This window comes from Lissotriton helveticus, chromosome 5_1 (assembly GCF_964261635.1).
Source record: "Lissotriton helveticus chromosome 5_1, aLisHel1.1, whole genome shotgun sequence".
Taxonomy (NCBI): domain Eukaryota; kingdom Metazoa; phylum Chordata; class Amphibia; order Caudata; family Salamandridae; genus Lissotriton; species Lissotriton helveticus.
Genome location: NC_136065.1, coordinates 583199335 through 583343513, shown reverse-complemented (window position 1 = coordinate 583343513; position 144179 = coordinate 583199335). Strand labels below are relative to the sequence as shown.

Sequence of the window (144179 nt, the reverse complement as noted above, 5' to 3'; positions counted from 1 at the left end):
GAGCCTGTTCCCTCGCGTGGTAAGTGGGCAGGGGCAGCGTCCCTACCGCTTCTCTACTACAGCGCTTGTCAGTGCGTGGGTGATTGCTACCTGTGCGCAGCGCGCTAACTTGGCGTGTGAACTTTTTAAACTTTTACTTTTTAAAATTACATTTTCCTGACCTGGCATTGCGGTGAGACAGTGCGTACAAGCCTCACTGCGCTCTTGCTGATCCCGCCATTTGTATTCTGCTCGGCTGAGCTTCACTAGCGGAGACGCTTCTACCGCCACCTAGCAACGGAGTGCTGGACTCGCCCCTCCCTCCCGCCTCGTTCTGACGCCGGTGACTAGCACCGTTCGAGCAGAGGGCGTGGAGGGTCCGAGCCAGACACTTCCGGAAGCTGCCTGCAGCGCTCTAGCTGTTGGGACGCTGGGGGGGATATAAGGCACTGGAGCCTGTTCCCTCGCGTGGTAAGTGGGCAGTGGCAGTGTCCCTACCGCTTCTCTACTACAGCGCTTGTCAGTGCGTGGGTGATTGCTACCTGTGCGCTGCGCGCTAACTTGGCGTGTGAACTTTTTAAACTTTTACTTTTTAAAATTACATTTTCCTGACCTGGCATTGCGGTGAGACAGCGCGTACAAGCCTCACTGCGCTCTTGCTGATCCCGCCATTTGTATTCTGCTCGGCTGAGCTTCACTAGCGGAGACGCTTCTACCGCCACCTAGCAACGGAGTGCTGGACTCGCCCCTCCCTCCCGCCTCGTTCTGACGCCGGTGACTAGCACCGTTCGAGCAGAGGGCGTGGAGGGTCCGAGCCAGACACTTCCGGAAGCTGCCTGCAGCGCTCTAGCTGTTGGGACGCTGGGGGGGATATAAGGCGGATGTGTTGCAGGCAGCGCAGCGGACGAGCGCAGCGGGCGCGACGAAGGCGCGCCGGAGTTTCGCCTGAGTTAAGCCCGTCTGCGCCCGTCCGCGGCCGATTGCGGCCCAGGGCCAGAATCCCTGGCCGTCCTGCAGCACATATTCGCTGGAGTCGAGATGACCTTCTTCTCCTCCGCCATGGCCACCTGAGACCATGCTTACACGGCATGGAGGCGGACAAGAGCGTGGACTGCAACTACTGCGGTTTCACCTTCTGCTCAGGGCAAACCAAAACTAGCGCCCACCATCCTATTATGTGCGGGCTGCTGAATGTTCGCTCCCTACGAAAGCACAGCCTCGACATCCATGACCTCCTTGTTGGGAAGCGATGGGACCTACTCTTCCTTACGGAGACATGGTTGGACTCGGACTCCATGCCAGAAATCATCGAGGCCATCCCAGAGGGCTACTGTCTTCAAAGACTTGATAGACTAAGAGGGAGAGGCGGGGGTATAGCCATAGTGGCGAAACAGGAATATCAATGCCAGCTGGAACGCACCAGCATTGAGGGTAGTGAAGCAGGTGCCTTCTCCATTACGCTGAATGGCAAGTCCACCCTAAAAGGCCTCCTGATTTACCGCCCACCGGGTCCCCCCACAGCTTTCATTGAGAAACTAGTGGAAGCTGTCACCGAAGCTGCTCTGAGTACTGATAGATATCTAGTCCTAGGCGATCTGAACCTACATCTAGATACTCTAACAGATAAGACAGCTAATGATCTCTGTCTCACAATGGCTAATTTGCAGTTTGAGCAGAAAGTGCAACATCCCACCCACAACTTGGGCCATCTTCTTGACCCAATTTTTGCTAATTGGAATCAAGTGGAAGCATGCACACCGGTCCCCATCCCATGGTCAGACCACCACCGTATTCCATTTACCATTGGGAGTCAAGAACCTGCTCCGATTGACCCTCCTGCCGATAAACACCCCAGGCGGAGATGGGCAGCATTCTCCCAACCCGCATTTAATCTGGCTTTAACTGCCAAAGGTCATCCAGGCGGAATAGGTGTGGTAGATATCAACTCCAACCTAGACCAACGTTTTACAGAGGCCCTGGATTTGGTTGCCCCACTTGGTGCGGCCAAATTGGGGGGCCGAGCACAGAGATCTGCTCTCTGGTTTAATGCTGACATGCGGGTGGCGAAAGCAGCGTGCAAAAGGGCTGAAAGGCAATGGAGGGTAGCATATTCCGCCTCCGCTAAAGCTGAATACACTAACTGCAGGCGTAGCTATCATAAATTACTACGAAAGGGCAAATCAGCGTACTTCTGCGCTAGGATTGAAGAAGCTGAGCAGTCCACTAAGGAGCTCTTCTCAATCTACAAGTCCATCACTATAGGGAAGTCTGCTGCATGGCCCACGAAACTCTGCACTGTGGAGGGCTGTGACCGTGTTGCAGAATTTTTTGCTAATAAAGTCACTAACCTCTACAATTCCTTTCCTCAGCAGGCACATAACGCCCCCACATGGGGGAAGGGTGTCAAAAAGATAGGAGTACGACAGCTCACCTCCTTTTCCACCCCGCCTACAGAAGAGCTAATCCGTATCTGCGGGTCAATTAAATCTGGCTCCCCAAGAGACCCGATGACTCCCAGCCGACTCAAGGGTAGTTTGCAGGTGCTTGAACCTTATGTTCGCAATCTACTCGATTCCTCTTTTTTGTCCCAGAGTGTCCCCAAGGCTTGGAAGCAGGCAGTTGTACTCCCCCTGCAAAAAAAGGCCAATGTGAATTTTGAGAAATTCGACAACCTCCGCCCCATCTCCCTTTTGCCCTACATGGCTAAAATAGCGGAGAAAATTGCCAACACACAATTGATGCAGTTCGTGGAGGAGGCATCGCTACTCCACGACTCGCAATTTGGCTTCCGTCCCCGTCATTCAACGGAATCAGCACTTCTTGCGGCGGTGGAGGCACTGCAACAGGGCGTGGATGAGGGCCAGACTATGGCTCTGATCCTACTCGACTTAAGTGCAGCATTCGACACTGTAGCACATACCATCTTGCTACAGTGTCTGAGTGAAGGTGGGGTTACAGGTGCTGCGCTTGGTTGGATCAAGTCCTTCCTGTCTGACAGGTGTTTCCAAGTCAGGATGGGAGAATGCTACTCGAGGGAGATCGAGTTGGGCCAGGGCGTACCGCAGGGTTCGTCCCTGAGCCCGACCTTATTCAATATCTACGTCTCCCCTTTAGCAGCCATCGCGGAGGGCCACGGTCTCCACCTGGTGTCCTACGCCGACGACACGCAGTTGGTCGTCTCCCTATCTCGTGCCCCCGGCCTTGCAGCGGACATCTTCAGGAACTGCATGCAAGATCTCGCAGCCTGGATGTCCACAAACTGTTTAAAGTTGAACGGTAGCAAGACCGAGGTGCTCGTGGTGGGAGGCGGGCCTTCTGCGTGGTCGCCTGCGTGGTGGCCACCCTGTCTGGGCGAGGTCCCCACTCCCAGTCTGGAGGCCAAGAATCTTGGCATGTGGCTTGACAAGGACCTTGCCTTTGGCCCGCAGGTCGGCCTGGTGACGGGGGTGTGTTTCGGTGTCCTGAGAGCTCTGAGGAAGGTTTTAGATCTGCTTCCCATCTCGGCTCGTAGGACCCTGGTGCACGCCCTGGTCACCTCGCGCTTAGACTATGGGAATCTGCTCTATCTGGGGGCCTCAGGCAGGGTCATGGGTCGCCTCCAGGTGCTTCAAAATGCCGCAGCACGGCTCGTGCTTAGACTCCCGAGGAGGTCACCTTCTAAACCCGCCCTCCAAGCCCTCCATTGGCTCCCGATGGAGAAGAGAGTTGAGTTTAAGGCCCTCTCAACGTGCCACCGCATTCTGAGCGGCAAAGCCCCTGTGCCACTCCAGAGTCTGGTGTCCCACTATGAGCCTACCCGCAATTTACGGTCCTCTCAGACGGGACTACTGGTGGTTCCCAGAGTTAGGAAGGCACGGATGGGGGGGAGATCTTTCAGATATCTTGCTCCCAAATGCTGGAATGTTTTGCCTCCAGACCTGCGTCTCGAACCATCAGAAATCCTGTTCAGGAAAAAACTGAAAACTCACCTTTTTAGCAGGTAGCTCCTGAGGGAGGGGGGGGGTGGCAACTGCTCACTTATCATAGCGCGGGGACACGCCTTCTGGCGTCACCAGGCGCTTTACAAATGCCCTAAACTAAACTAAACTCTCTGACACTTATGTGCTTCTTCTCTTACTCTCATCACTTATTTTCACATATTCTCACTCATTCTGACTTGTTCATTCTCACTCACTCTTACACCCACTCACACTCACTCACACTAACACTCCCTCATACTCATTCCTACGAATCATTCTTACTCTCTCACTCTTACTTGCGGTCACTCTTTCTTTCACTGACTCATTCCTACTCACTCTGACTCACTCGTACTTACATCTAATCTCAGTCAGTCTCACTATCTGTAATTCACGTTCACTAACATCCTCAAACATGCTTGTAGTGTAGTTCCTATTATCCCAATAGGCTCTGCGCATTGGAATAATACCTTCAATAGTATAGGCCTAGACCAGACGTTAACTAGGTCTACTACTGTCGATATTAGACTTAAAGTTTTGGGTTTGCCAGCTAGCTCAGAGTTCACTAGAAACTGTCTCGAATGTTCAGGAAGGAATTAACTTCCCTGATTAGACAAGAGGGGATTTAGTTTCTGACAACCATAGAACATGACAACTTTGCTCTCCCCTAATCAAGAGTGTATCTCGAGAGTCGTGTGAACAAAAGGCAATTTATTTTACTCAGTCAGTACGTGCATTCTTAGTCTCATCAGAATGTAGAGAAAAGGAAGAGACGGGCGTGTTCAATGAAAGATGTTATTTATTGATCAGTCTCTTTTCTCATACAAGAGAAATGGATCGATATTATTGCAATACTTATAGCTAAGTAAAGTGCATACATTAAAAGCAGAAGTATAAAATAATACTGTAAAAACATTGATATGGTTTCTAAGCCATATGATGTTTTAAAATGGATAAAATATATTACATACACATATACATTTGACTAAACGTACTCAACTGGTGTTTCTAAATACGCCTACCCCGTGTACCTGACCTAAGCCTAATACGTGGGCGGGGATAGAAAGTTACAGTTTAAGTTAAGTTTGTTTTTGCCAAGTGACTGACTAAAGAATTCTCTGCGAGGGGTTATTCAGTTCTGTACCTGGAAGTTAGGATGAATGAGGGATGGTATCTCTCGTCTCTGGTCTCGATATTCCAGGCTGCCTGCGAGGGCTACCCGGAAACGCCGGTGCTGGATTTCTCGGCAGGAGAAAGCAGCGCGTCTTGTTCTCAGCGCGTCAGGAAGGGCGGGGCTGCGCCAGCGGGTTCTGCTCTGCTCTGGGCTTCGACAAGTCTGGCTGCTCCGTCTCGTCACCACCGCGTGTGTTTGCATAGGGCAATATCGGTAATATTTATACCTTTAAGGTGCCGAGATTGACGTAAGGATGGACATAGATACGTCAATAAGGATGTCATACGACCAGGTCGTTAGCACATTGTTTTGCTGAAGTTCTCGGTGAAATCAAAACAATGGCCGCAGGGTTTTTCCCAGGTTGTCATAGGTTTGATTTGTTTTGAGAACTCCGTATGCCTTATCAGGGGCTGGAGGAATATCGCTTGTCTAATTAGATTGCAAGCGTTATGACCTAATCAGATAACACGTTCCTGTGCCGTAGTGTGGCTTTATCAGATAACGGTTCCTGCATCATGGGGGTTTTCTGCCTCATGGGCTGACTGCTAGTTAACTTGTTAGTTTGCTAACCAGAATAGGGTCAGGAATAGGGGGATCGATACAGAACCTATAGGAATACATCACACCCACTCCACGCTAACTATGGTCATATTTACTAATCTATGCATAGTAAAACATACTATAGAGTATTATGTATACCTTACCACCCCAAAATACATAAATGCATTTTGAAATTTTCAAATATACGGAAAAAAAGCAGTTACATGTATTGTATGCACTCAAGCTGTAGAATAATGCTAAAGTAATCACGCATTTGTATACATTATTGCTATTCGGTATATGAGAATTCACACATGAAATGGCTCTTAATACAGAAAAAAAGTTCGAGACCATTTCATCACAGAATATAATAATAATGAACTTCCCAGTGGGCAGCTAATGTCTATAAAGTATCTAAAAAATAGAAATTTTAGTTCTCTAAGAATAGTTTCTTACTTTAAGCAGAAGATAAGTGTCCCGAAAAATATGCAAAAATATTATGGGGCTGCTGAAAAAGTTGATGTCCGTGAACTGGAGGGAAAATGTTCATGTGACTCTATTATTAAAGTTGAAGGCCAAATTCAGGGAACGCCGTGTGCGAGCTTGCTCAAAAGTCTCTATTTCTGCTCTGGTGAGAACATCATATATTTAGGCTTTCGAAAAAGCTGTCAACAGCTTCCTGGGAAAGTTCCACTAACTCGGAAATAGGTGTAACCATGCATTCGTGCGCATGATTGTCTCCATTGACTTTCTGATTTGGATTGCTGACAGAAGGTCGTACCTGATCGATGCTGCTTTCATCTTGAACTTCACTACCCCTTAATCGTAGTGGTGAAGCTTCCACGAATGCCGTCATCAGGATGGGTAGCCTTTGAGGGCAGCACAAAGCATGAGCCTTGATTGGACTCAACAATGTTTCTGCATCCATTGGCGCATCCGATTGTAGCGTCAGACAGGTGTCTAACGCGCATTCTTCTCCGCATAGCAGGCACCTTAATACAGGTAAAACACATTGTTGCCACATTGGTCGAAATGATAGAAACCAAGTCATGTTCAGGTCTCTAAGCCGGGATAGTCCCAGGATTCTTGATATCCGGTCCCGGTATCCAATGGCTAGGATTGTTTCTTCCCTTGTCGCAGGTGTTTTGTCTGTGACATGGTTTGCCATAACGAAATATAAGGACTAGGAATAGGATTCCTGCAATCAGTCCTAAAATGAGGGGAAGTCCGCCAAAAATCGAGTGGACGAAATCTGGAAAAATACCCAGTATGGCTTTGAATGGTGTTAATGCCATCGAAAATACTGTCTTAAATACTTGTGAGACCCCACTGGTATCAGAAATATTTAAGATTTCATTCAGGATTTCTGAGAAATGTATGGGGGAATTAGTTGATAACAATGAATGTATCTCTGCAGTCGTCCTTGCGACTTGTAGATCATACGTTTCTTTTGATGACGTGAGCCTGGTCGGCGTCTGAAGAAGCACTGTTTTCATTCTGCTTAAAGTATCTATTCGAATAGAAGTAATTTTCAAGTTGGGCCATGCCCTTGCCTCCCTGTCTGGAAAGGAGCTGGGGAACAATGAGTGTCCACAGCACTTGACCTTCGCAGTCGTAGTTACGAGATAAGGAGTCCCGGGCATAAGACTACAACATCTGCGATCTACAATTAGAATGTAACTCCCATTATAGAGTCTTTGAAAGAATGGTTCTATCTCTGTTGCAGGTGCGCCTTGCTGGTGACATGAAAGGTTATTTGAGTTCCCTTCACAGGCTCCATGCAAACTAATTCCGTTACACAGAAGTGTACCGCTTAGTGACATTGCACAATTATTGCCACTAAGAAACACTTTCTGTCCTTTATTACTGACACATGCATGTGAATAGGGCAGGTTCCATGTTGTTTTTATGTACCCTTTTCCCAATTTTTCGTACATGCCAGCCTGTATATATTTTTGGCAGTATTGAAACCTGAAGGTTGAAATTGGAATATTTATTATCCCATGTATTATCCATTCACTGACAGGTCGTTCTGACATTGTCCCTGGTAATCTCTCAAGTTTCTCAATGCTCAGGATTGTATAATCAGCTCCCTTTTGGGCCATACTGATTTGTCTATCAGTAAGGTTAAAGATATAGAATAGTGACGTTGTGTTGATTAAACGCCAAGGCACATAGCCTGAACGCAGATTTTGTAACGTCCAGCCAAGCTGTACAATAGAACGCAATTGTGACTGACCGTGTTGTAATAACAGTAAGTCTTGCGATAATATGTCGATTGCTGAACATTGTTGGCTTTGGAATAGACAGTTTATTTAAGTCTTTGATTTTGGCTAGGCCAAGACAGGTAGTTTGTTGAACAGTATCATTTAAAAATATAATTTGTTCTGGGATCATGCAGGCTCTAAACAAAGATTCTATACCCTGTACTTGCCATTCTTTTGTGCCCCAAACACTTTTCAATTCAACATTTTTGTCCCAATAATCAAAACCAAAAGTATTCATTTGTTCAAAGAATGAGTCTGAATATATCAATTTCGTGTTGGTTATCATGGCCTTTGTCCCTGTCTTATTTGACAATTTGAAATAAAATGTTTCAGCATTACTTATGTTAAAACCTGAAAAGTATGAATATTTGTCGTAAACGGTTCTTGAGCTTCCTTTTGGAGGGGTTGCACAATGTTCCCATTGATTATAATTTAAAACATTTCTAGGTTGTGCAGATCTATGTAAAAAATGGTTGCCATAGTGGTTATAACAATACATACTATCATAATTTGTAGAACCCTGCAAATAATCATGTTTGGTAAATTTAGCAGACATTACTAAGTCAGACATCATATTGTTAATGCTTTCGAAGTCCCAATCATCTGCAAATGAGCTTGGTTTTACAAAGTCACTCAATGAGATCTTAATTTGGTGTGGATATTTCAGGATTTCAACCGGACCATAAATTTCGTAGTCAGTGTTGTCCCATGCTACCCCACCCGGTATAGGATTGGCTGTGAAGTTGACTGAAGAAAGTTCTCTTTTCTCGACGTGTGAAGATGTGTGTGGTTTGAGGATCAAGTTGATTTTCTGACTTGCTGTGTCCATTTTAGCATATTTTCCCTCAATGAAGCGTCCCAATGTTAGTATCATGATGAGCCTAAGTATGAGGATAAATGCACCAAAACCCACCCAAAATTCAATCCATGGGGAAATCAGATATGTTTCTTTCAGTTGTTTCAAAAGTTCTTTAGCTTTATCTTTAAAGGTTTTTGATGATGGCTGTGTCTTTGATTCACTGAAGTCTTCAGCGGAATCATCGAAGTTTATGAAGTAGCCGGATGCAGTTCTGTCAATTGTTCCAATTGCTTCAGGATTAATGTTTCTTGCATTATCATTTGGTACTTCATTATAGATTGGTGTGTCTCTGCTAAGTGTTTTTATTTGGGTTTTCAGAGGTCTAAGTTCCATTGCATTGTTGCATAGTCCTTGTTGTTTTTCTGTAGGCGTTTCGAATGTGATGAGCCTCTTTGTTAGGACCTCTGTACTTGTAGCAAACCTTGGTGTTCTGCTACTTATTGGGAGTCCACTTGGCCTACTATTTGTTATCGGCCACATGATTGTGGTTTTACCAGGTCGATGGATACAACTCGGTTCTCCTTTTTACCAGCAAGCGGCGGTAGTACAACTGATCTTGTCCCGCTGACAGACAAGACAGGAACTGCTTTTCTGTAAGAAGGCCCAAATTCCTTCTTTACCGCGATCTTTTCTCTGACTAGATCCCCGACTTTTGGAATCCAGACAGGTCTTGCTGGGACAGGTGGTGGTTCTTCAGTGGTTGTTGGCTGTTGTTTCAACTTTATGTTGCTCAGGTCTTTTCTTGTTTCATTTAAGTCCTGTAAAATAGCCAAACGGTCTTTGATATCAAAGCTTTTTTCCTTCACCACTGAAGTCTGACTATCAAGGTCAGAGATTAACATCCTAGTTCCAAATAATAATTCGTACGGACTGAATCCCCTCAGAGAATTTCTTGGCAAGTTATTTAGACTACGTTGGACACTTATTAGATGTTTGACCCACCCAGCTCCCGAACCTAATATCCTTCCGCTATAGATTGCTTTATGCCTTGGTTTTTTCTTTACACCATCCCGTATCCCTCAGGAAGGAAGTGAGAAGATTCCCGCTGTGCTATGCTCATTTGGCCATGTTTCCCCTCAGGCTGGAGGGCTAGAGTGAAAACAATGGTCAAACGTAGCATGCTCTTAGCGTATATGCCATTTAGACTCGCAAATCTTTGTATAACAGTTCAGACGTCAGCCGAGTGCTGGTGATCTACATTATAAGTGGAAACTAGCCTGTATATGTTAATCGCAAGCCTTGCTTTTTACTGTTGATTTTTTCTGGAGTGAAACGACACGGTATTACACCGTTTCTCTCACCGCTGCGATTCCTGTTGCAGTTTGGGCAGTTTTTTACAAACATGGTGTGATGCAAGCTCATGCCTGGCCACCAGTACCTTGATTGTAATTCTTCCAGAGAATCTTTTAGTTTGAGGTGTCTGAGACCCTCGCCCATATGTGCGTCTGCGATTAACAAGTTTCTCCTGTCCATGTTTGGAATCACTCTATCCCCCACTCCAGGGATTCGAGCAAAAGGGACGGAGTTTGCATCGATTATGTATGTATAATTGAGTGGATAGTTGATCGGTAGCGCTGAGCAGTCGCCTTTTAATGACGTTTTCACCGCCAGCACTGTTTCACCGTCAATGTATTTAAATGTAAGCTTTTTTCGAACTACGGAAGCCGATTTAGTTGCTACCGCTGTGGCTGTCTCAGCCAATGAATTCCCTGCAACGTGAACGCCATCACGCTGATGACTCAGTGAATGTGTCACGTGAGTCTTTGGTAGTTCTTTTTGTAAAAGAGCTATTTGTTCCCAGAGCATTTTCTGCTTTATTGGTGCATCTGTGTCATCTTTGTAACCGTTTTGAATCCATGTCTGCAAATCCTTGTTATATGATTTGACGCAGTAATATGAATCTGACACTATAAGTGTCGGGAATTCGCGATCCGCATTATCTAGCGCCATTTTCAATGCCATTATTTCAGTCTGTTGTTCTGAATTAGTTTCTACTGAGTGTGTTTTTGTTAATAGAGGTCTTAGTTTACCTCCGCGCCACACTTCTTTTGTAATCTCACATGTGGGGTTGTATGCTTGTTCTCCCCAAACGGAGGGTTGAGCATGTCCGTCTGTATAGATTACAGAAGCGTAGTGTCGTAAGGGCAGAATGTCGATTGGCAGAGGGAATGTTCTTTCATATTCTAGATTTTGTAATTCCTCTAGTTCTGGATCAAAGTAGTAGTACACTTTGTCCGTTGTGATTGAATTCACCCATTATATCCATTCCGGATTCAATGTTGTTGTTGGTAAATTACATGGGGTTGTTAATGCCTCAAAGGCTGATTCAGCTCTTCTGACTGTGATGTGTCTACCGTCAGCTTGATCTTTTTCTCTAGCTATTGCGGTTTGAACTGCATGAACAATTTTTTCTTTAATGCTGAATTTCTGTTCAGCTTCTGTGTACAAGTGTGATTTGAATGCAATTGGTACCTTTTCTCCCTCATTAGAGGTCAGGTATGTGAATCCGCATCTCCCTGGGATGACTTGAATCACAAGATTGCGTGTGTTATCACGTGTTTCTAATTTTGTTTTAATTAGCATGTCTGCTTGTAAGGATCTCAAAATTTCTGTGTGTATTTGAGTCCAATTGGTTCTTTTAAAATCTGGTTTAATTAGATCATAAAGGGGTTTGACCCTTTCTGCGTAATTTGCAATGTATGTTCTTCCGAAATTTAGGAAGCCTAGAATTGACTGTAGGTTTTTTAGAGTTCTAGGTGCTTGGAGTACGGCACATTTTTCTAGAAAATTGTCAGCCAGGCTTTTGCCTTCACTTGATAATTCGTATCCTAGGAACAGGACTGTCAGATGGGCAATTCTGGATTTTTTAAAGTTGAATTTGTAACCCTCTGCTGCGAACCCAAGTATTATGGTGTTCACTCTCTTCAAGTGAGTCTCCAAGTCATCATCTGTTAAGTATATGTCGTCGACATACGATAATGCTTCGTCGTCATATATTTGTAGTAATTCTGTTACTCTCGCTAAGAATACTCCCGGGCTGTTCTTGTACCCCTGGGCTAACCGACAGAATTGTTTTTGAGTGCCATTTATTGAGAATGCAGACAAATATCTGCTCTCTGGTGCTATGTTTTGACAAAAGAATCCATTAGAGATGTCTAAGGTTGTTTTGTATTTTTTGCGCACTATGTTATTCATTAGTGCAGCACTATGCGAGTTTTGCACTGCAAAAGTTTTGCAACATGAGTTAAGGTGTCGGTAATCCAAAACTAGACGATATGAATTGTCTGGTTTGGAGACCGGAAACAAAGGGTTGTTCATTTGTGAGGTGCAAGTTTCAATCACCCCCTGGTATTCTAGCTGATCTAGAATTTCTTTTACCTGTTTTTTAGCTTCTTGCTTAATTGGGTACTGCCTTTGTGCAGTAGGTTGTGATTTTAACTGGATTTTGTGAGGAGGAGAGTCCTCATCCCATCCTACGTGATTTTTATATAAAGCAGGAGCTAGAGCTACTGCCCACTTTCTAGCAAGTGTGTATTTTTTATGAATTGGGATATGATTTGAGAAGGCAGGCATAATTATTTCTTCGCCATGAGGGCACTCCCTGACAAACTCTGGTGGCCAGTCTTTTTCAGCTAGAAGGATGTCATAGCCCTTGGAGAGATTATCCCAAAATAGTCCCCTTATTTTTCTAGTCTTATCCCCCTCTATACGTAATGTTATTTCATATATTTTGTGGGGTTTGCTAACTCTGGTGTCTGCAGTTTCCACTTGAAGATATTCATTCGTGTCCACTGTCTCCAGATGATTCATAAGGACTTTGCGAGCTATGCTCACTTCTGCTGCGCTGTCTAGCATTGTCTGAGCCCATTCTCCGTTTTTCAGTTGTGTCCTCAGTATTCTCGGCATTGTTAACTACCTTGATACTGGCTACCTTCTTTTTTGGAAATTGTAATTTCTTTTTTAGCTGAGCAGGTTCCTTGTCTTTGGACTTGGCGTGCTCTTCTCTTTGTTCTGATCGTCCTCTTCTTTCCGATTTCTGCGAGGAAGTCTGAAAAGATTGAGAGGGACGTGTATCAATGTCTTGATATCTATCAGGCTTTTTTATATTATCCCTATTTCTAAGGTTATATCTTTTCCCAGAGGGGTCACTCTGGGGTGACCTGTGTCTTTGGTTCGGAGATTTTTCTCTTCGCCTAGGAGACCTTCCTCTGGACTGGAATTTCTTTTCTTTAGGATTGGATTGTTTGTTTCCATCCCAGCTCTTTTTCTGTGATGTTGAATTATTATTAAAAAATATTTTTTCAGGACTTTGAATCAGTTGTGGTTTTACTGGTATTCCACCTAAACTATCTCTACCTAGTTCCTCATAGGATTTTTCTATGATTCTGGCAATTTCAGCTGGTTGGTCTGCTATATCTGTCTCCTTTAACCTCTGGCGGATCGCCACGTTTGCTGCTTCTCCCTTTATGTTGGCTAATAATATAGCCGAGACCTGCTTGAAGTCTTTTAGTAATTTCATACAGAGAGTTAAAGCGGGTTCCGGACCATATTCATCTTGAATTTGTTTTAGCACATCTGGTATTACCGAAATGGATGGAACACCGTGCGTTTTTGTGTAGATGGAAGCAAAGACTGTACCCCAAGTGTCACAGTCCTCAATGTGTGGTGCGATTCCCATTGGAAGACAGATAGTCAGAATCCTGTGTTTTTCTAACGGGGTGGTGTCTGGAAACACCGCCTCTATTTGGGTGATTTTCTGTGCCAACCAGAATGGTATTTGTTCCCGTTTAGCCGGTACTTTACCTAGGCAGGATTGTATGTTCTGTGGTGTATTTTTATTTGTGTTCCCATGGTGAGGGGTCAGCTGTGGAATTTTAATCGCTGGTTGAATTGTAGAAGTCCGCGTCACATATTGGACTAATTGTCTATGTATTTTTATTAATTGTTTTAGCTGTGTTAAAAGGTTTGCTGCAGACATCCCGTCGATGTCTGGATGTGGTGTGTATCCGGCTAGGACCGGCCACGTTGCTCCTGGTCTACCTAAAGGACCGAGCCTGGTGATGTGATTATTATGTTTTAGGGCGCCATCAAATAAGAGCAGGTGCTCTTGAAATTTGAGTGGTACTTCCACCTCCTCGAAAGGAGTGTACGTTTCAGGAGGTTCCTCTATTTTGTAATAGTGGAAGTACTTTGTTACAGCATTTGTTGCTGGAAAATGTATCCATGAATAGTATACCTCTGTCTGCCGATATTCGTGTGCCTCAATTACGAATATGACTGTACCACCTCTAGGTGTCAGTCCATTTTCTATAAGTTTTAAGGTTATAGATTTCCTTTTGATGACCGGGATGAGTATTATATCCTGGTCTGCATCTTGTATAGCAGCATCAGCTGCTGCGAGTTCAGTTGCTAATCTAACTGCCTCTCTTTCCTCATCATTGTCTACCATTTTACCGACAGGATGGTTATTTTGTTTGTTTGCAGATCAGGTTTCTTATGGAAACAAAGATTAGATGCACAATATTTTGGAACTGTTTATCCTTCAACGTTGACTAAACCAAGAACCATACATAGGAGTTCCCTCCTGCGAGGTCTGGCGGATATTACCTTTTACCCACTCCAGACGTCTTTGGAGTATTATGGGAGAAAGGGGTCTGAGTGAGAAAGCACGACTGAGTTACTCTAAATGTCTTACGTTAGTTTTATCGCCCTTTCCAAACGCGTTGGGCGCCATGTAGTGTAGTTCCTATTATCCCAATAGGCTCTGCGCATTGGAATGATACCTTCAATAGTATAGGCCTAGACCAGACGTTAACTAGGTCTACTACTGTCGATATTAGACTTAAAGTTTTGGGTTTGCCAGCTAGCTCAGAGTTCACTAGAAACTTTCTCGAATGTTCAGGAAGGAATTAACTTCCCTGATTAGACAAGAAGGGATTTAGTTTCTGACAACCATAGAACATGACAACTTTGCTCTCCCCTAATCAAGAGTGTATCTCGAGAGTTGTGTGAACAAAAGGCAATTTATTTTACTCAGTCAGTACGTGCATTCTTAGTCTCATCAGAATGTAGAGAAAAGGAAGAGATGGGCGTGTTCAATAAAAGATGTTATTTATTGATCAGTCTCTTTTCTCATACAAGAGAAATGGATCGATATTATTGCAATACTTATAGCTAAGTAAAGTGCATACATTAAAAGCAGAAGTATAAAATAATACTGTAAAAACATTGATATGGTTTCTAAGCCATATGATGTTTTAAAATGGATAAAATATATTACATACACATATACATTTGACTAAACGTACTCAACTGGTGTTTCTAAATACGCCTACCCCGTGTACCTGACCTAAGCCTAATACGTGGGCGGGGATAGAAAGTTACAGTTTAAGTTAAGTTTGTTTTTGCCAAGTGACTGACTAAAGAATTCTCTGCGAGGGGTTATTCAGTTCTGTACCTGGAAGTTAGGATGAATGAGGGATGGTATCTCTCGTCTCTGGTCTCGATATTCCAGGCTGCCTGCGAGGGCTACCCGGAAACGCCGGTGCTGGATTTCTCGGCAGGAGAAAGCAGCGCGTCTTGTTCTCAGCGCGTCAGGAAGGCGGGGCTGCGCCAGCGGGGTCTGCTCTGCTCTGGGCTTCGGCAAGTCTGGCTGCTCCGTCTCGTCACCACCGCGTGTGTTTGCATAGGGCAATATCGGTAATATTTATACCTTTAAGGTGCCGAGATTGACGTAAGGATGGACATAGATACGTCAATAAGGATGTCATACGACCAGGTCGTTAGCACATTGTTTTGCTGAAGTTCTCGGTGAAATCAAAACAATGGCCGCAGGGTTTTTCCCAGGTTGTCATAGGTTTGATTTGTTTTGAGAACTCCGTATGCCTTATCAGGGGCTGGAGGAATATCGCTTGTCTAATTAGATTGCAAGCGTTATGACCTAATCAGATAACACGTTCCTGTGCCGTAGTGTGGCTTTATCAGATAACGGTTCCTGCATCATGGGGGTTTTCTGCCTCATGGGCTGACTGCTAGTTAACTTGTTAGTTTGCTAACCAGAATAGGGTCAGGAATAGGGGGATCGATACAGAACCTATAGGAATACATCCCATGCTCACACATACAAACAGACCTCCTACTCATACATACACATGCTCTCTCCCACACAAATGCTGACCTGTATGCACACACTAAACACACATTCAAAAGCATATTTTTTACTCACCTCAGCTGCCAATGAAGACTGCCAACTCGTGGTGGCTTATTTGATTAATTACACTACTGGTGAATAAGACTTGTTTATTCACTATTAGTATAATAATAACTGGTTAGACAACAAGGAAGACAGAGACCAAAATCACGCAGGGTCAAGCCACCCCTGTGTTCATGACGTACACTTAGAAAACTGCAACTCTTACAAAATGCAGCTGCCAGATTGCTATCGGGCACGTCAAAATACAAATCTATCTCGCCATAAATTAAAAAGCTGCACTGGCTGCCAGTTAGGAAACGAGTGCTGTTTAAGGCCCTGTGCATAACCCACAAAGCACTACATCGTATGGGTCCAAAACACCTGATCCAAAATACAAAGTGGTATGTCCCGTCTAGGTCTCTGCGTTCCTCGGGAGCCAAACTGATTCGGATTCCATTGACAACGAAAGCCGATTGGGGTGGTAGTTTCTTTGTGGGCGCGGCCAAGGCATGGAATGCCCTCCCAATCTCTCTTAGAGATACAACGAAGCTGTTCGTCTTCAGAAAAGCCCTAAAAACCTGGTTGTTTAATGCATAAAGTTCTAGGCATTTCCATCTGTGCCTATAGGGGACCATCACTTATAGCGCCAGGACGCCCTTGGGCAACAGTGCGCTCTACAAATATCATTAACATTAACATTAACTCATTCTGCCACCTCTTTCAAGAAAGAGGGTCGCAAAGGCAGAACCAGGGGTCATTTGAAGAAAGCCAGGAGTCGCAGCCAGGGGCATAATACAGGCCCCCACATCCCCTGTGGTGCGGAGGGGGCCCCAGCTGCAGTGGGCCCCCTCAGCACACTACTCTGGTCTGAGCGCTCTGGATACAATACAGAGCAGGCCCCTCTGTGTACATTGCAGGGGGCCCCTTAAACTTTCGTTACGCCACTGGTCGCAGCTACAAACCCCGGGGACCCCTAATTGATGTCCATGTGGTAGATCTCCCTCAACCTGATTGGCTGGCTGTGAGATTGTACTGAACATGAAAATGATCAGATTTTCTGCTTTTTTTTTTACAGAACATGGCACTTCCTTCTAGTCCCACTCATGCAAGAACTTCCCTGCCAAAGCTTGATTCAACATTACTCCTCTGGGTCCCCTGAACATGGTAGTACCAGACATGTATGGCTTTTCTGTGGATTCAAGGCGCCCACAGGCAATAAATCAGGCTCAGTGCATTTGGGAAATTTAGAATGCAACTGAAAACGAAATGCCCATTTAGGCTAACCTCCTTGAGGCGTAGGAATCACCCCTGGCATGTATGGAAACATATCACTTCCATATATTTTCAACATGTACTCATCAAGGGTTACTATCACTGCATGCCAGGTGTCCTAGCCCCGACTGATGCACTAGGGCACTGACATTTGTCAGATTGTCAACATTCTTCTAGCAGTATCCTGGCCACACTCCACTCCGACAGCTCCAGCCGCAATTCACACTTGCATATGGTTAGTAGTCACAAAGAAAGAGCAAAATAAGGGACTGATTCATTTTAAGTTCTGATCTGATCAAAGCATTTTACAGGTTAATTTGTATTCTTCCTATGCTTGCAAGCTGGCGAGATGGACAAGCTGAATAAAAGTCTGTTTAGAAACCATTGTCAGGATTAGGGTAAACTAAGAAACTTGAGAGCACGATTACTGAAAAAGAATTGTGCAACTAAGGACATCAAACAAAGTTGCGGTAGAGAGTTTTTCAGAGCCATATCTACTAAGACATGGCATTGCTGTTTCCTTCTCCTGTACTGGTGCACAATCATACTGCCTCGCGCCACTCACACACCTTTGAACTATAGTCACTATTTTCACCAGAGCAGTCAGATTGTCCAAGGATTCTTTGAAAGGGAGAACCTCCTCCTCAAAAAATCCACAAGGCTCCTGAGTCCTGGTCTGCCTCTACTAAGGCAGCAATGAAGAGGATAGAGCACCAGCCTGAAGTCTTGGATCACAGTATCACAGAGCATCTACTGTCCATCTACTCTGGCAGTGGGTGTAAGTGCCTGGGAGGCTTGCAGGAGAATGCAGGCAGCCTCACAGTCCAGACAGCCTTTCAAGGAGGATGGAGGCACCAAAGGTTAGGCAGAGCACATTTAGGCAGAATATTTCAAATGTTCCAGGAAAGACTATCCCACTTCACAACCAGTCATCTCTCCTGGGATAACAGTTCCAAGTGAGCAAGTGAATGCCACTGGCATTAACCCCAAATTCCCAACACCCCGGCACCCTCTAACACCACCACCACCAGGAGCATAGCCAGGAATTCTCAAGTCGTTGGCATTGCTCAAGAAGTAAATGAACTATATTGATTGGCTGTGTTTTTCAAGCAGTATATGTGCAGCACACCTTAATGGCTACATTTGAAGGGCTATAGGAATGTTTTTTACGCTTTCTTACTGGCACCCCTAAATATGAAGGTTTGAAGGAATGGTGGCCCCAAATGAAATGTATGGATGGCGGCTGCCTAGTTGGGAAGCTGAAAATCAATTCAAGGCAAATGCAACCATGAAATATGAGGGTGAATTGGGATGTGTGCTTCCACAGTATAAGCAATGCAGAGAAGGGAGGCTGTATCCTTTCTTTTTCAGAACAAAATGCAGACATTATATTAAAAATTAGGAAAAGGTTTGTAAAGAAAACTAAATTATGGCTGCAACTATACATTTAGTCATGCAAATAAAACAGTATTGTCTTGCAATAGATTGCGTTCTCTTACCAGACTTGCAAAGTATTTTTCGGCAGAAATACATCTCATTGTTGGCACAGGGGGTAACAAGTCGCTAAGTCAGAGACAGATGGCAAATGCTGTTGTTTGCGCCCTAGATGCATAGCTGACTCACATTGCTGCTTTAGCAGCACCAGAGATGCACGAAGCAAGATCAGTGAGCACTAGCGGCCATGGCAGCCAGGTTTACTAAATTGTGGCCTGGGTCACATGATTTAATTTTCAGTGCTTGATGGTCACTGCATCTGCTAATGAAATATAAATTACCTTTATGGAAATAGAACCCCAGATTTCTGTTCCATATCACATGTGTAGACACTAATTGCCCTTTGTTAGAAATTGGGTTACTTGTTGACTGGAGTATGAGCAAAGCGGCAATCACAACCCTAGTCAGGATAAGAGGCATACAAACCCTAAATGAACCTGTTCTCACCCTCTGGTAGCTTGGCACAGAACAGTCAGGATAAACCTAGATGCAATGTGTAAAGTATTTGTGCAACACTTCAAACAGTAAAAATAGTGGCAGCACCACACAAAAAGATCCCACATCAGCTTGAGTTAAATAGAGTAGATTTTAATAAAGAAAGTAAGACTAAAACGATAGTAATCCAATCAGTAAAACCAGAGATATCTAGTTTTAAAGTTTTACATTGAAATAGCACCAAAAAGCACAAAGTGCCACCAAGGGATATCTTGTTGCTCCAGACAGCGACAAAGTCACAAGTTCAGATTGACCGCGATGGGTGGGTGCCATCTACAGGGACCTAGTTAGATCTACGAATTTCGTAGCGCGCCCTACATCGCATTTTGCGATGCAGGGCACGGAACGAAATTTGTTTTATTAATTGAATTGTTTACTTACCTTCAATCATCTATATTCCGGTGATCACCCCCCCCACCCTGCTCCTTCCCGCCCCGCCTGTCTTCCCCACAGAACTCCCTCCACGGGTCGCGGCTGATGAAACTTGAGCCCCCCCTCCCCTGCAAAGTACAAGGAGGGCCCCCCCTCCAGACTCACTCAGGAGCTCTCAGGCCAGGTTACTGTGCTGAAGGGATCCCCTGGAGCTTGGGGGCCCCCAGCACTGCGGGGACATTTGTTATGCCACTTCCTTAGCTATTGGAGCCTTAACCTTCAGATGTCAGTCTATTACTTGTCATATCACTGCAGCTGGCGCTCAAACTCCATAGCTCAGTGGCGTAACGAAACTTGAGGACCCCTACAAATTACAAGGAGGGGCCCTCCTCCGGACTCACTCAGGATTTGTCAGGTCAGGTTACTGTGCTTGAGGGGCAACCCAGAGCTCAGGAACCCCGCACATAAGGAGCTGCTGTGGCCTTTATTATGCCACTGCCTTAGCTATCGGAGCCTCAACCATCAGATGTCAGGCTATTACTTTTATGTTACATGCTGTGATATGCAGAACTTATCAATGTGCCCGTTTTTTTCAAACTCTAAGACCTAAACATAATGTTTGGATGGATATGAAGATCTTCAAGAAGGTCTTCAGAATATATTCCTGCATATCACTGGCATCACAACTCCCCTCAAAACACCAATTACCCTTCTCTGAGCCAACTCTGCTAATTGTACAAACATTTTTTATTGAGTACAAAATACGATTTCCAGTAAATCAGAGAACACAACCCGAAATGGAACTTTCTGAAATTGTTGTATTTCACATCATCCTGACAAAATATAAACTTCACAACATCAAGTACTCCAATATTAAACAGATAAGTATCATTACATATGTGTAGATGTACTATTGTTAACTCTGCTTCTATGTATCTTGGATATACAAAAGTATCATCTAGGTCCACAAATCTGGTGTTAAGAAATGGAAAGATATTATAAATTTGTGGAGGTTTGAATCTGGTAGTTACCAATTTTATCTCATGGTCGAAATACACAAAAGAGTGTATAATATATTTGGCCTGCGGTCAGATGCCTTTAAATTCGGTGTTAAACTTGTCACATTTGCTGTGCTTCAAAGACAGTGGTCAAATGTCAGGCTATGCCTTCTGACAAACTGTTGCTTATTCTTTAAACATGGTGATTGAAGGTTACTTTCCTTTCTTGATTGATTAGTAGCAATTTTAATTGAACATGAGCTGGTCCTGATATAGACATCTTCAATATTAAAACCACGAATAATGATTTGATGAGGAGAGGGTTACAATAGGCAGCAATTCATTCATCTTTAACACCCAGGTGGGAATGAGATGAGTCATGATGGAAAGAAACCTTCGTAAATTGATAAAGCAAATCGCAAGATAATTTCATAAAATGTAGGTTTCTGCAGATAAACTTGAACTGACTTAATAATGCATAATTTGAATAAATGATTTGTTGATGGTGGTTGGGGTATACAGATCCTCTGTTGGTAACAAATGTGTTTAGATTAATTGCTACAATAAACGGGGGGATAGATCTGAAACTGCATAGGATGAGCAGGGGCATGAGGAAGGGTGGTTGTTCTGGCTAAGCAGAATGGGGTTAAATGGGTTAATATTTTTGTTTCTCTAGTGTAAAGTGGAATATATGACTTTACCACGAATACAAATACTCCGCATGGCATTACCACGCGAATTTTACTTCGCAAGTGGCTTTACCACGCAGCTTTTTAGAACGCAAGTTCTAACATCGCATTTAAAAAACGTTACGTTCAGCAGCTCTTACTTCCATCCACCATGGAAATATGCGTCAAAACACGTCTACCAAAACTAAAAAAGGACTACAATTATGACGTACACGCCACGTCTTTGGTGCGGCTCTTTTCTTTTACTTTTAAATGACACTGTAGTGCGTTTTTTTAATGTATGTAGCCTGCTCGTTTTATTTTTTATTTTTTTATGGGGGGGAGACCCCCCCAACCCCCCAAGGCCACGCAGAACTTACAAGCAGGACGACCAAAAGGAATACCACTTGCGTGGTAAAGACGGTCGTGGAAGGCACCCGCGTTGAAGAGACGTTTGCGGGGTAAGTGGATCGTTGATAACATCATGCGTGGAAAAGACTTCGTTGTAAATGATGTTTCCCGTAAAGTGACAATAGATGAGGTGCCTCTAGCCTTGTCTCAGTTCAGACTATTTAGCTGCGGTCCACCCCAAGTGGAAAGAATCTCCAGAAGGCAACAATTCAAAGAATCAAAAAGACTCAGAGGACCAAGAAGTTAAGTAGTTGATAGGTTGCCACGTGATTAAAATGGAAGGATTCTCTACCCCTGAGAGGGCATGCCTCACCTAAGTGTGGCAAGCAAAATTAATTGATTTCAATTTAAATGTTGGATAAGTTTAGGCTTGGGAAACAAAGAGCCAGAGTAGTCAATGTTCTTGTTAACTTTGTCTTCACACATTAAAGCAGTCGCTATCAAATAGTGAGAATAAATGTGCAAAGTTCACTGTTTAGGCAGGAGGTTCCCTGAGGACCTGTCTCCAGAAATGTTGGCCAGGTGCATGCAACACCATGATGTAGTGCTGCTGTCTGTCGGTGGTTTGAGGATGAATGGCACATGCATCTGCAACCCCTTCTATAATACCAGGTATTCAGACAGAATGTTGAGTTGGAAATGTCAACTTACACGAATATCGAGTTGGAAATATCGTGACACAGAAATATCGACAGCAAGAATATTGTTATGTTATGTTATGTTACACTTTATTTGTATAGCGCACAGCGACTCAAAAAGAGTATCCTGGCGCTTTCACAGCGAGACCTACAGAAAGTAACACAACACGACAACAAAGCAGAAAGAAAATGTGATGAACAGAAAAAGAAACCTATAAAGTAAACAGCCAGGTCTTAAGACCTTTCCTGAAAGCCAGCAAGCTAGTGGCACCACGAAGTGTCAGCGGCAGAGCATTCCACAGCTGGGAGGCACGCAGACCAAAGGAGCGACCCCCAATGCGGGCTTTTTGAACGCGCGGCACAACCGCCAAAAACTGTGACTCAGATCTAAGTGCCCGAGCCGGTTGGTAAAAGGACACTCTCCTTTGGAGGTACTTTGCACCTCCAGAGTGTAGGGCCTTATAGGTCAGAGTCAGCGTCTTAAAGATAATACGCTTGCGAATAGGCAGCCAGTGCAGGGCCTGCAAGAGACATGACGCCCTAGCTCGCCTATTAAGACCGTAGATGGCTCTCGCCGCCGCGTTTTGTGTCACCTGAAGGCGCTGTAGCAGATACTCCGGCAGGCCCAGGTATAGGACGTTGGCATAGTCCAACCTGGACCCAATCAGAGCCTGCACAGTCAGTTTCCGGTGTTCTTCCGACAACAGGGGTAGAAACTTTCTTAATACCTTCAGGAGACCGAAGCAGGTGCCCGTCACTCCCAGAATCTGGGCTCTCATTGACAGACCCTTGTCCATCTTGACACCCAGATTCTTGGCAACTGCAGATGGAACGGCAGGGGGAGACATGTCTATAGGCCACCAGTCATGCCAGTCAGGATCAGACGTACACCCAAAGAAGAGCACCTCAGATTTCTCGGGATTGCACTTGAGGCCACTCAGATTAAACCATCTGAAAACAGCCCCAAGGCAATCCCGGATGCTCTCCCCATTAAAATCTCCTCCCCTCTCACAGGAGAAGAGGAGCTGAGTGTCGTCTGCGTAGGACACGATCCGGGCCCCGCAAGACTCCGCCAGAGCCGCCAAAGGGGTCATGAAGATGTTAAAGAGGGTCGGGCTCAAAATAGAGCCCTGAGGAACCCCAACACCCAGTGGCGGCATCACAGCAGACTCCGGCGTGGTCCAGACCGTTTGTCGGCGGTCGGCTAGAAATGAAGAGAACCAGCTGAGCACCGTCCCCCTGAGGCCTATCTCGAAAAGTCTCGAGAGCAGGCGTTCATGGGGGACGGTGTCAAATGCCGCCGACAGGTCCAACATGACCAGCATGGCCCTGCCTCCGGAGTCCAAAACTCCTTTGATGTCTTCTGACACCTCCAGAAGTGCGGTCTCAGTACTGAGATTAGGGCGGAAGCCTGATTGGGACGGATGCAAAAGCTCATGCCCTTCCAAAAAATTGGAGAGCACCATTTGAATGTGCTTCTCCAGGATTTTCATCAAGGCAGGCAAGAGTGAAATTGGTCTATAATTGACCAATGCCTCCGGGTCGAGGCCAGGCTTTTTCAATAAAGGGATCACCATCGCCTGCTTCCAGGCTAATGGGACCAAACCCTGGCTCAATGAAATGTTGAGCAGAGGGTTGACCAGAGGATTAAGAACTTCCGCCATTCTAGCAAGAAACTTTGCCGGACAAGGGTCCAAGGGCGAGCCAGACTTAAGAGCACCCAGGAGTCCTAACGACTCAACGGCCGACAGGGGAGGAAAGACTGCCAACAACGGGCCAGATGTGGCGGCGCGGAGGGGGTCCTCCCTTATCCAGATTGCACTCACAGGCGCCACCAGGTGGAGAGAATCCTGAATGAGCTTAATCTTGTCCGTGAAGAACTTGGCAAGGTCCGCCGCCCAAGACTTTGGGGGCGTATCGTGGACAACATTCGAGCGAGGAGCTGTAAATTCCCTCACTATGGAAAAGATTTCCTTGCAGGAGTTAGCGGCAGCCTCAATTCTCCCAGCAAGGTAAACCCTTTTTCCAACACGGATGTCCCGTTGATAGGCCTTCACCGCAGATCTATACAGCAGTTTAGCCTCAGGATCGTATTGAGCACGCCAAGCTCTTTCCGCCGCCCTGCAAGACTGCCGGGCCGACGCCAGTGTCGCCGTAAACCACGGGGCCGAAACCCGTTTCATCGTAGAACGGGGGGCCATCACTGGGGCAAGATCATTGAGTCTATCCACTAACCAGCCCTGCAAAGCTTCCAGGTCCTTCTCGAGATTCCCTGTGCAAAAGCACGGGTGCTCAAGAGCCGCCTGCGCTAGATTGTGATCTAGTATATTCAATATAAGGTAAGAAATATAATTTTCAATAATATAGAAGTGATTAATATCGTTTGCAAAAATATAGTTCTTTAAAATATCGATTTTTTAATCAGTTATGTATTTTAGCTCATATTTTAAATGTATGTGATGTATTTTTTTGTCTAAGTATTTTTTATGTTTGTTAATGTATGTTTTGCATTTTTAATAGTTAACAATTAATTACATTTTGCGTTTTTTAGTTCCGTAGCAGGTTGTGGGTTTATAGAGGAATAGGGTGGGAAGTAATTTAATTATAATAAATAATTATTATTTTTTATTTATTAACATTTATTTCATGGAGATTTCATAGTGTTAATTTATTGTTAATTAATTGATTGATTGTTAATTAATAATACTTAATTAATTGCTAAATAATTATGATAATTGTGTTATTCTTTTTATGTGCGGGTTGTGGGGTTTATAGTGGTAAAGGGTGGGAAGTAAATTATTTTTGATTAATTCATAATTAGTTGTTAATTTTTATTCATTAATTGATTGAAAATTAATTATGGAAATTGTGTAATTAATTTTAGGTGTGGGTTTGTGGGGTCTATAGGGGTAAAACGTGGGATGTAACTATGTTTAATTAATTCATAATTAGTTGTTAATTAATATTAATTAATTGAAAATTAAATTGGAAATTGTGTAATTCATCTTCGGTGTGGGCTGTAGGGTTTATGGGGTAAAGGGTGGGAAGTAATTTATATTCAATAATTTAATAATTAGTTGATCATTATTATTGAATTAATTAATATTTAATTAGGGTAATTGTTTATATTTTTTATTTGTGCGTTTTACTTTCATAGGGGTAAAGGATGGGGAGTAAATACATTTTACTTAATAATTATTGTTTAACACTTGATTTTTTAATTAAAAAATAATTTTAATTGTGTAATTCATTTTTTTACAGTTTAATTTTAGCAGTTGGTTGTGGGGATTACAGGGATAATGTGTGAGAAGTTAATTAATTTTTATGCATTTTAATTTGTTTTTAATTAATATTTCTTTAATTGGTAATTAATTATGTCAATTATAGAAGTACATTTTGTTTTTGAATTTAGACGTGGGTTGTAAATTGTGTGGTGTTATAGGGTAGGAAATTAAAAAAAGAAAATGTGTGTAATAATTCATGTTTTTGTTTCTAAATAATTTTGAATTAAAAATATTTATTTGTTCAAAAATAATTATTTATTTTATTTAATATAATATGTGTTAGGTATTTTTCATATGTATTTAACATAACAATATGTTAAAAAAATATTTTAAATATATTTGTATTTTAATTTTTAACAAATGTATATATATTTTTTATTGTGTTTGTTAAACATTTGTTGTTGTTAATATTTTGTTTGTTTTTAACTGTTGAACTGACTGGAGTGAGAATATTAATTGTTACCCTTTCGCAATCCAACACTTTCCCTACTGTTGCACTCACTGGAGTGGGAATAGTATTTTTTACCCATCTGCTATCCAACACTTTCTGTACTGTTGCATTCATTCGAGTGGGAATATTATTTTTACCACCTCCCCCCACTATCCAACAGTTTCCATAGTGTTGCACTTACTGGAGTGGGAATAGTAATTTGTACCCCTCCGCTATCTGCCACTTTCACTACTGTTACACTGACTGGAGTGGGAATAGTAAATTGGATCCATCCACTATCCAAAACGTTCCCTACTGTTGCACTCCCTCGCGTGGGAATAGTAATTTTTAACCCTCTGCTATCAAGCACTTTCCCTACTGTTGCACTCATTGGAATGAGAATAGTAATTTTTACCCGTCCGCTATCCAACACTTTCCCTACTGTTACACTCATTGGAATGGGAATAGTAATTTTTACCCTTCCACTATCCAACACTTTCCCTATTGTTGCACTCACTAGATTGGGAATAGTATTTTTCATCCCTCTATTATCCAACTCTTTCTCTACTGTTGCACTGACTTGAGTGGGACATTTAAGTTTAAAGATTTTTAAATAGTTTAATGTTTTAATTTATATCAGAATATTTATTGAGTAGATTTTACGTTATTGGTATATATATATATATATTTATATATATATTTGTAATTGTTTATATATTAAAAAAGTATAACATATATTAAAATAAATAGTTTAATCATTGTTTTAAAGCAAATATATACATATATATAATTATATTTATATATATATATATATTAATTATTATGTGTGTATTTCCTTTTTTTAATTAAGTTTATTTATTATAGTTGTTAAAGTGCATATTATATCTACTTAATTTTTTTAAATTAATTTTATTATTTAATATTTAATGTAAAAATCAATATTTGTTGCCAATATTTTTGTACTTACCTATTTTAAGTATGGGAAGTCGATATTTTTGCTTTCTATATTTTTTCATCGATATTTTTTATATCTATGTTTTTTACTTCGATATTCTGTTGGTGAACCCACAACCAAAGTGCACTAGAGGCACATGCACGGTGGGCCCAGGAAGCAGAATCCTACCCAATGCCTTTTGTAATACGGCTCTGGTTTGACTCCAGAAAGTTATTTTATGTTTGAATGTTTGAGAACCCTGATGTTGCCTGTGTTTGGCATGTGACATTGCAAGCTTGAATTTACTAAGCTCAAAGAAATCCATGACAGTGAGTACAGACAAAGACCCACCATAAGAGGTCACTAGCTGGACTAAAGGTGCTTCAAAGTGCTCACTAAATGGTTTCAGAGAGCTGAAGAAATACTTAGGTTCAGAGTAAATTGCCCCCAGCACAAGATAAAACACAATGCTTTTAACTGATTTAGTTTTACTTTACATTCATATTTTTATTAAGTATAATACTGAGAGCACTTTTGAGAGTGTGAAGCAGACAGGAGGGCAGGATGTATAGGGTAGCAAGCTTGAGGGAGATGCTGAGTGCGGGGGGGGGTTAGGGGAGAGAGTTTGAAGAAATGGATTTCTTTATATTTGTGGTATTTGTATAGCGCGAGCCAAGTAGGCACCAGAAGATGTACCGGATATAAGACAGTGGGAAAATCATAGAGTGGATCTGGTTGGGATACGGCTCGGGTTCTGAGAGCGGGATTGGACCGTAGAGCATTCTATAACCAATAAGATGATATCTCTGGAAAAAATACAACACATCATTGGCAGGGCCTTCTTATTTATGTGAAGCATGAAATGCTATTTCGCAAATTTGTACAACTTGCTACAGGTTAAAATCCTGTCAGAGCCCTCAGCTAAGCGCTTGCAACTGCGTGCAACGCACATTGTGATAGGGAGTTAGTTTCCACATATGACATAGTGTAACTTCATGTTATGGTTCCAAGTGCCGCCATTCCAAATCAACTCATTGATGAAGGTATGTATCTGCGTATCTTCCATCGTCGAATTAGCGATGGTTTTCTGGCACGTGGTATCGGCAGGAAAATATGAGGTTGGATCACCGCTGACTGTTGTATCCGAAGCTGTCAAAACGCAATACAGAAAAACATGTAAACAGTTGCAATAAGAAGAAGCTGCATTGGGCTCAAATTAGAGGATATATTGTAGGTTATTTGCTTTTCAACTTTTGTATACTCCAATTCAAAAACAAGAGAGCTGCATGTGCATCATTTTGAAAGTAAATGACTTGCAACAAATGCCAATCAGTAGTCTACTTTACACTTTTTAGAAATAAATGATATTGTTTGGACAAAGATGGCATCATGCATGTCAACAATCCTGATTTAGGCAAGAGACTTATGATTTCTTAAGCTACAACTTATGTCATTTTAGCCTTGTCTCGCTGAGTACTTCCTGGATAGACTCCACTGCAAGTAAATAGAGAAATAAATGATTTAAATTAGCCAATTTTTTGCAAGTCCCCCTTTTTGGTGTTCTCTAATGTTGGTATGTATGCACAATAGTTATTTAAGCTTTCTGTGTGTGCTCGCACAACAGCGTCAGTTTACTAACCAATGAAACCATTTAAAGGTTCCTGTGTGCTAAATTGCACTGCAGAATCGCCTGCACAACCTTTATTAAGTAAAGCCCCACGTATCAACTGTCCAGCAGGAACAAGTTATACTGAGCATTCTGAAAATAAAATGCACACACAAGCAGCCATCTTGATGGAAGCACTTGGTTCCAGCACATATGAGAATACGCCTGAGGCTCTGCAGTTGGGAGTGATATTTTAAAAACACTACAAATAAATGGGTCAACGTTGATGGAAAATGCATATTTTGAAACAAACATGGTCTACACACAGACCTGATTCAAAATAGAACTGGTGTACAGATAGGTATGCATATGTTGAATATTTTCATTAAAACGATGGGGTTTAATCACTTCTTTTTCAATGTGTTCTTACAGTGGTGAACCCAGGAACACACCTCCTTCCTTCTGCTCCAGCGGCACACCGGTTTTGGCTCCCTATTTTGTACCTTAGGTATGTTCCATTGTTGTGCACATTTTTTCACTTTTCAATTGTTTCTAGGCACTTGCTTTGTATATTTGGTACGATATTGCGTGGGCCTAGATTCTTTATTTCGATGGTACTATTCAAATGAAGGCACTGTCGTTGCTCATTATCTAATTTAGAATACTCTGAAGATGCATACCATTTTGACATACTTATTACAACATTTCAATTAAATATTTTCTTTTGTTAGATATGTACTTTAAGATGAACTTGTAGAGATGCAGAGAGCAAACTGCAGTCTTTCTCTTGTTCCAGTTCCTGCAAGTTCCAGTACTTTTGCTGCTCTTAAAACGGTTGATGTGGTGCCTACCTAAATCATTGTCTGCTGCTGCACACCATTATATCTGACTTGCGATTTGAGTCTTCCCTCTGAGCATCAATCAATCAATCAATCAATGCATTTGTAAAGCGCGCTACATACCCGTGAGGGTCTCAAGGCACTGGGGGGGGGGGGCGCTACTGCTCAAAGAGCCAGGTCTTGAGACGTCTTTGGAAGGTGAGGAGGTCTTGGGTCTGTCAGAGGTGGGTCAGGCAAGTGTAGTGGAAGTGGATGAGGCATGTGGCAAGAAGCATTTCCTTGATAGGTGATATGGGTTTGAAAGACACAGAAACAAGCAGGTACGCTGCATGGACAATAAAGATGGTGCTTTCATCAGCCCAGATGATTCCTTCAATAGTCCAGCTCGAAGTAGGTAAGCTATGAATGGCTCGACCCTGACTTGAGATAAGTATCTGGCTAGGGTTTAGCCCTTGTCACAATGTCAAATGGCTCCAAGGTAGAGCCAGGACCAGGGGAGGGCTGACTATTCTGCCACTCTAGTACTTTCCTAGTGGTTTGCAGGATAGAAGACTGATTTCAAAGCTGGATGGTGTGCCCTGACCAACCCTGACCCCATAGCCCACTTCGATTCATGTCCTCTTGCAGTGTGTGGTTGGTTTGACACACAAATGGCCTAATTTCAGGTCTGAAGGACCTCGGACAGCAAGACATATGTCTTTCGACCACCACTTTACGACCTTGGTGGTCTTGCTGCCCTGAGAATGCCGACGCCTCCAGGGAACCACCATTCCCTGGCAGTGGCGCAGCTATCTTGGGGCAGTAATATGCGTGGCAAGATCGCTGCGGTCCCACAAAGCATATTACGACTTTCCTCACCGACACTCATGGCGGTCTTTCATCCATGAAAATAAGGCATTGAGAAAAGAAAGGGTACCCTACGGGGCCCACTTGTGCCTCTCTCCATGTGGATGCACACAGGTGCATGCACGCCCAGTTCCAGCACAGCATGGACTTCACAGTCCATGATGTGTTGGAACTTCTTTTGACATTCCCATTGCAGTGCCTATTTTATAGGCACAACCATGGGAACCTCAAAAGAACCGATCGCCGGGAGCTAAAAAAGTCATAATATGGCGGGTGGTTCTTACGCGGGTTTGGCGGTGTGGTGGCAAGGTGGTCCCGCCTCCGCACTGCCAATCTTGTATTCAGCCCCAAACTATAAATCAGAGCACAGTGGAGCAGATATGTGAAACAAATTAGAAAATAATCAAATCTGCATTTTTCTTGACTCAAAAGCAGTACATGTAAATGAATCAGTACTACGCATGTGTCTTGTGTACCAAAGGTATCAGCACACTTCACATAGTCTGTTGGTAATTATAATTGTAATTGCACTTATATAGCACTTACTACCCCTGACGAGGCGTCAAAGCATTTTCGGCGAGTAGCACACTACTCCTGTACCCAAAGAGGAATAGTGATGAATTAGTATAGCGAACTATGACATTAATTTGAGTGGTGGACATGTGAGTCTGTCATTTGGATTGAAAAAGGATAGTGGAGGTATATAAGAGGGAAAGGTGTGCATTTATATAACGCTTGCTACCCCTGATGAAGAGTCAAAGCGCTATTTTGCTGTGTACCACGCTTTTTCACATGGTTTTCACACCATGCTCTGATTTCCAGCTCATATTTTGTGGTTCTTCACTGTTATAGGCCATTCATGGTTTTTACAGTCTTCACAGGGTATAAGAGGTGGCCTCAAGGTGTCTTTGGGTAGTTGTTGGCTGCTGATCTGAAGCCCCATTTCCTTTCCAAGGCCTCCTCCTCCCCCATTGCAGGCTCACTTTGTGAAAATTATTAGTAGGGTGTAAAGTCTGACGGATGCATACTAATTCAGGACCCCAGGTAATGAACTGAAGTGGTCTCTGATGCAGTTACACTCTTGTCAGGAGTTCAGGCAAGAAGAAATAATAAGGACATTGGCTCAGAGTTGCTAATGATTTACCAGGACTTGGTTTGTTTTGTTGTATTTGGCACAGGCACGTTGGGTTACCGCAACAAAATAACAACGCCACCTCACAAATACAATTCGACATTATCAGCTTTTTTGGGACAATTTAAGAAAGAACAACAACATCTGAAAATATAAGCCAGGAAGTCCAAGAATGTCATGCACATTTTAAATGTCTCATTCATATCTGGAGCTCCAGAATTAGAAATGAACTTGGCTATGGGCAGGTATGTACTTATTAACTTGTAATTATTGATTGGGTATGGAACGCATGACCTAGCCACAGGTCGCCTTGAAATACATTTCCTGTCATTAAATTGACTGTCGGAATCACATATCATTCTCCTCTAAGCTACAGCATATCTGTATAAATATGGATCCGTATCAATATCTGTTTTCAGGCGCGGCCGGTACAGGTAAGAGCGGTGTGGCAGACAGGGCTCATGAATAATGATGAGGTAGGTCATTTGCGACTCCATTGGAAATCGCTAAATGCGTTTGAGATACTTTAATACATCGCATTTTGTGATTCCCTAATTGTGAGTCGCAAATATTTGCAATAAGAGACTCACAAAATGAAATGGTTGTACTTCTATCCCTACGTACTAAAAATGGGTGCAAGTAGCAACTGGAACTGTTAGAGTGCAAATTGTACTTGTACTGGTGTTGCACAGACGCATATCACCAGCTTCCAGCAGAGAGAATGTGTCCATGCAAAACAGCATGCAAGCGTAATGACATGGGCAAAGTTATGGAAAAAAATATTTGCTTTCATTATTCCCTATTTCTTACCATCATGTGCCATCATGTGCCAGGTGGCCAGCTCTACTGTTATTTTTATGGAGGTGTTTTTGAACCTGTTATTAATTCATGGGCCTGGGGGGTGGGCTAGCCCTATGGTCTCCTAAACTACAAGGAAATGTTAACTTTGTGGTGACAATCACAAAATTGCATGCACGCTACTACATTTTTGGGTTTATTCCAAAGTAAGGCCTTTCCTTGATGGTATGGGTCCCATTTCTTTACACACTTCATAAGTACAATTTTGGCTTGCTTTGTGACAGCGGTTATAGTTATCGGTCCCTGTCACTTATTTTTGGGGACTGAGAATTATTTTTCATCAGGCTTTTAGAGAAAGGCAGAAAAGAGAGAAAGGATGAAGAGAACTATAGGAAAATAAGGGAAGACAGGAACAAATTAAAGAATAATAGGATTATATTGATGAAGGCAGAAAGCTGGGCTGAAAAAGAAAATTGTAGAAGTGTGATAAAGAGACAAGAAATGCACAGGAGCTGTAGATTTTCAGTGAATCTGGTAATTCCAGATTGAGTCAATAATTCTCTAAATTGGGGGTGGAGCCAAGATGGCAATCGGAACAGTCGCATAAACGCCTCGCTCCGAGATCCCTTCCTCCCCGCCACCTATCCTGTCTTTCATCCTGTTCGGGGTGTTCCGAATTCGGTTACCAAGAACAAGCCTTCACTCACCGTCCTTTCCTGGGGCTCTGGCGTGCAGGGGTTTCTGCGTTCTGCCCTTGTTGCCTTGCTGGCCTTCCCGGCCCTGACGCCGGGGCCTCGAGTGCTGCGCCTGCCCGGAGTTGTTCGGAGTGCCGGCGGTCCGGAACCGGTGGGAGCCTGAGAGCCGCGAGCCGGAAGCGCCGGAGCGGACCCACCCCCGATGGTGGGCCACCCCGCATGCCTGATTGCCTGCCGGCCCGAAGAAGAGAAGCCGCGCTGTCCGGCACCCCTCGAGTGAGAAGCCCACTTCTGTCGATTGTCCCGCCTGGGATCCGGTGCAGGGCCCCCCCGAGTGTTGTGGGGAGCACGCCCGTTCTTCTGGTGACTCTCCTTTCTCCGCCGAGCGCCATCCGCAGCGGATCGGCTGTGTATCCTGTGGCCTCCGGCGCTCCTGGTGGGATTGGAGTCGGCTGCGACAATGGCGGAGGACGATTTGCTCAAGATGGCGGACGGCCCCTCGGAGTGGTTTTCTCCTGGAAACAGGGACGTTGCTTCACTTGCCCTCTCCAAACTTCATTTGATTCGGGCGGCTCCTACTCGGAGTGCTGTTTTGTTTGCCCTGGCTGTTCTGCGGATCGACCTGTCCTTGAAATACCGGGACTTGGAGTTGCGGATCGCCGCCATGGTTGCTCCGCCATCTTGTGACGCGGTGTCGTCTCCCCGAGTTGTTATGGCTGGAACTTCCCCGGCTGCTGTGCTGGGATCTCCGGCTGGGTGTTCGCTTCTGTGGGACCAAGTGGACCCGATGCCGATGCTGCAGTGTTTCCTACTTCCTGATTTCTTTGCTTCGTGCTGGACAGCCCAGATATTGTGCTTGGCCACGTGGATCTTTGAGGTACTTTTGCATTCTGACTGCTGCCGATTTCTCCTGGTTGCTTCTCGTTGGCTGGGACGGTGTTCCGCGGAGATCCCACTTGCTTTCCCTGACTGGTATGAACCTACTGTTTCACGCTGTTTCTTGACCGTGGCGGAGTCTGGCAGCTCGACGCTTCATAGACGTGGACAGGGGTGATCGTGCCTGGTTGCCTGCGGGACCCTTGTTTTGTTAAATGGCATCTCCGGACCTCATTATTTGGACAAATCCTGTCTCCATCCTTGTGTAGGCTTTTTTCTATATCCTTTTTTGACCTCGATTAGTGATCCGTTGTTTCGGGGGGGGTGGTGTTCTGTATTTCGATCGCCGGCTCTTCTCCTCTCTCTTCCTTCCTTTTCCTCTTTTTCTCTCTCTTTCTCCTTTTTCTCTCGTTGTTATTATTCCCTTTTTCTTTCTTCTGTATTTCGCGTGTTTCTGGGCGACAGGCACGCTGTTTAGTGGGGTAGGCCATAGCCATTACAGTGATGTAGGGTGGGTGGGGTGTTTGTTATTTTAGTTTGTTTTATTCTATGGTCCCTTTTTGCCTTTTTCTAGGGGGTGGGCTATATCCCTTTGCTTTCACTGCCTCGTTTCGTATGTGTCGGCACTTTCTCCTTTTTTCGGGGCGGGAGGGATGTCTATGTGGCGTCCGATTTATTTGTTTGCTATGCTTTTTCCTTTATTTTTGAACTCTGGATGGGCGTGGGATGTCTCTGGGCCTCGCCCTACGGTGGTTCCTTGATTGCGTGGGGGGCTGTATCCCTACCTCCCTCCCCCCCCTTTTTTCTGACTATGTTGCATGACGCCCTGGTAGATGTGGCTTGCCTCCTCTATAAAACATAAAATGAAACCTTTCTTATCCTGGCGCTGACTCTGTGCCGACTTTATTCTACGTTTATCCTGTACTCATTCTTTCGTACACACTGTTTTTGCTCCTTTGTGACTCTCCTGATTTTGCGGCCGGCCCCTGTGGTTGTAGGCCTGCGCTTGTACTTATATGCGTTTCTCAATAAAGGTTTAAAAAAAAAAAAAAATAATAATAATAATTCTCTAAATTTAATACTGGCCCAATTTAGAATTAAGTGGGATTTACAGTGCTTAATTTGGGCGGGTGGTTTCCAGTGTTTTGAACTACACAAAATTAACAATCTATCACTGGTTGCGCTGTTTGGCTAATTTAGAGACAAGCACAACCACAGCTGCCTCTTAATTCAATATATATATATATAAAATAGGATAAATACCCGCAACCAAAGCCAGTTTCATAGCTCTTGGGGCTGGAATAGTCAGAATTGTCACACTTTTAGGTGTGTGATGGTTAGTTGTGTTGTTATTGTAATTAGCAAACAGACAAATTGATGGACAGAATGCATAACAATGTCATACATTCACCTCAGTACAGAGATCTGGGCCTAAATCCATTGTGTTTTTTGCTCACCATGCCATTCCAGTTTGGACCCAGCCATATGCAAATCAGTCTTGACCCTGCGCCAAATGGGAACAGTCCAGCCCGAACTGCCAGGCCAGGTCCTTCCTGGCCTGGAAACAAGCATCCTAGGACCGGTTTCAGGCTTTCAGCCCTCATCAGCCAGTTTAGCTTGACTCCAGTGGCATGGAGAGCACGGGACCTACGTCTGGGCATACCCGTCCCACTCGGGGTGACAAAGCCAAAAAGAACAATTGTTGGACAGAATGCAGAACAATGTCATACATTCACCCCAGTACAGAGATCTGGGCCTAAATCCATCGTTTTTTGCTCACCATGCCATTCCAATTTGGACCCAGCCATATGCAAATCAGTCTTGACCTTGCGCCCAATGGGAACAGTCCAGCCCGAACTGCCAGGACAGGTCCTCCCTGGACTGGAAACAAGCATCCTATGACGGGTTTCCGGTTTTCAGCCCTCATCAGCCAGGATAGCTTGACTCCAGTGGCATGGACAGCACGGACGTGGGTCCCTTGCTCACTATGCCACTGGATTCAAGCTAGCCTGGCTGAAGAAGGGTGACATACCCTGAAACCGGTCCCAAGGACTCTAAGGACCTCCTTACACTCAAATACAATGTCCAGAGGGAACGTACTGGATTGGCTATTATCATCAGTTATTTTAGTTGGGTTATCGGTGTTACTTCCATCTGTTATGACCTTGTCACAAAGGCCGGTATAATGTTTACCTCAGACTTCTCCTGGAATAGCTAGATCTATTATGTCAGTGTCCTTATTTGATAGGAAAGGGGCGTTAACCGCTTCCAGAAGGATATATTATCATTCCTTACACATGCTTCGTGTAGCATCTGCCAGGCTTCCCTTTTTAGTTGTTTTTTCCTTTTGGCAATAGCTGCACTATACGATTTTCTAGCAATTCGCACTGACTGATATGATCTGGGTTCTTCATGTAAGGCACATTTCAAATTAATATGTGCCTTTGTGCAATCCTTATCGAACCATCTCTGAGTTTTGTTAGTGCTGTGGCAATGATCCCTTGTTAAACGTTTCCTTACCTCCTCTGTTATTTTATGGAAGGAGTCATAAATAATATGATGTTCCTCAGTTTGTGAAAGGTATATTTCCATGTTATTATAGGTCTGTTTAAATAAGTTTTGGAGGAAGACCTCAGGTTCGATTTTAGCCCATTTAATGGAGTACCCATTTCAACTCGCAAGATTAATGGGAAGGTTATATAAAACATCTCCCTTCGTGTTTTCCTCACCCCTTTAGTTTTCAGAATGAAAGAGATTGGGTAGTGATCACTCAACAGGGTATCAATTATTTCCCATGAGGACACATTTGCTGAATACCTGGATGATAGGAGTGCAAAGTCGATTGTCGAATTGCACCCTCTCCCATTAAAGGTGGGCTGAAATGGTATCGGTGGTAAACTTGATTCATTCACATGGGACAAATCAAATTGAAAAGTCAAACTATTCAGCAATTCCCCTAGTTTTGAATGCATAAAATGCGTGGGGATATCCCCCTTGTTATCTCCTAGGCCGCAAGTACCCAGGACACTACGTAGGCACAGAGAACAGTTAAAATCGCCCAACCATAATAGAGCCATATCTCTTGTCATTTGTTTCTCTAGCCTAAGCAGGTTGCTGTTAAGGTTTTTTAAGACATTTTTTTATAGAAGTTTATTATGACCATAATTTTTTCTCCTCCCCAAGTGACTATTAAGATCAGGTAGTACACTGTTGCAATGGATTTTGCAACTGTAGCTCCTCCTGAGGTTGACACGTAAGTGCATAATCACCCTTTATTTCTCCCCTGTGTACTAATATTAGCTAATGTATTAAAAGTTTGATACCCATTTATATGGATTTCTTGGGCAGACCAGGTTTCTTGGAGACATATTATGGTGTGTTCTTTTATTAAATCCGTCCATTGGGGGAGGCCTACTTTATCAGACAGCCCGGCGATGTTCCAACTCAGGATTTTTAGTTGCTTAAGTGTTTTCCCATTAGGGAAAGCCCTTTCCGGGACCGTTTCTTTATTTCCAGCGTTTACTCCCTTGCTTGGTGTCAATCCTACTGTTGTGGGGGGGTGTCCTATATTCAGGAAATCCTTAGATTCTTCTAGTTGTGTCTTCTTTTGGTCACTACTGACATCTATTAGAGGTTTATGTATATCCCCCTGTTCATTCTGATGGCTCACAGCCCCTCCCAAGTAGTCACTCCTATTTGATTGTGTCAGTAGTAAATTAGTTGACTTTAAAGGTAGCTCCCCCCTCCTACACCTTCCCTGTCAACCTTGATCATCCACGGATGATAATAATTCATATCGGTTGGACAGTGGTATACTCCACCTTGATGTATGCCTCACCCGCTGGGTAATTTCATATTGATTTATAAGGTGCCTATGGTTGAATGAGCTCGGGGGATAAAAAGCCCCCAGTGGGTAGACACTTATGGTATTACAGTCTTTCGCGTTATATCTAGTACCTAATAGGATTTCATGGAAGTGTCTGGGATCGCTAAATGTCAAGACTATACAGTCTCCGGGTGATGATGTCTTGCGTCCCCTACCAACCCATGCAACCCTTCTTGCCATCTTAAAACATTTAAATAAATCCAGTTTGGTTCCCTAGCCAGTGAAGTGACTTATTCCTAAGTTCCCTCCATGTTTCGTGTTTCGCTGTCAATAATACAGGGACATTTGCCAGAACCACTACATACGGGGTAGCGGCAGGTGGTAAATCAAGATGATCCGCTACGTGGAGGTCAGTCTAATTAATTTGTCCTTTTGGGGTTATGCCAGAGCATCTACTCTTGTTAGAGCCACAGACCTCAGTTGAGGGATTCATTGTATCAGGATGCACTTGTGCCTTATTCCTGGTTACTGTTGATCTGGGGCCTGATTGCATAATGTCTACTTGTAGAGGTTCTGCCATTAATGTTGGTGTAACAGATGTAATGTGTGAACTTATGATTACTTTGTCCTGAGTACCTGACTGTGCAGGCCTATAATTACTCTCTCTACTCATAGAGTTTTTTCCATTAAATGCAACCTCCAGATTTGTCATTCTGTTTGATAGGGACGGTAGCGCTTCAACCAAGGTGCAACGAAGTGTGTCTATACCCTTTGTAAGGTTTCTATGGCCGCTATATTGTGCTCAGATTGTGTGGGCAGGCTCGTTTTACATGAATTTTTATTGGTCTTACAGGCGTGTAGTTTAGTTAAAAGTTGTTTCCCTTTGGGCTTTTTTACCATGGGACGCTCCTTATTTGGGCGTGTGTGAGTAATGCTTACGTCTAAGATGGAATTACTTTCTCCCTCAGTACTAACCGGGTTCTTGGGGCGTTTTGTAGGTGGTTGTGCTTCTTCCTCTGATAAACTCACTTCTAATACATCTGCTGGCTGTTGTATGCATCCATTACGTAAATTCTCCCTCAAGTGATTCTCACATATAGGAACATCCGATGTCTGGGCGGGTGAGCTTGGCTCTGAATCCAAATTACATTTCGCTTTCACCAATGTTTCTTCTACGGTGTTAATCTGTTTTTCAATAGCACCCATGGCCCCCACAAGATATGATAACAGTGACGTTTGGCCCCCTGTTTGTGTCTCTACAAATCCCTTTAAGTCAACTTGGCTCTTCTTTATTTTGCTCATCCTACCGCCCTTATGATGTCCACCCAATATCACGATATGTTGCTTACTTGACCAGGTGAATCGAGGGGATGAAAGATGTACAAATTTGCAGTCCGATGTTAGGGAGTAGGTCCAGCCCAGCCCAGCCTCCTCCGGGCTACGACGGGCCCGCCCTTGGCCCGGGCATGCCTGCGTGCGGCCCGCGCCGCGGGAGCCCTGCTCCAGCCTTATGCCTCTGATGACTCCGCCCCTCCTCTCCACTCGCGGGACCGCGCTGCCTTCTGGATGTTGTAGTTGGCAGCGCGCGGTCCGCGACTTCAGAGGAGAAGAGACTGCGAGGCGGCAGGGATATTGTATTGTATAGCATTGTAATTGCTTTTATGTAGCGCTTACTACCCCTGACGAGGCGTCGAAGCGCTTTTTCGGCGAGTAGCACGCTACTCCGGGACCCATAGAGGATTAGTGTTGAATTAGTATAGTGAAACATACAAGTACATTTTAAGTGGTGGATAGGTTAGTCAGTTATTTGGATTTGGAATGATAGCAGAAGGATAGAGGATGAAAAAAAGTTTGTATTTATATAGTGCTTGTTACCCCTGATGGGGTGTTGAAGCACGCTACTCCGGAAGCCCATAAAGGATTAGTGGTGAATTAGTATGGTGAAATATGAAAGTAATCTCAGTGGTGGATATTAGTCAGTTATTTGGAGTGCGAAGGATAGCGGAAGGATAAAAGGGGAAGAAAGGTTTGCATTCATATAGCATTCGTTATCCCTGAGGGGGTGTTGAAGCATGCCACTCTGGAACCCATAAAGGATTAGTGGTGAATTAGTATAGTTGAATATGGAATTTGAGAAGTGAACATGTTAGTCTGTTAATTTTGATTCGAAAGGATAGTGGAGGGATAAAAGAGTGAAGGATTTTTTATTTTGTTTAGGTCTTAGCAGTAGGAGGAGGCTTTTGGATGAGTAAAAAGAGGTTTTGGAGGGGAAGAGTCAGAGGGAAGAGTTTAGAAAGGTTTGTTTTGGGGGACAGGTGTAGTAGAAAGAGGTGTCAGATGATACAAGGAGGGGTAGAGTAGGAGAGAGTCAAGAAAGGGTTATTTTGGGGATAATAGTAGTGGCATGGGGTTTGGGATAAATGAGAGTGGATCTAGAGGATATATTGATAGATAGATGTATAGGCTGAGAAATAGGGTAGTGCATTGGAAATGCTAAATTAGAAGAAAGTGATAATATATAGATCCATAAGTACCTTACGTTTGTGGATGTGGATGGTGTGGGCTGGGTATTGCTAAATGGGATAATGGGCAGCATTTCTGGCCCTGGCCCTGGTCAGTCTCGAACAGGCTCAAACAGGCAACTGCTCTTGTCCTCTCTGTCCTTAACAGGCAACTGCCCTTGTCCTCTCCGCCCTTAACAGGCTCAAACAGGCAACTGCCCTTGTCCTCTCTGCCCTTAGCGTCAATGCCCAGGCTGAGACGCCCTAACCCTGGCCTTTTTTATAGCCCTAGTAATCAGGTGACCCCTTCAGCCAATGAGAACCCTAGCCCTAACAGTATCCAATCACAACACTAGCCCTAAAATCTAGAACCAATAGGAGACCAGGACCTTACAGCCAATCTTAGCCCTAGTCCAAGCACCCAAATAGTTAAAAAAAAAACCTGATCTCTATATCCAATAAAGGCCCTAGCCCTACCAGTAGTCCCAAAACAAGTCCATGCAACCAATGGCACAGGTAGCCCTAGTCCCTACTTCCAATAGAAAGCCTAACCCTACTCTAAGTCCCACACCTAGTCCAGCAACCAATCACACCAGAAGCCCTAATCGCTACTTCCAATTAAAGGTCTAACCCTAGCCCTAGTCCCACCCTACTCCCAACAACCAATAACATAGGAAGCCCTAGTCCCTATTTCCAATAGAAATACTAACCCTACCCCAGTCCCAACCCTACAATGATTGAATTACAGACCCAGAAACCAATCAGACCCCTCAAATACCCAACCAATGAGGACATTAACCCTAATCCAATAGAAACATCAGATACAACCACCAATCAGTGTAGACATGTACCAACTACTAGTAGACCATATAAGGTCCCAGCGACCTCAGACAAGGTTTGCTGGCCAAGGAGTTGGATGCTGCTTCTCCTCTTCAGAATCTCCTAGGAGACAGACAGGCTCAATCCACACTTTGGACTTCAGCAGGTAAGGGCCTCACTAACTTGAAATCTAACAATACTGTTTGAATAAAACTTTACTCCCCCTGCTGGCCAAAAAACAAAGTGCACAGGCCCTAGTAAAACATAGTTTAAACAGCTCACAGAAGCACCATCTAATGTAGAAAATCCCTGTTGCTGGGGGGAAGGCAGGGGGGGCTGGTTTCACTGGCTTGTGAACACAAAACAGTTGCTGGGAGTGCACTGTTTTAACATACAGGTCTTAGCACAGAGCAAAGGAGAAATTTGGAGGGAAAACAGAATTGTCACCAAGGAATGAGAGGGACAAACTACAGAGGTTGGACTGCAAATCCCACAATTCAACACGCTAAATGCAGTCAATCATGGGCAGGGAAAACCACAAGTTTAAAACACAACACAGGTTATAAAATATGCAATTACAGGCAGGCTAAAACTACAATTTTTAACTGTAACAACCACAGGCAAAGACGGTAAACACAGAAAGTGAAAATTGTTTTTTAAACAACTTTTTGTCTTGGGAAGAGACAGCACTAGTCTGTCTCCTTACCACTTCCTGGACTCTGCTCACTGCAATCTGGGGCACAGGTAGGCTGCAACTCACAAGATGGAGGAGAATGATTTGGGGTGCACCCAGCAAGGCCTTCAGGGGCCTGGGCAGGTGTGAGAGAAGGGCTCAGACTTGCCTCGTAGCTGAATAGCCAATGGTCTGCTGGCCTGGGGGTGGGGGCTGGGCAGCTGCTTCTCCTGTTCAGAATCTCCTAGGAGACAGACAGGCTCAATCCACACTTTGGACTTCAGCAGGTAAGAGCCTCACTAACTTGAAATCTAACAATACTGTTTGAATAAAACTTTACTCCCCCTGCTGGCCAAAAAACGAAGTGCACAGGCCCTAGTAAAACACAGTTTAAACAGCTCACAGAAGCACCCTCTGATGTAGAAACTCCCTGTTGCTGGGGTGGGGAGGCAGGGGGGCTGGTTTCACTGGCTAGTGAACACAGGCAAGTGGTTAACAGGCGTCCCGCTCCCGTCTTATGCCTTTGGTGAACCCGCCCCTCCTCTCCTCTCACGGGACCGAGCTGCCTTCTGGATGTTGTAGTTGGCAGCGCGCGGTCCACGACTTCAGAGGAGAAGAGACTGCGAGGCGGCAGGGATATAGCAGCAAAACAAGGTTCCCTCCGACCAGGGACCTCCTCAATGGCAGCAAAAGTGAAGATGAAGCAGGCAAGTGGTTAACAGGTGTCCCATAGTTATGCTTGTGGAGTCTACCTAAAATATGTAATAACTTATGGGGAACACATGGCTTGAAGGAGTCCCGTAGTTTTTCCCTCGGGATTAAAGGCAGCAGTCAGGTCAACAAAAGCCACATAAAAATGCTCTTTATTTAACTTGATGTATTTCCACATGATAAGGACTAGTCTGAACACTTGAGCTACTGTGCTAACTTTACCTCGAAGCTGGCGTGGAAGGGCGATAAGATCTTGACCTCGTTCATCCATTGCTGAAGCTTCCCCAAGACCTCTCTGGAGAACACATTCTGCAGTTTGTCCAACAGACTAATGGTCCTATAGTTAGAGGGATCGGTCCCATGTCCTTTTTTTAAATAGGTATAAATTTCGCTTGACTACACAAATGGGAAATAGAAGCTGCCATCATGATAGCATTTTATAGGAAGTTAATATACAGGGCCTTTACGCCTACCTCTGAGTTATAAGGCTCTCCAGTCACTTTTATCTGAACCAGGTGCAGGACCTACATTGAGGGATTCAATAGTCTTTGTGGTTTATGCAATAGAGAATATGGGAGCTTTTCAGCATAAAGGAACGATGCTCAGTTTGTCTTGGGTGTCCCTAGGAACTAGATCATTCCCTGAATTGTGCTTTAAATGCAAGTTAGGAAAATGATAAACCCAAACCTGTGGCTAAATTACACATTTTTACACTGCCAACTTATCACCCCTTAGGGTATCCAGGCCCAGACTTGCATGGCGCTGAGCTGAGCTTCTGCCAGCAATCGAACCGTGAGCCCCTCACACCGGAGTCAGACACTCTGGCTGCCGCGCCACACCACTCCCATAAAAGTGGTTGCATAAAGTGGATGGTTGGGGGTATATTTACAAGCCCCTTGCGCTGCCGGTGCATCACTTTTTTGGATGAACCGGCGGCGCAGTGTGGCGTTCCATATTTACAAGGCCTGCATGGTTTTTCGTGGCCTTGTAAATATGGGGACTTTTCACGCAGCACCTTGTGTGAAAGGGGTATCTCATGGACGTTCCCATGCACCACCCATAGATTCTGCCATATTCCCAGATTTACAACATTTTGTAAACCTGGGAATGCATCAGAATCCTGAGCCTCCCCAGCGGAGGTGTAAGGAGGCACAATGAGCAGAAATACTTATATTTCTCCTAGTTTTTTCCTCTTTCCATGTGTGCTGCATTCTGCAGCATTCATAGAAAGAGGAAAACACCTCACGTGATAGCTTTTGTGCAGGAAGGTGTCAATCCTGCACAAAAACAGTCTCCCCTAAAACGCAGGCACCCTTGCGCCATGGTGCATGACAGCCTATTGTGTCCCAGCGCAGGTAAAATCACAGTGATGCGACATGTTGTGAAAATTATGCATTACTGTACTTTGAAGTGGCGCTGCGCGGCGCAACAAAATGGCGTGCAGTGCCGTTCTGTGCCATTTTCTTATAAATAAGGCCCTTGGTACACAACCATCCAGGCTACCCTGTGCAATAATGTTCTAGAAGGAGAAGTTGTCCCTTCTGTCATAGGCTTCTAAAAGACCTTTCCAATTTTCAATTTTCATTTCCTTTTGCTATCAAGCAAAATGCACTTATACTGACCTGTAGAAGAACAAATTGTTTCCAAATGAAAAGATTTAAGGCTCATGATCAGGTGCATTTTGGCCTTCAGACCAGCGGCAGCCAGAAGCAATTTAAACAGGTGGGCAACCGTCACACTGACGGGCATTAATAAAAACCAACACTGCCCATAGGCTCAAAGCCAAAGCTCTCAATCATGGTCCATTTTAAACTGTGTTTATAACGGGCCATGACTGTGATCACTGGAGTTGAGACTGAAGGCACTGCAAGTTTCTCACAGTGCCTGGCAGTGAATTAAACAAACATAATACTTTTTATATTTTAAACTAAAAGATTTCCTTACCCACTGCCTCCTGCTGGTTGCTCCTCTCTCAGCAGCACAGGATCCCAGAGCTCCATCAAGCAACGGACCAATCCAGATGCGTGTCTCATGCAGTTCAGGCAGCATGAGAGAAGCACCACGATTGGCTGCAGTGCGCAGGGGTGACTCTCCTTAAAGCACTGGAGATCTTTGCTTGCACTCCAGCCAGCTGTCTAAGACAGCTTGGGCTAGAGTGTTTAAAGAGCATATGTCAGACTGGCCTTCGCAAGACAACCAGCCAAAGTGACATGTGCACTTTAAACTGAAGGGCACACTGTTTCTCCCTGCTTCTGCCCCATCCTTAGACTTGGCTGCTCCCGGGACAAAAAATAAAATGGTAATAAATGAGTTTTATTACCATTTTATTTTTCATGTTTCCTGCTCTCCAGAGTAGGAACGATGCTCCAATGCTCTCATGGACGCAAAAACAACAATTGATGGACAGAATGCAGAACAATGTCATACATTCACCCCAGTACTGGGATCTGGGCAAAAATCCATCGTTTTTTTGCTCACCATGCCATTCCAGTTTGGACCTAGCCATATGCAAATCAGTCTTGACCCTGCGCCCAATGGGAACAGTCCAGCCCAAACTGCCAGGCCAGGTTCTCCCTGGACTCGTTTTTTTGCTCACCATGGAGGCACAGCCGTTGCTGTGATACCTAGGATTAGTCCTTATTTTTGCTGGTTGTCGAGCTGAGGGTGCATCTAAGAAACATCCATTCAGTAACTCAAACAACTGGCTATGTATTTCAACTATAGAAATATCATTGAGAGCACTTGACTCATTGAAAGCCAAGGCTGTAATGAAAAGATGGTACATTCTTGTAAGACTTGTAGGAGAAGCTTTTACTTTAGGCCGCTTTATAACCCCCTCTGTATTCCCAATTATCCTTTCTGTCGTAGGTGGTATATTTATGGTCGACATCGCCTTATAACAGTCCCTCCCCATTATGATCGATATCCAATCTTGGCAGTATTTTAAAATCCACTAGTGTATCCCACAATTTTATATCTAGAAGAACAAAATCTATCCTCGTTTTATGTGCCCCTTTGGAAAGATATAAGCCATTTTCTTGTCTGATGATGATAGACCATTTGTAGGTACGTGGCCGATATTTAATGGTCAGTGAGGCTAATTAAATGTCAATTACCGACCAAGATTTTTAAGAGACATTTTCACGAAAACATACTCATCCTACAACCTAGTGTTAGGTCATTTAGTTCGTTATGATATTACCACAGCTCTTTATTTCCAAATTCAATTTAATGACATATGACCACTTGTCCTTCAGAGTCAGTCTATCATCAGAAAAGCTGTTCAATATCCGATGAAATTTCCAACATCTAACAAAAAAATTCTTCTTTTTGATGCTAGGATTCTATTCCATTTTCTAGCCTCTCAGTTTTTTAAGTTTTAGCATAAGGTTAATATTAGATCTTCCAGTTAATCAATGTAGCACCGAAGTAGTGTGGAGTTCCTGTAGGGTGGGGAAAGAAGAGAAGGGAGCTAGGTTGGTCAACACCCTTACACAGAAGTGGAGTGTGGGTGTCTCCCAATTCGGGAAGGCCGGCCCTCAAACACCCATTTGGGTGTCATGCTTCATCATAGAGATTGCTCCTCGTCAGGACGGCGCTGCAATGCCTAACGGGCACCCTACAAGGGGCTCTTTGTATGAGATCTTTTTCCCACGCTGTATAAGTGAGGTGCATGTGAGGGGCCTAGTGGTGTCGATGTAAGGTGATGTGAGGAGAAATAAAATGAGGCGAGGTGGTGCTCCAAAATGAATTTTAATCGGCGAGCCCACTCGTCTCAATTAAAACCAGAATATGGATACCACCGATTATAATGGTCACAGGTGTCTATATGTGTGTAGTCATGGTCAACATGTTTCTTGCCCTATGTGAGTAAATCACTCTGCAATTCCTCAGGACCTATCTTGATGCACTATCTACATGGGGTTGGTTATAGAAAATGAACCAATCACTCTGATGACCTTTCAATGAGGTACCTTAATAATACAAATCATGGGACCAACCTAATGAGATTCAAAACAGAGAGAAAAAAACAACTGTACATGAATACGGTAGGTATATAAAGTAATAACGCCTCCAGAATGAAATTAAAAACATGCCACAAACACATGCGTAAGTGGTTAGTGCAACTCAAGAGGTGCATGCCCAGACAAAAATAATAAGCAGACTTGTGGCACATGTGACATATACAAAACATACTGGTGTCATTGGTGGTAACCAACCACCGTAGGAAATGGAGCGATGGAACTCACCCAATTCGGGTACAAGTCACGCCTCATCAATAGTTAGACAGAGCAGCGATCATTACAAAGGTTACGTCATACTGGTTTTGAGGGGAGAAAGGGGGAATATAAAAACACGATGGGTATAAGCAAAGATGGAAGGCTGCCCAAGGATGAGCATCCTGTCAAAGTGGCATAGGTCTCTGGTACCAAAGGGGGGGGAACAGCGGGTACCGCTTACTTGCAGTTTTCCTGGAAAACAGGTGCCAGGAACCTACCCCTCGCTCTACCTCGTTGGGAGGAAGCAAGGTGTGTGAAGCCAGTGGGTTTAAGTAGTACGGAAACGACCCGAAAGTGGAAGGTCGAGGGACATGCTTCGGCCATCTTTGAAGGGGGTTAAAGCTACAAGCTCCCGGTTAAAATGGTGCCGGTCATCTTAGAATATGGAATGCATGTGGCATCCACAGCTTCATATATATACGCGCCATCTTTGAATGGGGTAGGAGCTTGAAGCTATTGATTAAAGCTAAGGCAGCCATCTTATTACGTGGAATGCACATAGCATCCAGAAGGTCGATACTGTATAGGATGGATCACTCATGCGCGTGTATGCGCTAAAGTATGCCCACCCTCGTGGGACACCTTGAGGCCAACACCATTGGCAATGTAAAAAGGGGTGAAAGAAGTACCCAATTGACCAACATTATCGGTCTGCAGGCCAAAGTCAGACAATCATAGTGGGACACACAGGTCACGCAGAGGAGTGATTTCAAGTGGGTCAAGTCCTGGCATTGGGATGTATACCCTGACACCTCTACATGTGATAATCCCATTGGGATGTCACGATAGTTATCACACGTAAGAGGTGAAGGAGGGAGTCCACATGGCCATGGCGACAGGGACTGTATGAAGCCAGGCTTGGTTATTGTCGCAAAAAGATTGTGTTCAAGGGATGGTAAGTGCCTGCTGGTGATGGCTAGTATCTGCAGTCAGTGACATCAACTGCATGCCGTGGGAATCAAGAGGACAGATAGTGGGGGGTAGAAGGCTCTAATTATTTACCTTCCCTCACAGAATATCCTCATTGAGCCCATCTCTGTCGCAGGATAGTCTGAAAAACAAGCGTTGCTCTCTCCTGAAGTGACCCTGTTTGCTAAGATTGGGGTAGGCCTCAGTCACTGTCCACCTTAGGCTATCAGGTACATGTCCCTTCTCTGTGAAATGTTGACAGAGTTTGCTAGCTAGTCTGTTGCAGCGTATGTTGCTTTGTTGCCCCATAATCCTGACCTTCACTGCCCTGGCTGTCATGCCAATATACCTCTGCTTACAAGGGCAGGTAATGGTGTAAATACAATTGTTGGTGTTGCAATTGGTGTGAGACCTTTGGACCCATCTAAAATTGGGCGACAGCTGTAGCTCTTTGGTTCTCTCAGTAAGAGGGTGCACAGAACACGAGACACCCGTTGAGTGACCTGTGACAGGAGTTAAACCCCATAAAGTTGGTTGGTTATTGTGGCTCGGACCAGAGCAGGGATGTGTGTGGACGAAAAGGTCATTCAAGTTGCTGGTATGTTTGAACGCAAACCTGGGAGGGGCCAGTGCTAATGATTTGTTTAATCCTGTTTGAACGTGGCTAGGCAAGTATGGTAAGTGGTTTTTAGGAGTTTTCTGGTGGAAACTTTCTTCGCACTGAATGTTTCTCTGAATCTCTATTTAGTCACTATTAATTTATTAACACTTATGCTAGACAAAGTTGCACATATAGTGAATCATTTGTTGATCTTGGGTACGGTGCCCCCACCGACGCATTGACTTTCATACCAGGCTGGCTGATGCTACATGCAAACCAGCTAATCCTTTCACTTTTTTTATAAACCCACTCTGCATATACTTATATATTCATCCCGGACTTGTAGGGAATTTAATTAGCATGATTGCACCCCCATGGAATGATTATAATACATTGAACAGTACTTTCGTTCACTCAGTTGAAACAAATTGTGTACACATTGCATTTTTTTTTCATTTTTTAAGTTTATTTATACAGCATCACCCGGGTGGAGGTGAAGCCATGTGATTCCTATGGTTTTGTTTCCTCAAAATATCATTGCTTGCTTCTTTGTAGATATTTTCCCCTGACGAAGGGCTCATATTGCCCGAAATGCATCAAGAGAGATGATTGAAATTTGTGACAGTTTCATCTAAGCTAATATCATCAGTTTTCGATATGAAAAACTAATATCGAACTACGAATAAATCTTTACAAGCTCATCATGAGTATTTGAGTTTACAGTTTTTGCATACATTTCCAACAGACTGTATACATCACGCCAATGTGGGTTTTAAGCAGTGCTCAGGGGGACGTCACCTAATCAGGAAACGCTACTTTTTCATGAACTCGCTACACTCATTGACAAGAGAGTGATACTCCTGAGGCATGCAACAATTTAAACAACCCGCTCACTCAGTAGTGCATGTTCCACCACCCTTTACCTATGCCACTTTGACAGGATGCTCATCCTTGGGCAACCTTTCATCTTTGCTTATACCCAAAGTGTTTTTATCATCACCCTTTCGCTCCTCTAAACCAACATGACGTTAACTTTGGTAACAATCGTTGCTCTGCCTAACTATTGATGAGACGTGACTTGAACCCAAATTAGGTGAGTTCCATTTCCTACGGTGGTTGGTTACCCCCAATGACACCAGTATGTTTTGAATATGTCACGTGTGCCACAAGTCTGCTTATAATGTTTGTCTGGCCATGCACCTCTTGAGTTGCACTAATCACTTGAACATGTGTTTGTGGCATGTTTTTAATTTCATTCTGGAGGCATTATTACTATATGTGCATACCTTATTCATGTCCTGTTGTTTTTCTCTCTCTGTTTTGAATCTCATTATGTTGGTCCCATGATTTGTTTTTATTAAGGTACCTCTTTGAAAGGTCATCAGAGTGATTGGTCCATTTTCCATAACCAACCACCTGTGTAGATAGTGCACCAAGATAGGTCCTGAAGAATTGCCTAGTGATTTACACACATAGTGCAAGAAACATGTTCACCATGACTACACACCTATAGAAACCTCAAGCCATTATAATCAGCGGTATCCCTATTCTGGTTTTATTTGAGAAGAATGGGCTTGCAGTTTAAAATTCATTTTGGAGCACCACCTCGCCTCATTTTATTTCTTCTTCTCTCATCACCTCACATCTACACCACTAGGCCCCTCACACGCACCTCACCTATACAGTTTGGGAAATAGATCTCCGACAAAGAGCCCCTCTTAGGGTGCCCATCAGGCATTGCAGCGCTATCATGAAGCATGACACCCAAATGGGCGTGTGAGGGCCGCACTTCCCAAATTGGGAGACACCCACACTCCACTACTGAGTAAGGGTGTTGACCAACCTAGCCTCCTTCTCTTCTTTCCCCACCCTACAGGAACTGAATACTCCTTTGGTGCCACATTGTATTTATTGGGGCCTGTATGCTGGACCCATAGGTGCCCCTTCTCCCTCATTTTAATTGAGTCCAGTCCATTAATGCCTATGGCATTTATGGGCTCATTATGATGTGGGGCGGAAAGCCTCCTTCCGACAATCAGAATCTCCTCAACCACGTTGGAGCCCTTCCGACCGACTCCTTTATGATGTTCGCGGTCAGAATGTAAAGAGCAGGGTCATTCCGAGTTGGTTCCGAGCCACTCGTGGAGTATTCCTGTTGGTCGGAACTGCATAGTACACCCCTATGGACAGCGTTTCCACCCTCTGGATTATGACAGCTTTTCAAAGTCAGCCTGTCTGACACGAAAAGATTGTTGGAAAGTGACTTTGGGGCCCCCTGGCAGAGCCCAGTTGGCCCCGCGGCCTACAGTCGATGGCAGTGGGGGTACCTAAGGGACCCCTCCTGTAAAACCCTGCACTGTGGGGTGCCTGAAACAGGGTGCAGAGTTTTCCGCAAAACCCCCATTTCCCCATAGAAGCCTGTGATATGGCTGGTTGTCGGGCTGGACATGAGCTTCCATAGGGAACAATGGGACTACGACCGAATAGTGTTCCATCGCATCGTAATCCAGAAGTCAGAACCGCAAGTCGGTTGGACCCTATTCGGAGTCGGTGTTGAGTGGAGGCTTTCCTTCCAATATCGTAATGAGCCCCATAGTGAAAAATGCTTCATATAACTATTTAGAAAATTAAGTTTAGGCCTCACCTATGCATTCTGCCAGCCGTGTCCCACCGATGAACTGAGTTGTCCATTTAAAGTTGGTGTGTTTCCCACATTCTTCATACAATCGGCTTGTTCTCAAAAAGTTAAAGTCGAAGCCCTTTGTGAGAATAAGGGTTGAACCATGTAGTTAGTTGAAGGCAATTTTAATGAGCACTGAGACATCAATCATTGTAGCAATACATAAAGACCGGCAAAGATTTCTTAAACACATGCACAAATGTGTGTTGACAAGTTCTGTGTATTTAATACAAATCACACATTCACCAAAAAGAGATATGGAGTTTTCTACACTTTTCCAGCACTTTTCACAGCCTCCTGTATGTTTGTTAGCCCATGGCCACACTCACCACTTGGTGCACATATGTTGACAAAATGCTCCATCCATGCTGGGCAAAGACAAAGACCATCAGGAAAGGCTACATATGCTATTAATGCAGTGCTGAATTTGTGCCAGTGTTTATTGGTGCTGAGCACCAGAATTATTATTTAAATACCAGCATTTATTTATCAGAGTCCACTACATAGTGGCTCTCTGTGTCTGTTTTCAGTCAAACACATCAGTGATGTGTTTAACTATTTTACATACTTCAAATAAAGAGAAAACTAGAATTCTTTACTGTTGTCTGTGAGCTGTAATAGTCTAAAATGCCATGTTTCCTTGATTGTGATAATTAGTTGGAAATACTGGTATGCATTCATGTATTTAGTATTTGTATAGTGCAAGCCTAGCTAAAAAGCAGTGGAGCCCTGTACATGGTCAGCGGTAAGCATACATTTAACAAATGAAGGGAAGTAGCTATAAAATAGATTGTTAGTGCATTGTGGTGTAGTCTCCTTAACGTCTGGGAGTCCCCTCCGTCCAACCCCACGCAGTGCTGAACCCATTTTTGGCTATTTGGGGTACTTCACTCTTAGGGCTCCACCACCTTTTCACCAAATGTATGTCCTTTTTTCAACATACTGGGGATTCTAATGGTAGCCAAGGTTTGTGGAGGCACTTGCTTGAGAAAATAGGTAAAATATAGGTACATTTAGATCTATTTAGGAAAAATAGGAAACACCTGCTTTAGAGATAAGTGTCTGTTTTTTTCCTATAAATAGCATTGATGAATAGTTTGCTGTGCTAAAGTCACCATCTTACCAGCTTTCAGAAACATACAGAGCTGAATAAAAAACTATTTTCCTACCACAGTTTTGGCATTTTTCAGAGGTAGCCCATTTTTTTGCATGCACTCAACCTACTTCTAGTTTGTGGTGAAAACCAGAATGAAAGCCATGGGTGATCCAGAAAAGCTATAGATTTATGAAAAGTAGACACACTCACATACCTCGCACACATCCATATAGTCACTGGTACATCTACTGACATACCCCCTCACACAGGCCCTCACACACCCACTCACACACACAGTTACTCAACCATACAGCTAGTCACACACCACCACTCAGAGACCCACACAGCCACTTACAGACCCCTACAGCCAGTCACATACCGACACAGAGATCCAGAAAACCACTCACACACCCAGTCACACAACCCTACAGCCACTCACACACCCTCCCACACACCTAGGCAGTCACTGATATATCCACTCAGAGCCTCAATGCACCACTGACAAACCACTCACAAAGTACTCACACACCCTCTTACATACTCACATAGCTACTCACACACCCATATACAGTTACTCACACACCCACTGTGTTAGATCTGTTGTTGTTTTGTATTGAATGTGTGCTTTTGGTTGGGAACAGATCCATTAATCCATAGCATATCTGCCCTCAACATAGCCAGAAGACCCCTTATTTGGCCTAAGATCTGCCCTGGACTTATAGATTCAAGTGAGAAATTAGAAAAAGCATTTGAAAACAAAAAGAACCAGTGTATGGGAATAAGGTCGGCTCTGAAAAGAGACTTTGTATGTTTGGTGTGTACATGATAACTATACATGGAACAAGATGCAGTCTTTTAAGTTGATGAGGAACACCCTATTGCCTGTGTCTTTGAAATGGATTTCTTCTTTTCGATATATTTTGTCCAGGTTAAAGCATAAGTTGTTATGGTTTATAGAGCCCATGTTGTGGTCTCGGAGAACTGCAGAAACAGCTTTATGGACATGTTTCCAGGTTTTCTCCATAAACGGACTAAGGGGCCCATTATGATAGCGGATAATCCGCATCCCCCGGCCGGCGGAATCCACCGCCGGCCCGGAGGATGCGGAATATCCGCAGCGGACTGAGAAAAGACCCCCCTGCCAGATTAGGATGGCTGGGGCATCTTTTTTCAGTCCGCAACTTTTCCGCCGCGGTCGCCTTCTGACTGCGGCGGAAAAGCTCTAACATGGCTGGCGGTGTCTATCAGACACCGCCAGCCAAATTAGGATGGCTGTGCTCCTATGCCTTTCCACGGCGGCATTTCCGCCGTGGAAAGGCATACGGTGTTTACTTTGGGGGCCTGTTGCGGGCCCCCAGGGGTGAAGAGGGGTGTGGGGGGTGCACATGGGGGGTACCTATGGTACCCCCCAGCCTTTGCGTGCACGAAGTGGCAGGCATCACGCGTTGCCTGCAGCTTCGTGCATGCAAAGGTAAACATGCCTTTTTTAACATTGCGGCGTGTGCTGCTTCAAGCAGCACCCGCCGCAATGTTAAATATACAGGATGTGACCGCCAGGGTGGCGGTCACATCCTAATTAGCACGGAGGGACCGCCGCTGCCCCTGCGGACGGTCCCTCCTCCTCTGGGGTGGCGGACGGACGCAGATGCGTCCGCCATCCTAATAGGCCCCAAAATTCGGTTGACCACTGCCACTTTTGTCTTTGACAAATGTTGGAGAACACTAAGGCAATATGTGGGAAAAATGTAAATAATTCACCAAAGGTATCCTTCATTAGGATTTCCAGTCCTATCCCACCTGCCTAGGTAATTGCCACTACAGTGCACAATTATGAGGGGTGGATGTTGGCAATCCACCATACCTTCAACCAAAGGCAGCAACTGATGTCACTTTAACCTTCTCTGGCCACCCCACATTATGTCTTAAATTCGATAAACCTAGGTCCCTGTCAATGCCACTCTATCTAGCACAAAACACAAGGAGTAGCACACATGAAAAGGCTGCAGCATAATGACAGAGTTTTCAAGGTAAAAGGCAGCTAAAATGGAGGACAGCAAGTAAAATATAAACATATTTGTTAGGAAGGTGGAGCTGTGCAGGGAACTAAATGTATGTAGTGACTTTAAGAAAAAAGTAACTAGCTCTGTGATTGGCTTTGGAAAAATAAAAAAAAGGTTTTGTTGTTTGGGATATGCTCGGATTGCTAACTATCAACCACATCTCCTACAGTCAGACCTTCCAGCATTTTGCGATTTCACGATTCAAGAAATAATCGCAAAATCAGCTAAGGAGCGTAATAACGTCAATATTTGTTTAAGGCAGCAAAAGCCGTACAGCATTAATAGCTGCCTGCTTCCTCCTGCTGCAGTAGAAATTACAAAAGCGATCCTGTTCATATGCCCAGCTTGCTTTTTCTGGTGAGTGTCTCTCCGAACGAAGGGGAATGCAATGCAGTTGAAAGAAAGACGAGAAAACAAAAGTATCACTTCAATGGCAAACTCTGTAAAGTAGTGCTAATGTGCTGGAGTGTGAATAAAACCAATGTGGCTACTTTATCTTATTTTTTTTTAATGGATTTTAAGAAAAAAAGTCTTTGTTTTTATCTCTGTCCTGAGGCTGCCCTTTGGAAGGGAAAAATGTCCGCAAAAGATGACATTTTCGGGAATGTTTTCGTTTTTTCTCTTATGGATCCATTAAACAGGGGGACAAATGAAATAAATGAGAGGAAAATGGGGGTAAGACCAGTTTCTTAAAGTCATGGTTTCCGACAGGTGAGGAGGAGCAGACCGAATGAGGGCACAGAGAAAGAGAAAGCTGCCAGTGGCCTCAGTGACAATTTGACAAATGTGAGCTGAAAGGGACTATTATCACAGTAAGATGGCGGCTTGGTTTTGTGTCAGCGGCAAGTAGTCTTTAGGGTACTTGTGGACATTGTGGGGGCTCATTTAAGAGTTATATGCATAAACCTGGCTTATTCTGCCCCTAAAATATAAAGGTGATACATCACTTTGCCGAGCCACCTGACTGCTCTGTCTCTTAACCACTCTGGGGCCGATTCCGATTTTGGCCGGAAGGGCTCCGAACGATGTTCGGAGCCCTTTCGACTGAAACGGTCAGTACCGGTCGGATTCCTTTCAAACCAAGCCATTCCAATGGGCTCGGTCGGAAAGGAATCCGACTCGGATTTCCGGATTGTGGACGACAGGCTCAGAGAGCCTGTCCGCAGTCCGGAAATCCCTCAGTACTCCCCCGGTCGCCTCTTTACGACCGAGGGAGTACGATGGCAGCTTTTCACTGCCCTTTCGTGTCGGTGTGTCCAGCACGAAAAAGCTGTCTCTGGGGCCCCCAGCAGGGCTCCCATGGGTGTGAGGCTGCCAGATGGCAGCCTGGCCATTGATCCCTGCACCCGGTGGCAGGCACCTTGGGGTGCCAGCCACATGGTGCAGGGATGAACTGCACCCCTGATTTCAGCATTGCAGGCATGCATTCTGCTCGGAATGCATGCTTGTATTGCAAAGTTTATACGAATGCGACCAAACCCTGTTCGGTCGCATCGTCATAGCAGGGCTGTAACCGACGACAGCAGGTCGGTTGTTTACAGCTTCTGGCAGATGTCGGACGGACTCAGGTCCGTCCGACATCGGAATAGGCCCCTCTCTGTGCATGTCTATTGTTTCATCACCTAAGACCCCTTACTCCGTATAGTGGTACAAGGTTAAAAAAATCTGCATTTCGATGGAGCTGTTGTCTAGTGCACCCTTCTGTTTCAATATTAGTTTATAATTTAAATCCTGTTGCAAAAGCATTAGATGAACTAGGCACACAACAGACAAACAACCTTTGTTTGTTCTCCAAATCATTACAGTTGACAATTTGGATAATAACACAGGCAACAAGCCTCTGCTGTGACTCGCATATTTCTTGAATATTCCTTTAATATTATCTATGTTTTCTGAGATCACACAACAACAAACTCCCACTAAAAGACCCCTCGGCTGCAGAAGGTGCGCAGTACCTGCAGAAGATGAACCTACCTGGCTAGATATTCTAAAACATTTCAGGCACTTCAGAAATGTATCTAACCTCTCAACCTAAACAGAAATAGGTTTAGTGAAGGACCCTGAAACCTCCAACTGTTGAAATCATCCTGTCTTTGCCACATCATCGGAAGGTCACTGAATGGAAGACTCCAGAATTAGTCTGGGAATAAGATTGGATATCATTGGAGCAGAGTAATTTAGGCTACACCCTCCATCATGGCACTGTTCAAATTTTTGTGGCCTGCCTTGTATTTTGATCATTGGTGAGTCCACTTAGACTGCTTTATTTTTTCCATGACACACATTTCCCTTCAGAACAACAGGTTATGCTCTCAAGGTGGTGGGTCCAAAGTGAACCAGTAACCACAGATGAGTGTGACTGCTGCACACTCCAATCACATTATATAGAGACCGGGGTCGTACTGGGACAGAAACTAGGCCAGGGCATCAAAATAAAAAAGTAGCCATAAAAAAGTAGCCAGTACATCAGATAGAGAAGAAAATGGTCCACATCGGCAAATAGGGATGTTTTGAATTTTTGGAGACATTATATGTGTTTTGATATGTATGCATGCATTTGTGTTTGCTATAAGCAATGTTTGTGGTAACATCAATAAAATCAACAGTAAAAACCTGCCCACCAGACCATAAAACAGACTCACGAACCTCCAGGAAACGGTCCCACACACTATCTTATCCAACCAGCCCCTCGGGCACTGCCTATTTGCCCTATAGGACAGTCCAACCCTAATGGATACTGATATTCAGTCAAAGTTAACTTGATAGTTTAGGAGTACAATCCATTTTTCCTGTACCAATAGTGAGAAAAATGTCTACAGCCCCCTAAAGTCTGCTAAGGACCTCGTAAATGGGTTCCATTATGTAACATCTTTATATGTGTGTTTGAGTCCATGTCTGTTGTAAAAGGTAACTGGGTGTTGAATGTCTTTCATATTCTTCAAGGTTCTTTAATACAGCACACAATGGTGGTCCAACACCAATTATCCTGTCACTGGAACAGCTCCTGGGGTGCACCTTAGATACCCTGTTGCAATTTCCCTCATCAGGTGTTTTTATTTTATTATATTTAATTTTTGTGTGACCTTTGCTGAATATCTCAGGAAGAGCTAAACAAGATTTCTTATACCAAAAATATAACATCTTCATTACAGCGAAGATGCAAATTTAAAAACCAAATAAAATCACATAACTGTTCTTGAAGCCCAAACCCTTCACATACTATAAGTCAAATAAAGGAATGTGTCTCTTTGTGAGATATAACAAGTAAAAGGCAGGTGAAGAAGAAGTGGAAGGGTAATAAAGGTAATCAAAGGGCAGCTGCTGGATTACCCTGAGTTTGGCTTTTGCACATGGCTCTTGGGCTTGGAACCACTAGCCCCAAGTCAGCACAATGTCACAAAAAACAGGATGAGTAGCAATCCTAGTGCTATTGTACATGGCTTAACCTATGATCAAGAATGTTACCACAAAGGAGAATATAGCAAACAAACACCCTCAAACACTTTAAACATGCCTATGTCAAAGTGGACTACTCTGCTAACTGGCTGTTGCTGTATCTCCTGTGGGGTTCTCCCTCTGGCCATAGCGCTACCTCTCGCGACACCCGCTTTGCGGGTGCCGCTAGCCGGATTTAAAACTCTGCTGGCCCTGATCCTTGAGGAAACTGGGAGACTTTGCCTTTCTTTGCCTGGAACTACCGACGGACAAGAGGCGGGACTGCGAGGACCAGACTGCCCAGAGCCGCTGATCGGCCGCAGCTGGTCCTCTTCCCGCCCCCTCCACTACAAAGACCGAGCAGTGTCCGTGGTCAGTGGGACCCTCCTACTGGCTGTTGCTGTATCTCCTGTGGGTTCTCCCTCTGGCCATAGCGCTACCTCTCGCGACACCCGCTTCGCGGGTGCCGCTCGCCGGATTTAAAACTCTGCTGGCCCTGATCCTTGTGGAAACTGGGAGACTTTGCCTTTCTTTGCCTGGAACTACCGACGGACAAGAGGCAGGACTGCGAGGACCAGACTGCCCAGCGCCGCTGATCGGCCGCAGCTGGTCCTCTTCCCGCCCCCTCCACTACAAAGACCGAGCAGTGTCCGTGGTCAGTGGGACCCTCCTACTGGCTGATGCTGTATCTCCTGTGGCGTTCTCCCTCTGGCCATAGCGCTACCTCTCGCGACACCCGCTTCGCGGGTGCCGCTCGCCGGATTTAAAACTCTGCTGACCCTGATCCTTGAGGAAACTGGGAGACTTTGCCTTTCTTTGCCTGGAACTACCGACGGACAAGAGGCGGGACTGCGAGGGTCAGACTGCCCAGCGCCGCTGATCGGCCGCAGCTGGTCCTCTTCCCGCCCTCTTCAGAGACTCCGTGTATATTAAGGACCACCAGTAACAAGCACGCGGGACGCGCGCGGGACCCAGACCGGGGCGAAGACCGGGCAAAGAGCGGGCCGTTTGAGGCCGTTCGAGGACTTGAGAGACTGGACTGGGCCATATCACTTTCGTCATCCCATCTCCATTGGAACTCCTTGGCTACCATTTCCATCATAACTCTCGTCCAACAAGACTCTATTAGAACCATGTGCACGCGGGCAAGCCGTAGCAAGGCTGCAAAGGGTGGTAAGATGCTGAATGGGACCCTAGATGATTTCATAACTAGAACGAACACTGCTATAGACAATGAAATCACCAAAATGCAAAAACGAGTTTCCCTAGATCTAGATGAAGCTAGAAGACTGTCACAAAATGTTGCTATGTCTAAAAAATCTTCTTTAGGCAATATAGCAACTGCAAAAACTCCTGAGCAGCCATTGAACTCACGACTTATTTCTACGCAGGCTGATGTACATCACACCCCACTCTTACCATCTGCGGCAAGCTCTATTACAGGCCCCATCCAATCACATTCTAGTCAAAACCTCCCTCTGATTGCCACTGAATTGGATTTGGGCACGCTTATTGAAACTACTACACCCACTATTGAGGAACACGTTAACTCCCTGGGTCCTAATACTAAGGGTATATTGCAGAAAAGAAAACGGAACCTTAGATCTGCCTACTTACGAAAGAGGGCTAAAATTGCCAGGGCATACTGTCCTATTGACAGTAATTTGCCTTCACAAAGAGAAGTAGAAAGGACCGCAGCCCCAGAGCAGGAGCTCCCTAGCGCAGATGATATTGTTCATCTTGCGACATCACGAATATAGACACCATAGAAGAGGCTAATGGGACACAATTACGGGAGACAGAGGGAAGAGATGAGGAATTCCTAAAAATAGTATGGACGACCCTAAAAAAGCTTTTAACTCCCCTGGATCTAAGACTCTCACGTATCAAAAACCATCTTCTAGAGGTAGAAAAAAGTATCTTAACCCTAGCAAGCCTTAGTCTCCAAGATAATAAAGTTAGCACCCCCCCAGAAGCTGAATCAATTTCCCTAACATCTATCACTACTACACCAGCACCGCCCTCTAATAGGCCAATACCCAAACCACGTACGAAGGGTTGGGAACACAAAATCCCCCAACCACCATCAAAGCCAGCAAAACACCTCTTGCAACAACCAACTATATCACACAAAGAAGGCGTTGCCCCAAGGTTGAATGTTATAAAGGCCCATCGAACCACCTTACAGGGCCCACAAAACAATAACAACTTTCGAGGGGGATATATAGATCTTCCCCCAGATGCAAGACCCTATGTGGCGGTGATAGCCGGTGTTCCTGAAATAGGGAGTCACTACCAAGAAAACTATCAGTCCCTCAGAAACAAGGTTATCCACTGGCTGAATACAAACAGGCAGATCCCTAACCACCTGAGAAGCAAAATACTAATGGTGCGTAGAGTCCCTTGGATATGTCCCTCACCTAAAACCATCCCAGGTGACTGCATTGTAGTCTCATTTGAGGATCCACTGACGGCCCAACACATATGCTCGTGGAATACAGGGGGAGAAAATTCACCCATGGTAGTGAGACCATTAACATTTTTCTATCCTCCCCGTCCTAGCCTAAACTATGAGGGAGACTGGTCATTGGTTCGACACTCGGCCCGCGGAGGGATGAGAGAAGGATGGCAAGGCCCAAATAATAGGTGGTACGGGGCACCAACCTTTAATAGGTTTGGTTGTCTAGAAGAGGTAGATTGACTCACCCTGCCTCAGGGATTACCACCTGATGCTAAGGCCAAAATGCACCTACCGACTAATGAGAATAGGATTTTAGAAAATAATCTTAGCGGGGGCAGTCCACCCAGGGGAATATTAAAAGACTCTGACAGGTCAATACCTAGTGCTACAGATCTCTCCCCTGTTGTAACACACTTTGTAGGCCAATCAAATTTGGATGTTGTAGTTGACCTGGGGATGCCGAGCAATTTTTCCCATAAGGAATCCTACGACTTGTGCAACTTGTTCCAGACTTCTTTATCATCACTGTCAACGGTGCTTGCAACCAGTCCTAGGCCTAATGCTGCCAGTGATTCCATACTCCCTTTAACTAAAATTGCAAGGGTGGAGGGCCCACAAACCCTAGCGGGGGAAGTTGATGCGGACCTATTGCCGCTGCTTGCGACAAGGGGGCTTGGCCCTGTTGGTGATCCCCCCGTGCCTGCCCCTCCAGTAGGCCCGCGGATTGTTGGGAGCCCAACGCTAAGGGTCCTCAGCTGGAATGTAGCAGGTCTTACCCGTAACATTGACATCCCGGACTGGAATTCTTTTGTCGAATCCTTTGAGATCTGCCTTTTGCAGGAAACCTGGTGCTTAGAACCTCGACACAGGGTGGGTTATACTACCTACTTTGTGCCTGCATCACAACTACCCGGCAGTAAAGGCCGCCCGCATGGAGGCCTTCTAATCTGGGTTAGTATTGCATTGGGTCTATCTGTTAGGCAAATGCCCACTAAATCACCTGACCTGCAGAGATTATCAATCAAAGGCTCAGGTAGGAAAAAGCTGGAAGTTTTTAACATCTACCTAAGGGGGGCAAGGGGTGGTGCCTCGTTGTTGCCATATACTGGCATTGAGGAGGAATTGGGATCTTGTAATGCTGACTCCTTAGTTTTATTAGCTGGGGATCTGAATTGTTCGTTCGAACCACTTGCTAGTGATGACATCTTAGATATCTGGGAAGAAGATGCCAGGAGAGGTATTCCCCTGCTTACTCTTAAACCGATTAACCACTTCGACGCTAATGACAAAGCCAGCTCGTCATGGGCGTTACCTGCCCTGCGCTCATGACGAGCTGGCTTTGTCACAAACAAGCCATTTTCTACTTCTTCAGCGCACAGCAGGAAAACGCGGTAGCGCTGAAGCAGTTAAAAAATGGACCCAGAGCGCTATAGATCTTAATGCCCTCTGTATGGAATTTGGCTTAAGGGCAACCAATGGTAGATCTAGGTCTGACTCCAAAGGGGCACATACATATAACAGGGTAGGCCACACTTCACGGATTGACTACATACTCCTGAACTACAGGCTCTGGGCCCATTTGCTAGGCATGGAGGTTTTGTCAACTACTGATAGCGATCATAACCCACTAGCTTTGACTTTGTCCCCCCCTTGGTCGGGCATGACTTCAAGCTCACCCCTACATATTTGGAAATCAACGCACGAAGTCTGCCCCTCGAACTGCGGTAGGTGGCTCAAATGGAAAAAAGTTGTTGTGGATGAAGGAAAGATGTCGCTAGTAAAATCCATAATGTCCAATGTGAAATCACGGTTAGACTCCCCGGGCCGTAGTATAACGGATGTCCCTACTCTCTTTATAGAGACAGTTAATGCTCTAGGAGAATTGTTCAGTATCAACCCAGCAGGCACTAGAGATAAGAAAAGAAGTGCCCCTAAGGGTGGAGTGAGCTGGTTTTCTCCTGCCTGTCGCTCCGCTAAACGCGAACTCATTAGAGCAGTGAAATCTGGCCTCAGTAGACATATTAGTCTTGCTAGGAAAAGCTACAAAAAGGCACTAGCATTAGCCAGGGCTGAGCATGAAACCCAATTCTGGTCTGATCTAATTGCGGCTAGCTCCAGGAAAGACTCGAAGGGCTTCTGGGAATTGTTGAGAGCAAGGAATAAACCTGAAGACTCCCTATTGACATGCAATATAACTGGGGAGGCGTGGTTTACTCATTCTTCCCAGCTCTATTCCCCAACGGGGGGCTCTCCAGACACCTCGATGCACCTTCCGCATACTGTAGGTTCGGATTATAATGAGGCCAATTTCTTTTCTACTAAAGAAGTAGAGGGGGCGATTAAATCCTTGGTACCGAATAAGGCTGCGGGACCTGATGGTATCCCAGGTGACCTACTTAGGGTTAATATTGAAGAGTGGAGTAGTCTTATTGCCTCACTTCTGAATGCTGCCTTGATGGGTGGGCGTGTGCCGGACTCATGAAAGGGGGCGGAGGTTGTCCCTATTTTTAAAAAAGGGAACCGGGACGTCCCCGCTAACTACCGCCCAATCAGCCTGTTAGACTCCTCTCAGAAGGTAGCGGGCAAGGTAGTATTAGGAAGGCTCTTGCAGTGGGTCGAGGAAGAGCAAATACTCGGATTATCAGGCGGGGTTTAGATCTGGCACGGGGACCATCGAACAGACATTCCGGTTATTAATGATCTACTGGAAAGTGGTTGTACTGGGCAAGGGCAGTCTGTACCTTGCATTTATTGATTTACGGACTGCCTTTGACCTGGTCCCACGAGATCAACTGTGGTGTGTCCTCGATGCAATGGGTATTCCTACATATTTACTTAATATGCTTATAAAGTTGCACGAGGATAACTTCGCGCAGATTAGGTGGGGTGAACAGGGCCAAAAAACAGCTCGCATCCCTGTGAACAGGGGTGTCCACCAGGGTTGTGTACTAGCCCCCACTCTGTTCTCATTATATGTTAACGGAGTGGTGGAGCATCTACTTAACCAACTAGCTGATGCTCCCTCCCTGGCTGGCAGGAAAATCCCTACCCTCCTATTCGCAGACGACACCCTGCTGATCTCAAAAACCCCAGCAGGCTTGCAATGTCTACTTTCCAGTTTTAAGAACTTCTGTGATACTAGGGGCCTTGCTATTAATGTAGGTAAAACCAAGTTCCTGGTCTTGAACCCCCCGAGGAGAACTGTTATTCCACCTTCCCTGGATTCCGTCCCACTCGAGAGGGTAAAGGAGTTTGACTACCTGGGCATTCGCTTATGCGATTCCATGAGCTGGAAACCACATCACCAAAAGGCATTGTTGACCCATAAGAGGGTGGTAGGGGAGCTCTTGAAAGAACAACGGGCTTCCCCACTTAGACCCATTGGCCCTGTATTAGACATCTATAGGGCAAGGGGGGTAAGTGCAGCCCTGTATGGGTCCGAATTATGGGGTGTCCAGAAAGTGGACTCTTTATCCAGCTCGGAAAACAAATTTCATAAAGATCTTATGGGCTTACCGCATAGTACACCTGTTCTTCCACTCCTCTTAGATATGGGAACCCGCTCAATAAGCGATCAGGCGAGGCTGCGCCCCCTCCTCTTATGGGCACGAATCTGGAGGGTCCCAGAACTGTTCAGCTATGCTGAAGGCCTAAGGGAACTGCTTTTAACACCAGGTTGGTACAAAGTCCGTTGGTTGAAAGAAGTCAAGTGCCTTCTCTTTAATCTGGGGCTTGAGGTAGCATGGGCTACTAGAACCGCCCCGCCTAAGCAGACTCTTAAGAAGTTATACTGGTCATGGGTGTCGGCTGGTAGAAATTGTAATTCCAAGTTGTGTAAAACTTCTGTTGAATTTTTGATGATTAAGGAAGTCCACCTTTGTGAACCATATTTGGACATGATTTCTAAATCCTGGGATAGGGCCCTATATTTTAAATTTAGGGTGGGCTTACTGCCAGTGGGGAAACTGACTGCTAGCTGGAAGGTACCGGCGCAAATGACCCCTTATTGCCCCTTCTGTGTAAATAGGCTCGAGACAGTTCCTCACCTCTTGTTCGCTTGCCCAGCGTATATAGTCCCGCGCCGCATATGGTTGAAGCCACTTTGCAGGAGTCTTGGCACCAGATCACACCTAGAGGCTTTACGAATCCTAAGATCTGACCCCTGCCCCTTCTTTGCATGTTGTCTTGCCAAATTTCTGGTTTGGGCCTGGCGGACTCGATCCTCGAGGCTATTGATTTTGCCATAAACTCTTCTCTTAATTGTGCTAATGCATAAACTGAATGTTTTAAACAAGGAATGAAATGCTTGTATTAATGTAATGAGTTTCCTTTTAAATAATTTTACTGTACTGTAATGCTTTTTAAGATATGTGTATATATCGAAATAAAGCTTCTACTACTACTACTACTACTCTGCTAAAACAGTTTAGATAGATTTAAGGCTGAGAAAAGAATGATTACAACTAAAATAAAGTGCCACAAAAATGCCACAAAATTTCCATTTTGTGCTGTGAAATTTGTAAATCTATGCCTAAATATCCAGGTTAATGTAAAGCTAGTATTCTGTTTAAAGAATATCTTGTGAACTTTTGACCTACTGGTAGGCAGAGATTATTGGAAACATGATTACTATGGAAACAGAGCTAAAAGAGTGTGGGGAAGGGACAAAAGAGACAGCAGTGTTGAAACTGAAAAGCAGACAGATGTACAAAATTGCTCAGTAGGAGGGGTATGTCTTATAATTGAAAATATTTTATAAAATTGAAAATAAATAGGAAGCATTAACAGCAGATTGTTGACTGCTTTTAAGGACTGTGGCATGGATCTGTGGGTCCACTGCAGATTCACACAGGGAGCTGCACTGAGCTCAGTGGTGGAGCCATGATAAAGCTACCAAATTGGGTTTCTTGACTAGAAATATGAGAAGGGTTAAAAAAGAGTGACCAAGTGGCATAACAAAAAAAAGATTAAAGGAAGTCTGTGATTTTCTAAGTACAGGAATATAAGTAAGAGCACATAGCGAAGGTTAGTCAGTTTAGGTACGTTTCTACTGAGAGTGGAGGATGATTGCCACATTTCTAAATTGATATTTACAGTGGAAAACAGATGTTAACAGATAGTAACACTATGGGCATCATTAGGATGGCAGGCGGACTTTGTCTGCCCCCATCCTCACGGTGAAAGGGACCACCCGCCATAAGGGCGGGGGTCCCGTGGGGGCAATTAGGATGCGCCCGCCACAGTGGAGGGCGCATCCCGTATTTTTAACAATGCGCCGCCCGCCGCAATGCTAAAAATACATGTTGTGCTTTTCAAAGCACAATGTGACAGGCACCACGCGGTGCCTGCCACGTTGTTCTTTGAAAGGCAGGGGGTACCATAGGTACCCCCCATGTGTACCCCCACCCACCTGGAGTCCATGGGGGCCTGCAAGGAACCCCCAAGCAGACTCTGCATGCCTTTCCGTGGTGGCAATGCTGTCACGGAAAGGCATTCACAGAGGCACATTGCAATACACCGCCACCATATTGAACCCTTTTCCGCCCGGTTGACATGTTGACCGGGCGGAAAAGCTGCGGATGGTCTTTCCGTCCACCGCGGACCACCCAGCCATAATTTTATGGCAGGGGGTCTCTTCTACAGGGATGGCGGGCGAATAGCCCCCGCCAGGCCGGCGGTGAATACCGCCGGCCCGGCGGGGGCAATCCACCCGCCATCCTAATGGGGCCCTATATTTGGAGAACAGCAAAGATATTTTACAAGTATGTTAATTAGGTTGTAGCATAAAAAAGGGTGAGAGTATATAAGCTGCAGAAAATGTGTAGCTTTTAGACACTAGAGTAAAAGGCAAAATAGAAGGATGCTTAGATGAGAACAATAACTAAAAATATAGCAAGCCATAAAGAGGAAAGAGGAATTGCTATACCAAAGATATATTATTTTATCAAACAATTATGAATGAATGTGTTAGAAATAAGTTGTTGGGCTTGCTTATTGTATGCAATTTAATAATATGTAAATTGCACCCACTCATGCATTCAGGCAAGCACTTACACACCCAGTTACACTCCCATAAAAGCGCTTATGTGCCCACCACTCATATAGCCAGACAGTGATTTACACACTCAGTTACACACTCATAAAACCATTCACACATCCATTTAGTCACCTATACATCCACTTACATAGTCATCCACGCATCCCTATAGGCACAGTCACACCCACTCACACACCTATACAGCCATTCATATACCCAACACTCAGACAATGAGTTATACACATACTTATACACCCATACACCCAGTTTTAAACCCAGTCACCCACCCATACAGCCACTCACATACCTATTTACAAACCATAAAGCCACTCACATACACAGTCAAACAGCGACAGAGGCACTTAAATATACAATCACACAGCAGGTATGTATCCATCACTAATAGAGCCACTTGCACACATAGGTAATCATCCAAATACCTACTAATACAGCAAGTTACCAATCCATACAGCCATTTAATATCCATTTTGACACCCATAATACAGTCACCAAAACACGTAGGGACCAATTGGGATCTCGGGCGGATCGCCACCGCCCGCATGGCAGTCAACGATCTGCCCGAGATCCGTCCCATCCCACCACCCATTTCCCCTGCCATATTACTAAGGCAGGGGGGACCATGGTGGACGGAAAGACCGTCTGCCGCTTTTCCGCCCCTGTCAACAAGTCGAACGGGCAGAAAACAGTTTATTATGGCTGGCGTTGTCTGTTAGACACCGCCAGCCATATTACCATGGGGGCGGAAACATGCCTTTCTGTGGCGGCATTGCTGCCACAGAAAAGGCATGTGGGAATTGCTTGCAGGCGACCGTTGTAGGCCCCCAAGGACTCTGGGGGTGGGGTGTGCACATGGGGGGGTACCTATGGTGCCCCCCTGCAGTTCCATATTGTGCATGGAAGTGCACGACATGCCTTCCTGGCATTGTGGCGGGCGGTGCTGAGTGTACCGCCCGCCACAATGTCAGGAATGCAGGATGCGCCCACCACTGTGGCGGGCGCATCCTAATGGCCCCCACGGTACCCTCACCCTTATGGCGGGCCGTCCCATTTCACGATAGGACGGCGGGCAGACAAAGTCCACCCGCCATCCTAATGACCCCCCTAGTCACACATCCATACACCTACTTACATACCCAGTGACACACCCACTGAGGCACTGATACACTAACTCATATCCACTCAACCACTCACACACCCAGTCGCCCATCCATACAGCCTCTCATATACCCATTTATGCACCTAAACTCAGACACTTATACAGCCTGTTACATATTGACATACCCACTTAATTAGGTACTCCCTTGCTGTATATAATCTAATAGTATGTAATCTCAAGTTAAAGTTATTCTATATTTGTTTTTCAGATTTCTATTTGCGTTTCAAGAGGAGTGGAAGATTGAACGGTGAGGTGCCACATAAAAATAAGAATTATGCTTCTTGACAGCATCCACAAACTGGACAACAGATTTATTTAGTGCAATTGGCATATGGCATTTGACACATTAAATGACCATGTCTTGCAGTTTTAGTAAAACAACAGGGATGGTAAGTATCTGGGCAGGTGGTAAGGGTCACAGAGATGGTCCAGCTGCTTATGATAATGATGCGCCACCTTCCCTCTCTCTTATCATCCTCCTGATACGGTGAGCAGTCAAAATATCGACCTACACTCAAATCAAGTTGACAATATTGAAGGGACAGAATATCGATGTCAAGAATATCGATGATTCAGAAAAGGGGGTGGTGATGAACAGAGTGCCTGAATTAAGCAGACCACTCTTACCCAGCCCAAAGATCAGGGCTTGATCCATCACCGTTTTTTTGCTCACTGCACCATCCCAGCTCAGAACTTGGCTATATGCAAATTAGTCTGTTCCTGTCCCAGTGCATGATGGGAACAGGGCAAACCAAACTACCAAGCCAATTCTTATACTGGGAAGGAAACAAGCTACCGGGGACCGGTTTCTGGCATTTCAGCCTCGTCGGCCCGGCTTGCTTGAATCCTGATGGTGCAATGAGCAAGGGACTCACATCTGAGTATACCCTTCCACGCTTATGGTGGACAAAATGATTCAGAAAAGGGGGTGGTGATGAACAGTGTGCCTGAATTAAGCAGACCACTCTTACCCAGTCCAAAGATCAGGGCTTGATCCATCACCGTTTTTTAGCTCACTGCACCATCCCAGCTCAGAACTTGGCTATATGCAAATTAGTCTGTTCCTGTCCCAGTGCATGATGGGAACAGGGCAAACCAAACTACCAAGCCAATTCTTATACTGGGAAGGAAACAAGCTACCGGGGACCGGTTTCTGGCATTTCAGCCTCGTCGGCCCGGCTTGCTTGAATCCTGATGGTGCAATGAGCAAGGGACTCACATCTGAGTATACCCTTCCACGCTTATGGTGGACAAAATGATTCAGAAAAGGGGGTGGTGATGAACAGAGTGCCTGAATTAAGCAGACCACTCTTACCCAGTCCAAAGATCAGGGCTTGATCCATCACCGTTTTTTAGCTCACTGCACCATCCCAGCTCAGAACTTGGCTATATGCAAATTAGTCTGTTCCTGTCCCAGTGCATGATGGGAACAGGGCAAACCAAACTACCAAGCCAATTCTTATACTGGGAAGGAAACAAGCTACCGGGGACCGGTTTCTGGAATTTCAGCCTCGTCGGCCCGGCTTGCTTGAATCCTGATGGTGCAATGAGCAAGGGACTCACATCTGAGTATACCCTTCCACGCTTATGGTGGACAAAATGATTCAGAAAAGGGGGTGGTGATGAACAGAGTGCCTGAATTAAGCAGACCACTCTTACCCAGTCCAAAGATCAGGGCTTGATCCATCACCGTTTTTTAGCTCATTGCACCATCCCAGCTCAGAACTTGGCTATATGCAAATTAGTCTGTTCCTGTCCCAGTGCATGATGGGAACAGGGCAAACCAAACTACCAAGCCAATTCTTATACTGGGAAGGAAACAAGCTACCGGGGACCGGTTTCTGGCATTTCAGCCTCGTCGGCCCGGCTTGCTTGAATCCTGATGGTGCAATGAGCAAGGGACTCACATCTGAGTATACCCTTCCACGCTTATGGGGGACAAAATGATTCAGAAAAGGGGGTGGTGATGAACAGAGTGCCTGAATTAAGCAGACCACTCTTACCCAGTCCAAAGATCAGGGCTTGATCCATCACCCTTTTTTAGCTCACTGCACCATCCCAGCTCAGAACTTGGCTATATGCAAATTAGTCTGTTCCTGTCCCAGTGCATGATGGGAACAGGGCAAACCAAACTACCAAGCCAATTCTTATACTGGGAAGGAAACAAGCTACCGGGGACCGGTTTCTGGCATTTCAGCCTCGTCGGCCCGGCTTGCTTGAATCCTGATGGTGCAATGAGCAAGGGACTCACATCTGAGTATACCCTTCCACGCTTAAGGTGGACAAAATGATTCAGAAAAGGGGGTGGTGATGAACAGAGTGCCTGAATTAAGCAGACCACTCTTACCCAGTCCAAAGATCAGGGCTTGATCCATCACCGTTTTTTAGCTCACTGCACCATCCCAGCTCAGAACTTGGCTATATGCAAATTAGTCTGTTCCTGTCCCAGTGCATGATGGGAACAGGGCAAACCAAACTACCAAGCCAATTCTTATACTGGGAAGGAAACAAGCTACCGGGGACCGGTTTCTGGCATTTCAGCCTCGTCGGCCCGGCTTGCTTGAATCCTGATGGTGCAATGAGCAAGGGACTCACATCTGAGTATACCCTTCCACGCTTATGGTGGACAAAATGATTCAGAAAAGGGGGTGGTGATGAACAGAGTGCCTGAATTAAGCAGACCACTCTTACTCAGTCCAAAGATCAGGGCTTGATCCATCACCGTTTTTTAGCTCACTGCACCATCCCAGCTCAGAACTTGGCTATATGCAAATTAGTCTGTTCCTGTCCCAGTGCATGATGGGAACCCCCTTTTCTGTATCGTTTTTGGCCACTATAGGTGTGGCAGGGTATACTCAGACATGAGTCCCTTTCTCACTGCTCCATCAGGATTCAAGCAAGCCGGGCCGAAGAGTCTGAAATGCCAGAAACCGGTCCCCGGTAGCTTGTCTCCTTTCTGGTGAAGAATTGGCTTGGTAGTTTGGTCTGCCCTGTTCCCATGATGCACTGGGCCAGGGACAGACTAATTTGCATATAGCCAGGTTCTGAGCTGGGATGGGGCAGTGAGATAAATAACGGTGATGGATCAAGCCCTGATCTTTGGACTGGGTAAGAGTGGTCTGCTTAATTCAGACACTCTGTTCATCACCACCCCCTTTTCTGTATCGTTTTTGGCCACTATAGGTGTGGCAGGGTATACTCAGACATGAGTCCCTTTCTCACTGCTCCATCAGGATTCAAGCAAGCCGGGCCGAAGAGGCTGAAATGCCAGAAACCGGTCCCCGGTAGCTTGTCTCCTTTCTGGTGAAGAATTGGCTTGGTAGTTTGGTCTGCCCTGTTCCCATGATGCACTGGGCCAGGGACAGACTAATTTGCATATAGCCAGGTTCTGAGCTGGGATGGGGCAGTGAGATAAATAACGGTAATGGATCAAGCCCTGATCTTTGGACTGGGTAAGAGTGGTCTGCTTAATTCAGACACTCTGTTCATCACCACCCCCTTTTCTGTATCGTTTTTGGCCACTATAGGTGTGGCAGGGTATACTCAGACATGAGTCCCTTTCTCACTGCTCCATCAGGATTCAAGCAAGCCGGGCCGAAGAGGCTGAAATGCCAGAAACCGGTCCCCGGTAGCTTGTCTCCTTTCTGGTGAAGAATTGGCTTGGTAGTTTGGTGGTCCCTGTTCCCATGATGCACTGGGCCAAGGACAGACTAATTTGCATATAGCCAGGTTCTGAGCTGGGATGGGGCAGTGAGATAAATAACGGTGATGGATCAAGCCCTGATCTTTGGACTGGGTAAGAGTGGTCTGCTTAATTCAGACTCTCTGTTCATCACCACCCCCTTTTCTATATCGTTTTTGGCCACTATAGGTATGGCAGGGTATACTCAGACATGAGTCCCTTTCTCACTGCTCCATCAGGATTCAAGCAAGCCGGGCCGAAGAGGCTGAAATGCCAGAAACCGGTCCCCGGTAGCTTGTCTCCTTTCTGGTGAAGAATTGGCTTGGTAGTTTGGTCTGCCCTGTTCCCATGATGCACTGGGCCAGGGACAGACTAATTTGCATATAGCCAGGTTCTGAGCTGGGATGGGGCAGTGAGATAAATAACGGTGATGGATCAAGCCCTGATCTTTGGACTGGGTAAGAGTGGTCTGCTTAATTCAGACACTCTGTTCATCACCACCCCCTTTTCTGTATCGTTTTTGGCCACTATAGGTGTGGCAGGGTATACTCAGACATGAGTCCCTTTCTCACTGCTCCATCAGGATTCAAGCAAGCCGGGCCGAAGAGGCTGAAATGCCAGAAACCGGTCCCCGGTAGCTTGTCTCCTTTCTGGTGAAGAATTGGCTTGGTAGTTTGGTCTGCCCTGTTCCCATGATGCACTGTGCCAGGGACAGACTAATTTGCATATAGCCAGGTTCTGAGCTGGGATGGGGCAGTGAGATAAATAACGGTGATGGATCAAGCCCTGATCTTTGGACTGGGTAAGAGTGGTCTGCTTAATTCAGACACTCTGTTCATCACCACCCCCTTTTCTGTATCGTTTTTGGCCACTATAGGTGTGGCAGGGTATACTCAGACATGAGTCCCTTTCTCACTGCTCCATCAGGATTCAAGCAAGCCGGGCCGAAGAGGCTGAAATGCCAGAAACCGGTCCCCGGTAGCTTGTCTCCTTTCTGGGGAAGAATTGGCTTGGTAGTTTGGTCTGCCCTGTTCCCATGATGCACTGGGCCAGGGACAGACTAATTTGCATATAGCCAGGTTCTGAGCTGGGATGGGGCAGTGAGATAAATAACGGTGATGGATCAAGCCCTGATCTTTGGACTGGGTAAGAGTGGTCTGCTTAATTCAGACACTCTGTTCATCACCACCCCCTTTTCTGTAAGATTATCGATGGGCAGAATATCGACCCTAAGGTAAGTAATATCTATTTTTTTTATATCGATGTAAATAATAGCGAAGTTAGTAATATCGATATCAAATATATCGATGTTACTAATATCGATGTTACTAATATCAATATATATATATTATTGTTATGTATTTCATATGTATGAGTTATATGTGTTTTGTTAGGTGTTCTACTTTAAAAAAAATATATGTATACAATTTTTATATGCTAATTATGTTTTTTAAGTTAATTTTTTTTTTTAGTACCGTAGCTGGTTGTGGGTTTATAGGGGAATAGGGTGGAAGTAATTTAATTATACAAAATTAATTATTAATTTTTAGGAATTATAAATTAATTTTAATTATTTTTTGCGTTTAAGTTCTGTAGGGGAATAGGGTTGGAAGTAATTTAATTGTAATTAAGTAATACTTTATTTTAATTAATTGGTATTGATAATTATAGTGTTGTTAATTAATTATTAATTGGTTATTAATATTTATTAAATAAAAATCTATTTTTATTAATTGATTAATTGATAATTATGTTAAGTGTATTCTTTTATTATTGGAGTATGTTGTGCGTTTATAGGGGAATAGTGTTGGAAGTAATTGAAATCTAATTAAGTAACTATTACACTTATGGTTGGGTATTGATAATTAATGTATTGGTCAATAATTATTAATTATTAATTATTTTAAATTATAATTGTTGGGTATGAAAATTAATTCATTATTTGTTTTATCATTAATTGGTAATTTCAATTACTAAATATTTTTTATTGATAAATGTAATTAATTATTTATTTATTTATTTATTTATTTAATGGTTTTGTAAAGCGCGTAGTAACTCCGAAGAGCATCCCAGCGCTAAACTGCTTCTCCAGGGGTTTTGGCCAACTAGTAGGATTATATTTGCGGGAAAAGGAAGGTCTTTAAGGTCTTTCTAAACTGAAGATAGTTCGGTTCTGTCCTAAGTTTTCGGGGTAGCTGGTTCCATCGTTTCGCCGTGTGAACCGAGAAGCGACGGCCACCGGTCTTGGCTTTTCTCACTCTAGGGACTGTAATGAGGTTTTCTGCATTGGACCGGAGATCCCTCTCTGCTTTGTATGGGATTAAAAGTTCTTTCAGGAGAGGGGGACCGTTGTTGTTGAGTGTTTTATGGGCCAGACAGAGGGCTTTGAACAAGACCCTTTCTCTGACTGGGAGCCAGTGGAGAGATTTAAGGGCTGGCCTGGCGGAGGATCTTCCAGGTGTGCCTGTGAGTAGACGGGCTGCGGCATTTTGGACTTTCTGCAGTGAGTTCAAGGTGGCTTCAGGGGCTCCCAAGTATATAGCGTTACAGTAGTCTAATCTTGCCAGGATTAGACCCTGGATGAGGAGCCTCCTTGCGGTCTCTGGGAGCAGGGGAAAGATCTTCCTGCAGGCTCTGAGTAGTCCAAAGCATGTCCCTGCGGTTCTCTTTGCCTGGGTTTTGAAACTCATGTCTTTCTCGATCCACACACCAAGGCTCTTGACCTCTTCCTTGGGTGCGGGAGGGTCCCCTAGGCACCTGGGCCAAAGGTGAGGTGGTAAGGAGGGCCCATTGTGGCCCATCAGGAGGATCTCGGTCTTGGACCCGTTCAATTTTAAGGAGGAGAGATTCATCCATCGGTGGACTTCGGAAAGGCAGCTGTGGAGGTCGGAAGGGGCGTGGTGAGGATGGGAAAGGGTAACGACCAGCTGAGTGTCGTCGGCGTAGTTGATAACTGACACGCCGAACGAGCTAACCCTCTTCTCCAGTGGGGCCATGTACACGTTGAAAAGTGTGGGGCTCAGAGATGAGCCCTGTGGCACTCCACACCGGAGGGGGATGATGGATGAGCAGCTGTCGTTTTCCCGCACCTGGAAGGAGCGTCCAGTCAAAAAGGATTCTAGCCATTTCAGGGCCAGACCCTTTAATCCGATCTCTCCCAGTCGGTGGATTAGGGTGGGATGGTCTACAGTGTCGAAGGCCGCACTGAGGTCTAGGAGGATCACTGCCACTGATCCTCCTGTGTCCAGAATGCTTCTGGCCTTCTCCACTGCTGTCAGGAGGGCGATGTCAGTGCCCTGCCCTGGACGAAATCCTGTCTGGGAGGCCGCTAAGAGGTTGTTACTTTCTAGGTAAAGTGATAGTTGTTTATTTACCAGCTTCTCTGCGATCTTGCTGTTTCCAGGGAGAAGGGATATGGGCCTGTAGTTGGCGAAGTCCTCCGGGTCTAAAGAGGGTTTTTTCAGCAGACCTTTGACTGCTGCCGCTTTCCAGCTGGGGGGGACGATGCCCTCAGAGAAAGAGGAATTGATCAGGGCCGTGAGGGGGGGGGTGATGGTACTTGACACTTTTTTTAGAAAACGGAGGGGGGCAGGATCAAGGGGAGAACCACTTTTAATTGCGGCCATCGTGGTTCCTACTTCTTCCGTTGTTACGGGGCCGAAAATGTCCAGGGAGGGTTGGAGGGCTGGCGGCAGTTGAGGATTGGCGATAGTGATGATAGGATCCGGCTGTGTGGGGTCCTGTTCGGGGGGGGGTATGGTTAGAAGAATGTTTTTAATCTTCTCGTCGAAAAAAGTGGCTAATTTTTGACATTTGGTTTCAGCTGCTTTGGGATCGAGTGGTTTGAGTGGGGGGTCGGGGGCGTGGAGTAGTTCTTTTAGAACTATATAGGTTTCATGAGCTGAGCAGGCCGCGTTTTTAATTCTGTCCTCGTAGAAACTAGTTTTAATGCTACGGAGCTCTTTTTTGTAGGATTTTACCGCGGCGCGGAATGCGTCTTTCCGTTCCTCGGTTTTTTCCTTCCTCCAGATTCGTTCGTTTCTTTTGCAAGCCTTACGTAGCAGATTGAGTTCCGGGGTGTACCAGGGTGAGGGATTAACTCTCTTGATGTGTCTAAGAGAGTGGGTTTTGGGCAGGATGGCGTCGAGCGATTGGGTAATCCAGGTACTGAATTTTTTGTCCCCTACTACGGTGTTATTGGGTGGATGAGGAACATTTTCTCGGAGTTTGGCTGCCCAGACGTCTGGTTCCAATTTCTGCCACTGTCTGGAATACATTCTGATTTTTGGGGGTGGCGGGGGTACAGTAATAATGTCCCATACTAAGGGAACCAAAAAGTGGTCCGTCCAGGGAAGGGGGATATGGTCAAGGGATCTGAGGTTGGGGATATTGGAAAGAACGGGATCAAGCAGTTGCCCTTTTTCGTGGGTAGCCTGTGGGTTTTTAAGGTCTAAGCCCATTGAGGTGAGATCCTGGAGTAGTTCATTGGCCAGTTTGTCGTCTGGATCCAGAAAATGTACATTCAAGTCTCCTAATAATAGGTAGTTAGTGGTAGACGTACATTTAACGGAGGTCTGGTCAGCAATTTTGGTCGAAAAGTCCCCTAAATTGCCTGGTGGGCGGTATATCAACGTTCCTGATATCGAGGTGACAGGGGAGATTGAGATGGTATAGTGGCAGCTTTCATAACCCTTGATGTTGCCATCAGACGTTCTGCAGGTGAAGGTGTCTTTGAAGATTATTGCAAGTCCACCTCCCCTACCTTCTGGTCTGTTCTGTGAGCACATAACGTACCCGGAGGGGAGTGCTAAAACGATGTCTGGGCCACTACTGGAGGTAAGCCAGGTTTCTGTTAAAAACAGAATATCTATGGCATTGTTGATAATTAGGAGGTTCACTTCTTGTGCATGTTTCACAAGAGACCTGCAGTTAAGTAGGCCTAGGTACAAACCCTTTGATGCCACGGTCTGACTGCCCGGGTTACAGCGGTCACAGGAGGAGAATTGCGTGTCTCCGGTTAGGATGCGCGAGCAGGAGGGATGTTTGTTGGTGTTCAAGGCTAGCAGGTCAGCCCGGGTGTAGGTCAAGTTGTTAGGAGCTGCCACGGCCAGAGTGACAGGGCCTAAGGCCGGCTGGGCCCGGACGGGCCCAGACGGGCTTGCCTTTGGCGCGCCTTCGGCGCGCTGACGGCGCGCCCGCTGCGCCCGTCCGCTGCGCGTCCGGTAGTTGCACATCTTTATGGGTGGAAAGGGGGCGGATGGGCGTGGCCTGAGAGTGGGCGTGGCCTCAGTTCCTCGCCGTGAATGGCGTCCAAATGTTTGTTTGTTTGTAAATCGGTGCAGCGAAGGGGTCGCTGTTTGGCGTGTCTCAAGCCCGCTGCACAGGTGCCAGCCAGGTGAGTGCGCAGTTAAAAATACAAGTAATTTTTAAAGTGACACAGAAATAACAATTTTTAAAATCGGTCGTCTCCCGGCTTCCGCCTCAGGAGATTTAGCAGTTCTGATTACTTAGCGCTGTTATTCGCGCTTTTATGCTGTGGCGGGTGGGCGTGGCCTGAGAGTGGGCGTGGCCTCAGTTCCTCGCCGTGAATGGCGTCCAAATGTTTGTTTGTTTGTAAATCGGTGCAGCGAAGGGGTCGCTGTTTGGCGTGTCTCAAGCCCGCTGCACAGGTGCCAGCCAGGTGAGTGCGCAGTTAAAAATACAAGTAATTTTTAAAGTGACACAGAAGTAACAATTTTTAAAATCGGTCGTCTCCCGGCTTCCGCCTCAGGAGATTTAGCAGTTCTGATTACTTAGCGCTGTTATTCGCGCTTTTATGCTGTGGCGGGTGGGCGTGGCCTGAGAGTGGGCGTGGCCTCAGTTCCTCGCCGTGAATGGCGTCCAAATGTTTGTTTGTTTGTAAATCGGTGCAGCGAAGGGGTCGCTGTTTGGCGTGTCTCAAGCCCGCTGCACAGGTGCCAGCCAGGTGAGTGCGCAGTTAAAAATACAAGTAATTTTTAAAGTGACACAGAAATAACAATTTTTAAAATCGGTCGTCTCCCGGCTTCCGCCTCAGGAGATTTAGCAGTTCTGATTACTTAGCGCTGTTATTCGCGCTTTTATGCTGTAGCGGGTGGGCGTGGCCTGAGAGTGGGCGTGGCCTCAGTTCCTCGCCGTGAATGGCGTCCAAATGTTTGTTTGTTTGTAAATCGGCGCAGCGAAGGGGTCGCTGTTTGGCGTGTCTCAAGCCCGCTGCACAGGTGCCAGCCAGGTGAGTGCGCAGTTAAAAATACAAGTAATTTTTAAAGTGACACAGAAATAACAATTTTTAAAATCGGTCGTCTCCCGGCTTCCGCCTCAGGAGATTTAGCAGTTCTGATTACTTAGCGCTGTTATTCGCGCTTTTATGCTGTGGCGGGTGGGCGTGGCCTGAGAGTGGGCGTGGCCTCAGTTCCTCGCCGTGAATGGCGTCCAAATGTTTGTTTGTTTGTAAATCGGTGCAGCGAAGGGGTCGCTGTTTGGCGTGTCTCAAGCCCGCTGCACAGGTGCCAGCCAGGTGAGTGCGCAGTTAAAAATACAAGTAATTTTTAAAGTGACACAGAAGTAACAATTTTTAAAATCGGTCGTCTCCCGGCTTCCGCCTCAGGAGATTTAGCATTAATATATTAATAATCAATTATTCATTGGTAATTCATGTTTAATAATTATTATTTTTGGTATAAAAAATCATTTACTTGTTCAATACTTGTTAATTGGTAACTGAGTTTTAATAATTAATGTGTTTTTTAGTATTAAAAGTATTTTATTGTTCAATATTTATTATTTGGTAATTAATATGTATTAATTATGATTTATTGGCATTTATTATTAATGTATTGTTAATTAACTATTCATTGGTAATTATGTTTTTAATAATGATGTATTGGTATTTGTAAATAGCTTAGAGTTATTTAATAATTAATTCATTATTTTTTTTTAATTTTTTTTTTTATTTATAAGTATATTATTTTTAACTTCTAAGCTATACAACGTTTTCCCTACTGTTGCACTCTCTGGAGTTGGAATAGTAATTTTTACCCTTATTTACGCTATCCAACACTTTCCCTACTGTTGCACTCTCTGGAGTGGGAATAGTAAAGTTTACCCCTACGCTAACCAATGCTTTCCCTACTGTTCCACTATCTGGGGGGGGGAATAGTAATTTTTACCCCTACACTATCCAACGCTTTCCCTACTGTTCCACTCTCTGGAGTTGGAATAGTAATTTTTATCCTTACTCTATCCAACACTTTCCCTACTGTTGCACTTCCTGGAGTGGGAATAGTAATTTTTACCCCCACGCTATTCAACACTTTCCCTACTGTTGCACTCTCAGGAGAGGGAATAGTAATTTATACCCCTACGCTATCCAATGCTTTCCCTACTGTTGCACTCCCTGGAGTGGAAATAGTAATTTTTACCCCCATGCTATCCAACAGTTTCTCTACTGTTGCACTCTCTGGAGTGGGAATAGTAAGTTTAAGTCCTACGCTATCCAACATTTTCCTTACTGTTGTATTGTTTTGGAGTTGGACTAGTAGTTTTATTCCCTCTGCTATTTAATATTTTTTGTATTATTTTAGTTAATGTAATATATAATTAATTTTAAAAATATTAAAAGTAAATTTAGGGGTCGATTCCGATTCGGGAAACAAATCCGTACGACGATTCGAATTCGTAGCCTTTTCCGTACGAATCGTACATATCCATCCGATTTGCGTAGTACGATCCATAGTAAAAAAATACGCCTGAATCGTTGTGAACCGTTTGAAAATCAAGGGAAAATCCGTACGATACGGACACTGAAAGTGACCCGTACGAATCGTAAACATGCCGTACGACCTGACAAGATCATGGGGTGTACGAACCGTACCCCTACGATCATGGGGTGAACGAACCGTACCCCTACTATCATCGGGTGTACGAACCATACCCCTACGATCATAGGGGTGTACAAACCGTACCCTTACGATCATGGGTTGTACGAAAGGTACCCCTACGCACCGTGCCGGGGGTCCGTTTCGCACGCATTTCGAGTCGAATTCTGTTTTTCCGGATGTTTTGAGCTCTCGTAAAAAAGAGAGTTGACTGGACGAATCGTACTTGCTGGGTCGGAAAATGATGCTTCGATCCGTACGGACATTGCGTACTGCGCGTTCCAAATGCGATTCGTACGGATTATTGAGTCGTACGGGCTTTGGTACGATTCGGACGGAGAACTGCTTTGGGTACGCATCGTACTACATCGTACGTACGGGGACATTGGAGGATACGATTCGTACGGGAAAATTGCTCCGCAGGGCTTTTCGTACGGGATTTTACCGAATCGAAATCGTCCCCTTAATGTTATTAATTTGTTATACAAAATGATTACATTTTTATTTATGTTATTTTTTCTGTGTATAGATGTATTTGTAATTTATAATATTTTTTAATATTTTATAAGTTATTCAAATAATTATTAAAACTGATTATTAAGTAAGTATATATTATATATGATATGTATATGTTTAATTAATGTTTTATTAAATTACATATATTACTTATTAATTTTAAACATTATAAAATATTTTTAACTATGTTCATTTTATTTATAAGTAGTATTTAGTTTATTTTACATATTTTGTCAACTAAAAATAAACGATATTTTTACTAACGATAGATTTTTTTTGATATTTTTGTACTTACCATGTTGTAAATAGGATATCGATATTCTCGACATCGATATTCTTGCTCTGATATTTTTTTAGGTCGATTTTTTGACCTTCGATATTTTGTTAGTGATCCCCTGATATATCATTGTATGTATGATTTTCAGGTGTTTCGAAATAGAGGATGTGTCTTGTGAGTACTTCTTTACAGTAGCTCTTAAAAGTTTGCATTGGACAGTTTTTGGAACAACTTTATTTTCTCCCAAAGGGATGAAAAAATATTTCCAAATGTCGGAGGAAATCTTTGGGGTGTTAAGTCTTCTTCTTCATCCTGCTCTTTCCACTCTCTTTTATCTTCAGTTGAAAACATCTTAACTTTGAAACTCTCTTCTTTTCAAGGAAAGCCAAAAACACGATGGAGCTGTGCTTTTAAGACAGTCTCCAGAAAGATGTGAAAATTAATAACTGATTGAGGGTGTGGTTTGCAATGTGAGTGAGTGGAGAGATTCGTGGTGGCATCACAACAGATTGGACAATCCATTAAATAAATTTAAAGAAGAGAAAGACTTGCTGTGTTCCATTTGTAGTAAGTTTACATAAAATATGTTATGTTGATTTGCTAATTGTTAATTTTAAAATGTGTTATTAGTTTAAATGTGTTAATAAAATGAATTTATAATCTTGTCAAAATATATATTACTAAAATGAAATTATGGGTGAAATTGTATTACAATTATATATTTTTAAAAAACTGTGAAATTCAGTAAAAAAACAAAGGTTACATGGACGGTTTAGGTACGAAAGAGAATTTACAAAAAGTTAGAAATTCACTTAAAAATTAAAGGTAACAGGAACATTATAGTGAGATTTGCAGTTGCCAATAGATAGTTATAATTAGGACTCAGGGGCTGATTACGATGGCGGACGGACAAAGTCCGCCCGCCATCGCAGATGAAAAAGGGACCGCCCGCCATAGGTGCTTCGGTCCCGCTATATGAATTGGGATGCGCCCGCCACAGTGGCGGGCGCATCCTGTATTTTTACATTTTGGTGGGCGGCAGCACCCGCCACAATGTAAAAATACATGTTGTGCATATGTATGAACAACGTAACAGACACCTTACGGTGTCTGCCACCTTGTACATGCATATGTATGGGGTACCATAGGTACCCCCCACGTGCAGCAATCCCTTGGGGGCTCGCAACGGGCCCCCAAAGGCATTTACCGCCTGTCTTTTTGCGGCGTAATCTTCGCCCAAAAAGACAGGCATGCAAATGTACACGGCGTTGCCTGCACGGCACTGCTGCCATTGCCCCATAGTACCTTGTCCCGCAAGGTGGGTGGAAAAGGACAACCTTGCGGGACCATAGCGGACGGTCTTTCCGCCTGCCACGGCACCTTTCCCATTCCCACGCCATCCTAATTTGGCGGTGGGAATATTCAGGGTGATGGCGGGAAGTCCGCCACCGCTCGGCCGGCGGTCCTCACAGTCGGCCCGGCGGTGGCCGACTTCCCGCCATCGTAATCGGCCCCTTAAAGAGTTTTTCGTTGGCCTCTAACTTTGGTGCTGTTTGATGAATCTTCACAAAATCTTTGAAGGGAAGGGACCTCCTGTTTCTAGTTGTGCATGAAAAGTGTCAGGATGATCCATTAAGCGAGGGCCAAGACAAAGTGGGAGGTCAAAAAATTTGCGTTTCCAATGTTGTTTCCCACAGAAATTTTAGATACAACTACAGCCAGAACTGATGAATGGAATTGCACCAAATTTGGCAGAATAAGTGCTTTTTGTAATTTGGTGTATATTTGTGCAGTATTTTTGAGATATTAAAGGAAAAACAAATTTGTATCTATAGGGACATGGAGGCATCACTGATCCTTTGTATTGCTCCGTGAATACTTGTGCTAACAGCAATGCTATGATCGGCTGGCTGGAATCTGAATAGAAAGTTGTGGCTACAATTTTGAATATCATGGAACAGTCCTGAGCTGATAAAACGCAGATCAAATGTAATAGAAGGGGTCAGGGTACAGGTACCCTGACCCTATGGGATCAATATAGGGGTCTGTGAGGGACTCCTAACAGGCAAGAAAGTGCCCCCAATAATGGGAAACAACGTTTACAACGCAACTTTTACAACGCACTACCATTACAACGAAACTTTTACAACGCAACATCCATTACATCGCATGCCATCACAACGCAACCATTACAAGGCATGACACTACAACGCATACCATTACAACGCATGTCATTACAATGCAGTCATTACAACGCATACCATTACCATCCAACACTTACCCTACTGTTGCACCCCCTGGAGTTAGAATAGTATTTTTTATCCCTACACTATCCAACACTTACCCTACTGTTGCACCCCCTGGAGTTAGAATAGTAATTTTTACCACTACACTATCCAATACTTACCATACATGCAATGTAATGTTATGTGTAGTAATGGTATGCGTTGTAAAGGTAGTATGCGTTGTAATGGAATGCGTTGTAAAGGTAGTTTTAAAAAATTTGTTGTAATGGCATGCGTTGTAATGGAATGCGTTGTAATGGATGTTGCGTTGTAAAAAATGCGTTGTAAATGTTTGCGTTGTAAAAGTTTGCGTTGTAACATCACACAACCCCCAATAATCTGTTTCCACGTGCAGGGATTTGCGGATTCAACGGAAAGCTAAAAACACCCCGCGTAAAGTTGTGACAGATTGACGAATTCTGTCATAAATTACAAAAAGAATATATATGAACTGAAAGACGCACTCACACTCATAAACCGATTCACAGACCCATTCACACACTTACACACACTCACAGCCCGACTCACACATTCATACACCCAGATCGACTCAGACACTCTCAGACCCACTCACAGGCCCACTCAGAAACTTACACACCCAATCACAGACCCACTCAGACCCTCACACACCCAAAGACAGAGCTACACAGTCACTCATGTACCCACTCACAGACCCCCTCGGACACTAACACACCTACTCGTAAACCCACTCAGACACTCACACACCCAAAGACAGACTCACACACCCGATCACTGACCCACTCAGACACTAACACACCTACTTGCAGCCCCACTCAGACTTTCTCACACCCACTCACAGACCCACTCAGACATTCACACCCACTAGCACACCCACACAAACACTCAGACACCCACTCATAGACCCATTCAGACACTCACAGACCCACTCAAACACCCAACAACAGATATAATCAGACACCCACAAAGAAACTCACAGACTCATTGATAGACTCACAAACTCACTCACACACCTGGTTACACACACACACAAACCCACACATGGAGCCATGGAGAAACTGACATACCCACTCAGACACTCATACACCCACTGACAAACCCACTCAGACACTCATACACCTAATCACGGACCCCCTCAGACACTCTTACACTCACTCACAGACCTACTCAGACACTGAGACCCACTCACAGACCCACTTAGATTCTCACAGATCCACACAGACACACACACTCTCTCAGACCCACTCATAACACTCTCACACCCACTCACAGTTCCACTCAGATACTCACACACCCACTCACAGACCCACTGAGACACTGACATACACACACACTCACACACTTACAAACCCACTTCCATCGCCATTCAGACACTGACAAACCCACTCACAGACTGCCGGAAAGTTCCTCTTTTTGCATGGTTAGCTCCCACTTTTTGCCTAATGCCTGAAGAAATTTCAAACTGTACGTGCACTGGGTCCCTGCCAACCAGTTCCCAAGTGCCAGATCTCTTTTCCAAAACACTGTACCACGATTGGCACAACGTCAGCTACCCCGTGTGTCCTTAGTAAATGGTACCCCTGGTACCTAAGGCATGGGTACTGAAGAGGGATATCTGGGTCTACAGCACTAGTTGTGCCACTCCAGGGTCCCAGACACCAAGGCTACACACACTTCCACTACATGTTGCCTGTCATGGTACAGGAAAATCTGAAGAATCGACATGGCACACAGTCCCAAGTGCAATTTATTAATTTTTTATTTATTTATTTATTTTATTTATTTACTTGAGTTTTATATAGTGCTGGCTAGACCCGGAGGTATCAGAGCGCTTTTCATAAGGGCACAGCGAGTTACAAATGTTTCATAGTAGTTACATAATGGATAAGTAAACAATAGAGCAGTAAATTAGCGAAAAGGAAAGTCAGGATAGGAAAGACCAGGGTCAGCAGGTTTTCTACAGGAAGGAGACAGCAGCGGGGAAGAAAACGAGACAAATGTCTGTGATCCGGCTGGGTAGGTGACGGCCATAGTGGTATGCCAGGGCCAATCTGTGTCGTTGCAGCTCCACCGAGAAGCGGCCATGCATGCCTTTAGGACTCCGCCAGAGAAGAGTGAGGTTCAGGAGGGGTTCAGAAGGCTAGAAACCAAAGACGGGTGGTAGGCGCTGGTGAGAATGGCAAGGTAGGAGAAGGAGTGTGGTTTTGGCAGCCATCTTAGAGTCAGGCACGTCGAGTCTATTAGTCTCCATTAGCATACCACATATCCTGGTAACAGCATGCTTCAGATAAGGGCAAAATTATTTACGACAAGGGGTGGTGATGGACAGAGTCTCTGAATTAAGCAGAGTACTCTCACCCAGTCAAGAGATCAGGGCTAGATCCAACACCGTTTTTTAGCTCATTGCACCATCCCAGTTTCAGAACCTGGCTGTATGCAAATTAGTCTGTCCCTGGCCCAGTGCATCATGGGAACAGGGCAGACCAGACTACAAAAGCCAATTCTTACACTGGGAAGGAAACAAGCTTCCGGGGACCGGTTTCTGGCATTTCAGCCGTCTTCGGCCCGGCTTGCTTGAATCCTGATGGTGCAATGAGCAAGGGACTCACGTCTGAGTATACCCTTCCACGCTTAGGGTGGACAAAATTATTTACGATAAGGGGTGGTGATGGACAGAGTCTCTGAATTAAGCAGAGTACTCTCACCCAGTCAAGAGATCAGGGCTAGATCCAACACCGTTTTTTAGCTCATTGCACCATCCCAGTTTCAGAACCTGGCTGTATGCAAATTAGTCTGTCCCTGGCCCAGTGCATCATGGGAACAGGGCAGACCAGACTACAAAAGCCAATTCTTACACTGGGAAGGAAACAAGCTTCCGGGGACCGGTTTCTGGCATTTCAGCCGTCTTCGGCCCGGCTTGCTTGAATCCTGATGGTGCAATGAGCAAGGGACTGGGGTGAATGTGTGACATTGATCCACATTCTGTCCATCATTGTTGTGTTTGCAGGTACCGCTCTAAGTGTACTGGGGATGCTCAGACGTGAGTCCCAGGCACTCCACACCACTGGAATCAAGCTAGCCGGGCTGATGAGAGGTGTTACCTCGAAACCGGGCCGGTCCTCGGATGCTTGTTTCCGTTCTGGGAAGGACATGGCTTTTGTAGTTCGGACTGGACTGTTCCCATGGGGCACTGGGTCAGCGCTGATTTGCATATCGCCATTGTCTAACCCAGGGTGGTGTGGAGTGGAAAAACGATGGATTTGGGCCCAGATCTTTGGACTGGGATGAATGTGTGACATTGATCCACATTCTGTCCATCATTGTTGTGTTTGCAGGTACCGCTCTAAGTGTACTGGGGATGCTCAGACGTGAGTCCTAGGCACTCCACACCACTGGAATCAAGCTAGCCGGGCTGATGAGAGGTGTTACCTCGAAACCGGGCCGGTCCTCGGATGCTTGTTTCCGTTCTGGGAAGGACATGGCTTTTGTAGATCGTACTGGACTGTTCCCATGGGGCACAGGGTCAGCGCTGATTTGCATATCGCCATTGTCTAACCCAGGGTGGTGTGGAGTGGAAAAACGATGGATTTGGGCCCAGATCTTTGGACTGGGGTGAATGTGTGACAATGATCCACATTCTGTCCATCATTGTTGTGTTTGCAGGTACCGCTCTAAGTGTACTGGGGATGCTCAGACGTGAGTCCCAGGCACTCCACACCACTGGAATCAAGCTAGCCGGGCTGATGAGAGGTGTTACCTCGAAACCGGGCCGGTCCTCGGATGCTTGTTTCCGTTCTGGGAAGGACATGGCTTTTGTAGTTCGGACTGGACTGTTCCCATGGGGCACAGGGTCAGCGCTGATTTGCATATCGCCATTGTCTAACCCAGGGTGGTGTGGAGTGGAAAAACGATGGATTTGGGCCCAGATCTTTGGACTGGGGTGAATGTGTGACATTGATCCACATTCTGTCCATCATTGTTGTGTTTGCAGGTACCGCTCTAAGTGTACTGGAGATGCTCAGACGTGAGTCCCAGGCACTCCACACCACTGGAATCAAGCTAGCCGGTCTGATGAGAGGTGTTACCTCGAAACCGGGCCGGTCCCCGGATGCTTGTTTCCGTTCTGGGAAGGACATGGCTTTTGTAGTTCGGACTGGACTGTTCCCATGGGGCACAGGGTCAGCGCTGATTTGCATATCGCCATTGTCTAACCCAGGGTGGTGTGGAGTGGAAAAACAATGGATTTGGGCCCAGATCTTTGGACTGGGGTGAATGTGTGACATTGATCCACATTCTGTCCATCATTGTTGTGTTTGCAGGTACCGCTCTAAGTGTACTGGGGATGCTCAGACGTGAGTCCCAGGCACTCCACACCACTGGAATCAAGCTAGCCGGGCTGATGAGAGGTGTTACCTCGAAACCGGGCCGGTCCTCGGAGGCTTGTTTCCGTTCTGGGAAGGACATGGCTTTTGTAGTTCGGACTGGACTGTTCCCATGGGGCACAGGGTCAGCGCTGATTTGCATATCGCCATTGTCTAACCCAGGGTGGTGTGGAGTGGAAAAACGATGGATTTGGGCCCAGATCTTTGGACTGGGGTGAATGTGTGACATTGATCCACATTCTGTCCATCATTGTTGTGTTTGCAGGTACCGCTCTAAGTGTACTGGGGATGCTCAGACGTGAGTCCCAGGCACTCCACACCACTGGAATCAAGCTAGCCGGGCTGATGAGAGGTGTTACCTCGAAACCGGGCCGGTCCTCGGATGCTTGTTTCCGTTCTGGGAAGGACATGGCTTTTGTAGTTCAGACTGGACTGTTCCCATGGGGCACAGGGTCAGCGCTGATTTGCATATCGCCATTGTCTAATCCAGGGTGGTGTGGAGTGGAAAAAAGATGGATTTGGGCCCAGATCTTTGGACTGGGGTGAATGTGTGACATTGATCCACATTCTGTCCATCATTGTTGTGTTTGCAGGTACCGCTCAGATAAGGGCAGACATATTGTAGATGTAGTAAGTTGCACTCAGGCACACTCGCTCTCCGAGCAGTCCAAGCTTAAGTGTTAGCTCATCAATAATCGTCACCTTGCTCTTGCAGAGGAAGATGAATCTCAGTGTCACAACACCCAGGGAGGAGCTTTGATCAGGTTGTGTAACGTCTCGTATTGGCAGGTCTAATAGGCTTATAACACGCTGTGTGCACCACGAGGATAAGCGTAAGTGCAGCTACTGCCTGCGAGAGATATAATGCGGGTGCCTCAAGATTCAACAGACCTCATACCGCAGGCCATACAATTGCCCAGGCACAGCTCACGGCAGCTCTGTGTCTTTCAATTGGAGGACGGGATACGGTGTAAATGTTTCTGGGTTAACCAGCATTAGAGAGTCTCTGGGGCACCCCACATATCGGTCATTGCTGCCAGATACAATTCCCGGGCCTAGCTCGCTTTCCAGGACAGTAGTATGGGGCCCAGACCGATACAGAAGGCTCAGTACATGTGCCGCATCTCTTGTCCCTCACCTTATTTAAATCCTCTGGCATGTCCCGGGTCTCTGCCTCCGTGGTCCTGTAGAGGAGTCCGGTTCACGGCGTAGAGCGTCCGCGGCTCAAAGCCAGAAAGTCACCGATCTCTCAGAGCAGTAAATCAGTGTTGAGGTTGTCAGGGCTCATCAAAGGGTTTCGCGGTGGCCTCAGGAAAGGCGCATCACAGCCCTACTGCACCCCATTAGCCCTATGGCAGGGTGCAATATACATTATGTGTGGACATATCAGCATGAGCAGATATGCCCCTACAATGTTGAGTCCATTCTGTGACATTGTAAGTGAACAGAGAATCCATAAGGGATACATCGGATGGATACTCATCAGCATGAGGTTCCTAGCTTCATGATGGCATCAATGATTTCTTAGATGTTTGTTACCAAACGTCTTATCTTATTAAATCCTCCCTGATGCCATGCTGGGTTTATTAACAAGCACAGGAGACCCTTCTAGAGGGTCCTGTGAAACCTAACCAAACACTAGTGGGGTCGCTTGCCGGTTTCCACCAGCCTGCTACCACCAGACATGTTACTGACTCATGGGGTGAGAGCCAGGGCTCTCAGAGGAAGGAAGCAATACCTGCTCTTGGCATGGATGTTTCACACCTCCTCCAAGACAGGATTGTCTTCGCAGGTGGGATGCTTCTAAGGGAATGCCACCTCTGAAAGTCAACCCAGGGACCCCCAGATAGTGTGAGAGGACAAGCCCCCTTTTCTGCTCCACTTTTGGTGGGAGGAAAGGTGGGAAAAGTAGTTAGATGAGGAGGGCGCTCCCTCATCCTGCATCACCTCCAGGATGGAGCAGGTGAGGTGAATCCCTCTCCCGAAAATCCAACATCTTGAGATGGTGGGAAAACCACCAATCAGGGTTAGGGTAGTGCCTCTTCCCACAGGAAGTAGTCACTAGGGGGTATAGCAAGCTGAAGATAAGAAGCCCATTGGCTATCACCTGTCTCCCCTTGTAATGCCCCTAATTTCAGTATTTTGGTGGGTCTCCGAAACCTTAACTTCAGATTCCATGGACCAAAAGAAGACAGAGGAAGAAGACTTGTTGCTGAACCAGGAACTGAGCAAACACAAGGAGATAATGGACAGAGCACTGAAACATTTCAGACACCCACCCCCAGTCACAGATCTGGGTTGAATCTATCATAATTCTTTAGTTCACTTCACCACCCCAGTTTAGACCCTGCCATATGCAAACCAGTCTTGACCCTGCTCCTCATGGGAACAGTCAAGCACAAACTGCCAAGCCATGTCTACCCTGGACCAGAAATAAGAATCTTGGGACCAGTTTCGGGGCACCACCCCAAATCAGCCAGTCTAGCTTGAATCCAGTGGCATACCCTGCCAACATAGGTTGATCAAAGCAAACACAAGGAGATGATGGACGGAGCACTGAATCCTGCTGCAGAAGAAATCAGCGCCAAACCCTGAAAAATGAGAAAGGACTCCGCAACTGTGGCCTGCTGTCCCTACCTGAAACCTATGCAGCCTCCAAGAACCCCAGAGCCGTGCCAGCCTTCACCAGTTGCCTGGTACCTCCCTTTGGCCTAGTGGCACTAGTCCCCTGCTCACTGCCAGTAAAAGCCACTGAGGTGAAGACTGGCCCAGACCATGTTGACACGATTCACCCCACCAACTAAAAGTTGCAGCAGCTAAGACTTGTTGGTCACCACCCCCTACAATGCAACCACAAACCTGAGGGATCCTTACACTACCTGCTGGAAACAGCCCCACTCCTGTGACCTTGTATCCGCTTAAGGTGGCGTTGAGTGCATGAAAGCAGCAATTTAGCACAACAGCCCTGACCACAACAGGTTTCTCTCCCTGCACCTGTAGCTGAACACTGCCGGTGAAGAACCAATTCTGCATCCCAAGGCCTCGGGCACCTGTGACCCAGGTAACCCAGAACTGCTTGCTGTGCCCAAGCCCTGGGACTTCCAAATCTCTAACTCTTCTGGAGTAGAACTTACCCTGATCTCTGGATGACCGTTGTCCCCCAAATAGTAAATGAGTTGGCGGTACTCCGCTATATAACCCTATGCTTTCTTCCCCTTGACCGCAATGGTCTCTGCCTGACAGTAACGACTGCTGTTGCATAAAATCTGTAAGCATTTGTGTCTTGAACTGCATTTGTTTAACACTGAACATGCAAAGCAATTATTAAATGTTGAACAAAGGTCTTGTTTTCTAAAAATGTATATAAAGATAACGTTTATTTTCCTAATTGGTCTTGAGTGTTGGTCTCATTTATTGCCTCTGTGTGTGACAACAAATGCTTAGCACTAACCTCTGATAAGCCTAACTGCTCATCCACACTACTGCAACAAGAGTGTTAAAATTATCTGCTTTTACCTCTGCACACCTATTGGAATCTCTGCTCAAAGTACTTTCTTTTTGGTGCATTATGTAGTGAGCCAGTGTCCTACACAGACCCTCTCAGACACTCTCACACCCACTCACAGACCCAATCAGACACTCTCTCACCCACTCACAGAAGCACTCGGACACAAACACGCTGACACACCCACTCAGACACTCTCGTACCCACTCAGACTCAGACACTATGACACCGACTCACAGGCCAACTCACACACCTACTCACAGGCCCACTCAGACACCCACTCACAGATCCACTCAGACATTCTCACACCCACTCACAGACCCACTCAGATACTCTCACATACAGACCCACACAGAATTGTATAAACTGACTCACAGACCCACACAGATATTGGCACAGCCAGTCATAGATTCACTCAGACACTGACAGAGCCAGTAGAACACTAGCACACTCACCCACAGATGTACTCAGATAGGTACACACTGAGTCACACTCCACTGAGACACTCACATATCCATTCACAAACCCACTCAGACACTCTCACACCCATTCACAGACACACTCAGACACACGCACACCCACTCACAGACTCACTCAGACACTTTTATACTCACTCACAGACCCATTCAAACACTCACATATCCACCCACAGACCCACTCAGACACTCACATACCCACTGACAGACCCACTCAGGCACTATCACACCCACTCACAGACCCCCTCAGAAACTCACATACCCACTGACAGATCCACTCAGACACTCATACACCCACTCACAGACCTTCTCGGACACTCACACACAGGTTCACAGGCCCACTCAGACACTACACGTCACTCACAGACCCACTCAGACACTCTCACACACGCTTACAGACCTGCACAGACATTTACACACCAACACACAGACCCACAAATGCACTGACACACCCACACACAGACCAAATCAGACACTGAAACACCAACTCACATACCAACACATATACTGAGTCACAGATCCAGTTGAATACTCACTCAGACACTCACACACCTACTCACAGACCCATTCAGACACTGAGACATCCTCTCAGAGACCCACATGGACATTCACAAACCCACACAGACACTCACACACTCATTCATAGACCCACTCACACACTTACTCACAGACTCATGCAGATATAGAGACACCCAATCACAGATCCAGATACTCACACACCCATTCACCAACCCACACAGACACTCACACATCCACTGACTCACCTATTCAGACAGGCAGACATCCACTCATAGACCCACAAAAATACTCACAGACCCACTCAGATACTCACACACCTACTCACACACCCACTCACTCACAGACCCATTCAGACACACACAGTCACATATCCAGTCAATCACAGACCTACTCACACACCCACTCATACACCCACCACAGACCTATTAATAAACTGAGACACCAACTCACAGACCCACACAGGCATTCACACACTCACTCAGATACCATCTCAGACACTCCTGCACCTATTCACACACCTACTCAGACACTTGCACACTCACTCACAGACCCATTCAGATACAGATACACCTAGTCACAGACCCAGACGGACACTCACACACCCACAGGTTCTCACAGACACTCACACACCCAATGACAGACCTATTTAGACACTGAGACACCCACTCATAGACCCATAGAATTACCCACAAACCCACTCACAGACCCACTCAGACACTAACACACCCACTTACAGATTCACTCAATGGTCCATTGAGATGTTCACATACCAACTCACAAACTGACTCACACACTCGCAAACCCATTTAGACACAGACACATACACTGGCACATTCACTCACAGACAAACTCACATCCTCTCACACCCACTCACATTCCTACTCAGATACTCACACACCCACTCACAGACCCATTCAGACACTAAGACACCCACTCACAGATCCACACATGCATTCACAGACCCTCTCAGAGACCCACTCAGGCACTCACATACCCATTCACACACTTACTCATTCACCTTCTTACACACTCATACACTCACTCACAGACCTATTCAGACACTGAAACTCCCAGTCAGAGACCAAGACAGACACTCACAGACAAACTCAGACATTCATACACACACATTGACTGACCCACTCAGCCACTTTCACACCCACTCACAGACCCACTCAGATAGTCTCACACCCACTTACACTCACTCATTCAATACCAGACCAACTCAGATGATCTCACTATGACTCACAGACTCCTTCAGATACTCACACACACTCCCAGACTAACTGAGCCACTCACACACCCACTGAAAGACCCACTCAAGCACTTATACACCCACTCACAGACCCACTTAAAGAGTCATATCACCACTCACAGACCCACTCAGATACTGGGGCTGAAGTCGGTCCGGGGAGGGGGCCATGCTGTGTTGAAAGTTTCAGGGTGATATGTCAAGCAGGGTCCAAGAAAAAGGGGTGTCCCAAAAACGGCTTTTTCTCCATGTTAATTCCCATAGAGATTTTTAACACAACAACAGCCCAGACCGCTGGAAGGAATTACACCAAATTTTGCAGAAATGTAGCCGGCTCCCTATGTCCCAGAGTGCCCACTCCTGGGACATAGATGTTTGCTCTTTTGCTCTTGAAAGCTCCCATCAAGCGAGAGCGAACAGTAACTCCGTTCTCAGGAGGCGGGTGCAGGAAAACTGCTCCTGCTTGCTGTGAGATGAGTTTTCATCTGTGTTCCTGCCCACTGTCAAGCAGTCAGGAAAACAGATGAAAAAATTGCTCCCACACAGAGGGATCAGCATTATTTGCTGCACCCTACGTGTAGGAGCAATGCAGGCTCCTGCTGTAGGCAAGGAGCTGGAACTGAGAGTGGGGAACTGAGGCTCCCCCGTGGTCTCCAACGAAGCACACTGGGTGCACTGGATGGGCTCCAGAGCACCCAGTAGGAAGAGACTAGGCCCAGGGGATAGGGTCCTGAGTTTCAGAATCAGCCTGGCGATAAGGGCCGTGTGGCCCACCAATGTTTTTTGGCTCGGCCCCAGGGAATGGGGTCCCCATGGCCAAAATCGACCTAGTAAGCGGGGCACATGGTCCCACTTCCCTGCTGTAGAAAAAAAAACCTGGCCTTGCAGAAGGCAAAACAAGTGGGTTTCCTCAGTAATTTCACATTGAAAGACAACCTGCAATGCTTTGTGGAGGTGAAGGCATAGCTTATCTATTGAAGCACAATCTGTAGTGACTGTGATGTTTGGGCTATTTCTTGTCCTGTCCTGGTGAGAGCAGAGTCCATGGTTCTCCCTTTGAATTACTACAAGTATATAAATGTGCAAAATCACATATAAGCTCCATCCATTTGGCCCGCCCCGTCCACCTTAGTATTATGCAAAGGTGTTCCTGCCTTTCGCCAGAATGATGGACAGCTCACTCAAAGGCCCCTCCGTTTGTTCCCACTTATTTTGGTGATGCCTTCTTGATGCTGTAGAATTTTTAGGACATCTCCACCAAACAAATTAGGACTTATTTCATATAGTTAAGAGGAAAAACCCTTGTTTGGTGGAGATTTACCTCTTTGTAGTCTTGTTGTTTTCTCTATTGAAGGATTTGTGTTATCAAAGATTTCTGGATAAAGACGCACATGGAACTATCACAAGATTGAGACTCACACAAGGTCACTAGAGACGTTTCCACATGGTCCATTGCGCAGGGGCCTAGGATCCCAAATCATTCCCACATATGGTAATTTCGACGAAGACCTTTTGAGTATCTGGGAGAAGGAATTGACTTCCTGGTCATTTAAACTAATTGACATACTAATAGAGAATGCGGATAGAAAAGTCTAAAAACTTCAAGCGGAAATAGCACAATTAGAAAGTGAAATCTTTGCTTTAAACCTACCAGAAGCAGTGACTAAAAAATTATTATATCCTGAAAGGAATATTGTCAAATCATCAAAATGACTTAGGGTAGTGTTATACTTAACGTTTGGCTAAAAAAGGAATAAAAGAACAAAGAAGAACAAGAATTTCAGCATCTTTCTTTTCTAAGAAATAACTATGAATTATAGTCTTGATTGTATTAGCGTGTGCCTTGAATTTGGTGAATTCTTGTTTCAATCCTTTGATTGATAATTGAGGGGAGCAGGTTGTGTCTCCCCTTCTCGGGAGCCTGCACTAATTAAGTCAGTTGATATGAAGTGGTGTATTCCATGTACAGCGCGTGAGACTAATACACCCACGACAGTAGGACTTGTTTTGAAAAGAGCTCCTGTCCAGGTCCCAGGGGCATTTCTATTTTAATAAATAAGAAGTAGGCCACATGGGACCCCTTCCTAGGGTTTATTATTGCCCCAGGGACCACCACCTCCCTGGGGCTCTAATTTAAAAAATAGATGGAGAAACCCCTACTAGGGCTAATTATTAACCCTGTAACCTCCACCTTCCTGGGGTTCATTTTTAAATAAATGCGGATGGGGCATTCCCCATTGAATTGTAGCAGATCCTGGTCCGGGATGGGTGCCATGCTGCCCCCTCCCCTCTATATTGTCTGGGCCCCGGGGATGTGGTCCCTTGGGCTGAAATCGGCCTGGGGAGGAAGCGCACGGCCTCTCTCCCCCATCACATTTCATCTGGGCCCTAAGGATAGGGCCCATGGGGCCAAATCAGCCTGGTGAGTGGGTTATTTCTAGTCATTTCCTGGTGAGAGCAGAGTCCATGGTTCTCCCTTTAAATTGTTAGGAGTATGCAAATGTGGATATCACGTGTCTGCTTCCCTGTTTGGCTCTGCTCACCTAAGTAGTATCCAAATATCTTCCTGTATTTTGCCAGAATGATGGACAGCTTGCCTAGCAGCCTCCCCAGCATGTTTCCTGCAGATTTTGGTGAGGACTTCTTAATGTTTAGAAATATGGGGACATCTCCATGAAACAAAAAAGCACTTACTACATATACTTAAGATGAAGGACCCTTGTTTGGTGGAGATGTACGTCTTTGTAGTCTTGCTGTCTTCTATATAGGAGAATTTGTGTTATCACATATTTCTGGATCAAGATGCACCAGGAAAAATCACATTGCCAAAATGCACACAAAGTCACTGATGACATTTCCTTGTGCTCTGTTTTGCAGCTGTCGTGTAGAATAAATACTGGACATTTACCCAAGAAGGTAGCACTTAGTAATTAACCAGTAGAAAGTACTTCACTTGGGTAGATATTTCGTGCAAAACCGAGGACTCTTGTTGGATGAAAGGGAGGTGCAGTTCCTTTGTGGCTGAGTCACTCACAAAGCTACTACCACACCCATTCACAGACTGACTCAGACGCTCATCCAGACACTCATGCGCCCACTCACAGACCCATTCAGACACTCATGCACCCACCAACAGTCCCACTCAGACACATACACCCACTCACAGACCCACTGAGACAATGATGCATCCACTGACAGACCCATACGTCCACTCACACAGTCATTCACAGACCCACAGAGAGGCACACGCCCACTGACAGACCCACTCAGAGACTAACACACCCACACACAGACCCACTCAGACACTCATGCACTCACTCAAAGACTGACTCACACACTCATGGATGCACTCAGACACTCTTACATCTACTCATTGACCCACTATGACACTCATGCACCCACTCAGAAACCCACACACCCACTCACAGACCCACTCAGATACTCATGCACCCACGCATACACCCAGTGGGACACTTACACAACCACTACCAGACCACACACACACTCACACACCCATTGAGATAGTTCACACACTCCCTCACACACCCACTGAGACACTCATTCAGACACTCACTCTCAAAGGTTAAAATTAAAAAAAGTACAAGTTCACTTAAAAAACAAAGGATAAAGGGGCGTTATAGTTAGGCTCACATTTTACTCGCACAAAACCAGTGAAATTGAGCAGTTATATTTAGCGGCGGGGGCATCACCTTAATCTACAATCCAGTCCATAGCTTTTCACCTGCAAATCATTGTTCAGAGGTGTTTTAATCGAATTAGTTGAAAGGAAGCAAACAGAAATAAAACAACCCAAATGCATTATTTTATCACATGATAGTCCAGAACCGGAAACAATCTGCGTGGTTACCTGGAGGGAGGTGGCCAATCTATTCTGGTACCTTGTTTTTTTTTAGTTTTGCTATATATTTTATTTTATTAGCATATTACTATGCACTAAAGATTGGAGCAAATGAGTGGGAACGTTAATGGAGCAGAAACTGTGTGAAAGCTGGCGAAGCAGCATGAAACTATCCACTGGTGCCCCATACTGATTTCAGGCATCACAATCACACATACACCAGAGGCACTAGTGTCATGCATGCAGACAGAGATCCTTGTTATCTGGCACCTTGTTATTGTTGTAGGAGAGCTGGTCCTGCAAAACGCAGTAAACACCCACAAACATTAATATTCCATAATTTGTTCCATCCTTTCCAATCTCTTATGCCCCACTTTACCCCAGATATTAACCTGCACACTTTTCCACTACCAAATAACTTTACTTTCCCTCTATTGCCTTTTTTCATTTTCGGAACTCCTTTACCTTTTCCTTTGCAATGATTAAATGTGTTTATATTCATGAACATAATAAAGATAGTGTCCCACTCTGGAAAGGAATGTTACTTTAATTCAGTGAAAGGGAAAAGCAAATGACTTTCCGGTGTTAAAAAAGGAGGGGCATGCTTGCGTATTGCACGAGAGTGTGAGGGAAGTCGTTGTCCGCGGATACAATATTTTCCTTGCAGAGAATTCAAAAATATTTGTACTAGTGATGCTCATACATTGTTTCCTCATGCAGATATTTTTCACCTGGTTGAAATTCTGCATGAGAGATTTTTCCTTTTGGAATACTTGAAATGTATCGCTATTGTGGATTTCCTGAAGCATTCATGAGATCCATTAAGATCCTTTGTGAAACCTGTAAAAGTTAAAAAAATATATTTTGAATGTAGGAGTAACTCTACAGAAGTTGGTTTCCACCCTCTACAACACTGGATTGGTGAATAAGGGTCCAAGGTACATGATCTTTTCTTTCCATAATAAAAAAACTGAGTGAGTCACAATAGAGTAATTCGTGTGAAAATACCTTATTGCACATTGGTTTGCAGTAGGCCACATGTTTCAAGTTGACACACACCAGACCTCCATTATTAGGAACCTGTGGAAGTGGACAGATTGGTGGCTTCAACGCTTGGTAGGCTTGACATGGGAAAGAAGATGAAGAGAGAACTAATGAGTGAAACATATTCACAACCAATGATAATCATTCAGGTTGGTAATTTCCAATGAACAGATGGGATATAAGAATCATGTTTCCCAACAGAGCAATGCATCCAGACTCTTGGGGGACAAGGGACCCTTTCCCTTTTGTGAATTTTTGTAAAAGCATACTTTAAGAGAAGGCAGTGGTTCCAAGGACAAATGCCTACTCTTAAAAAATGAAAAGAAAACTTTTATTTTCTTTTTTTTTTAAATGCATCCCGTTTTTCTTTAAGTTAAACAGGCTGCATTTAAAAAAAAAACTAATGCTTTATTTAAAATCAATCACAGGCATGGTGGTCTGCTGACCCCAGCAGGCCAGCATCCCTGTGATTTTTGCGATTCCAAGGGAGTCACAAATTGTGACCTACTTCATTAATATTCATGAGGTAGGTCATTTGTGGTCCCCCACGAATAGCAAAAAGTGTTCAATACACCTTGTTGCATGCCGGTTTTCGATTTCCGAATTGTGAATCACAAGGATTCGCAATTAGGGAATCGCAAAATGGTTGCTTCATGCATCTGGCCCTAGATTTCCCCCTTTGAATAATCTAATCAGCTTTAATTTTTAGGATCATTGTGGAAACTTAGTTTAAGCAACATTCGACAACTAAAATAACAAACCTTATTGCTGCAGCCCTTCCATTCGTTTGCGATATATCAACTGGTAACCTTAGTCGCATCCTGGATCTTGTCCTCTATATCTGGATTAACACATGCATGTGGCCTTGGCATGATTGTACTACTGAAAATTAACACTATCAATATTGTGGCATAATAATCTCTTGGACCAAATTTAAAGGGACAAAATATCAAAATGTAAGTGCATATAAGGAAGCACCAATTTACTATTCCTAAATCCACATCTACATACCTTGAACATATGTGTATCATGTAGGTACATATATGTGGAATTAGGTGTAGATATCTCGACTTACCTGTCGAGAACTTATGTTGTATATTTTGCCCTCAATATTCCGTCCCATCGATATTGTCAAATCAATATTCACAGGACACACCGGTGACCCAGCATGTGGGACCTTCCTCTTAGAAGCAGAGGAGGGCTAGTGAACAGATGTCATTTTCTAGTCCTTGGGGCAGTGGCAGCCAGTCTATTTAAGATCAGTGGGCGGGGAGCAGACAACGACGAGGGAAAATAAAAAATGTTAAAAAAGAAATACACTTGCACTGCGCTCACCACATCGCCGGGTCAGCGATGTGGTGAGCACAGAGTACGTTTTAAAAAAAATATTTTTTTTATTTTTCCTCGTCATCTGTCAACTCACCCCTGCCACCCATCCCCATCACTCCTGGAACACCGACGCACCGCTCTTACCTGCACTGGCCACTACTGCCTTAGGGATCTTCCTGTAGCTGTTCTGTAACTGAACTTCCCAAATCACCCCTTCTCTTTTTTTTCGACTGACTGTGGTTTGATAGCAATCTAGTCTAGTAACATAATGTGAATCATGGTGTCAAGTTTGAAGACCATTGCCATACTGCTCCCACCAGAATGTAAACAGCCTAATTATGATGTAGGTGTTATGTTTCAGTGAAAGCTCAAGTTTTAGCTTATGCCCCTTTGCAATACTATGGTCCCTAAAACTGCCATACATTGTCTAAGTCACTTACATATTACCAAGAAGCACACAACAAAGTTCTTACCTTTTTTTTGGTAAGCCTTCAGTGTATCCAGTACCTCTTGTACTGACCACACTAAGGCATTGATGTGAGTACGGTTCAGAACTTTCAGGCTATCACCAAGATATGTAATGTCCTGAAACATAGAAAAGGAGCAGGAATAATGATTTTCTTATGGGGTAACATCACAGGAGGACAGATTTCACAATCGACAATGTAGCATTTTGTATCTATCCGTTATTCTAAAAATAGTCTAAAAATTGATTTTTGAGGTGCCTGTTTGCTGATTCTCATGTGCTTCGCATCGATTTTTTTTACATGAGCAATCCTATCATTCATATATTCATGAAAAGAATCTGCAGACGTTTGTGAGATAGGGTCTACTATTGTTTTGCCCTTTAAGAACAAAGGGACATATGTTGGTTGAAATGAGAACTTTAGTTATGTTATGTTATGTTAAATTGTGTTTATATAGCGCTCGGCTACTCTAACAGAGTGTCCCGGCGCTTTCCACATACAGCTCAAGTGTAGAACAACATAACAAGAAAAAGTTAACTCAAGAGAAAAAGACAGCCACTAAACAGAAAGATTAAAAAGCCAGGTCTTCAAATTTTTCCTAAAATGAAGCAAATTGGGGGTACTGCGCAGAGCCAGCGGAAGCGAATTCCACAACTGGGGGGCCTTAAGGCTAAAAGAGCGCCCCCCAATGCGAGCTTTCCTCACACGCGGGACCACAGCAGTAAAGAGGGATTCGGAGCGCAGTGAGCGGGCAGGGCGATAGAAAATCAGTCTCTTCTGCAGATATCCCGCACCTGAGCCAAACAATGCTTTATGCATCAATGTCAGGGATTTAAACATGATCCGCTTCCGGATCGGCAGCCAGTGAAGCGACTGCAACAACCCAGAGGCTCGTGCTCGCCTGTGTAGACCAAAAATCGCACGGGCTGCGGAGTTTTGTACCACCTGCAGGCGCTGGACCAAGTAATCCGGGAGGCCTAAGAAAAGTGCATTGGCATAATCTAGCCTAGATCCGATGAGCGCCTGAACCGTAATCCGCCTGTGCTCCGCAGATAATAAAGGAAGAAACTTGCGGAGCATCTTCAAAATGCCGAAACAGGTGCCGGACAAACCAAGAACGTGCGCTCTCAATGAGAGCTTGTTGTCCAGCTTAACACCAAGGTTCTTTGCAACCAAAGAGGATTGTGCCGGAGGACACATAGTGGGAGGCCACCATTGCCGCCACTCGGGGTCGATGGTACAGCCAAAGAATAAAACCTCCGACTTGCTGGAGTTGGCCTTCAGACTGTTCTGCTTGAACCATCCAAAAACCATACCCAGGCAATCCCGAATTCTCTCTCCATCAAATGGCTGATCTTTGCCACATGTGAAGAGAAGTTGTGTGTCATCGGCGTAGGACACAATCTGGGCTCCGTAAGCCTCCGCCGCAGCCGCCAGAGGGGACATAAAGATGTTAAACAATGACGGGCTCAACACAGAACCCTGTGGAACCCCAACTCCCAATGGCGGCATCTCGGCGGAGCTCTGGGAAACCCAGATCGTCTGTCGGCGGCCATCCAAAAAAGATGTAAACCATTTGAGCACCGTCCCCCTTAGGCCGATGTCATGAAGCCTAGCCAACAGCGCCTCGTCGGGGACGGTGTCAAAGGCCACCGACAGGTCCAGCATGATTAACATGGCCTTGCCACCCACATCCAAGGTCTCCCTGATGATCTCTGAGACCTCCACCAATGCCGTTTCCGTGCTAAAATTAGGACGGAAACCGGATTGGGATGGATGGAGCACATTGTTGGATTCAAGGAAGCTCGACAAGACGCCATGAACATGCTTCTCAGTGATCTTCGCCAAAGCCGGGAGAAGTGAAATTGGCCTGTAATTGGCCAAAACCTCGGCATCAAGACCAGGCTTTTTCAGAAGGGGGATCACCATCGCCCTTTTCCAGGTGCGTGGGACACTCCCCTCCCTCAAGGAGGCATTGAGGATCGGGTTGACCAGAGGGTTCACCACCGCCGCCATCCCAGCCAAGAATTTGGCAGGGCAAGGGTCAAGTGGCGAACCAGATTTAAGACTGGCCAACAGCGCCCGGGACGCGTCACTGGAGACCGGTGGAAAGTCTGCCAGCACTGCCGTCGGCGTGGACGATGTTCCGTGTAATGCCCCGGGGCCGCAACAATCCTCCTGCGAGCTCTCCAAGAAGGAGGCCTGAATCGCCTTAATCTTGTCGGTGAAAAAAGTGGCAAGGTCACACGCCCACGCATCTGATGGTATTAGCGGGGGTGAGTAGGAGCTCGGGGTCGTGAACTCCTTCACTATTGTGAAGATCTCCTTACAGGAGTTCGCCGACGCCTCAATCCTCCTGGCAAGGTATTCCCTCTTAGCACCAAGAATGTCGCGGTGATAGGCCCTCACAACCGACCTGTAGGCAAGTTTAGCCTCCCCGTCATATTGAAGGCGCCAGGCCCGCTCAGCAACCTTACATTGGCTGCGAGCCACGCGCAGCGCCTCCGTAAACCACGGGGCAGATTCGGTTAAAAATATCCTGCATTGTGTCTCCAAAGGACAGTCTTGTCATTCATGGTGTTTATTATTTGATTTGAGTCCCTGTGGAAATGTAATGTTTCACAAGGGCAAGTTGTCCCACCAATATGCTCGCAAAACCTGTTCCATCCAGACGGTGTCATTAACCGGTTCCGTGCTGATCACGGAACCGCTCCGTCATCAGCCGCGGTGGCGCTGTGCTGATGACGGAGCGGTTCCGTCATGGCCTGCCTGATGCGCCTGCGCGGCGCTGATTTCGCGCCTGCGCGGCGCGTTCTATTGAGCAGGCGGGGCATGACGGAACGCTCCGTCATGAGCACAGCTCAACCGTGGCTGGTGACCGAGCGGTTCCGTCATCAGAATGCGCCCGCCGCGCGCCCCCCCGCCCCTTAGCGCTGCATCGGAATAGCCGCCGCAGCGATGTGGTTAATAAGAGAGATCCTGCACTACAAATACTGTCAGGAAGCAATAAAATCAGACACCTGGTCAAGCCTGAAAATAAAAACCATAGAAATCTGAGTTCACCCTTCCAACATAAAATAACAACTGCCTATTCTTAGCTATGATTGCCCCATTCCAAAATGTTCCGTTTTTAGACATCGGTCCAGTGCTTACTCTGTAATTGAAACCAAGCTATACCTTGCTGATGAGCCCTAATAAGGGCAAGACAGGTTCTGGGTTGCTTTTGTTCGGGTTCAGGTAGTACATGGCATGTCTGGACTATTCCCATTGGAGCAGTCTCAACACTGATTGGCATATGGCTGGATTTAAACTGAGGTGGCATGGTAAGTGAAAAACAGTGGATTGGGATGCGGCCCGAGTGATAGCCAGTGGAAGAGATTAATTAAAGCATTCCATCATTCACTTTGTTTTTGGAAATTAAGGATAAGCAAGAGGTGTGCAGTAAAGATGAGGTAGAAAAAGGACTCTGTTTACGCTATACTTTCCAATGCCTGTAGCGAGTTGAAGCAACAGATTATGAGAACAGAATAATCTACATGAGATCCACTTATATTTCAAAATTTAGCAAGGCAAATAGAGCTGATCTGCAGATGCCAATAACTTTTACCTTTTTTCCGCCTTTTGGGGGCCTAACGGTAGCTAAAACCCTGGTCCCATATGGATTTATGTCCACATTTCTTAAGGGCTTAGCCCCTTCGTTGTTTTCCCATTTTACAGATGGCTTTTTCAACTTCGGTGAGGTTTGTGGGGTAACAACCTCAATCGAAGAAGCAACAATCTCTTTAATCCTTTAAGCTGAATAAGCAGCCCTCCTTGTCTGCATCATGTCATCAATTGTTACTTCTCAACATCGATACCAAAACGTTTACTAAATTATTAGCTAATAGTCGATCTTATGCCCCCCATCCTTGTACATGTTGTCCAAGCAAGGTTTGTTGAGGGACATAGCATAAGTGGTAAAATGAAAAGGCCTTACACCTTAATGATATAGTTCACAAAGAGAGAAAGAGGCAATTCTCTTGTTATTTGATGCTGTAAGTGTTTAATTCAGCAAACTGGGCTGCTATAGTAGATACTCTACAATGCTTTGGGTTTTCTCGACAGTTCCTGTGATGAGTCTTGGTTTGTTACATAAATCCATAAGTGTATGGTGTACTTTTGAGGCCCATATGTAAATGTAAATCCGTATTTGTAAAGCGCAAACTACTCACCCTTACGGATCTCAAGGCGTTGGGGGCCATCATGAAAATTAAGGGGCATATTATCAAGAACGGAGATAGAAATTGTTGCCGGTTTAGCGGCAGAAAACTGCCGCTAAAGCGGCTTGATTATATGCGCTTTAGAACTCCAATAGAAGCCCAGGTTAGATCATTTTGACGAGTGCTGAACTGAGCTGAGCTGCCACCGGAGCCGAGGATCGAACCGTGAACCCTGTGCTCCGAAGGCAGCTGCCCTGGCCACTGCACCACACCGCTCCACCATAGGCAGCCAGAGGGGCATAATGCAGGGGTGCCCATTGTCACCCTTGCTCTTTGCCATGTTCAATGAGCATTTTTTGCAGATAATTAGGAAAAACATCAACAACAGAATACTTTTAAGTTTACAACCTCTGCAGACAACACCACGCTATCATTAAAAGAACCAAAGTGGTCTTTGAGCAGACTGTCGAATGAGCAGGAGGCATATCATACCATTGAAGTATTCTAAATAAATCTTCATGTGTCAGAGGGACTGGTGCTGTCGGGAGGGGGAACCCTGACAAGTATAGTACAGGCCACTTTCTCTTTCAGATGCATGATATCAAGGATGTATTCAGGCTAACCATCACCCTTGATAAGTGTACAATAGATAATCTATCTAGTCTCTTTATGGCATTCAAGGATGATCTCACCTCGTAGTGCAACTATATGCTGTCTTGGGTAGGCTGTTTTGCAGCCCTAAAAATGGCAATGCTGCTAAAAATACTATCCCTGTTTCAATTTCTCCAACTTTCCCAAACACAAGGCAATGACCAATGTCTCAATGATCACTGCAATGCTTTCATAAGGGAGAAGGCGAGACTTAGACTAAGCTTAATACAAAACACTTAACATACCAGCCAGAGTCAGTTGGCCATTTCCCCTCTCTGGCATTATTACCAAGCTTCTTAACTCCTATACATGATAGAATGAGTTTTTGGGAAGTGAAATAAACTGGGATGCCATTTGATTAAAGCTTGACAATATGTCCTCTTGATAAGTGGTGTGGATCGCCAGGATAGAATCTTTACCTCTTGCAAGTCACTGTGGCTTTCCTGGTTGTTTGCTATGGAATGAGCTCAGGGGGTTAAAGACATATCCCGCACCATCCAAATCCCTTGTTACAAATCCACTTTTCTTACTAGGTTTGGTAATAGAGATGTTTAGGGTGCGTAAGGAAGAGCTTTGTTTTCGGCTGAGAAATCTATTTCACAATGAGAAAATCAAATTCTTCGAGAAATCCAAATGATACTTTGCTATCTGTGAAGCAAGGAGATTTTATGTTGAGCTCTGTCACTGGGCTCTACAGCAACTCAGGGGCATATATTTATAAGCTTCTATTGCCACAGGAACGTCACTTTTAAAGGCGTTCCTGGGGCGATAGGGGCTTCGCTTTATTTGCAAGGCGAAGTTAAGGCGCTTAATGTGGCACCCTTTCACACTATACTTAGCTTGAAAGGGGTGAGCAATGGGTGATGTGATGGGCGTTCCGCCGCATCACCCATTGATTTTGGCTCTGCCCTATATTTACAAGGGTGGCCTAAATATGGGGTCGCTCCAAAATTAAGACCAGGAAAAACTGGTCTTTACATGGCGAAATGAGCGGAAATGTTTAATTTATCCTCGTTTTTGCTGTTTCTATGTGTGCTGCATTGTGCAGCACACACAGAACAGCAAAACACCATGAATGATTGTTTAAAAAATGTCGATTTGCAACTTCTATGTGTGCTGCACAATGCATTTAAACTCTACGCTGTACCAGTTATTTTATGCGTAACAACCAGAGCAGAGGTTTGCATTTCAAGTACAGTGGGGACAGAAATTGAAAGTGGGTAACTTAGACATGGAACAAACAGGGTACATTAACTGACAGGCCTGAGAAGCATTATATAATACTTTATATATGGTATCACACACCCAGGAAATTACCTGCTATAGATCAAGCAAGATCAGATGTCTGCCGGTGGGGTTGCGGATCCCATATTCTCATATCCTCTGGAGCTGCCCAGCCAATCTGTCTTCTGGTCTAAGGCATTGAAGCGTATTAAAAGGACAGCAAGAATAGAGATGGAATTCTTCTCTGAGTTGGTGATTCTGGGGCACCCTTTGCAGGTTCATTACCTTTTACATTCCAGAGCAGAATACTATCTGCCAGGTCCTTTCAGCTGCTAACTTGGTCATTTTGCCACAGGGGGAGAGACCAACCTCATACAACAGATCTGCAGATACAACACTTTCTTTTGGGCTAAGAGAAACTGACTTACTGCACAAAGGATAACAATATAAAAATATATGTTTTGCAAACTTTAGAATCCAATGTTATCATACTTGAGCCGAGAATAGAGGCTGACACGTCCAAATACATGTCCTAGCACATGTTTGTCACAAAGACTGCAGCAAAAACAAAGAGTAAACAGCAAAGTCATTAACAGTGACCTGGTATGGATTTCCAGACGGAATGGGTAATTGGGGATTGCTCTGAGTATGCTGTGAGCAATAATGTGAGGAAAATCAAATCCCCCCAATGACATGCAAAAAGTTGCCTAGTAGGCCATTGCATAACTTAGCACTTGATATATATCGATCCTTACAAGGTGAGCGATCATCGGTGAACATATTGGTTTTGGTAGACACTTTCTCACTCTGCCAAAAATTGAAGTGGTCTTCGATGTTGAGAATAAAACTGTAACTGAATTTTTAGACAAGGCTTTCACTAAGGAAGGACTGCCATGTATCTAATATACAGGAAGAGGTGTGGAGCCGCGGCTAGGGCGACTGACTCCGGAGTCTGGGGATCACGGTTCGATCCCCGGCACCGGCGGCAGATTAGCCCAGCACCATGTGACTCTGGGCAATAGCTTGCTTAATCTTCCTGACGGCCCCCAGCGCCTAGAGACCCTTACGGGTTATTGTGCGCTTTACAAATCTGGATTATTATTTTTTTATTTGTGGGCAATAATCCTCAATGAATGTCATGTTTTATGGAACAATTTTTGAATGGAAAAGGCATAATTTAAAAATTGCGTTCTATTTACTATCCTGACGGAATGATCTTTAAGAAATTTTTTTATCGAACCATAGAGAAATCCAGTGTTAAGATAAACCATGAAAGGATCAACTTTTGGTGGTATACAGACTGACTCCCCTTGCCACTACATGGAAGATTCCATTTGAAATGTTGAGTGGGAGGAAGACAAAAACTTTCTTGTCTCCTGGTTGGGTGAACGGTGAAAAGGATAAAACTGTGGTGTGAGACATAGGAGAGCTATTAGGTATTGAAAGGATGAGACTATGGCAATATATGATATGCGCAAAGCTGTGGATGAACTGCAAGTTAAAGAGGGTGGCTTCATCGCAATAAAACTGCCCATGATATAGGGAGGCTTGAAATTTTCTGTGCTCATGAGGGTGGTTAAAATGTTCAAGGGTGCTGTTAAAACTCAGGATGGGTGCATATGGAACATGAATTGGGTATCTTAGGTGAAGTAATGAAGAAAAATGATTTATGAGTTAACTTGAGAAAGTTAATTCAGATACTCTGCTTTTAGATGTAATTAATATGTTACTGCGTGCATGCTCTCCGTTGCTTTTGTGATGGTTATTTCATACATTTTTCTAACAACAATGGGAAAGTTCATTTTATTGTTCAGGAGTCTTTTTTCACTGTTTGTTAAAGAGGGAAATGCGTGGCATCCTCATTTTCTGCCTGCTTGGATTTGCTGGCGGTGTACATTGAAATCTAAACAGCATGCCACCACACAGTACTTTGACAGGTTCCAAGTTGTATGCAGAGGCTAAATTGTGACAACTGCTCTGAGCAGGCCGTGGATGAGGTGTAAAATAAATGAGCTACCGGACCCTCTCTGATCAGTCATGGGCATCCAGAAAAAAACCACTATCTGCCTTGGAACTTTAGGGGATCCTTTCACGGCAAAATGCTGAGCTATTAGGAAACGTCATTTGGAGGGTAAGCCGCAGGGAAGGGGAATATGACTGAGTGAGTTTGCAGTTGGGTGATTGGTGCGTCTGCCTGTCATTTCCTGATTCATATATTCAAAACCAATAAAAAAACGTTGAAACTAAAAGGCCGAAAATGGGAGTTAAAATCTGTAGTCTCATTGGTGGCGTAAATATGAGGAATTATGGGGCATATTACCAACAAGTAGCGATATTTACCGCTAAATAGGCTTAGCAACGATTTTTTTATGGCTGCCTATCCCTGGATATGTTAGCAGAGAAAACATGCTATTAGCAACGTTTTTCTCCATTGTGCTAAAATATCCAGCGATAGCGGCGAAATGCGTGAATATCGCTGAGAATACAGCGATATTCACGCATTAGCGACGAAATGCTCTTAGCCATGTTATCCACCTCCCATTGGATAACATGGCTAAGAACTGGTCTGAGCAGGCGTTGGTTTTTGGCGATAGCGGGAATATTTCCATTGCTACACCTGCCTTGCAATTAGGCGATAGCGACGTTAGCGACTGCTTTCAGTCGCTAACAGGTTGGGTACGCCCACTTTGCATGTCATTAGCGATAAATATCGCTGACATGCAAAGCGGGCCCCAAACCGCTCGCTATCGCCTAAAAGCTGTCGCTAACATCAGTTAGCGCCAGCTTGCTAATAGAGCGATAGAATTATCGCCGCTTGGCGGCCGAAAACGGACGGTAAACCGGCGATAATTGCCTATCGCCACCCTTGGTATTATGCCCCTATGTTTTAACAATGTTAATACCAGGTGAACAACATTTTCCAAAGCCAATAATGCAGTGTTTTAATACTTTGTGCAATACTTAAATCACCTTCATGTCAAAAGTATATTCTTACCCACATTCGCCCAGTAATAAAGTGTATAAGTTGTTCATGTTCTTCTGCGACATCTACAACAAATGAGAGTGGGAGTTATCTGACATTTTTACAAAGCACTGTAAGTCTGCCACCACTGATAACAAACACACATTGGTCTCCAACATTAATCAGAAGTAGCCACATAGGAAAACAAAAAGATATTTTTTCTTGGAGTATTTAATTCTGAATATGCTTTACCCACTTGACATAGCACATCAACAGCAAATGACAGTAATCCATTTTAGAAATGTATCATATTGTTTAACTTAGCTGAACCTCCAGGCAACATTGTACAGAAGCTATGAATGGTCTGAGTTGGGCTATATTCCATTCTTCATAGAGCTATACGAACTGTTGCATTGTAGATTTCAATTATTTAGGTTTATTAAAATGTTTAGAAGCTGTTGGAACCGCTCCACAAAGCTTTTTCCGGAATCTAATTTATACCTGGAAAACGAGTAACTTATGCCTGTGTACTGTTGTAACTCGTTCAAAAAAGTGTAAAATAGACATGAATGCATGTAGTCCATGGGAATATAGCATAGATTTACTATGAGTTTGCGTCGTTACATCACTTTAGTGGCGCATCCCCAACACAAAATCATTTTGGGACTTTACTAAGCCACACAAAGCCACTTTGCGTCACTTTTCATGGTTTAGTAAATAAAAAGTAACTCAAAGCAGTGTATTGTGCTAGATTGCATTACTTAGCATTGTGTAGGTGTTATATGGGTGGATCATGGGCGATCCCATGCATCCACCCATGGATTTTCACACACACCCAGATTTACGATCACTTGTAAACCTTGGTTGGCAACGAAACGGTGGACCAATTCATCAGGGGAGTAACAAGGAGAAATATCTTTATTTCTCCTCATTGGTTCCTCTTTTCATGTGTGTTGCATTCTACAGCACTCGTACAAAGAGAAGTATGCCTCTAATGATTGTTTTTGTGCAGGAAGGGATCCCTTCATGCACAACACCAATCCTACCCATAAAACTGGCATCCGTGCACTCTGGTGCAAGGGTGCCTGTGCTGGCACTAGACAGCACACAGCGCACCAGCGCAGAGAGAGAGCAGAAACGCTCCATACCTTTGTGAATACTGAGCATTTCTGCTCTTTCCCTTTGATGGGATGTACGTTGTTACAACGCATGCTTTTACTACGCATGCCTTTACAACGCAGGTTTTTCAACGCAAGTCGTTACAACGACTTGCGTTGGGGGGTGCTGGATAGTGAATAGTTTAATTTACTATTCCAACTCCAGTCCCCGTGGATAGTAGGGAAGGTGTTGGATAGTAAATACAACTATTACCTATCCTAGAGCGCCCCCCAGCGCAATTCGTTGTAATGACTTGCGTTGAAAAACCTGCATTGTAAAGGCACTGCTTGGTAAAAGTTGCGTCGTAAAGGATATTTCCCCCTTTGATGTGCCACATTGCTGTAAAACAATAGCAAATGTGCCCCATAACGCACAAACACATGCTTGCCCTATGCATGCAAAATACGCACTTGGTTAGCCCCAGTGGGTATTCCGGAAAGAACACCAGGTATAAACAAAAATGCAAATCCCACACATGCCATCACATCTAACTTACATTGGAACGACTGAGTGCCTGATTTAGATCTTGGTGGTACTCCCATCTTCCCTCCTTGGTTGTTATTTCAAGTACTTCGTCGAGTTGATGGAGTCCCGCCCACCATATTTAGATGTGTACTGGCTGAACAACCATCTGCATCAACAGACTGTTTACCGTCGGGTAAGCGGCACACCTCCATCGACATGGTGGACTCAATTGTTGGCTAACAGTACTCCATTGCCATCAAGCCGGCAGGTTTGCTCCTAGCTGATTTAGATTTCCCTGTTTTGCTGACATTGTTTGCATCCATCGAGACGTTTGCTCCATGGGATTGCTTGCGCGGAGGAAAGGTGTCCCTCCTCCTGAAACACTGGAATTCAAACCCCAATTTACCTTTCCAGCTCACAGACCCTCTTATGTCTACAAAACTAAGCCAGAAAACAAATCATAAAGGCAAGTGTAGGCTCCCCACTTAGTCTATTGTCCTGGTCTTGAATTACATTCAGCAGGTCTTTTGAAATGTTGTTTCAAGTCGTGATATACATTGAGAACTGACTGGTCTCCACTTTTTACCACCAGTCCTGACGCAGCCTTAAGTATATTAAAGGCTGAAGCATGTTGACTATGCGGTCTGGTGGCTTAGTGGACTAATGTGTTTACTGCAGGAGATCTGTGTTCGACCTCAGGGTCACATGTTCAAATCCCTGCAGGTCCAATCAGCCTTTAGAATAGAAATGTTCATGCTGCACATTGCCCTATGTAAATTAGCTTTCACTGCACCAATTTCTATTCAGGCGCCTTTTGAATCATGATCAAAACAAATCCATTGCTGTTTCTGAGAAAAAGCCTCTGCTACGTTTAGTTTCTGCAATCTTAGGTTTTGCTTCACTAATGAATAGACTGTTCATATTAGTGCATACCTTTCTTACTAGATAGAGCCCCTCTCCCACTTGTCTGGTATCGGGTGCAGGGTGAAACGAACTTGGGCTGTATTAGGTGATGTGAAATATGAGAACCAGAACTTATCTTTTTTTGTATTTCACGGTCCAGCTGGGTTTGCTTGGAAAATTCCACTGTGGGTGTGCCTTCGCCCGGTCATGAAACGTACATAATGTATCTTTATGCTTGTCAATTTCAGACCCTCTGTAGCACTCCTAGGGACTGGGCAGATCGGGCTCCTCTCTGAGTGTATATTAATAAACAGTTAATGCTTTGTATTCTCTACTGTCAGACCGAGCCTTCATTTGGTATGGAAGGTTGAGAGGCGGTCATTGGTGACCCGAATCGGGTCACTTCCTTCATGAGGTCGATAAAATGAGCACCATTGGGTTGGGTAACAATAAGCATCTGTTATTCAGTGCCAAGATATCCCTTTTGGGGTGAATGTGCGCTTTACAGATGTTATGTTATCCCTCATTTTGGAGAAGCAAGTCCAAATATGAACATTGAGAATTAATGATTGCATATGGGGAATTACATCAGAAAAAAGAAAGAAAAATATTGCTTGTCTCCTAAGATTATTTTTGATGGATCCTGCACTTCGAGAAAAGGAAGATTAGAATAACCTATTCTTGGCTGAGTTTTGTATGAAAGATGCAGTCACAGAGGTAACTTTAGCTGTTTTGTTAACATTTTATGTTTGTATATATTGTGATATTTTATTAATGTTTATTGCATTTCATTATTTGTTCTTTTTTGAACAAACACAAGAGAATATAAACAGTGCCTACAATTGGTTTTCAGGAAAAAACCTGGTTGTATTAGTTTATCATTTAATCGGTTATGCCATAAATCATTTAGTTGGTTGATCAAACATATTTCTTCTGTTTGAGTCAATAATTAATATTAAGGTATTTCTGCTAGACCCATTTTTTTTTTTGCTGTGGATGCATTGTCCTAAAGGCTGTTTCCTGATGGAGTGAGTCCCTAGGAGAGTGGAGACTGGTAATGTGACACTACACATATAGGATGTGTGGCTCAAAAATATAAGCAGGTAAGGTGCCAAGCCCTCTTTTTGTACACATAGCACAGCATGTGTACAATATATACACACAATTGAATGTACACCCACATGCACCACAAACACAACACCCACAACCACAACAACAAAAATGTTTCAATACAGTTGTGTTCATTTTACGATGATAGGTTGTAAAATGAACACTAGTTCATTACACATAAGAATAATATTGCATGTAAGGGCAATGTAAATATACACACGGCTAAAGCAAATGTTAACACACAATTCATGGTAAGACGTGCGTTGGACTAGGCCCTTTTTGGCTAAAGTTCCCTAAACATTTTGCTTTACCCTAGACCTTATTTCTGACATGGTATGCCAATTTAGATGCTTTGGGCACTTTGCCACTGCTGATCAGTGTCAAAGTGAAAGTGCTCCCTGTGTAAAGTGCAATGGTAATTGGTTATCCATGATTGGTATGTTTGCCTTACTAGTAAAGTCCCTAGTAAAGTGCACTATGTGTGCCAGGGCTGGTAAGGCAAATGCTGCTAGTGGGCCTGCAGCACTAATTGTGCCACCCACACAAGTAGCCTGAAAAAGAGAGCTCAGGCCTGCCACTGCAGTGCCTGTGCGCAGTTTGTTAAACTGCCATGTTGTCCTGACAAGTGCAGCCACTTGCCAGGCCTTACTCTTTCTATGCACATCATATACCCCTATTGTAGGTCCAGGGTGCCCCCCTGGACAGGGTGAAGTGCATGAGAAAGGTAGAACATGTGCTGAGGTGTGTACCATGTCCTGACAGTGAAATAATCTCCATTTCGTTTTTTAACTGTTGAAAGGCCATCTTGCCCATAGGATAGAATGGGGAGGCTGTGTAATATGTTTCCAGCCTATCTTCCCAAAGGCTTAAGACGGAGAGGTGAAGTTTAGTATGCCTGAACTCAATTCAATAACACATCTTTTTGTGAAGGTGGTTTTTGCATTGTTTGTTTAGAAAACACTAATTTAGAAGTGGTTGAGTTTTTGTGCTCTAACATTTCTGTGTGTCTTTGCATGGTTGTGGATTGACTGTCTGGGTCTGAAAGTGATAGGATCTGGGGAATGTCTCGACCCAGGGGAGGAGGTGAGACAGCAACAGGCTTACCTGCATCTGGAGTGTAGGGGGTAGGAGTAGCTCCTAGAGGTGAAGAGGCCTGGGCTGCAGCCATACAACAATGGCTCCATCCCCTGCTGCGTCATTAAGGATCCAGACCATCACAATCAAAGGAAGAAGGTGTCACTGGCAGGGAGACACCCAGAACTGGTATGGACAGGGTCAGTTCACCCCTGAACACAAAGACTTCAAAGACATTTAGGGGTATAACTATGAGAGCTGAAACCCCTGAACATTGGAATTGGAATGGAACTGATCAAGACTGAATAGGATTTGGATTGTTCGAGACTGAAAAGGATTGAAACTACTTCGTGGTCAAGAGGAACGAATCACTGACAAATTATCGATTTCAGTAAAATCGACCTACAGAAATATCGTGTCTCAAATATCGATGACATTTACATCGACATCCTATATTTAATTAAAGAAATACAAAAACATCGATCAAACAATATCGATATACAAAAATATTGTCAGCACAAATTTCGATAGCACTTTTATCGAAATATAAAATATCGACCTTTAGATTTAAAAATAGCACTTTAAAATAATATCGATTACACAAATATCGACAGCTAATATTTCGAGTATATCTAAATATCGACAACTCTAAATGATTAAATAATTTTTTTAAACATACTACACATTTTATCTATTACAAATAAAACCATAAAAATATATTTTAACATACAAAACACATTTATATACATATATCTCCCTAAAATATTTACTTAAAATTAACACATCAATAAAGAACATTTATACACACACATTTAATATATACACATTTGCAAATAAATATTATACTTTTTTACAAACTATACAAATTTAAAAAGCTATTCGTAAAATACTTACAACTACACTACTTCTCAGGATAAACATTTAACAGACAACTAACTTAATAAATTAACTTAAAAAAATTCAAACTAACCAATACGAACACTTTTCAAGGTATGTAACCAATCAGAAACAAACACTAATTAAACATACCCTATATAAAGAAGCTTAAAACATACTCTAAAACCAGAAGAAAATATTCAGCTTCAAGCTAGACTGCAAACTTTTCAACACCCTTCAAGATTCTTCTATCAAGGAAAAGACTACAAACTACAATAAGTAAGTAATTTTATTAGTCTGAATAAAATGTAACAACAAATGTAACCTACTAATCATAGTCTGAACTGAATAACTGATTATTCTTTCTATCTCTACATTTTTCCACTACAGTTTCTACTTTAAAATACAGATGAACATTTTCTACAGAACTACTACAACATACTTACAACGTAAGTATATGAAAATTACTTTATAAACAGTGAAGAAAAGCTAAATTAATATCTAAAATGATATAAACTTGTAATAAAATCCCACTTAACTATCTAATGTTTTTTACTTAGTAAACACAGGTTTAAAAGACACAAAAAATGATATACATTTTTTTTAATGCAACTTCAATTATAAATACTGAACAAATTATTATTCACACATTTTTATTTTTCAACAGATAACTGAAAAGCAAAAAGCTGCAATATATCAACCAAGAATATACATTCAACAACTAAGAATTAACACTTGGTAAGTATATAATACATAGACATGTACTATTTTTTAGCTTTTAAAAAGCCACAATCTTAGAACATCACTTTATTAAATTTTATAAAAGTATTTTCACTAAATATTTTCTAATTTTCATTAAATAAACGTAACTTTTTTTATAATAAAAGATAGCACCCTGCCAAATGTGTAACCAAAATACACATATATTCATTCCCTAAAATATTCTTCACTTTCTTTCAACAGACCAGTAAAACTTATAAAAGCATCAAGCAAAAAACTCTTCTACTTTCTAAATCAACAATTTCACTATTGGTAAGTACCTAAAAATTGTACATAAATAAATATTTACTCTTTTAAAGTTTATACTTTTCCTAATATTATTTAATGCACCCTTTCTAGATTTATTAAAACAACAATGACAGAAGAAGCAAGATTTGTAACATCTCAGAAAGGAAACTTTTTGTTGTGCTATATGGGGTATACTTATACTCAAGAGAAACAAAAAGACCTTAAAGTTAACTGGAAATGTACTAAGTAGTATTCTAACAAATGCTATGGACGTGCAACAACCAGAGAAACAAGTGTTATTAATACTACTAAACATAACCATCCACCTAACCTCTCAGAAATAGAGGTTAGATCTACTCTAGACAATATTAAGGAATTAAGCAAAACCTCTGACCTACCAACTAGTTTAATACTTAAAGAATTAATACCTAGAGTACCTAGAGAGGCAAGAGGTCAGTTACCAACAATAGCTGCAATAAAAAGAACCATAACTAGAACCAAAAAATCCAGTAGACCAACAATACCAATACCTAAAACTTTTGAAGAAATCATAATTCCACCTGAGCTTACCATAACACATAATGAAGAACCTTTTATCTTCTACGATAACAACAACAAAGATAAAAGGATAATAATGTTTGCTACTAACAACAACCTAAAAAAATTAAAAGAAAGTCAAACATGGATGATGGATGGCACTTTTACCATATGCCCTAAACCATTCTATCAATTATATACTATACATGGGCAATACCATAATACCTGTATTCCATTCATCTATTGTTTGTTACCAAACAAACAAACATCTACTTACACAGAAATATTAAACAAAATAAAAGAAGAAACATCTGACTTCTTTCCCCTAAAAATTATAATTGACATCGAACAAGCAATGATTAATTCCATCCTTAAAACATATCCACACACATCCATACAAGGATGTTACTTCCATTTTAACCAATGTCTATGGAGACATTTGCAAAAATCAACACTTAGTGTTGAGTATGCAACCAATATTACCTTTGCATACCAAATAAAACACCTAATAGCCTTAGCATACGTGCCAATCACAGATGTGGCTGAACACTATAACATTTTAATAGAAAGTCCTTTCTATACACAAAATGAACAAAAACTAGCTCCACTTTTGGATTATTTTGAGGACACCTGGGTGGGAAGACTACACAGGTCAGGCCACAGACGCCAACCAAAATTCCTAATACCTTGGTGGAATGTATATCTACCAACCCTAAACAAAGAAGCCAAAACAAACAACACAGTTGAAGGTTGGCATAATGCCTTCCTATCTTCAACTGGCCGAACAACTCCCACACTACACAAACTCCTAACAGCAATCCAAAAAGAACAAAGTTTTCAAGAATTAAGAATGGAGCAATCTGTCTTACAATTAAAACCCAAACTATCAAGACAAACTGCCCAAATGTACCAATATTTACAACAAGTACAACTTTACCCTACAACAAGAGGACCAGAATACTTGAAAATGATAGCCAAAACACTTAACTAAAATCACTAACCATATAAAAAGTTCAAAATCCGAAAAATTCATGAAATATAACACCACACATCCCCATAAAAAATTATAAGATATTAATTTTGTCTAATATATTTACTTATTTTTTAATATATAGACAAAATAAATATCAAACTAAAAAATATATATTTAATAATAACACATTTCCCAACCCACAAAAATATTGTCATAAAATCACTTACCTTTCACAGGAACGTACTAGGCAAATCCAATTATCCTTACCAATCCATGTAGTAATAAATCCACAACATAAAAAAAACGGCCGATTAAAATGAAAAAATACAACTGTGGTAAATCCATCAAACATCCAAATAAATCGATAATTCCGAATCCAACAAAAACCCGAAAATGGCTTAAAAATTTAATAAACGCTCCAGGAAACCCGAAAAATAAAGGAAGTGTAAAATACATCTCAGTTAAACAACTGAAACAAACTTCCTTTTAAAAAAAAAAAAACGTTACAACTCGGAAACGGAAAAGGCTGTATCCAAAAACCTAGAATAGAAAAATAAACATTCCAACCCACGAAATACTTAAAAGGACACATGATTAATAACCATAACATACATATTTTTAACCAAAAGTCAATAAAATGCCACAAACACAATAACTCCAAAGCCGTGAAACGACAAAACGCTAAGAAAACGGGAAAACGTACATAAACAACTACATACTACCTAAATCATAATATAATAGTCCACAAACACTAAATAACAAACTACTACCTTCAAAACTTACCTAAAATAGTTAAAATATAATGAAAACAACTCTTACCTGCTCAGACGTGAAGTAGCTTCCAACCGCGAGCTTCAATCTTCAAAAATGACCCAAAAAGACAATGAGCGGTTACAAAATAAAAGACCCAAATAATAGTATAATCACAAAAACAGTGAAATAAATGTCTAAAAAATTTATTTTACTTGTAAAAAATTAGTAAAACTGTTAGAAATTGTTTTGCAACATTAATACAATTTATTTATCTTTCTTCCAATAACTATTTTATTATAATCATATTTTTAATTTCTGTAACATTAAATATTATTCGTTTTTAAATTTTTATGTTATAATTATGAGAACATGTTTTGTTAAAAATTATGAAACTAAATGTATATTTTTTCTGTATTTATGTTACTTTTTTTATAAATATTTTTAATTTATTATTATTAATACTATATAATTAATAATAACAAATTAAATGCATTTAAATGATATTATAATTTAAAAATGTTATTATATAAATGTTTATTGAATAATATGAAAACTTTTGAATATCAATGTTGCTATTTAAAAATATATAAATCTATATAACATAATTTGTACAGCACATTAATATGTTAAAATTCATTTACATTTCATTTAATAAGAATGTATAAATATTTTCATTTACCTCTAAATGTATGTACTCTCTTATTGTTATCTTCAATCTATTTTCATGTACTATATTATTTTGATATACAAAAAATGTACTGTACTGAACAACAATAAAAAAATTATATTTGTACTTTACATTGTACTTATATTTATGTGTTTAAATATTATACATGCCTTATTAAATCATTTCTAATTATGTACTATATGAACAAATAAAGAAATTTTATTTTCAAAAAACTGAGTGATGTTTGTCTATACCTATTATAAAATCATGACTAACACTATATAAAAATGATTTAATAAAAAGATTATATATATAAATATTATACTTTCAAATAAATAAAGTAAAATATTTAAATCCTTTTAATATTCAGATTTAAATCTTAATTTAATTTATGTACATGCTACAAACTTAACCTATTTACTTTACTATTCCAATTCAAATTTACATTTAATTAGGGTAGGTGCTGGACACTGAACCAATTTAATTTTCTATTCCAACTCCAATCTACATTTAATTAAGGTAGGTGCTGGACACTGAACCTATTTAATTTACTATTCCAACTCCAATCTACATTGAATTAGAGTAGATGCTGGACACTGAACCTATTTAATTAACTATTCCAACTCCAATCTACATTTAATTAGGGTAGGTTATGTACACTTAACCTATTTAATTTTCTATTCCAACACCAATCTACATTTAATTACAGTAGGTGCTGGACACTGAACCTATTTAATTAACTATTCCAACTCCAATCTACATTTAATTAGGGTAGGTTATGTACACTTAACCTATTTAATTTTCTATTCCAACACCAATCTACATTTAATTACAGTAGGTGCTGGACACTTAACCTATTTAATTTACTATTCCAACTCCAATCTACATTTAATTAGAGTAGGTGCTGGACACTGAACCTATTTAATTGACTATTCCAACTCCAATCTACATTTAATTAGGGTAGGTTATGGACACTGAACCTATTTAATTTACTATTCCAACTTCAATCTACATTTAATTAGTGTAGGTGCTGGACACTGAACCTATGTAATTTACTATTCCAACTCCAATCTACATTTAATTAGGGTAGGTGCTGGACACTGAACCTATTTAATTTACTATTCCAACTCCAATCTACATTGAATTAGGGTAGATCCTGGACACTGAACCTATTTAATTTACTATTCCAACTCCAATCTACATTTAATTAGGGTAGGTTATGGACACTTAACCTATTTAATTTACTATTCCAACACCAATCTACATTTAATTATGGTAGGTGCTGGACACTGAACCTATGTAATTTACTATTCCAACTCCAATCTACATTCAATTAGGTTAGGTGCTGGACACTGAACCTATTTAATGTTCTATTCCAACTCCAATCTACATTTAATTAAGGTAGGTGCTGGACACTGAACCTATTTAATTTACTATTCCAACTCCAATCTACATTTAATTACGGTAGGTGCTGGACACTGAACCTATTTAATTTACTATTCCAACTCCAATCTACATTGAATTAGGGTAGATGCTGGACAGTGAACCTATTTAATTAACGATTCCAACTCCAATCTACATTTAATTAGGGTAGGTGCTGGACACTGAACCTATTTAATTTACTATTCCAACTCCAATCTACATTGAATTAGGGTAGATGCTGGACACTGAACCTATTTAATTTACTATTCCAACTCCAATCTACATTTAATTAGGGTAGGTTATGGACACTTAACCTACTTAATTTACTATTCAAACACCAATCTACATTTAATTAGGGTAGGTGCTGGACACTTACCCTATTTAATTTACTATTCCAACTCCAATCTACATTTAATTAGAGTAGGTGATGGACACTGAACCTATTTAATTAACTATTCAAACTCCAATCTACATTTAATTAGGGTAGGTTATGGACACTGAACCTATTTAATGTACTATTCCAACTTCAATCTACATTTAATTAGGGTAGGTGCTGGACACTGAACATATTTAATTTACTATTCCTACTCCAATCTACATTTAATTACGGTAGGTTATGGACACTGAACCTATTTAATTTACTATTCCAACTTCAATCTACATTTAATTAGGGTAGGTGCTGGACACTGAACCTATGTAATTTACTATTCCAACTGAAATCTACATTTAATTAGGGTAAGTGCTGAACACTTAACCTATTTAATTTACTATTCCAACTCCAATCTACATTTAGGGGCCGATTATGATGGCGGACGGACCTGAGTCCGTCCGCCACCATAGAGAAGGAGGGACCGTCCGCAGGGGCAGCGGCGGTCCCTCTGTGCAAATTAGGATGTGACCGCCACCCTGGCGGTCATATCCTGTATTTTTATCATTGCGGCGGGTGCTACTTGAAGCAGCACCCGCCGCAATGATAAAAAAGTAAGTTGTGCATTTGCATGCACAAAGCGGCAGGCACCTCGCGGTGCCTGCCGCTTTGTGCAGGCAAATGCAGGGGGGTACCACAGGTACCCCCCATGTGCACCCCCCACCCCCCCTTCACCCCTGGGGGCCCGCAACGGGCCCCCAAACACAAATCCGTATGCCTTTACACGGCGGAAATGCCGCCATGTAAAGGCATCTTTCCGCAGACATCCTAATATGGCTGGCGGTGTCTGATAGACACCGCCAGCCATGTTAATGCTTTTCCGCCGCGGGCAGAAAAATTATGGTTTTTTGGGCATATAGTGATGGAAACTGACAGTGAGCCAGTACAAGGGGCGGATAGCCCGTCTGAAGCACCGTGATCGGTGCTGGAGTGCATTACGCATTGCATTAATTCTGCATTACGAACTACCTAAATTGTTGTATTACGCATAACATTAGTTTGCAGAACGAACTACCTGATTATTGCATTACGCATTGCATTATTTCTGCATAACGAACTGCCTGATTTTTGTATTACGCATTGCATTAGTTTGCAGAATTAACTACCTGATTGTTCCATTACGCATTGCATTATTTCTGCATAATGAACTGCCGGATGGTTGTATTACGTATTGCATTAGTTTGCATCACAAACTGCATTATTTTTACATTGCAAAGTGCCTGATTCTTGCATTACGAACTTCTTAGCCTTGCATTAGGACTGCATAGGATCGCCTAGAATTGCTCATTAATACCACCAGAACTTACAAGAGCTGGCTGACCTAATAACTGGCTAGGAGGTATATTATAAATACGCATATGTTGGATTTTTATCTTGTGATCTCATTGTATATCTTTTTATTTAAACTTATACTTGTTTTTATATGAAACTTGTGTGGAGTCCTTTTGTGGTTTCACCATTGGGTCACTGGGAGCGTGGTTGCAAATACTGTACACATTTGCCTTGATGATAAGCCTGGCTGCTCGTGCCAAGCTACCAAGAGTGTGAGCAGGGGTTATCTGAGAAGGTGTCCTTCCTTTTCCTGACGTGGAAGCGAGAGTCCCTACTTGGCCTATGGTACCTACCTCAGCCGACTAGGGAATCCCGGTTCTAACAACGTGTGTAAAAAATGTACCTTTGATTCCAGTGACAAAAGAGTTGATTAGTGTTGTGGTCAAGTTGTAGCAGTAAAGGATGGACTTGGACAATGGGGTTCAAGGCAGAAACAGAAGTAAGAAAGAGAAAAAAAGTGATGTTTAACCTCATTTCCTTCAAATCCACCAACTCAAGTATGGAGATATCCCAGCCACAGTTGTCCCAACGGAGAGGCACATGGTGATTAGGCCACAGTAATCCTGGCTGTACTCCCTCCAACAGCATAATTTGCCTATGGTGCTGTCGACGCTGGAGGTAAATCCTGGCGGAGCCGGTGGCACTTGGCTGTCTTTGGTCCATAGGCCCACCCAACATCTAAATCGATTGGGCGGACTGCTAAGTAAGCAGGCAGTGAAACCATCAAAAAAGGTAAAGCAGAACCAGTTCCAACAAGATGTAAATCAGTCCCTGTGTCATAAAGGCTGGAGTGAACTGTTTGAAGGTGCACCACAATATGTACAATTCACTACTAGCATTTGCAAAATGCGGACTATGATGTGCTTATTTAAGTCTTTGGCGTGAGAAGTTCTGATACACCCCTCTAGCTGGAATAGCTAGTACCAACACTCCTTTCATTTTGAAGACGGTGGATATCGCAAGTGGGTGGGGCATCTATGAGGGGTACATTCTCATTCAGTTTGGCTTTCCAATATGTACATGATTTTGAGAATAAGTATATTTATGATTCTGACAAACTCCTTCTGAAGCAACATAACATTTTCCTTTGAAAACAATACATTGATGACATCCAAATGATCTGTAAGGGAAATGAGGATGTACTAAAACAATTTATGCAGGTAATAAATCCCTAAGATCATCATCTACAACACAGCATTGCATTCCTTGACTTTCTTATGTCTACCAAAAATTAAAAACTCATCAGTGAATTACTTACAAAAACTCTTTTCTCCTCTTTGACAGCTATCACCCAAGAGCCTTGCAATAAAATATCCTGTCTGGACAATTCTTCCACTTTAGGAAGAATTGGATGTGCTAGCGAGATTTGATGAGCCTTACTCAAAAGCCATCAAAAAGAAAACAGAGAGACTCACTTGCATCCTCACATACAGCTGTCTGACAGAATATAGTGTCACAAATATCGAGGATCAAAATATCAAGAAGGTAATTAGAATCTCCATCATAGCACAGTGAGAGAATGTGGCCTTGTTCGGTGGCAAAAGACTATAACTAACAACTGAGCAGATCTTGTGGCATGGATTTTCAGCAGCACTATGCGTGGGGATTGCCTTTTTTAGTGTGACGCTCATGCTGTATATTTTAAGCACAGTAGACTACGCCATAGTCAGTCTATGATTGAAACTAAGAAAATGTGTGATAAACATGAATAGATTCATTATGTGACAGTCAGTGTACATGTGATGAGCTAGATGGCTGTTGTCAGAAGGGAAAAGCATGGATTCATTTATATTTCTGTTATTAATACATTATGGGTCCAGTAACCAGTTCATCACCAACAAACTCGGGTATATCCTCTTTTCCTTTCTCTAGTTTGAGAGAGTACCTACTTCTTAGGTTATGACACACACACAAACTAAGGTACTGTTGGGGACAGGGCTGTGTCCGAATGAATATCCTTGATTATCTCTATAAATTCATTAGGGACTAAAACATGTTGACTACTCCAAGGGATTGAACGCACAACCCCTTTAGGACCCTGATTTTATCCACAAATGAGAGGAGCAGCCAACATCTCAGTTTCCTTGAGTTCTGATTGGATACATTTTTTATCGTAAAGGCTAATCCCCGAAAAGAAACACTATCAACAAAGAGAACACTCTTTCCTTTCTACACAGAATTACTTACACCTTTGGTGTGCATAAGCCATATTGCTTCTGCATTCTTCTGCCTGCTAAGAGCTCCCACATATGACTTCTACATATCAAAAGGATGGTCACAGCAAAGAGACACCCAGTGAAGAAGCAAGACACCGGAAGTGGGTGAGGGATTTTGTTAGGGAAAACCCCAGTGAGGCCTCTAACCTAGCAAGGTGGGATGCTCACGTTTCCATTTCCAGAAAACAGTACATCTTATGTGTAATCCATCCCTGGTAACTCTGTTGATTAATTACAATTCACATGCAACAAAGGCTTTGCTTAGGCTCCAGTGAAAAAAAACAGTGCAGGCGCTTCCAGCATCGTAACACCTGGCACGAATAAGGCACAGGTCGGGGTACAAAAGCCTCGAAAAGGGCCGCAACTGGGGCAACATCACCTGCTCATATGGAGACTTAAACAGGCATTGAGGGCTGGATTAGCCACACCTAAGCTTTGTATTTGCCTGCAGCGGCTAAACAGAGCATGGGGAAACTGGGGCCACGTGTGAGACGATTACAATGGATGTTAAAGGCACGGATTTTTGGGAGAGTTTGTCAGGTATTGGAGGTTACTTCTATTCTTTGGAACTTTGCAGAGGGCATTGGATGCTGGGAGTGCACCTGAGGAAATTACGTAGTGCCTTGGGAGGATGCAGTGGCCATTGGGGGCAGATGCAACACTTGGGGAGGTTGCCCTTGGCATTGCAGGCTTAGAGAAGCAGGAGAGGAGGCTGCACTGGGCAATCGAGACTGCGGCTATTATTGTAAAATATTCCAGTTGGCATCGAGGGCATGAGCTGTGTCTAGGAAGGCGGCTCCGCGGGTCTGAAGTTGGAGCTGCACCCATGGTGGTCATGCTGGGACTTTCATTCTTTGAGCTTCACTTGGGCGAAGTCACTAGAGGGTGAAGGCTGAGGCTGCTTAGGGTCAAAGGGGCATATTATCAAGGGGGTTTATCTCCGCTTTTTTGGCTTTAAAAGCCAAGAAAGCGGAGATAAAATTATCTCCCTATTACCTAGCTGTCGCTAACACCAGTTAGCGACAGCTAATAGGAGATAGCGACCATCTTGGGCCCCACTTTGCATGTCAGTGATATTTATCACTAATGACATGCAAAGTGGGCGTGCCAAGATGTTAGCGACTGAAAACAGTCGCTAACATCGCTATCTCCTATTACCAACTTTTGGAGATATTCGCGCTAAGCGCGAATATCTCCAAAAACTAACACCTGCCCTGAGCAGTTCTTAGCCATGTTATCCAATGGGAGGTGGATAACATGGCTAAGAGCATTAGCTCGGTAATGCATGAATATCGCTGACTTTTCAGCGATATTCATGCATTGCGGCCGTTTTTTATCGCATTTGCGATAAACCTTGATAATAGCAAGGTTTATCTGCGATAATTTCTGACGATGCTTAGCGTTAAAAAATTCGTTGCTAAGCATCGTTAGCGATAAATATCGCTTAACGTTGGTAATATGCCCCAAAATTCCCTGGTGATGTAGTCATGCACCATCCTGCTCCTCCTTCTCTCATTCTGACTAATGGGGTGGTTCATGTGCAGCATACATATTCCATGAGTCCCCTTCCAGGAGCTGTATTTGTTTGAATGATGCTGTTTCACTCCTTCATCCCTTCTGGTCCCGTGCACATTAACATTTTCAATCGTAAATTAAAATGCACATATTTATGTATAAAAAAGAGGAATATCTGAAAGTCAAATAAAATATATTATAAAACGAACTATATTTGCTGTTGACTTACCATCATCAGGGAGACTCCACGCTGCACCTGCGAGCAAAAGCATCACCAAGAACGTCCTGAGAATGGACAGCATCTCCGCCCTGGGTTCAAAGAAGAGACACGTTTACTCTCGTCCTATCCACAGTGTTTAAACAACCCTCTGTCACCGATGGGTTTATATCCGATCTCTGCTTACGTGCACTATTTTGAGTGGACTTTGCTCGCACAATTGCCGGTAATCAGCTGGGGGCAGACACCTGCTGGGAATGCCAGGGTTTGTTTAGCGAGTTGCAGCACTGTTATTTGGAATCAACCAACGACAATTTCAAACAGGAGAAAACTGGAAAATACATTTTACAAGGATGGCATACATTGCACTTTCAAGGTTGGCATGACTGAAAAATCCATCCTCAAATGAAGGTGGGGCAATCAACTGTCACCTGTGAACTGATGTGAAGGGTTAAAGTCCCTTTGAAGTAGCCTTGTGCCCTCCCAGATCTCATTTTCTCAATCCAGCTGACCTGGTTGATTTTCCTGATCAGCGTCTGGTGTCACAAGTCCACCTCTACATCATTTTGACTGTTGCTCACCATCAATTTTAGACTCTGTTGAGCAATAGGGGTGCACCCAAAAATTGCTCGTTGTATCTTGGTTGATTACTATACCTATGAGCAGGCTACAGCATGATTAATGATTGGTAGAAGCTAATAACATTGGGGTAATGGCCTTCTTTCCTACAACCAAGGCATGAATGGGCAAATAGATTCTCCAAGATTGTGTGGAGTATGAGTGTGTATAGTGCTAACATAGATGTGAAGTGGAGTACCTCCAGTTTGGGGTTCATCTTGTGTAATTTTAGATACTGTGGTTTTTGGGTGCACCATAACATTTTGAGGTAGTCAGTCCTGCCATCTCTTCTCACTGCCTTTGCCCCCTCGCTGTTTTTTACTTTCTTCTCCTTGTAAAAACCATTGTAAAGCCAAGTGTGTGTATTTGGGTTGACATCACACAAATCTGACTGGAACAGGCTTTTCATCTTCCCTGGATCTACAAGGGACAATCTGGGGGGCGGTATTCCATCCGGATGGAGGAGGTACTGTCCTCCGCCACCCTGACTGACTGTACTCATCCTTTGAAGTGTAAAGCTCCCTAAATATCAGAGTACACTGACAACCATATAGTATGACTCCTAAATGGTTCTAAAAGTAGGAATGGTGTTCAGGGCAAACTTTGGGGGAAAACTGGGTTTCCTTATCTGTAGATTCTTGAATAGAATTCTGAATCCCGCAGCTTATTGTAATTCAGTAGTACTTTGAAATCTGCTCTTGGGATCTGAACATGCTAGGTCAACATTCAGTCAATTCTTCTGAAGAGTGTTAAAATGATGGCGTACGGGAATGAAGACATAAATAAGAGATTCTTTTTAAGCAAGAATATATGTAATTCTAAAACTAAAATGAAATAGGCCTCCACATTTATACATTTTCATTGAACAAAGGTCAAAATAAGTGACATGGACTATAATGTATTTACTTTATCTGGTTAAAATAAATAGAACGGTATACATCCATTCCCTCAAGTTGTTGAAGTATTTTCTTCATTGAATAATATGTAATGGTGTTTGAAACTACGAAACTTTAGGAAAATGACAACATTTCAAATAATTGATTTTACAATGTCTTGCATGAAAGTCGAATGAGAGGTCGCAAAAGTCATGAGCTGTACATGCAAGGCGCTGGTTCGTGGTGAAAATGACTCCCGCAAGACATTTTCTCTTCATACCACTGAAAGCAAGTGTGTGAAATTTGGGGAAAGTCATGGAGTTTTTGCATGACCCAATAATCACACATTTCAGGGATGTAGTAAGATTTTCACACAGGTATAAATATGTGTACGAGGATCATGGCAATATGTTTAATGCTCATTATTTGTGTAAGGGTAATATTTTAATAAGGTAAAGGTTCAGGCCGGTTAAACTCTAGGGGCACGATTCACAAAGGTAAAGTTAGACGAAAGTCTAACTTTACGACTTTAAGACTTTCGTTATCCACAAATGGCATTTACCGAAAGCCATAAAGTTAGACTGGTATACACTCAAAATATTGAGTTTTAAATATCGATTTGCATTAATATCGAATTAAAAATATAGAATGGACACAATATCGAATGGACAGAATATAGACTACAAAAATACCGAATAGAATAGCAGTGATATCTAATTCAAAACATAGAATGGAAAAAATATCGAATGGACAGAATATAGACAACAAAAATATAGAATGGACAGAATATAGACAACAAAAATATTGAATGGACAGAATATAGACAACAAAAATATCGAATTTGAGGTAAGTAAGTTAATATACATTCTTTAACAATATTCAATTTTTTAAAGTGTTTTTTATGTTAGTATATGTGTGAAAAGTGTATATTTATTTTATAATTATTTTAATTAATGAATTTTATAGTATTTAATTTTTGCATAATGTAATTCAGTAGCGGGTTATGGGTTTATAGGGGATTAGGGTGGGAAGTCATTTAATTACAATTAATTAAATATGTTAATTTATTTATTGGTATTTATTTCGAATTAATTGTTAATTAATTGTTAATTGGTAATTAATTAAAGTATAATTGGTAATAATTTTTAATTAATTGATACATTGATAATTATGATAATTTTATCAATTTATTTTCTGTAGTGGGTTGTGGGTTTATAGGGGAATAGGGTGGGAAGTAAGTTAATTATAATTAATTACATTTTTTAATGTATTTATTGATATTTATTTTAAATTAATTGTTAAATAATTGTTAATGGGTAATTAATTAAAATATAATTGGTAATTAATTTTAATTAATAGATTAATTGATAATTATGTTATTTTATTAATTTATTTTCTGTAGCGGGTTGTGGGTTTATAGGGGAATAGGGTGGGAAGTAATTTAATTGTAATTAATTAAATATTTTAAAAAAAAATTGTTGTAATTTGTAATTATTTTTTAATTGTTAATGGTAAATAATTTGTATTATTAGGTAATCATTTTTAATGATTATTTTGTATTTTTATTTTTAATTGATTAATTATTATAGTATATAAAATAGTTAATTACATTTAATTAATTTGTAATTGGTATTAATATTTAATTTATTTTTATCCATATATGAAGTATTTACTTTCCCTACTGTTGCACTCTCTAGAGTGGGAATAGTAATTTTTACCCCTACGCTATCCAATGCTTTCCCTACTGTTGCACTCACTGGAGTGGGAATAGTAATTTTTACTCCTACGCTATCCAAAGCTTTCCCTACTGTTGCACTCACTGGAGTGGGAATAGTAATTTTTACCCCTACGCTATCCAACGCTTTCCTTACTGTTGCACTCACTGGAGTGGGAATAGTAATTTACACCTCTACGCTATCCAACGCTTACCCTACTGTTGCACTCTCTGAAGTGGGAATAGTAATTTTTACTCCTATGCTATCCAACAGTTTCCCTACTGTTGCACTCACTGGGGTGGGAATAGTAATTTTTACTACTACGCTATCCAACGCTTTCCCTACTGTTGTACTCTTTGGAGTGGGAATAGTAATTTTTAACCTCCCGCTACCTAACGCTTTCCCTACTGTTGCACTCATTGGAGTGGGAATAGCAATTTTTACCCCTACGCTATCCAACGCTTTCCCTACTGTTGCACTCACTGGAGTGGGAATAGTAATTGTTACCTCTACGCTATCCAACGCTTTCCCTACTGTTGCGCTCTCTGGAGTGGGAATAGTAATTTGTACCCTCCCGCTATCCAATGCTTTCCCTACTGTTGCACTCACTGGAGTGGGAATAGTAATTTTTACTCCTACGCTATCCAACACTTTCCCTATTGTTGCACTCTGTGGAGTGGCAATAGTAATTTTTACTACTACGCTATCCAACGCTTTCTCTACTGTTGTACTCTCTGGAGTGGGAATAGTAATTTTTACCCTCCCGCTATCCAATGCTTTCCCTACTGTTGCACTCACTGGAGTGGGAACAGTAAATTTTACCCCTACGCTATCCAACGCTTTCCCTACTGTTGCACTCACTGGAGTGGGAATAGTAATTTTTACCTCTACGCTATCCAACGCTTTTCCTACTGTTGCTCTCTCTGCAGTGGGAATAGTAATTTGTACCCTCCCGCTATCCAATTCTTTCCCTACTGTTGCACTCACTGGAGTGGGAATAGTAAATATTATGCCTACGCTGTCCAACGCTTTCCCTACTGTTGCACTCTATGGAGTGGGAATAGTAATTTTTACCCCTACGCTATCCAAAGCTTTCCCTACTGTTGCACTCACTGGAGTGGGAATAGTAATTTTTACTGCTACGTTATCCAATGTTTTCTATACTGTTGCACTCACTGGAGTGGTAATAGTAAATGTAACCCTCTCGCTATCCTACGGTAAAAAGATTGCATATTTTTTATTAATATTATGTTTATATATATATACACACCTCGAGGAGTTCGACATACCAGTATTGTGGGGACAGTATATCAGCAGTTCAAGCAGTGGTTCCCTGCCCCAGGACCCACTATGGGGTTTATTTTCAGCACGAAGCCTGCACAGCATCCACTTTGGGTAACGAAGGACTACACACCCCACAATGTATTGTTGGCAAAGGAACGTCCCATTTGGGCGGGGTTAGTGTTCAAAAGTCCTCACAGCTGTTGGGACTTGTGTGTTGCAGCCAGTGAGCAAGGGCATGGAGCCCGAAACATGTTTGGCAATTCTTGTGGTGGGGTGCTACCTGTTTTCCTTGCTGCCCACAATAAAGGAGGTGAACTGTACAACTGCGTAGGCGTCTACATGCATGGTGTAACTGTTTTTTGGAGACTAAATTGCGGCGTGCCTCGCCGCGGAGACGCCCCGCAACGCTATACAGCGGACCTTGGTGCACGGATTTCACAGCACCTCGAGGAGTTCGACATACCAGTATTGTGGGGACAGTATATCAGCAGTTCAAGCAGTGGTTCCCTGCCCCAGGACCCACTATGGGGTTTATTTTCAGCACGAAGCCTGCACAGCATCCACTTTGGGTAACGAAGGACTACACACCCCACAATGCATTGTTGGCAAAGGAACGTCCCATTTGGGCGGGGTTAGTGTTCAAAAGTCCTCACAGCTGTTGGGACTTGTGTGTTGCAGCCAGTGAGCAAGGGCATGGAGCCCGAAACATGTTTGGCAATTCTTGTGGTGGGGTGCTACCTGTTTTCCTTGCTGCCCACAATAAAGGAGGTGAACTGTCCAACTGCGTAGGCGTCTCCATGCATGGTGTAACTGTTTTTTGGAGACTAAATTGCGGCGTGCCTCGCCGCGGAGACGCCCCACCGCGCTATACAGCGGACCTTGGTGCACGGATTTCACAGCACCTCGAGGAGTTCGACATACCAGTATTGTGGGGACAGTATATCAGCAGTTCAAGCAGTGGTTCCCTGCCCCAGGACCCACTATGGGGTTTATTTTCAGCACGAAGCCTGCACAGCATCCACTTTGGGTAACGAAGGACTACACACCCCACAATGCATTGTTGGCAAAGGAACGTCCCATTTGGGCGGGGTTAGTGTTCAAAAGTCCTCACAGCTGTTGGAACTTGTGTGTTGCAGCCAGTGAGCAAGGGCATGGAGCCCGAAACATGTTTGGCAATTCTTGTGGTGGGGTGCTACCTGTTTTCCTTGCTGCCCACAATAAAGGAGGTGAACTGTCCAACTGCGTAGGCGTCTCCATGCATGGTGTAACTGTTTTTTGGAGACTGAATTGCGGCGTGCCTCGCCGTGGAGACGCCCCACCGCGCTATACAGCGGACCTTGGTGCACGGATTTCACAGCACCTCGAGGAGTTCGACATACCAGTATTGTGGGGACAGTATATCAGCAGTTCAAGCAGTGGTTCCCTGCCCCAGGTCCCACTACGGGGTTTATTTTCAGCACGAAGCCTGCACAGCATCCACTTTGGGTAACGAAGGACTACACACCCCACAATGCATTGTTGGCAAAGGAACGTCCCATTTGGGCGGGGTTAGTGTTCAAAAGTCCTCACAGCTGTTGGGACTTGTGTGTTGCAGCCAGTGAGCAAGGGCATGGAGCCCGAAACATGTTTGGCAATTCTTGTGGTGGGGTGCTACCTGTTTTCCTTGCTGCCCACAATAAAGGAGGTGAACTGTACAACTGCGTAGGCGTCTCCATGCATGGTGTAACTGTTTTTTGGAGACTAAATTGCGGCGTGCCTCGCCGCGGAGACGCCCCGCCGCGCTATACAGCGGACCTTGGTGCACGGATTTCACAGCACCTCGAGGAGTTCGACATACCAGTATTGTGGGGACAGTATATCAGCAGTTCAAGCAGTGGTTCCCTGCCCCAGGACCCACTATGGGGTTTATTTTCAGCACGAAGCCTGCACAGCATCCACTTTGGGTAACGAAGGACTACACACCCCACAATGCATTGTTGGCAAAGGAACGTCCCATTTGGGCGGGGTTAGTGTTCAAAAGTCCTCACAGCTGTTGGGACTTGTGTGTTGCAGCCAGTGAGCAAGGGCATGGAGCCCGAAACATGTTTGGCAATTCTTGTGGTGGGGTGCTACCTGTTTTCCTTGCTGCCCACAATAAAGGAGGTGAACTGTCCATCTGCGTAGGCGTCTCCATGCATGGTGTAACTGTTTTTTGGAGACTAAATTGCGGCGTGCCTCGCCGCGGAGACGCCCCGCCGCGCTATACAGCGGACCTTGGTGCACGGATTTCACAGCACCTCGAGGAGTTCGACATACCAGTATTGTGGGGACAGTATATCACCAGTTCAAACAGTGGTTCCCTGCCCCAGGACCCACTATGGGGTTTATTTTCAGCACGAAGCCTGCACAGCATCCACCTTGGGTAACGAAGGACTACACACCCCACAATGCATTGTTGGCAAATTAACGTCCCATTTGGGCGGGGTTAGCGTTCAAAAGTCCTCACAGCTGTTGGGACTTGTGTGTTGCAGCCAGTGAGCAAGGGCATGGAGCCCGAAACATGTTTGGCAATTCTTGTGGTGGGGTGCTACCTGTTTTCCTTGCTGCCCACAATAAAGGAGGTGAACTGTCCAACTGCGTAGGCGTCTCCATGCATGGTGTAACTGTTTTTTGGATATATATATATATATATATATATATATACAGTAGCCAGCAAGAGTATCAGGTGGAAGCAATTGACACGCGTCACCCACCAAAGGGAAAGAATTATTGGATTGTAGGGAACCACAGAGACCAGCATGCCTCACTCTCCCAGCCGACCGCGGCGCCCACCAGGGGGCCATACTGCAGGCACTCGTGCAACCCACCAATGGGATTTAAATCAAGAAGAGTGAACGGTTGGAACTGTGCACCCCTCAAACCACAGATGCGACTGGCCTCCTTGAGAAAGGTCTGAGAAGCAGACCGAAATGCATCGGAGCAAAAACCGCCAGCAACTTTGCACTGAATAAAGACATTCAGACCCACCTGATGAGTGCGACTCCATTCTTTCGTGAGAAAGCCGGTTCCTCATATTTAATGGCGCGGTCCTGCCGGGAGAACGCACCACCAGCCAAAGAGCGCCACGTGCTGCCCGCCATAAAGGACCAACACCTGTTTGCCGCGAAAGCATCTAGGGCAGTGGCTGCCGCCAGGGACCTGACCCTGGTAATGGTTCTCTGCGACTCGAAAGTAGCCAGCAAGAGTATCAGGTGGAAGCAATTGACACGCGTCACCCACCAAAGGGAAAGAATTATTGGATTGTAGGGAACCACAGAGACCAGCATGCCTCACTCTCCCAGCCGAGCGCGGCGCCCACCAGGGGGCCAAACTGCAGGCACTCGAGCAACCCACCAATGGGATTTAAATCAACAAGCGTGAACGGCTGGAACTGTGCACCCCTCAGCACACAGATGCAACTGGCCTCCTTTGGAAAGGTCTGAGAGAAGCAGACCGAAATGCATCGGAGCAAAAACCGCCAGCAACTTTGCACTGAATAAAGACGTCAGACCCACCTGATTAGTGCGACTCCATTCTTTCGTGAGAAAGCCGGTTCGTCATATTTAATGGCGCGGTCCTGCCGGGAGAACGCACCACCAGCGAAAGAGCGCTACATGCTGCCCGCCATAAAGGACCAACACCTGTTTGCCGCGAAAGCATCTAGGGCACTGGCTGCGGCAGGGACCTGACCCTGGTAATGGTTCTCTGCGACTCGAAAGTAGCCAGCAAGAGTATCAGGAGGAAGCAATTGACACGCGTCACCCAGCAAAGGTAAAGAATTATTGGATTGCAGGGAACCACAGAGACCAGCATGCCTCACTCTCCCAGCCGAGCGCGGCGCCCACCAGGGGGCCAAACTGCAGGCACTCGAGCAACCCACCAATGGGATTTAAATCAACAAGAGTGAACGGCTGGAACTGTGCACCCCTCAGCCCACAGATGCGACTGGCCTCCTTGAGAAAGGTCTGAGAAGCAGACCGAAATGCATCGGAGCAAAAACCGCCAGCAACTTTGCACTGAATAAAGACATTCAGACCCACCTGATGAGTGCGACTCCATTCTTTCGTGAGAAAGCCGATTCGTCATATTTAAGGGCGCGGTCCTGCCGGGAGAACGCACCACCAGCGAAAGAGCGCCACATGCTGCCCGCCATAAAGGACCAACACCTGTTTGCAGCGAAAGCATCTAGGGCACTGGCTGCCGCCAGGGACCTGACCCTGGTAATGGTTCTCTGCGACTCGAAAGTAGCCAGCAAGAGTATCAGGTGGAAGCAATTGACACGCGTCACCCACCAAAGGGAAAGAATTATTGGATTGTGGGGAACCACAGAGACCAGCATGCCTCACTCTCCCAGCCGAGCGCGGCGCCCACCAGGGGGCCAAATTGCAGGCACTCGAGCAACCCACCAATGGGATTTAAATCAACAAGCGTGAACGGCTGGAACTGTGCACCCCTCAGCACACAGATGCGATTGGCCTCCTTGGGAAAGGTCTGAGAAGCAGACCGAAATGCATCGGAGCAAAAACCGCCAGCAACTTTGCACTGAATAAAGACGTCAGACCCACCTGATGAGTGCGACTCCATTCTTTCGTGAGAAAGACGGTTCGTCATATTTAATGGCGTGGTCCTGCCGGGAGAACGCACCACCAGCGAAAGAGCGCTACATGCTGCCCGCCATAAAGGACCAACACCTGTTTGCCGCGAAAGCATCTAGGGCACTGGCTGCCCCCAGGGACCTGACCCTGGTAATGGTTCTCTGCGACTCGAAAGTAGCCAGCAAGAGTATCAGGTGGAAGCAATTGACACGCGTCACCCACCAAAGGGAAAGAATTATTGGATTGCAGGGAACCACAGAGACCAGCATGCCTCACTCTCCCAGCCGAGCGCGGCGCCCACCAGGGGGCCAAACTGCAGGCACTCGAGAAACCTACCAATGGGATTTAAATCAACAAGAGTGAACGGCTGGAACTGTGCACCCCTCAGCCCACAGATGCGACTGGCCTCCTTGAGAAAGGTCTGAGAAGCAGACCGAAATGCATCGGAGCAAAAACCGCCAGCAACTTTGCACTGAATAAAGACATTCAGACCCACCTGATGAGTGCGACTCCATTCTTTCGTGAGAAAGCCGGTTCGTCATATTTAAGGGCGCGGTCCTGCCGGGAGAACGCACCACCAGCGAAAGAGCGCCACATGCTGCCCGCCATAAAGGACCAACACCTGTTAGCAGCGAAAGCATCTAGGGCACTGGCTGCCGCCAGGGACCTGACCCTGGTAATGGTTCTCTGCGACTCGAAAGTAGCCAGCAAGAGTATCAGGTGGAAGCAATTGACACGCGTCACCCACCAAAGGGAAAGAATTATTGGATTGTAGGGAACCACAGAGACCAGCATGCCTCACTCTCCCAGCCGAGCGCGGCGCCCACCAGGGGACAAACTGCAGGCACTCGAGCAACCCACCAATAGGATTTAAATCAAGAAAAGTGAACGGCTGGAACTGTGCACCCCTCAGCCCACAGATGCGACTGGCCTCCCTGAGAAAGGTCTGAGAAGCAGACCGAAATGCATTGGAGCAAAAACTGCCAGCAACTTTGCACTGAATAAAGACATTCAGACCCACCTGATGAGTGCGACTCCATTCTTTCGTGAGAAAGCCGGTTCGTCATATATATATATGACTGTTGACCCTCACTACCCTAAAAGTCAAGTGTGGAAATGGTTGTTCTCAGTGCTTAATTTGAGCTAGTGGTTTCTGGTGCTTGGCACTATCACTTAATACTTAGCCCCGGCACTTGTGACATTGGGAACATTAAAACTGATTTTACCAGCCAGAAATTTGGGATTAAAAAATCACTTTTAGAAAGACTTCATTGTAGCTCTCACCCATTCCCCGACACCTGACCTCCACCCAATCCTCAGTCAAGATTTGGTGGGAACATTCAATGTTACCACTGGTTCAATGTTCCCACCGGCCAGACAATATAATCCACAACACTCACCCATCCTAAATTTACACCTTCCCACTCACTGCCTCCCTTGTCCCCTTATCCGGGCCAGGGGTCCCCACACACATTTACAACCTGTCTACGCACATTTACCACCTGCTCAGAGACAGTTGGTAAATGTGTGCGTTAAACTGCTGGAATTAGGAATTTCACCCTGGATCCTTTCAGGAAAATTCGGGTTTGCACAATAAATCCTCATTTCAGAAGGTTCAACTCTTGCAACTGCATGAATTCTATTCAGGAGTTCTGGAAGGCATTGGAAAATTCCAGCTGCCTGGTATCACCAAGCAGAATTCTCCATTAATTGTAATTGGGGCCATAGGATGCTATTTAGGAAAGTTTTGCGTCAGAACTCACTTTGAGGAAAGAGACACAAAGCATTGTATCGATTTACATACCATTATACATTGTTTGTTGGAATACATGCAGCATAGAGAATGCCATGTAAGGGCCAGAAGAAACAAAAACACTGCCTTTTTAAAAGAGCCTTGAACACTGCAACTTCGCTGCTAACACCCACAGTGAAACATTCCCTTTCTCTTTGGGATGAGGAGGCGGTTCTCGCTAGGTCAGTTCACAGTACACACGTGTTTGAATCGAAACACTGCAGCCAGCACGGCTTCACTTGTGGTCTAAAGGTACATGGAGAGCAGGGAGGTTAACTCAGGATAACATTCCAGCATCGTTCTAACTAACCCCCAAACTGGGATATTAGTACACTAGTTCTGTGGATTGCTTTATGTTTCTCATCAAAGGTACAATCTATTTTAAAAAGGTTGGATATTTACAATGTAGGGCAGATAAGTTGGGCCATTTGGAGGATGGAGGGCAGATATGAGGATTGTGGGTCACTCAGTACCAAAAAAGAAAGATGTTAACACCGGTGTGCTCTCAGTCTGCAAGAGACAGCACTGATGAACAAAGGAGAGCACCTCAGCAAAGCCCTGCCAGGAAAAGCCCCTCGCCTATTCATAGCTGTAGGTCCCCCTGGGGCGCCACACTCTCTGTTGGTCATGGAGGACAGACCAATGGGATGTAAGCTGACAACTTAGGCACCACCACGGAAAATGGTGAAAGGGGAGTGGGCAGAGTGCTGCTTCTCTACATCATTGACTCAGATTGCCAGCTATCCCTTGCCATTGCACACACCCGGTTCATTGTGGCACGCATAACAGCAGGTAAGGTGCAGGCCACCGTTGAACATTGATTCACTCGCACATAAGGGTACCATCAGAGCCAGAGGTGTTGTTCAGTAGCCCACGGCTGCCTAAACAACTCGTGGGTGCATGATGGGATACACCACTTTGTTGCTAGGGGCCAGAAACAGGAGTCCTAAACAACTCCTGTTTCCCCTCCCCTCCTAGGCATGTTTTTCTATTGGGCATGCACTCTAGCCAATCCCTCTGTTTTGATAAAGGGCTCTCAGTGCACTTTACTAGGGACTGACCAGTAAATCAAATATGCCAATCAGGAGAACCAATCATGTTAACTATTTACAGAGAGCATATGCACTTTAGCACTGATCAGCAGTGGTAAAGTGCCCAGAGTCCTAAAACCAAAAAACACAGGTCAAGGAAAAATAGGAGGAAGAAGCAAAAGTTTGGGGATAACCCTGCAAAAAGGGCCAAGTCCAACACCTCCCCAATGTCATCATGCCCTCGCTGCTTCACCTCCCCCATCTTACCAGTTGATGGCCACATTATAAAAATCCAGAACCCAAAAAGCCAATATTAGGCCCAACGAGACACATCTAGCAGTCCAAGTAACTTGCGCTTAGTTATCCTGATTTTGAGGTCAGCTTGGTACAAGCTGCAACGTTTTTGCTAGTTCCTGTACCTGAAAAGCACACACCTTTAGACCACAGGTCAAGTAGTGCACATACACATATGTGTTTGTACAAACTGTGAAATAAGCAAAGCCTGACACACCACTGATTGCCACCTAGTAACCGTTCTAGGGTCCACCCAGGGCTAACCCTGCTGAACTCTTTGACTAAGACCATACTTGAGGCAGCATAACCCTCAACCCACTTCGATTTGACGGTGTCACATGCCTTAGGGGGTCTTCCAGGTTTCCTCTCACCGGTCTCCTTTATTCACCCACCCGGGCCGCCTTCCTGTTGTGTTTTGTAGTCTGACACTGCCCTTCTGAGGCTCCAACACTGAACAGTGAGCTCTGCCAGACTGACTACTGGACAGCTAAACAGACAGATAACAGCAGCACGCAGAGAGAGGCGCTGTAGCAAAGGAATGCTGCTCTGAAAAACAAGACATTCCTAGAAATTTTGTTTATTCAGTGCTTCAAATGAGGACAAGTAATAAGTAACCCAGAAACACCTGTAAAAAGGAAGTTTTCAAAGCCCGGTGCGTTTTCAGCACAGGGTCTCAAATATGCTCAGAAATGTAAAATAATCGCATTTTGGGGTTATTAAAATTGAGAACCTGTTGGAAGAATGAGACCACATCCTGAAATTTCACCTGCCGAGCTGCTGCAAACGGTTGAGAGGTGTGCTTTATGCGACCATAAAATGGGGAATTTGGCTGTTGTATCTATAATTTTTGCCATCCTAAGCCTATTGTGTCAAACATTATTAAATCTGGGTCCAGGTTTCTATGCAACTGTTTTGTCTCATTTCTCCTCCCACAAGCATGTAGGTTTTTCAAATTACCCAAAGTGACTCAAAGTGCTCTGAGCAGTTTAATTTCACGAGCTAACAAGGTGAAAGCACGATTTCATAAGTGAAATGGCACGTGCTTAAATTGTGCAATATTTATTTTTAACATCTTCTTACCAAAGGTGGAAACCTCAAGTTGCTTCGATGCCTTGCTTCAAAGAGAGGGAGAACAAATGTGCCATATCTATTAACAATGGCCCTTTTTTCTCTCCCTCAGAGCTGGCACAGTTTTGGCTGCCAAGCGCCAAGGCACACACCCTTGCGCAACTGTGCATGTGTGTGTACGTGCTCTTATGCATAGATTTTGTACTATAAGGTGACCCTTCCAGTACAAAAAATATCCTTTAATACTTTTCCCACTTTGTATGTGTGCTGTACAACTGCAGCATTTATTCAAAGTTGAAAACATTACAGTGAAATAAGACATTTCTCCTCAATAGGCCTGCCTCGTGGAGTCCTAAGGTTTTGGCGCGAATCCCAGACTCAATGTATTAGTAGGTAAGTATTTGCATCAAAGCCCATGGGTGATTGCATGGGAATGCCCCTGTACCACCCATGAAATGCCCGTGGCGCAAAATAGTGCAAGGCAGCGTATAGGGCAATATTGTTTTACTTTGGGATACTTCCCAACACAAATCCTGTTTTGCACTGGATAGAAAATCCCATCGCAACACTGCGCCAAGTTTGCGTCAGGTTGGTGACACAAACTCTGCTAAAAGTGTTAGTAAATCAGGGCCCTTGGTTTCAATCCTAGCTTTGGTGATTGATTGAAAACCATGTGAATCTGGCCAACATCACTTCAGCTCTGGGTGACTGAAGCACAATTTTGTATAGTAGAATTGAAAGATTTAGGGCCAGATGTAGGTAGCCAAATACCGGTCGGTAACGGCCGAATTCGGCCGTTACCGACTGGTATTTGGCTACCGAGATGTAGGAGGACAGAAAGGGTGCAAATCGGTAATTTTACCAATTCTGTAAATATACCGGTCGGTAAATTTACCCACCGGTATTTTTACAGAATCTGTAAAATTGATATGTAGGTGGGACTCTTATGAGTCCCACAAGGCCTAAGAAATCGGTATTTTACCATCAAATTCAATTTGATGGTGAAATACCGATTCAGGTGTGCATGCACATGTGTGCATGCACACCTGTGCCATATGACAGGCAGACCTGCCCTTAGGGCAGGGATGCCTGCCATATGGCCCCGACCCTTTTTTGGGGGTGCTAGAGGGTGTCAAAGTGACACCCCCTGCACCCTTGTCAAAATCGGTATTTACCGATTCGGTAAATACCGACCGGTAATGCCCCATTCATTCCTATGGGCTTTGAAGCCCATAGGAATGAATGGGGCATTACCGGTCGGTATTTACCGAATCGGTAAATACCGACTTTTAAAGATTCGGTAAATCCACATCTGGATTTACCTACATCTCGGTACTTCATATTTACCGACTCTTAAATACCGAATCGGTAAAATTCGGTATTTAAGAGTCGGTAAATATGATTTACCTACATCTGGCCCTTAGTTCCTAAGCTAGATTCTCCTAAAAATAATGCATACATATATACTTTGCTAATCTGTTGCTTTTACCATCAGGAGAAATGGAAAACAGAGAGTGCTGCATGAGGCTGTTGAATGAAACTCAACTACTCTAAGGGTGCAATGTATTATTCCATCCACAAACCAGGGATATGCAATTTGCACACCTGTTGGTTTGTGAATGGAAATGCGATTTGCAAAGCCACTTGTGTACCAACAGGTCATATCAAAAATTGTCTATGCAAGTTGGGTCATAAAATGACCTACCTAATGAACATAAATTAGACAGATCGCAATTTGCACCCATCTGCGAATGACTGCCATTGCAGGGTTGAAAGCGAGCAGGGGACAGCAGACCTCCAGGCCAGCATTTGCTTTCTAAAACAGAAAACGTTTGATTTTTAAAGAAGTCTATGTCCATTTAAGGCACCTAGCTGGTTCCAAAAAAGATGTTTTCCATTTAGGAAAAGAATCAAGAACATGCAGTAGTCACTGGACCCGAATTAGGTGGTGGGCTGGGATGTATGACGTTACAACGCAGGCTATTACAACGCCTGCCTTTACAACGCGGTTTTTACATCGCAATCCATTACAACGCATAGCGCTTTGGGGTGCTGGATAGTGAATAGTTTAATTTACTATTCCAACTCCAGTCCCCGTGGACACTAGGGAAAGTGTTGGATAGTAAATTAAACTTATTCCCTATCCTAGAGCGCCCCCCAGCGCAATGCGTTGTAATGGTTTACGTTGTAATGACCGCGTTGTAATGGCAGTGCGTTGTAAAAGTTTCGTTGTAAAGGTTGTTCACCGCTGGGCTGGGATGCTACTATGACAAACGTGCGGCTCAAGGAGTATCCGGCGAATGGCTACCTATGGGTCCAGTACGTCACCAAAAAGAGTACCAGAGGATAACCTCAAACCCCTAAATGAGGCTGGTGGTATGGATATATATAGGTGAATGCATGCATAGTATGAACGATCATCACATCAATTCATAATAAAAAAATGATTATTTTCTAACCATTGCGGACCTGGATCATAGTCCTGAAGAAACTGGAAGTCCTTTTGGCAAATACCAGCTGAAACATTTTTAAAATCAGAAACTGTGCTATCTCCTAGAACATGTTTTTCTAAAATGTCTATCTGGAGCCTTTTGAATGAGTCTACTGCCAAGGGTTTGATACTAGAGGGCTGACTCTGAGGGATATTTAAAACCGCTTTCTTTTTGCTAATCTATGAAACTGCTTTCATTAGGGTGTCGAGACCCTCACATAATCGAAATACCGTCCAGCTTTCTTTTTTTTGTATATATTTTTATTGATTATAACACAAGAGTAAAAATGTACATATCGGGTGTCATTTGGTGGTACATATTACAGCGGTGAACGGGCGAATGAATTGAGGAAATACAGTACAATTAAAGGCATCTGAAAAATATCAATACCAGCTTAGAGCTGAGGCAAAACAATATGATACAGATAACCATAAGCAAACCTTATCAGAACCCGCCCACCCGGGATACAGGATATGCAGATGGGACATTCGACACCCGGGTATGAGAGACAAAAAGATCAGGAGAAGATGCCACATCTCTTGTGAAGAAGGGAAAAGGGGAATAGAAAGGTCATAGAACAAAATAAAGGAAAAAAAAAAAAAACTCAACCCCCCACCCTGCACCCCTGCGGATGGCTACGACCTAACCCCACTAGCAGCGTGCCTGTCGCCCCCTAAACTACACCCCAGGGAAGGGAAAAGATGGAGGAGGAGATGTATTACAAGACGATACGGGCTCCCGGACTCCCCTCCCCCCGCCAAAAGCAGACATCCCCTACCGCGGTATTAAGCAAGTTATAACAGACTAATAAGCAAACCAATAGGGGAGCCACCGACAGAGAAAAGACCGTCCCGCCCAGCCCCCGGCACCACAGAGACAGCAAATCCCTTTTCGATCATAGCAGTCACACCAAACCCAGACAAGAAGAATTCCATCTGGCCCTCACTCCCACAGATACAACCCAGCTGAGCCAAAAGAAAGTCATTGTATCGAATTCAAGTCAAAGTCAGCCCTGGCCCTTACGATCCATTGCACAAACCCCATCCAGTAGAACCAATATAGTAGCAAAAGAGTCAAAGTGTTGTTGAAAAAGGAGATCAATATAGCCAGAAAGAGTCAAAAAGGTTAAGTCTCGAAGTCTATCAAATACACGAAAGTCAATCCAAAAAATATTAGTGGAGGTCTCCAGAAGAGAAGGAAGAAGTGAGTCCTGTGCGGGTGATGACTTTGCCGATCTTGCTAGGTGTTCAGGGGCTCCAGTAACGTACCGCTGTAATCGTGCGGGCACAATCGGCACCAGTTTCAGCTCATATTCGGGGTTCTCCTCTCGAGGTAGATGAAGCTTCGCGGGGGTAAACGTATGCTGCAGGTCTAACACAAGGCTGGAGTCCGGTCTCAAACAAACAATCTCGAGGCGTGCAGTCAAATTGTGGAGAGCAGCCTCCATTTGCAGGCGAAGAGCCCCGATGGCGGCCATTACGGTCCCAGGGTCGGTCCACACATCATCCGATCCATCTCCGCGTGGGCGATAGCAAAGCAGATCTTCAGCCCCGGAGGCCGGCTACTCCGGGGAAACCAACAGGCGCGGAGTGAACAAAGCGACTGGCGACTCACAGGCTTGGCAACCTTTACACCACTGCCGAGAGCGGGGGCCCCACCCACGGACCCCGAGGGCTGCAGCAGGGTCCCGGGACCTGGCCCCCCACCCACCGCGGCAACCACGTCTCGTCGCTGTTCGTCCAGTATTCGCAGGGACCAAGGACCACCACCAGGATAAAGAATATGTTCCACTCCGATGAGACCGGACTCTGCCGGGCACCCGCGGCCGATGTTGTTCAACTGAAGCCCGGCTGGGTCAGTACTCGAGGCCCCGGCTTACACCCTGGAGGAGGCCCAAAAATGAAAGACGGTGTAACTTCGTCAATAAAGGCGATAAAAACTCCGGGATTGCCCCCCTGGGCTCAGCAACGATTCAGACACACGGGAGTCTGGCGGGAGGTCAGGATGAAGTTCAGGATAAGTCCGCCAGCGACGGAGGTCGACGGAGCCGGGAGCTTATGCGGCCATCTTGGTTGCTTGCGTAGCTCCTCCATTCCCGTCCAGCTTTCTTAAGCACTTATCATTGTACCTTTTTGTAGAAAGAGCTCTTGTCCAGGATTGATTTATCGTGATATTTATTTATTTAAACTGTAATGACTTTTCCATAAAGAAACATGAACAATAACACAGATCCCCCCAGGTACGAAAGCACCAATCACTGCATATGGTGCAGCAACAGGTATGTGAGGAAAGCAAAGAGCATACAACGTATAACAGCACAACAATATAAAAGTCTAGGCATGATGGCAGAAAAATTGTATACGTTACATGGGGGCCGGGTGTATAGTGAGCCTATATAAGCATATAATAGAACAAGGACACATAAATAAAGATAGAACACATTAGTCAGTTTCATCCGATGCCAAGGTAAGTAGGTAGTCTTGCAGTGGATGTCATATATCTATAGGCCTGGAGGTAAGGGGCAGAAGCGGCAGCTAGGGTTCACTTATTTTATCACAATAAATCAAGCTTTTCAACCATGCAGAGTGTATAGGGCACACACTGCTACCCCAGTGAAGTGCCAAGCCACGCTTTGCAAGTAGTAATGCAACAGTGCTGAATCTATGGACACCCTTGGGAAGGTCATGAACATAGCCCAGATGGGCCTTCGGGAGGTAGGTGCAAGCTTGACTCCTATCATGGTAGAGACTAAAGAGAAGATTTTACCCCAATATTGCCCTATATGTGGGCATGTCCAGGTTAAATGGGCGAAGTCTGCCTCCACAGCATGGCATTTGGGGCACTGGGACGAGTGTGCGTAATCACAGCGCACAAAACCTCTGGGAGTGGTATAGGCTCGATGTAGGAATTTGAAATGGAGGATTCTGTGTTTGCGATTGAATGAAACGAGTTTAGTCTGGGTGCAGCAATAGAACCAGACTTTGTCAGATAGAGGTTGGTCTGGGTCGCTTTCCCAGGCCTCTCTAGCCGGTCTGGAGTGTTCTGGCTTGATTGATGTACAAGCACGGTATAATTAGAAAATTAACGACCCCGTGTCAGAGTCTGCAATAATTAGTATCAATGAAGGGAAGTCATCTGCGGCCTGAGGGCATGTGATAAGGTGAGAATGTAATGTGTTGTGGAGGTGTCTGAGCACAAAATGCTCCATGTAGGAGGTGTCATGTAAATGGATTCCATCAGTATGTTCTAAGGCATGTCCATTAGCGAAAAAATCCCCCATAGGGTACATGTCATGGTGTTGTAGGGTACATTGGACTAGTTTCTCGAGTGTAAGAGGAAGCCAAGGGTTATTGGGCAGGGGTGAGATGGGGGATTCGAGGATGCCACCTCAAAGGACCTGGCTCAATTTCCACCAAGCCCAGCTGGCGGTCAAGAGGGTTTGTTTGCTCGATGGATTCATTCAGACACTTTTAGGTAAGATGGGGGACAGTGGGAGGTCGTACCAGTTTTAGATAAGGGAGCCGGGCGTCAGGTTGGTACCAATGGTGAGCCAATTGGCACTGTGCAGCCAAGTAGTAGAAATGAGGGTCAGGGACCCTGAAGCTCTCTTAGGTGAGGATCAGCATATTCCAACAGATGTGGGGCTTATGCCCAGCACTGACAAGCCACAGTAGGAGGACATGTTATTGGCATTATTCTGCGAAGAAGAGTCCCTCGGCTCCCTGGTACTCAGACAGTCTAAGGCAACTGAGACAAGGGTGTCGAAAACAGGAGAGGCTCAGGCAAGCCGATCTGGATCCCTTGGAGAAGGAACAACACAAACTCCGTCTAAGGGAATATAAGTTAGCTATTGTGGGGGAAAAGAAGGCTTATTTCTCTAAGGTTACTGCCTCTCTTAACTCTTCTAGAGATCTTTTAAAATCATAGACTCCCTATCCTCTCCCCAGGTAGTAGATTCTGTAGTGGAATCTCAAGAGCTGTGCAATAACATTTCTGCCTTTTTCCATACAAAGATCTTGGATATTTATGGCACGCTTGAATCTTTAAACTCTGGTATGGGACCTCCTATTCCCCCTGCCTCTTCTGAGGCCGGGAGTCTGCCTGGTGAGCAGCTCTCGAGTTTTTCGTCCTTTCCTCTTTTAACATCAGAGGTGATGACTCAGCTTCTGGACAATACTAAATCGGGCTCTCCCTTAGATTTTTGTCCGCTTAAAGTATTGAAA

At 44.2% G+C, this 144179-nt stretch overlaps 1 protein-coding gene across 4 annotated transcripts; it reads right to left on the bottom strand.

Annotated features, from left to right (window-relative positions):
* Window positions 1–26936: 26936 nt before the first annotated feature.
* LOC144754744 (uncharacterized) lies at window positions 26937–124325 on the bottom strand. 4 transcript variants are annotated; one of them, XM_078642928.1, is made up of 7 exons: window positions 124187–124305; window positions 116445–116484; window positions 107555–107607; window positions 98492–98603; window positions 96654–96766; window positions 50720–50834; window positions 26937–28112 (listed from the first exon to the last, which is right to left on the bottom strand). In XM_078642928.1, exons 3-7 carry the CDS (start codon window positions 107558–107560, stop codon window positions 27928–27930), a joined length of 531 nt encoding a protein of 176 aa, XP_078499054.1. In that variant the 5' UTR covers window positions 107561–107607; window positions 116445–116484; window positions 124187–124305; the 3' UTR covers window positions 26937–27927. The 4 variants fall into 4 exon arrangements, 3 of the variants coding, with proteins under 3 accessions (XP_078499054.1, XP_078499053.1, XP_078499055.1); XM_078642927.1 differs by lacking the exon at window positions 116445–116484 and having other exon boundaries at window positions 124187–124325; XR_013594759.1 differs by lacking the exons at window positions 26937–28112; window positions 116445–116484 and adding an exon at window positions 96377–96485 and having other exon boundaries at window positions 124187–124318.
* Window positions 124326–144179: the final 19854 nt, after the last annotated feature.

Excerpts from the sequence above, each read along its gene's own strand:
- LOC144754744 (XM_078642927.1), bottom strand. The coding sequence starts at position 124,259 with ATGCTGTCCATTCTCAGGACGTTCTTGGTGATGCTTTTGCTCGCAGGT. Across the intron at positions 96,767-98,491 it reads GAAGGCTTACCAAAAAAAAG|CCTACCAAGCGTTGAAGCCA; the intron begins GTAAGAACTTTG and ends TCCCATGTCAAG. Across the intron at positions 28,113-50,719 it reads ACGGCTGGCAGAATGCATAG|CTTCGGATACAACAGTCAGC; the intron begins GTGAGGCCTAAA and ends GCGTTTTGACAG.